Here is a 142,737-nt window from a genome sequence, read left to right as displayed (position 1 = left end):
ATGGCTCTCCTCCTAGAACAAGGATGCGAACTAGTTGGAGGGGTGTGTGTGTGTGTGTGTGTGCGTGCGTGCGCACACGCTAATCCATGCGTGCATGTGTGTGCGCGTGTTTCTACTGTGGTCCTCAAAGAAATACTTTTCCTTTGTAGAAACAAAGTTGAAATTTCTGAAAGCCAAATCCACAGCCCTGCAAGGCATGGGGAATCGGGTAAATGGCGCCCTTGATATCAGAATGAGGACAAATGGGAAGATTCCAGTGAATCCAAGGATTAGGGGGATTATAGAAGCCCTAATTCTATAAGCCTCCTATTCAATTAGAAATAACCCTTCTTCCCCATCTGGGAGGATCATCTTCCCTTGTCTATAGAAGCTATGAAGAAATGTCTGGAGGGGTCTGTGTGTGAGGGGGGTGTCACTCCTTCCCCAGGTCCACCTCCACCAGCTCACAATGCTCCTAGATTTATACCCAGACACATCGCTAGGGGATACACTCTAGCATCTGTAAAATTTTGCTACTTTATATCAACAGGCACTTGGGTCATATGTGTAGGAGTGAGTCACAGAATGTTGGATCAAGGTGAAAGGAACATGGTATTAAATTAGATTTTATTTGTTGATATGATCTAACTAGCTAGGGATTATGGGTTTAACATGCCAGTTTAAGCAGCTGTGAGTAGTTCTAACAGTTGATTTGGCCAATTCCCTGAGACTGTATCTAAAGGTGGTCATGCCAGTTGAAATGCTAGAATTTCCTTAGTCTTCCATGATGGACTTAAGAATACTGGGTTGCTGGGATGGTTGTTTTCTTTTTTTTAATACAGTTTGCTCATCTTGAGTTATTTCCCCTGGGAGGGGCCAGAGACCACTCCTTCTCCAAGCCTTTGGGACATGAATCGATGAGGGAGCTTCAGCATCCTTGAGAGCCTCTGGTGGGGCAGGAGCTTGGATCAGGTCCAGACCAGCTTGCATCATAGCTCAGGCTTATTTACTCTGCTCTGTTTTTCAAATCAGGCTCCAAGGAAGCCCTCTTTCAGACTCTCCAGGAAGTGTTTGTTTAAAAGCAAATTTGCAGCCCTTCCCAGACACACTGACTCACAACCTCTGGGTTGCAGTCCTGGGAATCTGTACATTTTAAACGCTTCCAGGTGAATCCCATGCACGATTACTTTTGAGAATTTCTGGTCAACACTAGACTGCATCTGAGGCTTGTCAGATGCCCTGGGCCTCAAGAATGAAGACACGCCGGCTCCCCCAGCGTGGCTTAGAGGCGGGAGTGTCTCCTGGCACAGGCTGGCTTGAGACCTGCTTCTCCAGCGTTCTTTCCACGAGTGCTTTGGAAAGCCTCAGAGCCAAGGACAAGTGTAACATGAAGCTCCTTTCCACAGCAGAGCTGCTCACTGCTTCCCAGCCTGGAATCGGCTTCCTTCCCACCTGCTGCCAACCCAAACTCAGGGCAGTCTCCACAACCCAGTGCAACACAGCTTTTCCTGCAAACCCACCCAGGACTCCAGGCCACGCTCTTCCTCCTCTGAGCGCTCAAGAGCCCTGAGAACCCCTCCCCGCTCAGAGAGTCATAAAGCTGGAAGAGGGCACTGACATCCCAGGGTCTGAGCCACAGCTCCACCCCCGTGTGCTTGCACTTAGTTGCTCAGTGGCGTCCGACTCTCTGCGACCCCATGGACTGTAGCCCGCCAGGCTCCTCTGTTCATTGGGATTCTCCAGGAGAGAATACTGGAGTGGGTTGCCATGCCCTCCTCCAGGGGATCTTCCTGACCCAGGGATCGAACCCACGTCTCCTGCTTTACAGGCAGATTCTTTACCTTCTGAGCCACTAGGAAAGCCCCTGTTTTTAGGTCATTACTTCTGCGAACACAGGTTTCTGCCTCAGTAATATGGGAAGGATGTTAGCGCCTGCCTGTCCAGTGGTTCTGAGTGATGAATCAAAACAACAAGATGCTACCCCCCACCTCCTGAAATGGTCCCAATCTAGGGCACTGGCAGCCCCAAATGCTGATGAGAGTTCAGAGCAGCAGGAACCCCCGGGCACTGCCGGTAAAGATGCAAATGGCAAGGACACTTCAGAAGACAGTTTGGCAGTTTCTCACAAAACTACACATGGTCTTATGTACAACTCAGCAACTGTGCTGCTTGGTATTTACTCTAGTTTATGGCCACCCAAAACTCTGCCCACAGATGTGGTGGTGTTGTTCAGTCGCTCAGTCGTGTCTGACACTTCGTGACCCCATGGACTGCAGCACTCCAGGCTTCCCTGTCCTTTACTATCTTCTGGAGTTTGTTCAAACTCATGTCCATCGAGTCAGATGTGTATTGCAGCTTTATTCGTAACTGTCTTTACTTGGAAGCAACCAAGATGTCCTTTGGTTGGTGAGTGGGTAAATAATCCGGTGCATCCAGATAGGGAGTGCTGCGTGCTCAGTCGCTCAGTCGGGTCAGGCCATCTTTAGCTCCATGGACTGTAGCCCCAAAGACTCCTGTGTTCATGGAATTTCCCAGGCAAGAACACTAGAGTCAGTTGCCATTTCTTACTCCAGGGGATCTTCCTGACCCAGGGATTGAACCTGTGTCTCTTGCATCTCCTGCACTGGCAGGCAGATTCTTTACCACTGTGCCACCTGGGAAGCCACCCTATGGAATATTACTCAGCACTAAAAGGAAATAAGCCACCCAGTGGAATACTATTCAGCACCAAAACAGACATGACTTTAATAAAAAGACATTAAAAGTAAGGAAGAAACTTAAGGGTATATGGCTAAGTGAAAAAAGTCACTCTGAAAAGTCTATATGCTGTAAGAGTGCAACTGTATGATGTTTTGGAAAAAGAAAAAACTACAAAGACAGTAAAAAGGTCAGGGGTTTGCAGAGGCTAGGAAGGATGGGGGATGAATAACAGAGGATTTTGGGGGACGTGGAACTACTCTACACGATACTGTGATGGTCAACACGTATCATTAGACATTTATTCAAACCCATTGTATGCACCACACCAAGAGTGGACCTAACTATGGGCTCTGGGTGATAAGATGCATGAATGTTGGTTCATTCTTGGTAAACAAAAAAATACCATTCTGGCGAGTGATGTTTAGAATGGAGGAGGCTATGCGTGTGTAGGTGTAGTAGGTATAGAGAAACCTCTGTGCCTTCCTCTCAGTTTTATTTTAACCGTAAAACTGCCCTAAAAACAGCAAGCAAACAAATACGGGGAGGGCTTGGGCAAGAACCCAGCACGTATAAGCCACCCATGTCAGCTCCTATCCTGGGAACTGGAGGCACAAAGAAGCACTCTCTTTGATTTAGTGCTCACAAAAATCCCACGCCGTCGATGGCATTGTCCTCTTGTAGGGGAGCTTTATTTTTGTAACTATCATCTCTTGAGTGACTGCTGAATGCTTGACACAGGGCCAGCTCCCAGGGGGCGTGGAGTTGACAAGGGTGTTCTGTGGCCCCGTGGCCCCTCTATCGCCCACAGGCTTGCTTCTGCCCAGGAATCCTTGTAGTTGGAGCCCAGCTCCGGGAGTGAAAACAGAATGTAGAGGCAGAGTCCCTGCTGGATCCCCCATGGCAGAGGACAGGGTGGGTCCCAAGGCCTGGGTCTGTGGCCTCGCCCCTGCACCGCACCATTGGACAGAACTCACAACCCTGCAGATCCAAGCAGCCCCTGCTGCAGTGATCCCACGATGACTTCCCCAGATGAGGTGTTGCTCCAAAAAGTCCAGAAGCAAAGGAGCAGGACATGGATGCTTCTGCGTGGGGCTCCCAGAACAGACAACATGAATCTACGGTGCTAGAAGCCGTAACCGTGACTTCATGAAGGTGGCATCAGTGGGGAGGGGGCTGTGAGGCAGCCTTCCTTCCCTGATCAGGTGTACATGGGTGCGGGCCTAACTTGTGGGTCAAACTGATCAGTCTGCACACTTAAGACTAGGGGGCAGGGTGACTCCCCTGCTGGCTCAGAGGGTAAGAAAGCAGTCAGTGCAGGAGACACAGGTTCGACCCCTGGTCCAAGAAGATCCCATATGCCAGGGATCCCACAACTATTGAGCCTGTGCTCTAGAGGCTGGGAGCCGCAAATGCTCAGTCCATGCACCCTAGAGCCTGTGTTCTTCAGCAAGAGAAAACATTGCAATGGAAAGCCCTTGCCATGCAACTGCAGAGTAGTCCCTACTCGCCGCAACTAGAGAGAAAGCCCTCACTGCAGCAAAGGCCCAATGCAGTCAAAAATAAGTGAATAAATTAAAAAATGTTAAAAAGACTTGTGGGGTTTCCTGTATGTTATACTTTAATAAGTTGCTCTTAAAAGAAAACTGGGCATAACCACCTGTCTGTCTGAGGCACAGCCGTGGGGCAGGTTGGAAGCCTGGAGATGTCCAGAGGTCTTGCAGGTCTGGGGCTGGAGGGAGTCTCCAGGAGGAAGGGTTCAGGACACGTTTGCATCTGGTCTTCAGGGGTCTTCAAGGCACGGACCTTGCCTCCCTTTCAGGGAAGAAGCCCCTGGGTGCTGCCAGGCACTGGCAGGGAGCCAGTCAGGCCAGGGCGGTACTGGTTTTATTTCTCTTTCCCCCTTTGCACACATCCCCAATCAGTTTCATCAAAGAAACCAGCAGAGACACTCACCCTAAAAACCAGGAGGACTGGGAGAGTTTACTGGAGGAGGTGGGACAGAGAAGAAGAGGGGACATTGTGTCCCAGCCTCAGACTTCCTGAGGACTGGAGACTCACAGCTGGGGGGGAGGGACCCAGGTGACCCGCGGTGGGCGGTGGGGCACACAGGAAGAGAGTCTGTGGTGAATATTAATTTATTCCGCATCTACCACACTCTGAGAACCAATTTCATCTCTGTCAAAGCCCTGGGGAATAGCTATTATCATCACCCCCATTTTACAGATAGGAAAACTGAGGCTCAACTGATATGTAACAAAGTGAGTGTTTGACATGGGCCTGCCTGGTCCCAAAGCCCTTGCTCTTCTCTTCCACCTTCCCAAGGGGTCCCCACCTGCAACCACGGCTGGCGCTAGAGGTGAGCTTCTGCCCAAGTCAGCCACGGCTCCGGAAATGAGTAGCCTCAGGGGAGTTGGCTGGGGACTGCCCGGTGACCCTCCCAGAGCCGACCTAGCTGTTTCGGCTAGGGCAGGAGGGACAGTTACCTAGACGGGTTGGCCTCTAAGCAGACCTGGAGCCCAGGGTCACCCTTCATCGGGGTGCCCCAGGGAGAAAGGCAGAACCCCACGTGGGCCAGCCAGACAGCATCACAGGGAGCAGGGGGCAGAGCTGACCAGCCACCCTCATCTCCTTTGGTTTCTGAAGCAACTGGCTTGGTTCTGCACAAGGCCTCTGCCACCCCACCCGGGGAGTGGGAGGTGTGGTGTGCGTCTGAGTAGCCCCGGGATAAACAAATGACAGACAAATAAGCTGTAAGCAGGTCCGGAGCCTCTGGGCGCCTGGCCCCGGGAGTCGCTGGAATGCTCTGTGCATCTGGCTCTGGTCAAGGAAGCCTTACTGTCTGGCGTCGGAATGCTCTCAACAGGTCTCTGTTTTTAAGCCCCCTCTACCAGCCCGTCTTTGGAATTTATTTACAGTGGCTCTGGGAGGTCTGTTGGAGGAACCGCTGAGAAACTGCACTCAAACTGAAGGAGAACTCACACACAGCTGGGTGCAGGGACCCTGGGCCGGGAGGGGCGGACGTGGAGGCAGGGCCTCCTCAGGGATGGAGTCTCCCCCGCTGCGGTCCCCCGTCCTCCCCTGCTGTGGTTCCCCGTCCTCCCTTGCACATGCCCTGAGTGCCCGCCGTCTATCGGGTCAGGATAAGGGCCCAGATATGCCCCCGTCCAGACCCTGCTCTGAGCACTCCCCGTCCAGAGACCAAGGGAGAATTTACTCCTTGTCATCATGGAGGAGGGGGTTTCCTGAGCGTCTGCTGTGAGCTCAGTTCAGTTCAGTTCAGTTCAGTTGCTCAGTCGTGTCCGACTCTTTGCAACCCCATGAATCACAGCACGCCAGGCCTCCCTGTCCATCACCAACTCCCGGAGTTCACTCAAACTCACGTCCATCGAGTCGGTGATGCCATCCAGCCATCTCATTCCTGTCTGATATATCCTTCTTACTCTGTGCCGGAAGCAATTCACAGTGATCGGTGCCTCCTTCATCCCCGTTTTAGGGAGAAGGCAGTCAGCACACAGGGGTGAAGGCACTTCTCCAAGGTCGCACAGCAGATGCGTGTCGGGGACAGGAGACCGACCCAGGCCTGTGCCGGTGGCACTGAACCACACGGTGATGGCACCAGCTCGTGCCAAGGCCTGAGTCCCAGAGAAAGGCCCCACCAGGTCTGGAAGGTGGAGAGTCAGGGTCACAGGAGGGCCCCTCGCTGGAAGGTAGGACGAGGCAGGACCCGAAGGCTGAGTGCTGGGGAAACCAGGGCAGCAGGTGGAAAGCACACTCTGGAAAGAGGTAGCTGGAGAGGTCGGAGAACTGGAACAGACCAGGGGAACGGAAGGAGGATGGACCTGTGGCATCCTGCTCTTTACCTGTGGGGCAGACTCACCCGGCTCCACTGTCCGCCGTGAATCTGCTCTCTGCTGCTTACCGGCTGGGTCATCTCTGGCTGGCCCTTTAGCTCTTTGATTTCCTCCACGTAAAGAGGGGAAGAGATGAACACAGACCTGCGAGGTTCTCAGAGAGGAGCTTAGCCGGTCCTTAGTGCTCGACGTGCAATAATTAAGTAGACCACCACTCCATACCTTACAGGGATCCTTACATACACACGGAGGCCTCCCTCATAGCTCCGTAGGTAAAGAGTCTGCCTGCAATGCAGGAGACCCGGGTTCGATTCCTAGGTAGGGCAAGATCCCCTGGAGAAGGAAGTGGCAACCCACTCCAGTGTTCTTCTTGGAGAATCCCAGGGACAGAGGAGCCTGGTGGGCTACAGTCCATGGGGTCACAAGAGTTGGACACGACTGAGTGACTAAGCACAGCAATACACATTGCTCAGGGATCCTGCTGTTAGGTGGGGAGAGGCGTGAGGTGTAGGGATGAGGGGAGCGAGCAGGGAAATGCTGGGTTCAGAGGGGCCCTGTGCGGCCTTGGCAATGGGCCATGAACCCTGTGCCATGCAGGAGGCAATGAATTACAGACAGTGGAGGTGAATAACCCCGTGGGGTGGCCCTGGGCCCCCCGCCTGGGAGGTGCAGTTCCCCATCCAGCCCCACCAACACATTCCTGCTGACTAGACCCTCCAGACACAGCTCAGCCCTGTCTTCCCTTCACTCCTGAGCTTCCTCTTTCCACAAATGGATTCTGAAGACCTACCATGGGCTACGCTTTCTTCCAGGGACTTTGAGGAGCAGAGTTTGGCCTGAGTCAGTCAGCCAGCCAATCAGTCAGTTCGGTTGCTCAGTTGTGTCTGACTCTTTGCAACCCCATGGACAACAGCACGCCAGGCCTCCCTGTCCATCACCAACTCCCACAGCTTGCTCAGACTCATGTCCATCGAGTCGGTGATGCCATCCAACCATCTGATCCTCTATCACCCCTTCTCCTCCCCCTTCAATCTTGCCCAGCATCAGGGTCTTTTCAAATGGGTCAGTTCTTCGCATCAGGTGGCAAAAAGTCAAGTGAATTTATGGGTCTTTCCCTCCAGGCCTGTCTGCCTTCCTTCCTTCCTCCCTTCTTTCCTCAATCTAGCCATCCTGTCACTACTTCGTCCATCTGTGTCCTTCACTGCTCTGACCCTTCACTTGAAGTCTGCCTCTAACGCGTGCTGGGTTCTGTGGGTTGCCAGGCTGCGGCCCGGAGAGGCAGACAGGCAAGGACCTGGCCTCACCCGTGGACCTCACTGTTCAGGAGGGAGACAGTCAATAGCTAAACCAACAAGCCTGGGCCAGGGCAATGGAGGAAGCTGGTGGGGGATAAAGCTGGAGTCAGGCGGAGTGGGCAGAGAAGGGAGATGTGGAAGACGACAGATGCAGAGCCCATCCGGGGGAGACCTGGTGGATGCACTGCTCCAAACAGCAGAATCATCTTCCCATGCATTCAGTGTTTCATCCACCTGCTCATTCGTCTATCCATCTACTGCATTCTTTCCTGCATTTATTCACTTATTTGTTCCCCCCATGGAGCAGCTTGGTCTATTGAAAATAAAATTGTTTGGGGCCACACAGGTCTGGGCTTCCTTGGAGGCTCAGACAGTAAAGAATCTGCCTGTAATGTGGGAGACCTGGGTTCGATCCCTGGGTTGGGAAGATGCCCTGAAGGAGGGCATGGCAACCCACTCCAGTATTCTTGCCCGGGGAATCCCCATGGACAGAGAAGCCTGGCAGGCTACAGTCCATGGGGTCACAGAGTCAGACACGGCTGAGTAACTAACCACAGCACATAGGTCTAAGTCCTGATGGCAATTTTGCCATGCAGAAGCCTAATGACTGGAGAAAGTAACCTTGTCTTTCTATGCCTCCATTTTCTCATCTGTAGAATGGGCATAATATATCCTGAGACAAGGATTCGATGAGATGGCAAGGGTCTGCAGGAACATGATAGATGCTCCATAAATGCAGCTACTATTTCTGGCACCACCGGCTAGTCACTTAGAGATTTCCCAACTCACACGCAGGAAATGCCTGACCCTGGACCCCCACTCACCAAGGCTGACTGACCCCAGACACCCTGACCCTGGGCAGCATCATGAGATCTGCCAAGACCCTTAACCCCTGACACAGGATGGACACAAGGCCACCACCCAATCAGACCAGCCTGGGCTGTGGCCCATCCTGGCTCCTCCACCCACAAATGCAGGGATGCACTGAAGTGTCTGCTTTGGCCTCCTAGTGATCACTTGGGCAGGCACTAATATGGTCCTGTTCCTTCCAGCAGGCAAACAGAGGCGCAGCAGGACTGCTGGCTGCCCAAGGCTCACCCGCGAGCCGCAGGGCTGTGGCGGTGCCCCAGGTGCTTCTCCTCCTAACCTGCTGCCCTACCCGGGCCGCAGTGCCACCTCACCCCAGGTTTCCTTGGCGGCGAAGAATGGCAGCTGCCAGTGGGGCCAGCTGAACCATCCTGGCTTCACCAGTAGGCACAAGGGGCCAGTATTTCGATCACAATTTGAGGTGAAAGTGTTAGTCGCTCAGTTGTATTTGACTTTTTGCAACCCCACGGACTATAACCCGCCAGGTTCCTCTGTCCATGGGATTCTCCAGGTAAGAGTACTGGAGTGGGTTGCCATTTCCTTCTCCAGGGGATCTTCCCGACCCAGGGATCGAGACTGAGTCCCCTGCTTTTCAGGTGGACACTTTACCATCTGAGCAGCCAGGGAACCCTATGAGTTTGTCTGTTACAAATGCTTGTGGCAATCAGATTTCCTGAAAGCAACTCTGGCGTTCTCTGGGTTCAGCTTCACTCTTAGTACAGAACATTGAGGGACTTTGGCAGGTCAAGCCTGCTTGGAAGTGTTCGGTTGTTGTCAGGGTTCAAAGACTTTGGCTCCAATTTCCCGCCTGCCACTAATTTAGGGCCTGATGTCTCTGAGTTCCCTTTTCCCCTTCCTCATAACATAGAACGGTAATACCATCCACCTTGTGGTGACTCCTTTAATCACACTTTTGTGCAGTGCTTGCCTCAAAGAATTTGTTTCCAAGAGTATCAAGTATGCTCATGAGAACAAAACGAGAACTGACACTTATTGGATAGTTCCTGTGTGACAGATATCTTCACTGCCACTTTATATACATGATTTCTATAAATCCCATCTATTAGTTAGGATGTGTCTGGCTCAGGGAACAAATTACTCTGAATCTCTCATCCATACACGGGAAGTCTGAAGGTCCAACTTTGACTCGGTAACACCTTGGGTTCCAAGGACCCAGGCTCTTTCCCTGCTTCTCTTCCACCATCCTCAGCACGTTAGCTTTTCATCCTCCAGCTTGTGCCTTGTATGCTCAAAATGGTTGCTGCAACTCCAACCATCACCTTTGAACTCAAGGGAAAAAACAATGGGTAGAGAAGTTTGTTCCATCTCCTGAGGAATGAAATCCTTTCTAGGAGTACCCCACAAAATTCTCTTTCTGTTTCACTGGCCGGAATTGGATAAGAGGCCCACCCTTAGGTCAGTGAATGGGGAAATCATCAGAGCCACCTCTTACAGGGTCATGTCTGTAGTCATAAACTCCCTCCACAGACACAAACCTGCCACCGCTTCCAAGCAGCCACACGTGGTTCAGCCATCCCCTTGTTTAAGTTACAGGGAAAGGGAAAACATGGAGTAATTGTTATGAAAACCACCGGGGAGACGGCTTCCACTGAGGTCCAGGGATGGGGATTTGCTGGGGAATGAGACGAGCAGCACGGGGTCTGCCGAGGCTGAGTGCAGTGCAGAGGAAGGAGAAGCAAGAGAAAAATGAGGCCAGGGAGGCAGCTGGCCCGGCGGCCACACCAGGACAGGGAATCCCACGCGAAGTCAGTGGGCAGGCTTAGGGAGGCTGGGACTGAGAGAATGCCATCACCTTAGTTCTATTTGCCAAGCTTTGCTCTGGTGGCTCTGAGAAGGGTGGTCAGTAACCAACCAACAGGAGTCTGTGGCTAAGGTCCACGTGGGGGTGAGGGGGCTGGATGAGGGCAGACCAGGCTCCAAAGGAGACCTCCTTACCGGTGTGGCAAGTGTGCCGCAGAGCATGACAGCCAGGCAGTCCGAACCCACCAGGGACAATAACCACCCAGATGCAGGGAGACAGCCCCAGTACCCAAGGGTGTGTGTGTGTGTTAGCCACTCAGTCACGTCTGACCCTTTGTGACCCCATGAACTTTAGCCCGCCAGTATCCAAGACTTCAGGCTAAGAGCAGGGGAGGGAATGCCCACAAATGGAAACCAGGGCTTTAATTTGTAGAGGGGGTAGTGATGGTATCATGGCTCCAGCTCTGAGCTCATTTGTGAATTCCGACCATTTTGAGATCAGTGGACTAAAGCTATCCTCATTTCTTGCAGCCAGAGAAAGAGGAGTGAAAGATGACAAATGCAAACCAGAAGTAAGAGCAGCCGGAGGGGACGGGAGGGAGTTGATTTTCTCCACTGGGAGCGCTTTCAAAGCCCCTGCCAACACCAGGCCCTGAAACTGGATCTCCGCCTGCCTCCGCTGGCTCCCCTCCACTGGCTCCCCCTCCCCACCTTTGAGAAATGCCCAGGGAGGATGACCCCGGCTCCTTCTGTGAGGTTTTACCACACCCCCGGTGCAAAATCACAGCCCTGTAACTTTCCCTTTAAGAGCTGTCAGAGCCGGGGAGGCTGGCCAAGCTTGGGTTGGAGGTGGGGACAGAGGGAAGAAAGAAAAAAAAAAGAGAGAGAGACAGGAAAAGTTTTTTCAGAGGAAAATGCAGGGTTTGTCCTTAACCCTGACGTCAGATCTTGCTTTAATAAAACCCCCCGAGGGCTGCGGGAAGAGGCGTATCTGGCACTTCTGATGGGCCAGGTCAGTCTTGGTCCAACTCCCCCGAGAAGTGGCCGGATCCTCTGGGCTACTCCGTAGATGCCTTGGCCACTGACCTCCAGGCATGAGGTGGTTACTGCCCTGGACGCTGGTGGCAGTGACAGCAGCAGCAGCAGCGGGCAGCACCTTGGCCACGGTGAGTCCTGCCCCGAGGGGCACTGTCCCCACTGGTCCTGCTGTATGGGTGGGGGGGATGAGAAGGGCTGAAATGTCGGGGGGCGAGCAGGGAAGTGTCCACAGAGGAGCCAGGACGAGCCCCAGGGTGAGGAGTCCGGCCGCTGGGGACAGCTGGTCCCGTTTCCTCTGGCCAGTACCTGGGGAAACAAACTGAACAAGACTTCTACGCCCTTTATTTCCCACCTGAAATGCAGTAGAAAGCGGGTACTCAGAGGAAATGGGAGTCAGGGGGCCTGGGCTCCACACCGAGGTCTGCCCAGACTGGCTGTGTGACCTCAGGCTAGTCACTCACTCTCTGAGCAGTGTAAAGTGAGGAAGACTGTTGTTAGACTTCTAGCCTTTGGGTTTGGGAAATGAGTCTCCAAGTGTTGGAGATACTACAAGAGGGGGTGGAAAGGACCAAGGAGAATTGGAAGGAACAGGCCAGCTTTCAACAAAAGCGCTCACTTGTGCCACAGGTCTCGTGATGATCCTCCAACTACAACCGCCTTGGGCTCTCTGAAGTTTATGAAGCATGCACGTTTGGGTTCTATAGAAGATACCCGCTGGCTCAGGGGGACCTGGAGGGTTCTCTGTCTCCCACCTCCATCCCGGGGCACACCGAGGGGAAGGGAGGAAGGTCTGCACCTCCGAGAAGCCAGGGAGCGAGACACGTGGCAGCTCGGAGCCAGGCAGCTGGCTCGGGGCAGGGAGCAGGCACAGGGCAGGCAGGAGGTGGGCAGCTGCAAAGAGCTTCTGAATCCAAGAGCCCACGGCCCAGGCCAGGGCCTGCTGCCAGGAGTGAGGCCAAGAGGCTGGCAGAGGACAGCGGGAGGGAGTTCATTACCCACTCCCACAGACAGCTTTCTTGGGAGTTGATGTGCCCCGTTTCCAGATGAGGAAACTGAGGCTGGAGGGGGTAAGCTACTTGCCCGTGGGCTCGAAGACACAGGTTCTGGTTCAACCAGATCTGAGGCTCAGAGCTGACCATAGGCCAGTTGCTCATAGGCGCTGGGAGGTAGGTGTTCCTCCAAGCATGGTGGAGTGCATGATGCGGGCAGGTAGAGCTGGTGACTCACTGTTGAAGCCTTCCTGCCTTGTGTGGCTCTTGCCTAGTAACTGGTGCTGAGCCAAATAAAAAGGATATTAATTCCATTTTATGAATGAAAGAAACAGACAGGGGCAAGCTGGGGACTTGCCCAGGGTCTCACCATCAATAAGTGGAAGCATTCAAACTTAGATCTTTTTTTTGCCAAATGCCACTCTTTCCTGCAGATCCAGGCAACCAGGAGGTGCCACAGCAGCCTTTATTTCAGAACTGCTGTGTCTGGGAGACAGGGGGTGGATGGAGCAGAGGTGAGTAGGGTAGGGCAGCGAAGTCTGAGTGAGGAGGAGGAGAGAGAGATTCTGGGGGTGGGGGTGTCCAAGTACAAGGGAACACCGACCACCTCCTCAGGAGGGAGATAGTTTCTCCCCTGGGAAAGAGGGGCTACAGGTCCACAGGCTTGGCTGAGGGGACGTGCAGCACAGGAGCTGGGAGTCCAGACGGCCTCAGCAGCAGGATGGAGGGAAGGCTTCTGAGAGGAGACGGGTTACCTCTCCTCTCCCCCTGACCAGGACCTTCTCTGGGGACCCACGGTAATCCCCTAACACTGTTGTGTGATTCAGGAGCTCCCCACACAGAGCCTTAACGCGCCCATCAAGGGCTGGGAGACACATACCACCAACCGGCACTTTGCTTTAGAGCCAGGTTCCATCCATGCTCATCCTCCCCAAGCTCACATATAAGGGGACTGTGAGTCCACTCAGGGTCTTGGAGGTATTTAAAGGAAAAAAAATAATAAATGATGATAAATGTTTATATGGAAGAAAAAAGTCGGTGAGAACTGCCAAGAAAGCTTCAGGGAAGTTGAATTGTCAGGGAGGACTTGCCGCATCAGATAGTAAAACATTATCAAAGTTCTGTAATTGAAGGAGGAAGAAGCCAGCACAGGAAGAGATAAATCCAGGAGCTGGACAGGGCAGAGAGCTCAGAAAAACAGCCAAGAATATTCGGGAATGTAACATATGATAGAGTTGAACCACAGGCAGGCCTTGTTTCTCCATCTCTTTGTCTGTTTTGTTTTTTTCCTTCTTCATGTATTGAGGACTTCCCATGTGCTAAGAGAAAGGGTCTACATTGCTGGGGTGGGGGGTCGGGGGGGTGTTGCTGCACCAAATGCTATCTATTTATATACATAAGACCTTCCTCAGTTCATCCAAATGATATTTTTAAAAATTCATTTACCTTTAATTTGAGGATAATTGCTTTACAATATTGTGTTGGTCTCTGCCGTACATCACCATGAATCAGCCACAGGTATACACATGTCCCCTCCCTCTTGAGCCTCCCTCCCACCTCCCACCCCATCTCACTCCTCTAGGTTGTCACGGAGCCCTGGTTTGAGTTCCAGGTTTGAGTCACACAGCAAATCCCCACTGGCTCTCTGTTTTGTAAGACAGTGTATACGTTTCCAGCCTACTCTCTTATGATTCTTTATTAAGCATCTCCTACATTCTCATAGCAATACTGTTAAGCAGACACAGTCATCCTTCTTTGTAGATTAACACTCAAGCTCAGAGAGGCTCAGTAATTTGCCCAAGGTCACACAGCTAGCAGTCAGTGGGACTGACATTTGAACTTAGGTCAGCTCTCAGCGGTGCATCCTCCTGCCTCCCTGGTCCGTGTCCTTGTGCAGCTTATGAGGCTGGAGGGGCAGGGAACAGCCTCTCTGTGGGAACGAGAGGTGACAGGGGTGATGCCGTCCAGGAGAGCGAGGCTGGGTACAGGCCCTCCACTGGCTGGTCCCCTAACCACTTGGACCTCCCCGTCTTCTCTTGTTAATCGGGGCTGACAACCTGAGCCTGCCGCAAGCTCCCTGGGGCCAAGGAGTGAACACAGAGCTGATGGAGGGAAGTGTCTCAGGGGCGTGTGACCAGGACACACAGAAAGTGAATCGCTCAGTCGTTTCTGGCTCTCTGCGACCCCATGGACTATAGCCCGCCAGGCTCCTCCGTCCATGGGATTTTCCAGGCAAGAAGGCTGGAGTGGGCTGCCATTGCCTTCTCCAGGAGATCTTCCCGACCCAGGGATTGAACACAAATGCTGTGCTAATAAGTTCTGGGGCACATGTGAGGTCTCTGATAGTCTGTGTAAGGCTGAGACTCTTGTCTCTTCTCCCGTAGAAATGTGTGTGGGTGTGCACAGGGGTACAAGCGCATGTGTGTGTGTCTGTAAGTGACTGTGGCTTGTCTGAAGGTATATATCCCCATGGAGTGAGGATGCTTGAGCTGGGTGTGAAACGCAAGCCCACCCTCAGCCTCTGGAATCGACTGCAGGATAACGTAGCTCTGTATAAGTGGCACATTCCCTTCTAAAAGATTGCAGGAGCATCAGTGAGACGCCTTCTTTACAACCCCTGTCTATAGTGGGGACCTGAGCTAGCATTTCAAACCCCACCCCAGGCCCCACACCCATCAGCTCCCTGCCCAGAGCCCCCCTCCGGCAACTTGGACGCTCTGCTCCCGGATCTGAGCCCCTCCTGCTTGCCGCTGGCCCAGGATGCTGGCAAGAGCGTGGCTGGAACAGACACGTCCCACCTGGGCACGGCCCTTGGCCAGGGCTCACCCTCTGGACTGGGCACAAGAACAGTGCTCCGTGGGAGACCAGATCCTGACCTCGGGCTGAGCAGCACCCCCAGGCCATCTGTGGACTCACCGCCCCCCTCCCAGGTTTCAGGAAAGGCCCCTGCCCTATGCCAGCAAAGCAGCCAAACGCCAGGAGGCTGTCTTTGTACAAACATAAACCCTGGAATTCCTCCCAGGAACCTTTGCCATTCTCTGAGCTTGGGGAGGGGCTGCTACACACCCCGTAGGTTACATGTTGGGGGCGGGGAGGTGAGCCAGCCGTGGCCCAGGGTGGGATCCCGGGAGGAGCCGGGAAGGATGCCAACCGCAACCCGGGAAGTCAGGCAGGCTAAGAAGGCTTGCAAGAGAACCCTGCAACTGAGGATGTCTGGGGCAGGGCTTCAGTGCATCCGTCAGTCATTCAACACCTCCAGTTTCCCAGAAACACGAATGAGCTAACACTGACCCAGCGCTCACTGTGTTCTAGACACGCAATCCTGAGCATCTATATACACCTACAAGGCGGGCTCATGACAGTCTAGACCAGGCTCATTACATCGTCCAACCAGTATCCACTTGCCACATGAGGTCCTTGAGCCCCTGAAATGTGGCTGGCCCCAACTGAGCTGTAAGAGTAAAATCCACAGTGCAAAATTCTCATGATAATTTTTGCTATTGACACTGTGTTGATGATACTGATAATGATTTTGATAATAATGACAATACTGTTAATATATTGGGCCAAATGAAGTATATTATTGAAATAAATTTCACCTTTGCTTTTTACTATGACTGCTAGAAATTATACAATTCCATCTGGAAGTCGCATTATGTTTGACTAGACTGTGTTGGCCTTAAAAGACACAGGTGTACATAGGAAGGTTATAGTGGGGAAGGGGAAATACTGAGCTCCTCTCCTTCCAAGCTGTGCACCCTCAGATGAGTAACTTAGCCTCTCTGAGCTAGTTTCTTCATCTATGAGACAGGCATAACATTAGTACTAGCTTCTTGGGTACTAATCCTCTTGGCATGATTAAAGAGTGAAAGAGAGGTAGAGCACACGAAGACCCCAGCACAGCCAAGGGGAATGGGAACTGACCCTCCTTCCAAACAGCAGGGGAGGGGCGTCCCGTCTTGAGTGGAAGCACTGGTTGCAGACAAGTGTTCTGATCCAAACAAGTGACCAGAGGTTTATCAAGACCCCAGGCTCAGTACCAGCTGGGCAAGAAGAGGGGCCGAGCAATCGGTGGATAGTGCTGGGTTCACTGCTGAGCTGACCTTCAGAAGAGCTCAAGGTTTCCAAGTCCTGGCCTGCTTCTCAGCACATGTAGAGGGAGTCAAGGAAGATTTGGGGGTTATCAGACAGGAGAGGGGAATACAGATAATGATGATGACAATGGCGACGGTGGTGATGCTGATGGTGCTGCTGGCGGTACTGAGGGTGGTGATGCTGATGGTGACGACGTTGGCAGTACTGAGGGTGGTGATGCTGATGGTGACGACGTTGGCGGTACTGAGGGTGGTGGTGGTGCTGACGGTGACGACGTTGGCAGTACTGAGGGTGGTGATGCTGATGGTGACGACGTTGGCGGTACTGAGGGTGGTGATGCTGATGGTGATGACGTTGGCGGTACTGATGGTGGTGATGCTGATGGTGACGACGTTGGCGGCTGCTGCTGGGGGTGGTAATGATGATGGTGACGATGCTGCTGGTGCTGCTGGTGATGGCGATGGGAATATGATGGCAGTGATTAAGATGATGGTGGTTTGAGATTTGCATCTTCCAACCCTGAGTCAGGTTAACAGTGACTAAGATTTTCTTAGCCCATCCATTCATTTGTTCCATGGATGCTAACAGGCCTGCTCTGTGCCCAGCCCCATCCTGTTTCTAGAGAAGTGATGATAGTCTGTCAGCCAAGTCCCTACCGTCAAGGATGGCTCATGTGTTAGGGATAGACTTTTAGCTCAGAGGAGTGTGTTGAAAATCCGATAGGGAAGCTTAGAGGACAGCGAGAGAGAGAAAAAAATCAGTTCTGGGGCCCCGAGCCTGAATCCCTGGGGAGACCTCCCCACCCTCACCAGCATACATGAATTGACACCTCGATAATTCTCATGCACACATCGTTTCTAAAACCACTGAATTGAGAGACTCTGGTCTCTCCTCCAGCCTTGACTTCCTGATAATCTGCCAGCTCTCCTCCTCCTCCTTCCATCCCAGGGGGAGAGAGACAGAAGCAGAGAAAGAACAGGGCCTCTCAGACATGAGTGATGGGCATTCCAGGGGCGGTGATAAAATCTGCTCATCCCGTCCCTCTAATCCGGAGGCAAGTCCAGGCTTGGGGCACGGACCATGACTCTGCTCAGCCTTGGTGGGGATGTGAGCGGGGAGAGAGGGAAAGAGATTCCGGGCCTGAAGGACAGGAAGGGAGGGGCCCTCCCTCCCTCTCCCCATCCCAGAATCTGTGTTGAGTCTCAGGGTGCAGAGAAAGAAAGGCCATGTGCCCTGATCTGGCTCAGAACTGGATGGGGAGAAGGGAGGAGGGAACATTCTGAGAGCACTGGACTTTGGATCCTGCTCTTGGGGTAGAAGGATGGGCTTGTCCAGGGAGTCAGTCATCTAGTCATCGCTGTCACTTTAGATAAGCCACTTTCCCTCACGGCGCTTGCTTGCTAATACTGAAAATGAGGAGGTTGGACCTGACCCCAAACTTGCTTCCAGCTGGAGCCATGACCCCATCCAAGGGCCACACTCATCCACCGGGTGGGCCAGGAGCGGGGCTCATTGCCATGATTCTTAGGGGGGAACTCAGGCCACTGTCCCTCCATTAGGAACATTGCTGGCCTGGCACCCCAAAAGCTGAGGTTCTGGGATGTTCCTCTAGATGTGTTTCCTCCCTTCACGGTGTCCCCACATATTCCCCCTTTGGCCCGTGTCTCCTCCTTCGACCCTCAGAGTGTACCCCCTGGTTTCATAAAATTGGGAAACGCACCACCAGCTGAATCTCCCAGGGTCCCGCCACCTCAGTGGTACCCAGTCAGGCCTGGTCCTTAGGATCCCCAGATGCTGCAGCAAAGACTGATGCCAGCTCCCCCGGCGCTGCTGAGTGGGCTGTGCAGGTGTCCAGGACTCCAGAGTCTTAACACTTTTCACCACACTCGATCCTCGAGGTCTTGCAAGCTTGAGAAGCATCCTTGTAAATACTTGGTCCTTGTTGAAGAGCTTGGTCCCACCTGCGTCCCCATCTCCATGAATAATGCCTCCATCAGCTCCCCCTCAGAAACCTGGGGCCATTTTCCACCCTAACCTCCCCTCCCAGCACCTCCAGCTCCCCACGCCTCCCGACTGACAGGAGGAGCTGGACCTTCTTTCGGCTGAGCCCTTCGTCCTAACACCTCGCAGGATTCCCTCTGGACCAGAGGTGCAAGTCCACACATGAAGCTTGGCGGGAAGAGAACGGATTCTGCCCTTGGAATGAGGTGGAGTCAACCACAGAGTTTGAATTCAGACAGGAGATCGCCTTGAGCTTTTTGAGCTTCAGTTTCCTCATCTGCGACCCCAGGGCATCCACCTCTGAATGGGCTGTGCTGAGTACAGAGCCTGGAGCAGACGGCGCTCCTTGAACGTCACTTTAGCGCCTCCTGTGAGACCAGCCTGAGTGTGGTTCCCAGCCTCACCCTTTGGGACCGCCCTCCTTCACCTTCTTTCCAGCTTCGAGGGCCATTCTCCCAAACACTAGAGTGTTCCACCTCTGTGTACTTGCCCCTGCTGTCCCTTCTGCCTGAAATGCCTTCCCTACCTTCTCGGTTCGTGGCACAATGTCTTTGTAACCGGTACCCCTCTGAGAAGCTTCCTTCGGCCTCCCTCACCAGTTAGAACAGCTGGCATCCCACCGTGGGCCCCACAGTCCTTTTTCTCACTCGGGGGAGAGAAACACATCACTCAGCTGGCGCTCTCAGCTGGCCCTGCCTCTCCTGTGAGCTGCCTTCCTCACACCCTTTCCTCCTGCAAGACAAACCAGGGCCTTGGCACGTGCTGTGCCTGCCCCAGCTGTACCGGTGCTTTCTCCCTTCGGGACCCGATAGTGTCTCCACTCAGCTTGCTGTCACTGCAACACACGGTATAGGTGCCCAATGCATGGATGAGTTAATGAACAGAACCAGAAGCCAACCTGGGTGGCTGGGTAGGATGGAGGGGAGAGGGGAGCCGCACCGGCCTTTCCAAGTGGAAGCTTTGTGCTGGGAGGGGGAAGGGGGGACTCTGACAAAGCGGCCTGGAGCTGGTTGCTGAGAGGACTGACCAGGCGAGCTGCAGCCACAGGCTTGCTCCTGAACTCAGAGTGAGGAGGCAGAAGACTCCGCTCTAGTCCAGGCTCGGGGTTTGGTCTCTGAGCCGTGATCTCTTTCCCTGAAAGTGGAGGCAAGAAAGCTGCTCTGCACGCGCCCTCAGCAGAATGCAGTGGGGGCCCAGGGGCAGTGTCAGCGTACAGCCCGGGGCTAAGGCCCAGCTACCCGCTCCCTGCCGGGCCTCAGCTTCTCATCCATACAAGGGACCTGAGAGTCCCACTCGTGGAGCCCTAGTGACAGAGGCAGACCGCAGGCCAGCTGCTGAGCATGAGTCGGAAAAGAGCTTGGGGGTCGCGATGAGAGAGTGACTATGGGGGTACTTTGGGGTTGCAAGTGTTGCCTTCTCAGCTTTTCTGAGTTCCTGGACCGCAGAAGCTGGTGGGCGGGTGCTGAGTGGATGGTGGGGGGTGGGGGGCAGCTGTAGTCATCTATCTGTCCTTCCTACTGCTGCCCTTGTTCAAATCTGCCTCCCCCGACACGGATACACACACGCACGCAAACGCGCACACACACACACACGCACGCACGCACCGCCTGTTTCTGGCCCCATACTCCAAGTAGACATGTCCCAACACATGCAAACTTCAGCTCTGAAAGGATCAAAGCGCCAGCCCTTGTGGGGACAGTGCACTGAGGACCACAGGTATCAGTCACTGGCAGGATCCTGTATCATCCCCGCTTTACTGAGCTGGAAACTGAGGCACAGTTTAATGACCTCCCTGAGATCCAAGCTTCAAGAACACACCTGAACTTCCCACGCAGGGCTGAGGGGGGGGGTCACCCCTCCCTAGGGTGTCTTGTGGGCCAGCCCCTTGCCTATGTCCTGTGCTCCCTGCCTGAGTCAGGGCCCCATCCAGGAGGAGGAAGGGGGTGGGCTCGGGCTCCAGCCGTGGAGGGAGGGGAGACCTTATCTGAGGCCGGCTTAGCAAGCTGGCGACAACAGAGCTGGATGGCGCCAGAGGGGTTGCCTCACCCCAGCCTGCCTTGTCAGGGAGCAAGCGGCTTACCTGGGGCCAGTCTCAGCATGGGGGCTGGAACCCGGGGACCCACACTCCAGATCTGGGGGCTGGAACCTGGGGACTCCCACTGAAGATCTGGCCTCAGGAGCTGAAGATGGTCACCTCTGTTCTACCGGACGACTGGTGCCTCCTCCCTTATATTAAGCAGAACAGGCCTGAACTCAACGCAGGCAACTTCTCCCACCCGTGTCTGTCCTGGCTGTTGCTCCAGGGCTGGTCCCTTCCCTGGCCGGCCCATGGCCACCACCACAGCCAGGCCTGTGAGTTGAATGAACTGGAAATTGGGCGAGAAAGGGTCCCTTGGAGTTCATGGGGGGAGGACGAGACCCACAGTCAGAGCTGAGCGTGCCATTTTCTGGCTGTCTCTAAGCTTGGTGGACATCAGTTTTCCCGTCTGTCAGGCGGGGACCACCAGCGGCCCTCGCACGGTTGTTCCGGTCATTGCCTGGCATTGACGATGGACTGACTGACTCAGGAAAAGTCCCCAGGTGCGCACACCCCAGGCATGGCCCTCAGGTCCCCTTGCTGTGGCCCCTGTCTGCCTTCTCTGTGTCCTTGGATCCTAAGCCCTGGCAACGGTGACCTCTGGTCATTCCCGCACCATGCCACATTGCAGCTCCTGCACGCTCCCTGCTCTTGCCATTCCTCGGCTTGGACCCTCTCTCTGCCTTTCTGGTCTATTCTCATTCAACCTTTAAAGATGCAGGACAAATGGTTCCTCCTCCAGGAAGTCCTCCCTGCTTCCACAGCCCCACCCCTTCCCTCCTCATCCAGCTTTTGCAGCCCCTCCTAGACTCTCCTGAGAAAACCCACAGTGGGCTCTTGAGTGTGATGTCTTAAGAGAACTGATACTGGGCTCAAATCCCAACTCTGCCGCTTGCGCGTGGCCTTGGGCTAATGATCTGACCTTTCTGTGGCTCAGTTTACACATCTGTAAACTGGGGGAGATGATTATACAAGCAGCCTGTCTCAGGGTTGCCACGAGGATTAGATGACCTGGAGCAGAAACTCATAGAAGAGGCACAGAAGGCAAAATGCAGACCGTGAAGACTTCATTTTGCTCTTGATTCAAAGAAACCATCTGATTGCTTTTTAAAGCTTTGAGACAGTGGAGTTTGATTATGGACTAAGTATTCGCTGCAGAGAAAATTATGAAATTGTGACCAATTGTATTGGCATGAAAACTGGTATTTTAAAAAACTCTCCGTATTTTAGAGACACTCTCTGAGGGATTTCGGGTAAAATCATGAGGTCTGAGATTTGCCTTGAAATCCTCAAGAATGAGAAAGTGTGTGTGCAGCTGGAGTAACAGAGGAAACAAGATGGACAGAGCTGATAATTACTGAAGCAGAGGTAGGTATGTGAGACGCATTGTATCATTCTCCCAAACGCGTAAATGTTTAACACACCTCTGACAAAGAACTTCTAAAGTTTGAGTATATGTAGCCCTGATAGCGGAGAAGGCAATGGCAAGCCACTCCAGTACTATTGCCTAGAAAATCCCATGGATGGAGGAGCCTGGTAGGCTGCAGTCCGTGGGGTCGCTAAGGGTCGGACACGACTGAGCGACTTCACTTTCACTTTTCACTTTCACACATTGGAGAAGGAAATGGCAACCCACTCCAGTGTTCTTGCCTGGAGAATCCCAGGGATGGGGGAGCCTGGTGGGCTTCCGTCTATGGGGTCACACAGAGTCGGACACGACTGAAGTGACTTAGCAGCAGCAGCAGCAGCCCTGATAGACATGCCCATCACTTGCTCTGCACTCTGTCAGGGTTTTAGCTTTCTTAGAGCTCTGTCACTATATAACAGACGTTAGTGACCATTTCCTTTTTTATTTATCAGTTTATCGGCTGCTCAGCGTCTTTGTTGCTGCGTGCTGGCTTTCTCTAGCTGTGGTGAGCGGGGGCTGCTCTCTGCGGCCGTCCGTGGGCTCCTCACTGTGTTGGCGGCTCTTGTTGCAGAGCACAGGGGGGCACGTGGGCTGCAGTCATTGCAACGCACGGGTTCAGTTGCCCCGCCGCATGTGGGATCTTCCCAGACCAGGAATTGAACCGGTGTCCCATGTATTGGCAAGCGGATTCTCAACCACTGGACCACCAGGGAAGTGATCATTCCTTAAAAAGACCAGATAGTAAATATTCTAAGCTTTGTGGACTATAGGCTCTCTGTGGAGTATTCTTTTTTTTTTGCTTTTGTTGTTCTTTTACAACTTTTTAGAAGTGTAGAATCCATTCTATTCCCTTACAAAAATGCTGTGGGGCGGATGTCCCAGGGGGCTGGTATCTGGCCCTTTGCTTTGTGAGGCAGTTGTCCTGTTCATGCTCCTGGCTCCTCGGGAAGCTGGCCACTCCCTCCGGCTTTGTACTGAGAACTCCGCAGATGCTTTACATACATTTGATAAATGAAAGAATGCCTGAGGGATTATCATTTGTAAAGAACTCTGGCTTCTTGCTGCTTCTATCTTCTCTATATAAAGGCTACTTTCCCAACCAGAAGCTCACAGGACTGCATGTTGATAAAACCAATTAGCAGAAAATCTCAACAAACCTTCCATCAGTTGCGACGGGCAGCCTGGCCAGCGCTGAGTTAGTGCCTGGGTCTCCAGGTCCCTGGAGATCCTGCCGTTGGTGTGGGAGTGAGCATGGAAGGCTCAGCAGGCCTGGGTCCTGTGAACACTCAGGCCAGGTGTCCTGCAGGGGCTGAGCTAAGAGCTGCCCAAGACAGAGGCTCCACTCAGGGCATCCCCACCCAGGCCCCAGGTACAGATGCTGAGGGGTACACTCAGAGGAGGAGGAGCTCAGAAAACGTGTCCACCAACCCATGTGTTTCAGTTCAGTTCAGTCGCTCAGTCGTGTCCAACTCCTCGCGACCCCATGCATCACAGCACGCCAGGCCTCCCTGTCCATCACCAACTCCCGGAGTTCACTCAAACACATGTCCATCGAGTCGGTGATGCCATCCAGCCATCTCATTCTCTGTCGTCCCCTTCTCCTCCTGCCCCAATCCTTCCCAGCATCAAGCTGCCTGTTATTTACATCAGAGATATAAGAGTTTTGGGAAGGGCAGGCCACAGGGTGCCCTCAGCTCTGGGCCCAGGCCTGTGTCCACGTCCTCCCACTGGCCCCAGACCTCTCTTATCAGTGAAGGAATGAGCAGAAACTGCTTCCAAATAGCGAACCCTTTCCTTAAAGTCCCCAGGGCCCAGCTGGGGCCGGCTCAGGCCATTCCTGTCTCAACCCTGCCCCCTGGTGGAGCATCTGGGTGTGGCTGCCCACACATGGGCAAGCTAAGCTCTGGACTATTCTGTTCATGGAGCGCTTGCCCGGGGCGTGCCAGGAGCAGTGCTGGGCACTCAGGAGTTAAGAAACAGCATCCTGTCCCTGAAAACTCCACAAGAGTCTCCCATATCCTCTTTAGGGGACCCCTGGCAACTTGGGCTCACCACCCTATGCTGCAATCTTATAAATGTGTCTGTACTGTGAGTGCCTTGGGGTAAGGACCACGCTGTGTCCATCTGAGTACCAGCCCAACCATGCGGTAGGTGCTTAGTGCATGTGTGTGATGGGAGGATGGAGAAATGAATGAATACAAATGTGAATAAATGAGGGAGTAGGGCAGCCTGGTGACAAGTCCCCTGGAGGGACACTTTCCCAGCTTCAAAACCCTGAGCAAGTTACTTCAACACCCTGAGCCTCAGTTTCCTCATCTGTGAAATAGGGGCAAGGCTATAACTGCTCATCAGGGCTGGAGGATGTTATCATTACTGCTTTACACATGAGTACACAGACGCTCAGAGAGGTCGAGTCCAGACCCAGGGCACACAGCCTCGGGAAATGGGTTCTGCTCACCGCAGACGCCCTGCCCTTACCTCCTGGTCCCAGGGCCCCACTCATCGATGAACTGCACACACCTTCGGAGGACGGTGGGGTTCAGCTCCCTCATCTTTCGGGATGATTGAGGTCTCCTGGGTGGCACTCCACCACCGCCAGCCTCCTACTCTCTGCTACCATACCCACCACCACCCATTTTTGTAAAAATGAAGTGAACCTGTTGGTAAAAGTCAAAGGATAGATTTACATGTTCCTGGATCTATTTTCAGGGAGTTGGAGAACATCAGAAAATTCACAGTCACTGCCCACTTCTAAACATCACCCCCAAATTATACATGCAGGGTTTCCTATGGGGTCTTTGACTGAACATTCTTTAGTTTTCCCCTTCTTAAATTTAGTCTGTCCAGTACCTATGATTAAATGGATTGCTTTGAACCTGGCCACCGAGTGCCCTCCTTGTCCAGAGGGTGCAGACACGGTCTCAGTCCATCTGGGCTGCTGTAGGAAAACCCCCCACACACTGGGTGGCTTACAAACTTATTGCTCACAGTTCTGGAGGCTCGAAATCCACGATCAAGGCCAGCATGGTCACATTCTAATGAGGCCCCTTCTCATAGCTGGCATCTTCTCGTTGTGTCCTCACATGGTGGAAAGGATGAGGGAGCTCTCTGGGGCCCCTTGCGTAAGGGCACTAACCCATGAGGGGTCCACCCACACGACCCAGTCACCCCAGAGGCTCCACCTTGTGGCTCAAATGGTAGAGAACCCAGCTGCCAATGCAGAAGATGCAGGTTCAGTCCCTGGGTCAGGAAGATCCTGAGGAGGAAATGCAACCCACTCCAGTATTCTTGCCCGGAGAATCCCATGGACTGAAAAACCTGGTTGCCTACAGTCCACAGGGTTGCAAAGAGTTGGACATGACTGAGCGCATACACATATACCCTAAGACCACCTTTAGAGAGGTTAGAATGCCAACATACGGCTCTGTGGGCAATGTAACATTCAGTCCCCAGCAGACATGTAGGGGTCTTACCATGGGAAGCTAGTCTTTTTATTTATTTATTTGTTGTTGTTGTTGCTTTTCAGTCTTTCTCACAAAACATGAAAAGCAAAGTAAATGATTTTCAGTTAACTACACGAGGCCCGCTTACAGAGCCCAGTATCACCCCACAAAAACCACAGAATGGCTTGTGTTCTGCGGGTCGGCCTGGGCTGTTTTTCGTCCAGGCTGATCAAGCTGCCAGCGGGTTAGGCATGTAAGTGCAGTTCTAGAAAAGTCACACATTAAGAAAAGAAAATGGCCTAGAACCTCCCCCCGCCTTACGCTCGCCTGGCCCAGTTCTCTAAGACACGGTTCCCATTCCCACAAGAATCACCAGGGATGCAGGATGAATTATGGATTCCAGGCCCAGCAGAGAAGAGTTGAAGCTGAGGATTCCAAGTGGACTCCAGGCACCTGTATCTTAAAAGGTCCTGAGGTCAGCGGTTCTCACCCTTGGCCACATTCAAATATTCAAGGTCCAGGATCCTGCCTGGGCTGCCTGTCTGGCTGCCTGGGGACGGTGGCCAGGCACCAGCATTTATTAAAGCTCCTGGGTGGTTCTGACAGGTGGCAATGCTTGGGAGCCACCGTAGGAAGTGACTGTTAGAGACACTGCCCTGAGGTCACTGATGGAGGCGGCAGCTGAGCGGACAGAACCAGGCAGGGGCCTGAGTCCTGGGTGCCTGGCCTGGGGAGCATCAAGGCACAACCCTACCCTCCTGTCTCCCCCATAAACACAGTGGCATCCTTGGGGAGTCTGCCTCCAGAAGCACGTCATAAAAGAGACTTTCATGTGAACTGCGGTTTGGAAGTAGCTGAGGCTGTTCTTGACTCTCTCTGGCCTCCCTGGACGATAGATACGCTCCTCGCTATCTGGTTGTTACCCTTCCCGTTTTTCACCCTTAGCTTCTGCTTTTAGAAAAAATGACGCAGGCTCCACACAGCAGTGAGCTTACAAGGTCCCTGTGCCGAGGCCAAGGGCAGGTGGACTTGCAATGCCATTGTGGGCACTCACGATGGCTGATGTCTGTGTGTGTGTGTGTGTGTGTGCACTCACTCTCCTGGGATGTGGGTGGAAGACAAGGCGGTCGGGATTCAGAGGGTCATGCACCTATCTCAGGAGACCTCAGACCCTGCATTTAAAGGGCCTCCCACCCACAGCTCTCAAGGACCTCCTAGGGCTGGGAGCTTTCCTACCACTAGATGGCGCCAACTGCAAGGTCTTGGCTCAGAGGACCGCGCCCCTTTCCCTCCAGCGTCCCAAGGCTGCCTTCACCTGCTTCACTCATCCAAAGGGGGGTTTCGTGTATGGTGTTAGGAAGTGTTCTAGTTTAATTCTTTTACAAGTGGCTGACCAGTTTTCCCAGCACCACTTGTTAAAGATACTGTCTTTTCTCCATTTTATATTCTTGCCTCCTTTGTCAAAGATGAGGTGTCCATAAGTGCGTGGATTTATCTCTGGGCTTTCTATTTTGTTCCATTGATCTATATTTCTGTCTTTATGCCAGTACCATACTGTCTTGATGACTGTGGCTTTGTAGTAGAGCCTGAAGTCACAAAAATAAACTCAAAATGGATTAAAGATCTAAATGTAAGACCAGAAACTATAAAACTCCTAGAGGAGAACATAGGCAAAACACTCTCCGACATAAATCACAGCAGGATCCTCCATGACCCACCTCCCAGAATATTGGAAATAAAAGCAAAAATAAACAAATGGGACCTAATTAAAATTAAAAGCTTTTGCACAGCAAAGGAAACTATAAACAAGGTGAAAAGGCAGCCTTCAGAATCGGAGAAATTAATAGCAAATGAAAAAACTGACAAAGAATTAATCTCCAAAATATACAAACAGCTCCTGCAGCTCAATTCCAGAAAAATAAATGACCCAATCAAAAAATGGGCCAAAGAACTAAACAGACATTTCTCCAAAGAAGACATACAGATGGCTAACAAACACATGAAAAAATGCTCAACATCCCTCATAATCAGAGAAATGCAAATCAAAACCACAATGAGATACCATTTCACACCAGTCAGAATGGCTGCTATCCAAAAGTCTACATGCAATAAATGCTGGAGAGGGTGTGGAGAGAAGGGAACCCTCTTACACTGTTGGTGGGAATGCAAACTAGTACAGCCACTATGGGGAACAGTGTGGAGATTCCTTAAAAAACTGGAAATAGAACTGCCATATGATCCAGCAATCGCACTCCTGGGCATACACACTGAGGAAACCAGAATTGAAAGAGACACATGTACTCCAATGTTCATCACAGCACTGTTCATCCAGCGAGGACGTGGAAGCAACCTAGATGTCCATCTGCAGACGAATGGATAAGAAAGTTTTGGTACATATACACAATGGAGTATTACTCAGCCATTAAAAAGAATGCATTTGAATCAGTTCTAATGAGGTGGATGAAACTGGAGCCTATTGTACAGAGTGAAGTAAGCCAGAAAGAAAAACACCAATACAGTATACTAACTCATATATATGGAATTTAGAAAGATGGTAATGATAACCATGTATACGAAACAGCAAAAGAGACACAGGTGTATAGAACAGTCTTTTGGACTCTGTGGGAGAGGGTGAGGGTGGAGAATTTGGGAGAATGGCATTGAAACATGTACATTATCATATGTGAAACTAATCACCAGTCCAGGTTCAATGCATGATACAGGATGCTTGGGGCTGGTGCATGGGGATGACCCAGAAGGAGGATAAGGGGAGGAGGCAGGTGGGAGGGGAGTTCAGGAAGGGGAACTCATGTACACCCGGGGTGGATTCATGTCAATGTATGGAAAAACCAACCAATATAATATTGTAAAATAATTAGCCTCCAATAAAAAAAAAAACAAAGGGGAGTTTCCACTGGGGCTTCCTTTGAGGAGCTCTGTGCCTTGGGCTCCCGGCCAGTAACTGCAAAACAGGCTTCCTTCTGAGGAGCTGTAACTTGATATGGAGACAGCAGGATGGGTGGTGACCCATCCCAGCTCAGCTCAAAGGGTCCAGATCCCCAGGCCCTGCAATGGGCCCTGTGGGTGAGGGAGGTGTGACAAGCATGGCAGTACAAACCAAAAGTCTTGCTTCTGAGTGTCTGCACACACAGTGCTTCTGCGTACACAATGCCCCCACCCTCCCGACAACTCCCCCAAGGGGGCATTACTATGCCCATTTCACAGACAAGGATGTTGAGGCTCAGGAAGGTCAGGAACTACAGGAAGGTCAAAACTACACAGAGGGAACCCTCTTCTGACTGTTTTGGATCCCATGCTATCTTCTTGACACTCGAACTTGGAAAAGAAAAGGCTCCAAGATGGTAGGTCCTGAAAAGTCAAGAAACTGGTACCAAAGTCCTCTGGAGTCAACAACCCCCCCATCCCACCAGGTGACACTTTCACAGCCCTGCTATGGGTCATGCACCATGTTTCATGCCCACAGAGAGAAGTAAGGCACAGACATTGCCCTTTACAAGCTCACATTCCTGTGAAGGAACCACTACTTCTAATGCAACCTGGAAAAGGCACGGAAGCCTTCCTGGAGGAGAGGGCTGTTTTAGTTTGCTGTGCCAAGAATAGGTCTCTAGGGTCTAGGAGCTGTCAGAGATGGCCCGGGGCAGGGGCGGGGGGGTGTCTCATAAATCTCCGGGCCTCCGGTGTCACCGTCTGACCAGGACAAGTCTCTCTCCATGGAGTCAGAAAGAGGAGGGTGTGAGTGCGTGCCTGTGTGTGTGTGTGTGGTTTCACTGATTTACAGGTTTGATGTTTTGCTGTGTCATGTGCTTTTTGATGAAAAGCAAACTAAATGATTTCCAGATGAAAACGGGCCAGCACAGCCAACCTCAGGGCAACCTGCCCCCTGCCAGCAAACTTGAATCCAAGCATAGAGGTGACAAAAACCAAATCAAGGTTTGCGTTTTTGACTTTCAAAGGCCCTTTGTCAAATCAGCATTTACCACACTTGTCTTGTGCCAAACCTGGAACCCAGAGCCCAACTAATCCAGCCCTTCAACCTGCACCACCTCTCTGGCCTCTGGTTCTTACAGCCAAGGTCGCAGGGATGCGGACCATACACCTCAGCAGAGAGCTTCCTGCGCTGGTGGTCAGAGAGCTCCCGGGGCTGGGCTGGTGCCCCTGCTCTCCACTCAGCCTCACATCGTAATAAATCACCTCTATCCTCTGTCTCTCCCATAAGCCATGGTCCCATACACACAGGAGATGCTTAACTTCATCTTCAAATGCTTAAAACAGAAGCGACACGATGAACTAGCTCAGCAGATGTTCATTGAGTGACTGAAAGAGCAGGCAGAGGTCAAGGGTGCGGAGATGAGAGCTGGGAGAGTTACTGGTATCTAGGCCGTGACGTGGCCATGTCATCTTGGACACCCTCTGCCTCTTTGGGTCTCAGTTTCCTCTCCAGGAGAAGGGAGCGGGTTGCCATTTCCAGTGTTCTTGCCTGGAAAATCCCAAGGATGGAGAATCCTGGCAGGCTACAGTCCATGAGATTGCAAAGAGTCAGACATGACTGAGCGACTTCACTTTCTTTTCCTTTATTTTCCTCTCCAGGAAGGGGGGAAAGAATCTGTCTGAATAGCTCAGCATCTGTTTTGTTCAAAGAATGAAATGCAGATCTATAAACCCACAGAGCAGGGTTCCTCTGGTTCAGGATTGAGGGGAAGGTCTGTGGGGGCCTCCACCTCTGATAATCTCAGAATTCAGGAGTCACTGCTGAGAAGCCCCAGACAGGAGCCTCTCCAGCAGGGACCACCGGCCCAGGGGGTGGGGAGATGGCTGGGAGCTGCCTGCGGCCCTCACTGTCCATCCTCAGGCAATTCTCCTCCTCTCTGGACCAAGGTTTGCTCCAGGGTAAAGAGTGAGGGGCCAGGATGGGAGGGGGGCTGGGCAGGTGACTGGATCTCTGAGATTCAGGCAGTTTGAAGCTGGTAGTACTGGCCCCAGAGCCTCCTCCCTTTCCATCAGCCTCATCTGCAGCACAGAAGCGCTCTTTGGGGCTTATCTCCCGTTCCCCACGTGCTTGTTGTCTTGTCCATCATATCTGCCAGGATAAAGACGAATATATTGCCTGTGGATGGGAATGGGGCTCTGGGAAGGAGCACGGGTGGAGGGAAGTGGAGTGGGTGCCCACCACGCTCAGCACAAAATCAGACCCCTCTCTGCAAGGCTGGCGCTGGACACAGGGTCAGTCCTCTGCCCACGGGGCACAGCAGGCCAGCAGCAGGAGCCATGAGGCTGGACACCCGCTGCCACCACCGTCCCCTGCAGCCCCTTCCCGGTGCTCAGAGGGGAAAGTAATTAATAATAATGATAATAATAGGATGACAGGTCAGCTGGCCGAAACCTGGCTGTACATATGCATATTGTCTATATGTGGAAGCTGTAAAGAAGATACAAATGAACTTATTAACAAAACAGAAATAGACCCACAGGGATAGAAAACAAGTTCACCGCTACCAAAGGGAAAGGGGGAGGGATAAATTAGGAGTTTGGGATTAACATATACAGACTATGTATGAAGGGCTTTCCTGAGGGTTTGGCAGTAAAGACTCCGCCTGCCAATGGAGGAGACACAGGTTCAGTCTCGGGTCAGGAAGATCCCCTGGAGAAGGAAAAAGACAACCCACTCCAGTATTCTTGCCTGGGAAATCCTGTGGACAGAGGAGCCTGGCGGGCTACAGTCAAGTGATGGCAAAGAGTCAGACACGACTTAGCCACTGATCAACCAAACCACCAACCTACCAATGTATTAATATGTATAACTGAATCACTGTGTGTAACTGAACGTGTACACAGTACACACATATGTATAATGAATAGTTAATATATATAACTGAATACACACGAAACTAATCCAACAGTGTAAATCAACTATACTTAAAAAAATTATATATGTCAGCTCTTAAGGACCCTTAGCACAGAGAGGGTGGATCCTTAGGACATAGAGAAAAAGGCGATGGGGTGAAGAGAGAGTTGGGTTTTGGGGCAGCGCCCACAGCGTGACTCATCAGAAGGCATTTTCCCAAAGCCGCATCTCTCTCATCTGCAAAGGAGGCCGACTCACTGACCTCCCAGTTTGCGGGATGATCAGAGGGGAAGGAGACACCCATGGGCTCAGAGAGCTGACACGGAGCCTGACCCAGCACCCCCAAGCAGGGGAATTCGGGCAGCTGGCTTCACGTCTCCTAATGCCAGTTCCTCCATCTGAGTGAGGAGACAGAAGGTGTCTGGCCACCCCGCACGGCAGAGAAATGGAATTTGACGTAAACCTTTGGAAGATGGGGAGGCGACTGCCGGCCTTTGGCCTGGAACCCCTCTTCCGGGCAGCCTCCTTTATGTCTTCCCTCCCCCTGCAGGCCCTCTCTCCAGCTCCCACAGCCATGGGCCCCAGCCTGGCCCCGCTGGAGGACACCTCCTCACGCCCCCAGTTCTGCAAGTGGCCGTGCGAGTGCCCGGCGGCCCCACCCCGCTGCCCGCTGGGCGTCAGCCTCATCACGGACGGCTGCGAGTGCTGTAAGGTGTGCGCCCAGCAGCTGGGAGACAACTGCACAGAGGCCGCGGTCTGCGACCCCCACCGGGGCCTCTACTGCGATTACAGTGCGGACCACCCGAGGTACGCGGTAGGAGTATGTGCACGTAAGTGAGACCCCCCTCACTGTCGCCAGCCCCAGACCCCCAGCTCCGGCCCACAGTAACCCCCCACCAGCCGCAGCCCTTCCTCTGGCCAGGCTTGGTTCTGCAGGAGGTACCCAAACCCACTCCTCTCCACCCCAGAGGCTGAGCAGGGAGGGATGCAGCATTCCTCTTGCATCTGGACCTTGTCTTCTCTGGCCTCCATCCATGGATGAGTCCAGGGAAGAAAGATCCATCAGGAGAGACCTAACCTGGTTCCGTTCTCCCCGTGGCAGAACACTTTGCAGGCCGCCCGTGACCTCCCAGGGGCACCAGGAGCCTGCGGAGCTCCAGATATTTTAGTAACTTTGTCAGTTAACATAATCTGGTATTAAAACATTCAGAAACCTTGAAAGAACAAAAAGCAGCAGCCTGAAACCATCCCTTCCTACCACACACCCACGTTCCTCTAGTTCACCTCAGTCGCTTTTAACTGTTCGGCCCTTTCTTCTGGTAATTGCCCCTATCCAATGCATGTCTTCTGTTATATCTTGATCAGCTTAAAATACCAACTGTGCACAATCTATAACCGTGCATGATCCTCTATGATAGTTGATGACTTAGCTCCTTAATACTGCCTGACACCCCCTCAGCTTCCAATATCATCTTCATATTTTTTATTATAAACCACTATTTGACCACTATGTACAATATTAGGATGATGTAAATGGTTTTTGCTGAAGCACGAGGTAGTAAACTTGACTGAATTTCCTTTATTGTGAAGTCTTTTGTTTTTCCTGGAGTTTCTACTTGCTTTTGTTCTTTCTTTACTCTTGGTCTTTATAATAGCTCCATATTGGGGGAGAGGCTATTGTTTTTTGTTATTTGTTTGCTCTTCAAAGGGTTATATCATTTCCTTTGCTGTTCCCAGAGACCTCTTTTCTGAGGCTTTCTGGTCTCCTGATTCTATCTGGGCTGGCATTCACTTACCTTGAATCATATGAGCATTTATTCAATATACATGACCAGTATGATGAAAAGAGGTAAATTGGCATCACGAAGTGAAGTGAAAGTTGCTCAATCATGTCCAGCTCTTCGAGACCCCATGCAGTATACAGTCCACTGATTTTCCAGGCCAGAATACTGGAGTGGGTAGCCATTCCCTTCTCCAGGGGATCCTCCCAAACCAGGGATTGAACCCAGGTCTCCTGCATTCAGGCAGATTCTTTACCATCTGAGCCACCAGGGAAGCCCAAATAGGCATCATGGCAGCAGCTTAACTTCTGAAAAGTTACACAAAGCCTCATAAACTCAAGAACTCCTTTCTTCCCTTAAGGCTGAATCAAGCTTTCCTCATGCCTATGACTGTAACACACCATACTGCATGTCCACACACAGCAGACTCTTATCTTCAGCTAACTCATATTTCCTGACGTGTCATTGATGAGGGCTATACATATAATTTCAAGTCAAGATATGGATTTATGGTTAATCTATGAGCTCTTTCTGCTCGTTTGACATTAATTCCTGCTTCAACCTACATATCAAGTCATCTTGCGTTCCAAGTAACCATCACTGGTTCTCCCATCTTTCCATCTTTCCCCCTTTTACGGAGACTTGTTATTAGCCCCACAAACCAGTGTGTTCAAAGAGAACTTGCAGATTCCATCTGCATAGAATCATCTGACATGTTGGTTAAAAATGTTTTTCCGAGCCCCACCCCGGCCTTACTCACTCTAGTTCTTTGGAAGTGAGGGTGACAATCGACAACTTTTAACAAGCTCCCTGGGTGACTCTCATACTCGGCTTTGAGACTGACGGCCAAAGTATACAGTCGCTCATATACCCTCTCCCCACACCCAGGTGAGGAAACCAGGCTGAGCCCTCCTGCACTGGAGTCCCCTCCACTTCTATGAGACTGTCTCATTTCTTTCCCCTTTTACAGCTGTCCTTCAATGTCATTTAAAAGGCAACTCATTGTGACTATATGAGTCTCTAAAGTTGCACTGACACCTCACCACATGCCAGGCACCACAACTATATAGGCATTCTCTCATGGACCCATAGACTCTGCAGACCCACATGTGCCTCTCCTGCCTGTCTTTACCACCCAGGACCTGGAAAATCACCTAGGTCCAATCCACTCCACCTCTTTACTCAACATAGCCTCTCGGTTCCACCTCATCAAGAGTCTCCGTATAGCTTCTTTCCTTGCATTTGGAAAGAAGATGGTGGATTTCAGGATACTGTAATAAATATGACATGGGTCAAGGGTTCTCCAGTCACAGAGGTCTACAGAATTGGAATAAATGAGGTTCAGCAAGGAGAACAGACTTTTTCAGAGGTGTTAGATGTCCACATCCATTGTGAAATTCTAAAAACAGAGCTATCATAGGGAGACCTTTTAAACTTATTTGCCCAGTGAATACTTTTTCCAGGCATATTTTTACCCAATCACCCACCTGCACACCACACACACATACACACACAATTCCCCCATGTTCTATGGAACATCTTCTCAGAAATACTGCCATAGTGTCTAAATTCATGAAACCCTAAAGCAGTAAAGAAGAGAATCCAGGGTCTGAAAGCTATAAGTTCAGTTCAGTCGCTCAGTCGTGTCCGACTCTCCGCGACCCCATGAATCACAGCACGCCAGGCCTCCCTGTCCATCACCAGTTCCCGAGTTCACTCAAACTCATGTCCATCGAGTCGGTGATGCCATCCAGCCATCTCATTCTCTGTCGTCCCCATCTCCTCCTGACCCCAATCACTCCCAGCATCAGAGTCTTTTCCAGTGAGTCCACTCGTCACATGAGGTGGCCAAAGTATTGCAGTTTCAGCTTTAGCATCATCAGTCCTTCCAATTAACACCCAGGACTGATCTCTAGAATGGACTGGTTGGATCTCCTTGCAGTCCAAGGGCCTCTCAAGAGTCTTCTCCAGCACCACAGTTCAAAAGCATCAATTCTTCGGCGATCAGCTTTCTTCACAGTCCAACTCTCACATCCATACATGACCACGGGAAAAACCATAGCCTCGACTAGACGGACCTTGGTTGGCAAAGTAATGTCTCTGCTTTTTAATATGCTATCTAGGTTGGTCATAACTTTCCGAGAAGGAGATGATTGGGGGCCAGAGGGAAAACAGAAAGAAGAGGTTATTTACATAAAAAATCTGTTAGCAAATGGCCAACAACCAATGGACATTCCCCAGGACAGGCTGAATCTGCCCTTAGAGACGTGCTTGTAATCAGGCCAGGAAAAGGCAATGAACACAAGAAGCTGCAACACTGCCGTAAGCGACTCAGAGAGAGGGTGACGGGTCCGCGGCAAACTAACGACCGTGAGCTTCAGCCACTGCGGCCAGCAGAAAAGGGAGCCTGACCTGGTCTGGTCTACTCACCTTTCAAGAGAATCCAGAAAAAAATCCAGCTTCATGTATGATTTGTAATTCTGGCAACACATTCAAAATATTTTTTAAAAAACACTCCATGGGCCAAGCTAAATACATCTGTGGGCAGAGAGTGACCTCTGAATTAAACTGTTTGGCTATTTTGGTTGTACAAACACGACTCTGCATTCAATGCAACTGGGTCAGGATTGAGGGCAGTATGGTTTGCTGGAAGGATCATGAAATTTACGGGCAGACAGACTTGCGTTTTGAATCCTGGCTCTGCCACTTGCTGCCTACGTGACCATGGGCACATCACTTGAGGAGCTTGATTGAACCAACCTTGTATGATGGTTGAGGCTAAACAAAGAATTTCACAAGAGCCTAAAATGTGATCAGTTGCTCTTGACTATCGCTTCAAATTTCCTTTGTAAACGTCCCCTTAGCTTTGTCCAGGGTGATCCTCAGAGTCTGGGGGGCAGGGCTAGTTTAAAGCTCTGACTCTCCCGTCTGATCAGTAAGGGAGCAGAAAACTCATGCATGATGTTTGAAGCTAGACAACCTAAGTTCAATCCTCAGCAACATAATCAACTAACACAATGGGTTTAGGGAAACTGCTTAACCGTTTTAAGTCTCAGTTTCCTCATCAAGGAAAATGCAATGAATAATGCCTACCTTTTTGGGTGGTTCGGATGTCAAGTGCCTGATACATGGGAGAAGCCCAATACAGAGTAGGGCTAACCCCACCTGATAGCCATCCCTCCACCCACTGATTCATTCACTCATAATGAACATAGGTTAGTGGTGGTACATCAGTGGGGTTACAACAAGGCATGGCCCACTGTCCTTGCTCCCGGGAGGCTGACCAGGGGGTGGAGCGAGAAGAGTAAAGGTCTGGATGGCACAGCAAGGTGACCTGAATTCCCAGAAGTCCCTCAATAAGAGGAAAGCCCACCAGGTCATGACTGAATGGACTGGAAAGTCTGAATGGTAAAGGAGACACGGCCAGCTTCCCCATCTGATCAGAAGCTGGTCCTTCAATCAGCTATAAAGAAATCGAATAAGGAAGGGGTGCCAGAGTCTGCTGGTGGGGCCATCACAGCCACCCCACGTACCATCCATTTTTGCCCCCACCCACCCAAACCTCCCAGGAGACTGTGAACTTCTGGAGGCAAATGGTCCCAATCTTGGCTGCAAACTGGATTCATCTGTGGAGCTACCAAGGTCAAAAAACAAAAACACCGAAGCCCAGGTCCACCCCAGGTAGTGGGCGTGGTGTGGGCATCATGATTTTAAAGAGCTCCCCCAGGTAGTGCCATTGTGCCGCTGGCGATGAGAACCACTGTGCCAAGGCTCCCAGCACCCAGCAGTGCCCTCACCACCCAGAGTTACCACACCCAGGGGCAGAGACCGGCTTCAGCACTCCATCTCCCATCCGCCAACACACAGGAGCGCACTGTCTCCGGGGAGTGAGAGGGCAAGGCCGGGATGACTCAGAACGTGAGTCACTAGGAGACTCACTCACTGTTTTGCTTTCCTATTTCCCCTCTTTACTGGTATCTGATGGAAGGAAATGGATGGAGGAGTCAGAGCTTGGGGGGGTGCAGCTTCATCAGACACCAGCTGGGGGACCTTGAGCAGATGAATCACTGTTCCCCTCACCCACCAGCTCCCCTCTCTGCCAAAGAAAGAAAACAAAGTTCTTCTAGGTCAGTCACTGCCAGACTGGGCGAGATTACTTATCAGATGGTGCCTGGCTCCAGATTGGATGGGCAGTGTTAGCACCCTTCGATACCTCCTCCCCCAGAACAATCACCTCCCAGGAAAACCAGCAGTCACCCCAACATCCCCACAGGCTGCGATCCTGTCCCCTCCGCTCCATGAGCCGAGCGCTGTCACTTTAGGTGTGTGACTCAACCTCACTGAGACGCAGGTTTGCAGCAGGTGATAATGCAAGTGATGACGTGGTCCCATTTACTTCTGGGATGAAGTCAGCGATGCAAGGAAAGCTAACACAAAGCGGGCTGGGTGACCAAGAACCTTCCCTCCTGTGAGATACAGGGATGATGACAGTGGTGATGGTTCGACTTCAGGTGAATCCAGGAGATACGCTGAAACTACTGGCAGACCAGCCCTCCTGGGGTGAGCCCCCTGGCTGCCCTGGGCTGTCTGCACTTCTAAAGACACTGTCCTCAGAACAGGACTGACATGGAAGGCCAGGATGCTGGTCGGAGCCCAGTAGCCCCACATCTTTCCTGGAGCTCCAAGCTTGCAGAACCAGCTTCACTCTGATGTCAACCAGGCATCTCGAGTCTAGGCAAGAGCTTGAGGCCGCCCACCCCAACCTTGCTCTTCTGAGGACAGAGCATCCCTCTCCTTCCAGGGCTCGGGACATAGAACTAGGAGTCCTTCCTGATTCTCCTCTCAGCCTCACATACCCACTGTCAGCGAGTCCCTCCAAACAGACCCAGAAGAGGGGCCCTTCTCCTAGCTGCCCATCTCTGGTCCAAGCACCACCGCCTCTTACCTGGGTTCCCCAGCGTGACCTTCTGACTCTTCAGGAACCCCGTCGGTCAGTCCTCAACTCAGCACCATCAGGGTTTTTGTGAAGCATAATTCATATCACCGACTGATCATTACTCACTGAGTACAGACTGTGTATGATTGGAGTTCCAGGCTCTAAGAGCTTTGCGTTTTCCTCTGAGCCTCCAGGGAAGCCCTCTCTCCCCTCATCTCCTGCCTACAGCCCTTCTCCCTCCCTCTCCCACCCTTTCCCACCCTAGGCCTTCCCTCTGCCTACAGTCCCTTCCCTGCCTAGAAGGCTTATCTCCCAGCACCTGGGCAGCTCAGCTCCCTGCCTCCTTCCCATCTTTGCTGAAACACCATCACCTCTATGAGGCCTTGGCTACCCGCCTTGTGTAAATCTGCAACCTTCTCCCTCCCTCTCCCAACTCCCTGCTTTCATGTCTCCATCAATGTTCTACATGATCCACTGTCTCCTCCACCCCCTTTCTTCTCTGCTGGTTCAGATGCTAAAGAATCTGCCCGCAATGAGGGAGACCTGGGTTCAGTCCCTGGATTGGGAAGATCCCCTGGAGGAGGGCATGGCAACCCACTCTAGTATTCTTGCCTGGGGAATCCCATGGACAGAGGAGCCTGGTGGGCTACAGTCCTTGGGGACACGAAGAGTCAGATAGGACTCAGTGACTAAGCACACAAGCACAAGCTCATTGCGGGCGTGGCTTTTGTCTCCTTCCATCACTACTAAGTCCCTAGCACCTAGGACACTCCACAAATAGGCAAAGAATAAACCCAGTCTCTTCCAAAGTGTTCTGATGGGTTTCCCTTTGCATCTGCCTCCTCTCACAAACTGTGACCCTCCAGGTGGATAACTGTCAGCACCAGGCTTTGTGCCACTTGCTGGGACAGGACACCAGGCTAGCTACTCAGGATCCCAGTCCTGGCCAGGCTGTAGCCTCCCACCCCTTCGTCCAGCCCTCCAGATGGGCACCGGGTGATTCTGCGCTGGTTAAATGGGCCGCCACACCCTCCGCTCAGGTCCCACCAAACTGGCCCAGGCAGTGGCCCCGGCCCTTCTCCTGGATGGGGACCCTGGGGGGTCGGGTGTGGGGGTGCAGCGGCAGGGGGCTGCCCTGCGGGGTCCGCCCAGGCACTCGGCCGGCCTGACCCCCGGCGCCTGTGTCCGCAGAGGTGGTCGGCGTGGGCTGCGTGCTGGACGGCGTGCGCTACAACAACGGCCAGTCCTTCCAGCCCAACTGCAAGTACAACTGCACGTGCGTGGGTGGCGCGGTGGGCTGCACGCCGCTGTGCCTGCGCGCGCGCCCCCCGCGCCTCTGGTGCCGCCGGCCCCGGCGGGTGAGCTTGCCCGGGCGCTGCTGCGAGCAGTGGGTGTGCGAAGACGACGCCAGGAGGCCCCGCAAGACGGCGCCGCGCCACACGGGCACCTCCGGTGGGTGCGGGGCGCGGGCGCGGGGCGGGGGAGGGCCGCTCCAGCCCGCGGAGGAGGGGATGGCGAGCTCGGGCGGTCCCAGCGGGCCTCCTAGAACAGAGCCACCCGGTGGGGCCGGGGCGGCGGCGGCCTGCCCACCGCGTCAGTGTGTGTGGCCCACTGACTGCCTTCCGACCGAGCACAGCAGGGCGCCTGCCGAGTGGGTGACCTAGAAACCAAAGCCTTACATCCTCCTAGGCAGATCCTTCCCCACCGCCGCCTCCCTCCCGGCCCGCCCGCCCCTCTTCGTCCTCAGAGGCCTCTGCTGTCTCCCGTCTCCCGAGCATCCACTTCTCTCACTCATTCATTCCTGCATCCGTTCATCCGTCTCCCCTGCGCACCTGCTGTCCCTCCGTGCGGGTTCCCCTCTCCGACTTCTGGGCTTGTGTGCTATCAGGAAGGACCCGCTTCCTCTTGCCAGTCCTTTTCCTGTGTATCTTGCTCCATCCCTCTGTGAGATCGCTCCTTGGTCTCCCTGGCTCTTCACCTGTCTCCGCCTCTCAGCTCATTCCCTTTTCCATTTCTTAGACACTTATGAGCACTTGCTGTGTTCTGCTTGCCAGGATACATCAATTGAAAGAATCAGCCAAGGGTTGGGGTTTAGTTCCCACTTCCTGAGCGCTTACTAAGGACCGGGGACATCTTTTGAGCCCTGTTACGTGCCTGAACCCGTATTTTCTATCCATAGCCGGGGACAGGAGGCAGAGAGGTGCTGCTGTCAACCCCACTTACAGCTGGGGAGTTTGGGGCTCGGAGGTGGGAGCCAGTTTATTGATCCAGATGCTAAGGGGCGGCGCTCAGAGCTGAACTCTGACAATTTGCCCCTGAAGCCTGCGTGTCACCTTAGCCACGATGCCCTGACCATCACTCAGATGAAGTTCTAGTACTGAGGCAGGCACTTCCCTTGACTTTCCCCAGATAATGTCATCTCTGCAGGGGCAGGACCGGTGTCTTTTACCCTTTTATTCCCAGCACCTTGCAGATGCCTGATGTGTACTCAGTCAATAGCTGGACCCTTTTATTGCCATACCAGCCCCGCAGGGCAGATGTTATTGGTCCAGAGAAGAGCCTGAGGCCCAGAGTAAGTTGTCTAGAATCACACAGCCTATAGGTGGTCGAGCAGGGATTGGACTCAGGTCACTTGTCTTTAAAGATGGTCCTCCTTCTGGAGAAGTATGAGGAACTCACAACAAGTTCTCTTCTCCCTGGGGGCCCCTGCTAGTTAGAAGCCAACTTGACCTGCAAGCGGAGGGACTGCCCACTCTCTGAGGTTCAGGGACCCTTAAGGTTGTGACGGCAGGGATTGGGGGCTGATGGAGACTGGGAAATCACCAGGCACCTGGTCCCCATCACAGGAAGCATGGATGAGATAGAGCCGTGGCACAAGAACTGCATTGCATACACCAGCCCCTGGAGCCCCTGTTCCACCAGCTGCGGCCTGGGGGTCTCCACACGCATCTCCAATGTCAACGCCCGGTGCTGGCCTGAGCAGGAGAGCCGCCTCTGCAACCTGCGGCCATGCGACCTGGACCTCCGGCCACATATCAAGGTGGGTCTGCCTCCCAGGGAGGGGCAGGCGTCTCGAGTCAGGAAGATCCACTGGAGAAGGGATAGGCTACTCACTCCAGTATTCCAGCCTGGAGAATCCCATGGACTGTATAGTCCATGGGGTCGAAAAGAGTTGGACACAGCTGAGCGACTTTCACTGAAGATAGCTCTCAGACTGTGTAAGCTGCAGGCCCACACATTGCCTGAATCTGTTCTACCCTCATTTCAGCAGGGTGCTGGTACATAGTTGACCAGAACAGCCATTCATTCAATGAGTTTAGTACGTGCCTACTGGGGCTCCCCTGGTAGTTCAGTGGTAAAGAATCCACCTGCCAATGCAGGAGACGTGGGTTCGATCCCTAGGTCGGAAAGATCTCCAGGAGAAGGAAATGGAGACGCACTGCAGTAGTCTTGCTTGAGAAATTGCATGGACAGAGGAGCCCAGCGGGCTACAGTCCATGGGGGGGTCTCAAAAGAATTGGAATCAACTTAGCAACTAAACAAGGCAGAAAACTAGGCTGTAGGGATGCAGAAAGAGCCTCGCTCTTGAGTGGCCCACAGTCCCACAGAGCTCCCTTTAAACAATGCCAGTCCAGCTGAATAAGTTGCATGAAAAGAGTGTGTGTGAGAGTCTATGGGAGACAGAGGAGGAGGAGTTTAAGGTTAAATGAGTCAAGTCTTGGAGGCCATGATGGCTCTGCCCCTAAACAGCAAGGGGCGCTTGGCAGGCTGAAGGAGCCCACAAAGTCATCCTGTGTTGGAGAAACTGACCTGGGCATTGGCGAGGCAGAAAGCAGGAAAGAAGGCAATTGCAGGTTGAGAGAGATGCACCGTAGCGAGGCAGTCTCCTTGTGTGCTCGGTTTCCTCTTACATAATACAGCTGGGAGTCATTGTCTTTGGGATGATCCTTCCTAGTTTGAAAATGCTGCAGATCCGAAAGTAAGATGGGGTGCATGGCGAATGAAAGGGGAAGAATTGGGGGCTTGGAGCTGAAAATGTTGATCCTCTGAGCATCTCAACTGAAACCTCCTTTCCCGCAGGAAGGGAAGAAGTGTCTGGCCGTGTACCAACCAGAAGCACCCATGAACTTCACGCTGGCCGGCTGCACCAGCGCACGCACCTACCGGCCCAAGTACTGCGGGGTTTGCACTGACAGCCGGTGCTGTATCCCCTACAAGTCCAAGACCATCAGCATCTCCTTCCAGTGTCCTGATGGGCCCGGCTTCTCCCGCCAGGCTCTGTGGATTAATGCTTGCTTCTGCAATCTGAGCTGTCGGAATCCCAACGATATTTTTGCCGACTTGGACTCCTACCCTGACTTCTCAGAGATTGCCAATTAAGCAGCCACAGAACCTGGGCTCGAGGCTGACCCAGTTCTTGTGAGGCAGCCAGCCTTCTGAGGCCCCCACTGAGCCTCCTTTTGTCCACTTCCCATTCGTTTCCAGTGACCCAGATCCAGGCCCGTGACCCCTTGTCCTGTCTCTGACCAACCAAAGCACCCATCACGGCACGCTCAGGCCCAGACAGTGGTTCTTCTCCTTGGCAGCGGTTCACATACACTCTAAAGAAAGTGCCTGGCTCTGGACAGTACCCGAGCCCAATCCGGCCTGTCCGAGTCACTGGAAGTCCTGCTGGATCTCGCCCAAGTCCCAAGGAACAGAATCAGCTAGATCTTCAGTATCACTAATTCCTTCTTTAGATACCAAATCATCAGACTCTCTGGGCCTGTTCAGAGGGATAGAGGGGATTTAGGACAGTGGACCAGTCCATTCTTCGGGGCCTGCCAAGAAAGACCCTAATCAGCAGTTTTAACCACTGCACACCAAAGCTGTCTCTCATTCTAAAGACCTGTGCCTACCATGGTCACTGAATATTTGCTAAATGAAGTGAATGGTTGTTTGGTTTTGGTTTTTGGATGACAACTGTATCCATGAATCCGGGCATTGTTGCCGTTAAGTTTCTGTTCACCCATTTCAATTAAGTTTCTCTTCACCCCTGCACTGTGAAGGGTGTACATTGGGTTCATCCCAGTGAGAAATGCAAGCTGATAAACTTCCTCTTGTTCCTAGAAGTGTCTGGTCAATACACCAGGGTCAGAGCATGGTCAGTCTATTTTCAGAAGGCGCGATTGAGCCCTGCACCTAATCTGCTGCTCCTGGATGGGGCAGGGCACTGGGCAGCCAGCCAGCCTCCTCCTCACACCTGGCCTTCTGCATGCTGGGGGCTCGTGGCACTTGGTGGGTCCCCTGGGATGACGTCTCTGACCCCTCAGAGTGGTGTCCTGTGATATCCCTCTGCTCTGAGGGAGCCTTGGGTCCAGGTTGAGTGTGAGTCAAAACAATAAGTGGGTTCACAAACCAAGAAGTGGGTCGAGTCTGCATCACCCCAGGGTGGCAAGAGTCCCTGTGCCCAGGGCATGTGTCTTTCTGCCTCGGTGACCCATTTCGCAGACTGTGGGTCTGCTGATCCATACAGCTCAGTTCTGGTACAAAGACAGAAGTTTACCAGTTGTTTCAAAACAGGATATTTAACAGGGATGAAAAGCCAAAAGGGTTTGATGCTAAAAGGAAGAGAAAGTTGTGATTAATGGAAATGAGGCTATTATTTATTAGTAAAGTGTAAATATTTCCTGCTGCATTTCTTTTATTTAGTGCCTCTACATGTCAGACAGTGTCCTCAGCCCTTTCCGTGCGCCGTTACACTAGCTCATAGAAGCTGGGAGGTCGTGTTGGAAAGTGCCCATTATTATTTCTGTTCTTACAAATGTGAAATGGAAGCTCAGTAAGGTAAGGGAGCTTGACCGAAGTCACCCAGCTGGTCAGTGGAGTAGTCAGGATGCAAATCCAAGTTGGAGTGACTCTGTAACCCATATTTTCCCTCAACTTTTAGAGCTTCCAAGTGCGTCAGAGCAGGAACACGTGTCAGGATAAGCAACTTCTCACTGTCGGTTTTGGTTCTTATTACTGTCTCTCCAGCTTCTTTCCCAAGAGAAGAGTGTGTCTGACTTTCAGATTATTTAGAAGTCTGAGCATCAGACAAAATCTGGGATAAACCGAAATCCATGACTCCCCTCCAGATGACTCCTTCCTTCCAATCAGAACCGGCTCTCACCGTGTATTTAAAGATGATTTTGTTACCTGATGCTGCAGACTGAAGCATGGTGCCTTTTTCATGAGGGAATTCTGAATGGTGAGCAGAGGGATTCCTAGACAGGGGAAAGGGATTGAAAATGTGTCCTCCTTACTGTGACCTCCTGAATGCCTGGTGCAAGGCATACAGTGGTGCTCAATGTGTATTTGATGAATAAAGGAAATTGTGTATGTGTCCCTACATGTGTTCAGAAGATCTCTTTCTTCCAAAGGTACATGACAATCTAATTTTTATCAGCCAAAACTGAAATGCTGTAGAAAAAGACACATTTAATATCAAAAGAAAGGCACATGTTCATTGAAAGAAAAAAAAGTCCAAGAGTTCTTTTGTGAAGAGAATTTTGTTATTGTTCAGGTGTTCAGTCGTGTCTGACTCTTTTTTGACCCCCATGAGCTGCAGCCTGCCAGGCTCCTCTGTCCATGGGATTTTCCAGGCAGAAATACTGGAGTGGATTGCCATTTCCTTCTCCAGGGGATCTTCCCAACCCAGGGATCGAACCCACGGTTCCTACATTGGCAGGCAGATTCTTTACCACTGAACCACCAGGGAAGAGAATTTACTCTATGAATAATCTTTCCTGTAAGTCCATGTGGATCATGTTGGATTTTTGTAGAGTGAAATCACCTGCCACCCACAGCTTCCAAGGACCAGGTTAGGGCTGACCCCTTTTGAAATTCAGCAGACACCCAAGAACTAGGTTCTTGCTGAATTTACTTCCCAATTCAGGAAAGTGAACGTGGCTTCCAAGATCATCGGAAGCCTGGATAAGGGACTCGGGTCTTTTATCCCCGGGATGGGTGGGATGGGGTGGCCAGAATGCCCTGGTTTGAAAAATGAATCTGTCCTGTGCAGGCCCCAGAGAGGAGGTCTCAGTTTCATGTTTTGAAGTCACAGGGAAGGAGACAGAGCCATGGTGTGACATGTTCCAATAAAAGTTAACAATCATGATGAAAAAAACATCTCTTTAATAAATGCTTACTTGGTGCCAAGCCCTCTGTTAAGTTTTGCATTATCTTAATAATCATGGCAGAAATTTTGAGCAAGCATCTCAATTTTATCAATGGAAAGTCTGGGACTCAAACAGGCTGGGAAATCAGCCCTCAAGAGTTGAAACCCAGATCTCTCCTTATTCCACTCTGCCTTGCTCTGGGAGACGGTGAAGGACGGGGAAGCCTGGCATGCTGCAGTACAAGGGGCCGGAGACGCAGAGTCAGACATGAGTGAGCGACTGGACAACGGCAACAGCTTGCTTTTGGGGAGGCCTCCAGGCAGAGCCTGAATGAGGCCTGTTGGAGTGTCTGCTTCTCCAGTCCCTTGTAACCCCATGTCCTGGGATAAGGGAAAGGTAAACTAAAGAATAGTCAACCTTTGGTGGAGAAATTCACGTACGTGCTTAGAGTGAATATCTCTTGCATGCATAGATGAGTGAGAAAAAGGAGACCTGAATTTACCGTGTCACTGATGCGTGCTAACCCTTAGCATAAACATTTGGTGAGCACTTACCAGGCTTTAGGCTAGGTGGCTTACTGCATACCTAATTTAATCCTCAGAGCAAACCTATGAGCTGTGGCATTATCATCATTTCCCATTTTAGAGATAGAGCTGAGGCTCTTAGAAAGAATTTGCTCATTGTCTTCCTAGTAATGAACTGCCAACCAAGGTTGCAAACTGAGGTTAGTCTCACACCTAAGCCATCTCTCCTGATGCAAAGCCGTTAGCCTACCCTCACCCACCCCTGCAAACCAAAGGCACAAGACAACAGCTGCAATATTAACTTTGAAAATGATTCAGAGAGTGATCAAAGAAAGTAGATTCAAACGATATGATTATCTAGGCTCTCATTAACATTTAAGTACTGTGTATTCCTACAAATTGCGGGGAAGTAATGCAGCCTGTGACTATTACATTAAATTAGGTCACTGATTTTTAAAGACTTACCTTAACCCAAAGTAACTGAAGTAATAACTCTGCCCAGCTGGGAGTCCTGAATGGTCAGAATGGCCTGCTGTGTATTTCTGCATATATACATATGTGTGTGTGTGTATATCGGTTTTCAAACTATGACTTAATATTTAAGTATTCTGACTGCCATTTTCAGACTTCCCTGGTGGCTGAGATGTTAAAGAATCTGCCTGCAATGCAGAAAACCCAGTTTCAATTCCGGGGTCAGGGAAGATCCCCTGGAGGAGGGCATGCAACCCACTCCAGTATTCTTGTCTGGAGAATCCAATGGACAGAGGAGCCTGGTGGGTCCAATCTATGGGGTCACAAAGAGTCGGACATGACTGAGTGACCACACACACACTGCCATTTTTGTAAGTGACTAAAGAGTACATATGAAGAAATGTCTTAGAATGTCCCTATAGAGGGAAAGTAGCACTTGGGTGATCTGTCATGTTTTTCAGCATTCCTCATTTTTCTCATGATTTGTGTAGCACAGAACATGTTTATTCAATGTGAAGAGTTTTCATTGCTCAGATTCCCTGTTTGTAGCTTTTTGCCTTGAAGCAATGAATCATCATCAAAGTGACTTACTGGGCTGGGTGAGTTTCCCTGTATTTTCAGTTGGTATGAGGCAATGATGGAACATTGAACACTTTCAGTAAATGTGCAGATGGTGGACATTAGGGTCCCAGATATTTTATACATGGCAATAAAAATGGCTAAAAGTTTGAAAATGCACTGAGAAATGGGAATTCTGGTATACAGAAAAGACCAGGGGGACAAATGTGTTGAGGTTAGAAAACATCTCATGCAAATATAAAATGAACATTTGGCGTTCATTCACTTACTCATTTATTCAATGCCTTTTTATATTCCCAACTACCCTGTGGGTGGGCTTCCCCGGTGACTCAGTGGTAAACAATCTGCCTACAATGCAGGAGCTGCGGGAAACGCGGTTTGGATCCCTGGGTCTGGAATATCCCCTGGAGAAGGGAGTGGCAACCCACTTTAGTATTCTTGCCTGGAGAATCTCATGGACAGAGGAGCCTGGAGGGCTACAGTCCATGGGGTCCCAAAGAGTCGGACACGACTGAAGCCACTTAGCATGCACACATCCTGTGGGTACCTGGAGGTCTGGGACCATGACTGCATCTTTTAAGCCCAGCACATGGCAGGGATTGTAGAGCAGGGGTTGATGGATGGATAGAGATCTATTGGGCTTCCCTGGTGGCTCAGATGGTAAAGCATCTGCCTGCAGTGTCTGAGATCCAGATTCGATCCCTGGTTCAGGAAGATACCCTGGAGAAGGAAATGGCAACACACTCCAGTACTCTTGCCTGGAAAATATCATGGACGGAGGAGCCTGGAAGGCTACAGTCCATGGGGGCGCAAAGAGTCGGACACGACTTTTCTAGAGACCTATTGCTGGGTGCCTTGGGAACCAGGGGAGTAAAATGAAGTGTAAGGAAGTTTGCATGAAGAGGAAGAGGAAGCTGCTACAGGCTGGCTTGTTGATAGCAATGAGAAACATATCACCCCACCAGCAGAGGAGACGGAATTAAGGACCAGATAAAATGGTGGAAGCAGTTCACCGCCTGGGCAGACAAACGTCCCTGCAGATAATGAAAGCTGTTAGCCCCAGAACTAATACATGTTCTATAATCTGAAGATGCCAATAGGTGTTTGTGTAAGTTATGTGCTCAGCCAACTGTTTTCAAAGGCGAGAGGAATATAGTCCATTTTAGAAATGGCTGGAGAAGCCATTTCATCTCTGTGAGCTTTTTTATCTGTGAAGTAAGGATAACTCAACCTCATAGATAAAGATGAAAAAAGGGAAAAGAAACCATAAAATGTGCTAAATATGACTGTTATTAGTGATGCCATCTCTGCAGGCTGTCCTTATCATGAAGTCACATGGTCGGTGCTTTCTGCAGAGGGCGGGGCATTCAGGAAATTTTTCAGAGCAGGAATGAGGAAGGGCCTTTTCTTCAACAGTGAGTTTGCCAGTCAATGGATTTAATTTCAAAAGACATAGCAATTCACCTGCTACAACCACACCCATTACTATGAATCCCTGCTGTGTGTATGTGGGCTAGGGGCCGGAGTAGCATGAACTAGCCTCTAACTGCAACACAGCAGTGACCCAGTTCTACCCCTGGACCGGGAAGATGCCCTGGAGGAGGAAATGGCAACCCACTCCAGTATTTTGGCCTGGGGAATCCCATGGACAGAGGAGCCTGGTGGACTACAGTCCATGGGGTTGCAGAGTTGGACACGACTGAGCACAGTACGCAGGGACCCAGCCAATGACCAGCAGTGAGGTTGTGTCAGAGAAGGGGAAGGAGGAAGGGGCAGATGGAGGTCTCTGTTGTCCCCTACAGAGCCTGCACGTGGTTGGTCTTGGTGTACACTTGGTCTTCCAGCTGCTGCTGAAACCCAAGGGTCCGGGAAACAAAACCAAAACAAGCAGCTAGGAGAACAGAAATAGGTCCCCAGCTGGCAAACCATCTCTAAATAGCATCCGATACATGCAGACACCTGCAAGAGTTCACTTCTCTCGATGGAAGTCTGAGCTCCCAGGAGCTGATCGTGGGAGGTCTAGGGGGCCCTGTGCCACATGTGCACCCACTGCGGTGGTGATTTCCTGCTGACTCTTCTGTGGCTGCTTTCCCTTTGTTCCTGTCTCTCACACAGGACCCGGCACAGAAAAGGCATTTACTGTGAATGTAGAAAAACAGGGCCCATAAGCTAGAAACCCTTGGACCAAGGATCCATGGATTAAATTCAGGGATCGTGTGCTTGGATGAGGGGGAAATGCACCATGGATTAAATTCAGGGATCGTGCGCTTGGATGAGGGGGAAATGCACCACGGGTTAAATTCAGGGATCGTGCGCTTGGATGAGGGGGAAATGCACCACGGGTTAAATTCAGGGATCGTGCGCTTGGATGAGGGGGAAATGCACCTTTGCTTTGTCATTGTCATTATTCAGCCAATCAGTTGTGTCTAGCTCTTTGCAACTCCAGTGACCGCAGCACGCCAGGCTTCCCTGTCCTTCACGCTCTCCTGGGGTTTGCTCAAGTTCATGTCCATTGAGTTGACGATGCTATCTAACCATCTCATCTCTAAATGCGGTCTAGCATTTCTTCCTACTTAAATGTGGTCCACAAACCCTAACACTGCCAGTTGAAATCACATATATTTTTCTTATCACAATCATGGCCGTTTTCTTAAGTGTTATTATGCTCATTACTACCTTGAAATCATATTGAGACGGCCTCCGCATTGCTATTTCACTTATCAGTAAAGAAACGCATGATGTTGTCACAGTTGGAGTATTTGGAGAATTACACTTCAAAGTGTAAGCAGTGTCTCCTGCAATGTCATTTGCTGGCTTTACTGTGTGCATTAAAGCCCTTCCTGCCTCCCTCTCTGGCCTGTGCAGCACACACGGTCACCCTCCCCCCTTCTATGCCCAGTCACTTGCTGCATGATGATGCAGACTGCCAAAGTGTTGACAGCTCATTACAAACGCTAAGAAACTCTTCAAGGCATGTGAAGCAAAGCCAGTATAGACAAACAGCATGCTAGCTGCTTAAAAGGGAGGAGGATGTTAAGTGTGGGCTGCATTTAGTGACTTGCTTCAAAAGAACAAGTATGGAAAAGCAGAAAAAGTGATTTGCTATCGGAGACGCCTAACAAACACGACCTTGGTCAGGTGGTCAAGGTCAACCTCACCCCTGTTAAAGCACATTGACCGATCATACTGACAGCACAAGGCGATGAGGATGCCACTGAGTGTCTGCGTTCTTCATTCCCAAAACTCAGACCCCAAATGAACCATAGGAAAATCATGCACACAAACCTCAATCAAGAGTCGTTGTGCAAAATGCTCCACCAGGGCTTCTCAAAACCGCCAAGGTCATCAAAAGCAAGGAAAGTCTGAGAAATTCTTACAGACCAGAGGGAACAAAGGAGGCAGGATGGAAACAGACAATGGGGAAACATGGTGAAATCCCAAGAAGGTATGGAGTTTAGTTAATAGTAATAGATCAGTTAGTTGTGACCAATGAACCGCAGTGACAAGCGATAGTAATAATAATAGGGGAACCTAGGGGTGGAGTATATGGAAACTCTCTGTACTATCTTTGCAACTGTTTGCTAATTGTTTAAAAATTTTTTAATTTTTGGCCATACCGCACAGCTTGTGGGATCTTAGTTCCCTGATCAGGTATTGAACTCATGCTCCCTGCATTGGAAGTGCAGAGTATTGACCACTGGACCACCAGGGAAATCCTCTGTGTTATAAATTTTAAACTAATCTTAAATAAAAATAGAAGACTGTAGTGAAACCTGTTAACATTTTTAAACACAAGCGCAAGAAGCATTACAGGCTTATCACTGGGTGGTCTTTTCACACACTTTCCTCTAATAAAAATAAAATGTAAAAAAAAAAAAAGATGTTTCCTTCTTAATTATAGGTTGAAAAGCTTGATTCCTGTGTCACCATGTTATTTGGCTACTAAAGTGCCTGAAATGCAGCTGGTCTGAATTGAGGTGTACTGTGATGTAAAATGAGTTTCCCAGGGGACTCAGTGATGAAGAATCCACCTGCCAAAGCAGGAGCTGCAGGAGACGTGGGTTTGATCCCTGAGTGGGGAAAGTCCCCTGGAGGAGGAACTAGCAACCCACTCCAGTATTCTTGCCCGGGGAGTCCCATGGACAGAGGAGCCCGGTGGGGTACAGTCCATGGGGTCTCGAAGAGTTGAACACAACTGAGCACAGACACGAATGAATGTGACGTGAAAATACACCCTGGATTTCTCAGTAGGAAGAAAAAAATGCAAGGCACCTCGATAATTGTTATATTGATTCTATGTTAAAATGTTGATATTTTGGATATGCTGGCTTACATGTATTATTAAAATTCATTTCACTTGTCTCTTTCTACCATTTTTAAAGTGACTACTTGAAGATTTCAAGTTACATCAGTGGTTCGCATTGTATTTTTATTGGACAGTGATGCTCTGAAGAATTCCAAAGGTGAGGGGCATGTGGGCAGGAAGCCCCAGGTAAGGAAAGACCCATCTCAATGCATGATCTCTCAGGCAGGGGAAAAAGACACAAGCCACTGCAAAGTTACAAATTTATTGGTCTGGAAATAAATACAAATATCTCATTAAGAAACTCTCTGGAAAGACTTGTACATAACAGCTTCTTGTTCTGATTCAGCCATTTCTGCCTCCCAGGTGGTAGGTGACAGGTAAACTGAGTCATAATCCCCCAAGCTACCTAGAAGATTTGACTACTTCCTCCCAGTAACCACTAGGCCCCGGTGGTTGATGCACGCTCTTCCATTCATTCTGATCAAAACTTCCTATACGAAGATCCATGGTTAGCCAAAATGAGATCGAAAGGCAGTAAGTAGTACAGGAACTCGACAGCTATGTTGACATTGCCCAGAAATGTCAGTGGTGCGACCCTGTTCAGGGAGAAGTTACAGGGGCAGGGAAGAGGGGAAGGCGGGAGAGAGAAGGAAATCCCATGGAATACACATTTCAGACTCCGTACATCTTTTGGGCCACCACTCCCCATGTGAATCCCACCCCCTAGCTGAAGATTCTGGAAGGTCACCAGGTCAGAAGCCTTTGGCAGTCAAGTTCAGATTCACCCCCACATTGTCAAAGATTGGAAGCAGGATTTAACTTAATTACACACGATTCCTGGGAACCAGATGGGATTGACCGAAATCACAACTGAACTGGATTCCATCACAACCACAAGTAATTCCTTACATCTAATCACCAAAAATACCACCCCACCCCAACGCCCCTGCCCCAGTGCTGCTGGCTGGAGACACATCACAGCCAGGCCCAGCTGTTTGCAATCTTCCTCTCCATTTCAGAGGAAACAACGACAAATCTACACACTCGTCCCCATGAATGAAATAACCACTCGTTCATGTATTAGGGGTGGGAAGTAGGGGCGGGCGATGGCGGGGGAGGCAGGCAGCTGATTCAAAACCTTAAACACAAATACCAAACGCCTGCCAAGACCGTTTCTTTGAAAAACTGGAAGAGTTTGTCCCCTACTTCTGTTGTCCGTTAAAAAATGCCAGGAAAACAGACTTGTAGGCGTCAACCGTAAAAAGTGTATATATGCACAAACGTTAAAAAAAAATCTATTTCTTCAAGTTAACTACGGAGATCTGCTTTTTCCAAATCCTTCGGAGCCTCTGCGTCAATTCCACCTCTCTCCCTGCTTCCTGTTTGGCTTTTTTTTAAAAAGAGCTCCCCACCACTCCCTGCTCTCCCCCTCCCCAGTCAGAAAGGGCTTGGTTTCCAGAATCTGGGTCTGTTTTTCCTTTAGTTGGAGAGGAAGCAGGAAGAAGGCGGGCTGGGCTTCCAACAAGGTGTCCCTTCACGCCAGGATGCTCCGGCCAGGCTAGCCTTGGATGGATCAAGTGTTTACTCTGCGCTGGTTTCTGGCAGTTTGGCGTCTCTGAAGGAGGGTAGGAGGGTGGCCTCTCAGCCCCTCTTTCGGCGGGGACACTGAAGTGCATCTTTCCCTTTGGTCCACCCCGCCCTACCCTCACCAGAAAGGCGACCCCACAAACACCCAATCTCACCGTGTCGTCACCAGAGCTCACTTGTACAAAATAAGCTTTGGATTAATACCGAGTTAGAGTTAACGTACGGTTGGCAGGCAGGGGTGGGGAGGGGAGCCGGAGGAGGGGCAGCTACAGCGATCGGTCCCAGAGTCCAGGGGCTGCCGGCCGGCCCCGAGGCCGCCTAGCAGGACACCTCCGTGGAGTTGGGCCCGGCGTTGCTTCCAGGGCCACCGGAGTTGGGGATGATGTCCAGCCGCGTGCCCTCGCTGGTGTGCGAGCGGCTGCGGGCGCCCTCGCTGGTGTGCGAGCGGCTGCGGGCGCCCTCCAGGGACGTGACGCTGGAGCCTGACGCTGTGCGAGACCTCATCAAGCGGGTCATGCTGGCGGAGGGCACTGGGGAGAGAGGAGAGAGCCCGGTGAGGGGGTGGGAGAAGGTTGGAGGCGCCCGCACCTCAGAGATGGAGCCTGCTGCATGCCCCGCCTGCCTGGGGAACCTTTGCTCCTCTCTGCCCTCAAGGCCACCTGGCTGCTGGGCTCCCCGTCATTTCTGTACCCACTTGCAGAGGTGAAGAGCCAGGCTCAGGCTGGGTGAGGACTGACGGGTCCCACCCCGGCATGAACCCACCAGCTGGGTCTCGATCGCAGCTGTCTGCTGCTCGCTTACCAGCTGTGGGACTCGAGGAGCATCCCTCTCTGAGACCCCGTGCCCTTGTGTAAAATCAGAATACTACCATGGACCCCTGGGTATCAGCACCCGAGTGTGTGCCCACCACCCTGTAACGTCAACAGTCTCTAGAGTCAGGAGGATGTTCACAGTCGCCCCGGCTAATCCCTGCACACCACAGGCTGGAAACGGAGGCCACACAGAGCGGTCAGCTGTCACCTCTTCCTGTGGGCAACCTGTGAGCTCTCAGGAACTCTTAATGGCACCGTCCATTCCGAAGGACTTAAAATGCCCTTAAAGATGGCAGGTGGCTGGGATGGTGGGATGAAGAACCCCACCTGTACTGGGTTGAAGAGCACCCTCCCAAGTTCATGAGCACCAGAATCTCTGGCTATAACCTTATTTGGAAATAGGGTCTTTGAAGATCTATCTAGATGAGGTCATCTTTGGTTAGGGTGAGCGCTAATGCAATGGCTGGTTTTCTCTTAAAAGGAGCCAGATGCACACTCAGGGAGCAGCCGTGTGAAGACAGGGCAGAGGTCAGAGTGATGCAGCCACAAGCCAAGGGCTACTGGCAACCACCAGAAGCTGGAACAAGGGAAAGAAGGATTCTTCTGAGAATCCTTACAGGGAGCATGACCCTGCCTACCTCTCAGTTTTGGACTTCTAGCCTCTAAAACTGTAGTACTGTGAGGGAATACATTTCCATTGTTTTAAGCCATGCAGTGTGTGGAGTCTTGTTATGGCCACCCTAGGAAACTACTCCATCAGCCGATTGAAGCCTCTTTGTCAAGATCACATTGAATAAAAGACACCACACGCTGAGGCAGTGGTCAGTACACACGCATGGAGGGGTCATGTTATTAGCTCAGTGGGCATATGTGTCGGCTTTCTGCCACAGACACTGACAAACAGAATTCATCCTTGATACTGAATCTTCTTAAAGAGCTAGTTCCTGAATCCAGGAAAAACTCAGGGTCAATCTCACACCTGTTGCTCACATACCTTCTCTGAGCCCCCCTGTTCCTTGATCCCACATCTGGGGGTCTTACTGACCCTGCAGGGCTCTGGTGACCCTAGCATGGGGTCATGGATGCTAAGGGCTCATCACACTGGCCCACAGCTGTGAGCAGGCACCCGGGAAATAAACGACTCCTTTCCTCGTCTTTGGTGGATGCCTCTAGCTCTTTCTGTTGTCTTTCCCTATGATCTGCAGGCTACTTTCTGGAAATAGAAGCCGACGTAGCGGGTGGGGGGAAACAAGACCGGCCTCCCACTTCCTTTCTCCCCAGAATGCACTTTCAAAGCAGAAATCCAAACCAATGGCAGGTTCAAGTCAAACGAGCTGCAATTCACGCCTGCAAGGTAAACAGAGCCCGTCTCGAGTTACTGCCTTTGCTGCACACTTTCCCAGAGGGGCAGAGACCCACAGGCAGATGTTTTCTGTTGGAAGAGGGCACTTTGGGACATGAATCCCGCCTGGAGCATGAAAATCAGGCTCGCCTACTCTCAGCTGTGCTAGAAACTAAATGTGGCCAAGGCCAATCTGAAGACTGCGGTCAGCAGACCAAACATAACATTACTATTTTAAATGAGCAAACAGTTTAAGCCTCAGGAAAATAAAGAAAAAAAAAAAAAAAAAAAGGAAGTGACTAGACATTCAGACTTGTTAATTAAGATGGGCACTCGAATTAGAAACCCAGGCAGCAGAGAGACACAGAGCAAAACCAACCACATCAGGGCTGAAACCATGGCTGACACACCGACATGTACCAACAGTGGACGCTGCCCAGGAGTGTGGTTGAACTTAGGGTTGTCTGTCCCGGTCATGGGACTGCACTGCTGAAAAGGGGCTGTGTGTGTCTGTGAATAAACTGGAACCATAATGCAAAGAAGCTGCAGGTTCTTTAGCTGTGCTGCTATTTATCCTTCAATTCTGAAATCTAATGATTTAGCAGACATGCTCTGCCTTGAATCTAAGTGACTTTATCAACCATTTGCTCGGAGCTTTGCAGTTTTCAAAGAACTTTCACAGATCTCCACTCTGCTTCTTGCCTAATTTCTCAAAGCCTCAGTTTCATCATTTGTAAAATGAGGATAAGAGTATCTCCTAGGATTACTGTGATCATTAAATGAGAAAAAAAAAGAAGGACTTAATGCTTTTTCATCACCACCACCTCCATCCTCACGCCACCACCACTGTGACCACCGTGACCACCCTCACTACAAGTCTCCGGGGGAAGCATGCAATCAAAGTTAAAAAAGATTTTCCTGGTCTCATGGGTTGCGATCTTCCTGGTCCTCAGAGGGCTAGTCCTCACCCACACCTTAAAACATCCCCTGGTGTGAAGCAGCTTCTGTTCAGCAATGGCGGGAGAGTGAGGGGACACTAGGGTATGAGGAGATGCTGGAAGCTCTGCACTGCGGCCCACCCTCCACGCACCTAAACACTTCTTCCCTGACATGCCCGGCGTGCGAAAAGCTAAAGCTGCCCACGGTGACACAGAAGCCTCGGCCCAGTCCGTTTCCAGTTCCCGCCGCTGCCGCTCGGCCCACCCCCTGCTAGGAAAGGCCATACTCACTGTATCCCATGCCCTGCACGAAGTACTTGAAGGCCTCGGCCAGCTTGGCTGGCTGCAAGAGAAAAGAGGGAAAGTGCAGTCAGTCACCGGAGGTCCGGATCATTCAGGGCCATCGGGAGCCAGGCCTGTGGTCACCTTCATTAAAGAGCTTGGCAAAAGATGGAAGGCTACCACTTGTTGACAGGACAAAAATACAAAAGGAAAGGCAAAAACGGGATGATTATGGAGAACAAACTTAGCTTTGGCCAGGAAGAATGTTAAAATTCACTGCATAGCTGGGGGAACTTAGTCAAGTTATATGACCGGGCTGAGCCAGCTTTCTCACCTATATAATATGGGCAGAGTGCTACACCTGCAACTGAGGATTTCTGTGAAGCATACATCATTGGATAAACTGATGTGTCCAGCTCAGCGTCTAGAATGTAATGGCCACTCATGGTGCTAAGGGCTTTGCAGCACTCTCTCATCTTCCAACAGTGACTTTACGAGGTTAGTGCTGTCTTCATATACATTTCATAGCTGAACAGATTTGGAGAGATAAACAGTCCATCAAGGTCTTCTGGTTAGTTAGTGGGCCTGCACATTAACCCAGGGTTTTCGAAATCCCATAGCAGCTTACTCTCACCCCAGTAGCAGGCAGGCTGGTGGCTGGCTGGATGAAAGGGTGATGGATAAATGGGTAGATGAAAATGAAAAAAGGTGGATGGAAAGAAGGAAAGAAAGAAGGAAGGAAGATGGATAGATGAATAAAAGGACTGATGGTCTTAAGGAAGGAAGGATGCAAGGATGAAAGGAAAGGAAAAATGGAAGGCTAATTAATTCCAGCTCTCAAATGTAATGCCCTGGGTCTGTTCTAACACCCTTTCACTTCACTGGTGAGCCATCATCAGAGTGGCCTTGCCCACCTCCACCAACTCCTGCTACTGTTCTCAAAGAGCCAGGTGATATTTAAAGAAGAGTCTGTACTGAAAGTGCCTTCTAGGAGTCACGGGACGATAAGATAAGAACGAGAGTTACAATTTGGAGCTGCAGAAAGCCAAGGGCATCTGTGTTCAACATGGCAGACAGAAACAAGAGGACGGCTTGGAAATGAGATCTCGGCCCACACTCAGCTCCTCAGCATGCCCATAGGCAATCTCTGCCGTCTGACAGCCTCAATTCCCCTTCTGCGGCTGCGGTAGATGGCACGTTCTTCCTCTCGCTAAAGCTTATTGCAGGGATTGAATGGAATGAAGGATGGGAATGCCCTTTGTAAACACACCCAACTTGCAAGGGCAGGAGAAGGCAGGATTACAGAGCCATTGGTTCTTGTTGGGCTGCTCTTCTGAGGGACTGGGCTAGTTTAGCTCCTGCCATGACATTTAAAATATGTTTTGGGACTTCCCTGGCAGTCCAGTGGTTAGGACTCTGAGCTTCCACTGCAGGGGCCACAGGTTTGATCCCTGGTTGGGGAACTAAGATCTCACATCAAAATAAAATAAAACGTGCTTTAATTATGGCTAGGGTTAGAGTCTTATTTCAAATAGAGAAAGGAATAAAGGAGGGAGAGAGGGAAGAATAATGGTGTCCCTTCTCTTCAGCCAATTTAAGTTGCACAGTCTCAGCAGGGTGTCAGGCAGGCTACATGGATAAACAGCCCATCATAAAATAGTGTGCAACTATTAACTCTTATTTACATCTAAGCAGGCTCGACTGGGAACCCATCTGTTCCCTCTGGAACTGAATCATCCCATCCTTCTCTGGCTACTCCCAGCTATTAAATAGGCAAAACCCAACAGCAGAAACGAACTTGAAAATACTTTGTTTTTTGCCAGTAGAAGCAGACAAGGACACTGGAGAGGGAGGCTAAGAGAGCCACCCAAGGCCACTTGTGCCTGATTACTGCTGCATGCACACACAGACACACACATACATATACACATGCACACACAGACATATACACATGTGTGTACAGACATATACACATGTGCATGCACAGACACACACATATACACATATGCATGTACCCACAGACACAGACATATACGCACGTGCATGCACATACATATACACATGTGCGTGTACACACATACATATGCAGGCATGCATGCACACAGAAACACATACATGTATACAGGTGGGTGCACACACACATACATATACACAGACATACACACATGCATGCACCCACAAACACATACATGTATACAGGCAGGTACACATGGACAAACACATACATATACACATGTGGATGAACATGCACACACACAGGCACACACACACACTGTGGCCCATCTCCTCTCTATACTCCTTGCTCTGGCCTTGGGCTCCGGGAGCCCATGGCCATGGCCTTTGGTCTTCAGGGTCAGGCACACCTAGATTCTGGTCCATGACTGTCAAGCTGTGTCCGCTCAGCTAATCCCTTCCTGCCTTGAACCCAGTGTCATCTGCTCCCCAGAGGCGTCTGAAAGGAGGATCCGCTACGTCCTGACATGCAAGCACTTTAATAGACGGTAACAGGTCTACAATGTGTCATCAGACTTCACGGTGCGGGGGTGGGGGGGAGCAGGCAGTGAGGGGAAAGAGGGTAACAGGTCCCAGAGGCCCCTGCCCTCCATGTGGGGAGTGGAGACAGGTGTGACTCACCTGAGAGATCTGCGGGAGGCCACCGCAATCTGCCATCTAGGGGAGACAGGGAAACCGGTTAGTGCAAGGCCTCGGTGCAGGGCGTGCTGACTGTGGACTGGCTGCAAGTGGGCATCCACTCTGACCGCTGCCCTACCCGGGTCCTGCCCTGTGAGGGGACCTGGGCACATTATGGGTGAGGAAACCCCCACCCTCACTCGGCTGGGCTGCTTTGATTACTAACCATGTTGGCATTGAACTCTGCCTTCTCGGAACCATTACTTGCAGCTTATGACAGGCCAGGCGCTGTGCTAGGCCCTGTAGGTGGTTTCGCTCTGCCCTTCAAGAACCCTGGAAGGGATGGCTGTCCCACTTTAGAGGCAGAAACTGGGCCAGAGAGAATTGGAGGAACTTGTAAAGTCCTGAGCGGGGTCTGTCTGACCAGAAGGCGTTCACCGCACAAGGCCCCATGCACATGATCTCTTTAAAGACCCCTCGGAAGGAAAATGCAACATTCAAGCCTTCAGGTCTGATGAGGCTCCTGGTTGGCCATCCTCAGTAAATGTTGTTGCTTCTGAAGGTCCTATTAAATCGCCACATCCAAAGCCATCGCTGCTTAAAGCCATTTCAGGCGTGTGTGAAGATTTATCCAAAGCCTGGGGCTCTGGAGCACTTGGGGAGAGAAATGCGGATGGGATGAGGATGGGGAAACAGAGCTGGAAGGTCTCTTCCAGTGAGAGTGAGTGAGGCTGTGGCCAGCCTACGGTCCAGGCTCAAGGTCAAGGTCAGCTAACCTGGGGAGGCCCTCAGCCTAATGAGGATGTAGTGACAAGACAAGGGATTGAGCTCTAGGGGCCCATGAGGCAGGGCAGGGTGGTGCAGTGGGCAGAGTCTGTCTAGAATCAGGCCCTGCCCACACAATTCCCATCCGTCCCTCTGCGGAGCACCACGGCCAGCAGCCCATAAGCTCCTGCAGTCCTATACATAGACCCCTCCATCTGTGCAGTCTTGGGTTACCAGCCAGCACTCAGTAGGTGTTTGTGAACAGACAGCCATCATTTCTGTGGTTTCTGACCACCAGTTATACTATAATCAGGTACAACTCAATTCTGCAGAAAAGTTTTGGTATTTCTAAGAAAGAATAAATGCAATCCCCCATTGTTTTCCCTGTACCTTGAGGAGAGTGGTCTTTGTTGGGTCCAGTTTCGAGTTGCACTCCACCTGGATGGGAAGAGGGAGAATAAATTTCTAATTTCCTACCTGGAGCCAAAGTCATAAAATTTACCCCCTCCCTGACGCTCTGCTACCATCATCAGAAAGTCCAATATTCCTACTGGCATGGAAGAAAGAACACAAGCTATGGCATTAGATGGCTTTAAATTCTAGCCCTGCTATCATGAGCTGTGTGCTCTTGGACAAATTACTTAACTTCTCTGAGCCTCAGTTGCCTCATTAATAAAATAAAGATAGCATCTTTTTCAAAGGGTTGTGATGAAGATTAGCTAACTATAGAAGGTGCTACAGAAACACTCACTAAATGAATGGGCTTCTTTAACCAGCTGCTGCCAATGATTCTTCAGATTCAACATCCCAATCCTGACAACTATTCCTCACATGAAACCACATCCACCAAACTGGTTTCTTTCTTCAATTTCTCAGTGACCCTCTTAAAAGTGCATCCAGAAGTGGGCAAAATCCTCACTTGTGAAGTCCAGAGTGCCTAAAGTAAAATTATCACCTCTCTTAATGTAAGCAACGTATCTTTATTGATACATCCTACGATTATGTCCAGTGGACTTAAGGTTAAGTGTTAGTTGCTTGTCGTGTCTGACTCTTTGCAACCCCATGGACTATAGCCCTCGAGCCTCCTCTGTTCACGGAATTCTCCAAGCAAGAATGCTGGAGTGGGTTGCCATTTCCAGTGGACTAGATTGAATGGTTCATTTGGATACCCCAGGTCTTTACTAAATGAACATTTGCAGACCCTGCGCTAGCTCACCTCTCAAAGCACATCACAACTGCAGACTTTTCTCAATAGCCCCTAAGTCTCCCATGTCCCCAGCTACAGTGATGTTGGAAAGATAGAGTCCTTGTTTTACCTTCACAACATCACAGGTGGGAATTAAGGGGTGAACTGAATCCCTCTCCGCCCTGTCAAATGATAAGGCTCCAACCAGGTCTGAAAGTGCCACCTGACTCCCAAATGGGCAGGCAGTCTCCTGGCCAGGAATTCAAGTGGCAACATGCCCATATAAACAAGCCAGTGGGAGGCAGCTCGGCAGGTGAGGGGGCCAGGGAGACGAGTTAGAAGGCCCACTGCCAAGTAACTAGGGCTGGCAGTCACCAGGGAAGGAAGCTGGTGGCTGGGCCCTCTGCCCAAAGTTCAATACGGCATCTAGAAGATGTCACTTGCTCTGATGGGAGCAGAGGAAGGGCAGAGGGTGGGCAGGGAGACTTCATACAAATCAACCAGATCTGGACCATTGATTTAAGCACAGAAGCTACTGGAGATTTCTACATACCACAGCATCCACAGCAGGAGAACTGTCCCCAACCACCAACAGAGCAGGACACCTGGGGGCAGGGAGAGATGGGGAGTTAACACAAGGTTCATTTAAAGAGTCTCATGTTCCCAGGCCTGCCAGGCTGGGACCAGAATTCTTTAAAAAAAAAAAAAAAAGAAATTATTTTGTTTTCCCCTGTACTCTTCGCTGTTTTACTACCTTCTTTCTCTACCCTCTGCTTTATTCTTAGGATAAAATGGGTAAGTAGTCATTTACACCCTAGTATGAATTTCAGCCAGAGAATTTCTATGCCCTGATATTTTATTTTCAAGTACTCCTCAAGGAAGGATGAGTAGGACATTGCCAGTCATCAAAAACAGAGACAAAAAGGACACACCTAATTAAGGAAATTGCATGTGCCAAATTCAGGTGTCAAATAATATGGTTCACGTAAGGAACTATAATAAGACATAGTCATTACTGGTGGAATCCAGTTGGTCACACCCATGACTTTCTTTTCCTTCTAGTTTTATTAAGCATTTCAAGGTGGGTCCTGTGCCTTATGTGTCCAGACTCTGTGAAGCAAAGCCTCACACAGTTGGGCATAGGGTAGGTGTTTCATAACTTCTGTCGGGTGTGGTTATTAGCATGCCTTGTTTGAGATCTGAGGTCCCCCCAGCCCTAGGTCTCAGGGACGCCCTACAGACCAAACTCCTGAACAAAGAGATGAGTGAGGCTGGGTCATGCCCAATCCCTGGCTAGAATCCACCCAGGTCTTGCCCACTGGGCTGTCCTAGCACCAGGCAGGCAGTCCTGCAAAGCTCAGGGCTAAGATGCTGCCGGCACTGGCCAGCAAAGCTGAAGAGACAGTGTAGGAGGAAGCGGCAACTCACTGCAGGGTGACCGTGTGGGCTCCAGGCATCGGCCTCTCGATCTCCAGGTCCCGCCGGCTGCAGACAAACAACAAACAGATGCACCATTATAACAGCATACCCTCCGCTGGAGGAAGCCCCCTTCTACCCAGGCAACCCCAAGAGTCCTGCACTGGCCACTCTGGCAAAGAGCCACCCACATCCCAAGCTGTGTGGGGTCCAACCCAGCCCCTCTGGGTCCATGGAAGTGGCTTCAAGGACAGCAGGATTCATACATTTCCTGTGGACTCTACCTTATTGTCCTCTGGTTTTTTTTTCTTTTATGCACAAATCACATCCTTCTGTGGAGGCTTCCTCATTCCCACCTGTCCCCCAAGCCACAGCCTTCACCTCCCAAACGCTGTCCAGGCTCTTCTTTTAGCCGAGTCTTACTCTCACACCTAACTCGGAGTCCTCTACATAGTAACCAAACCATCTCTTTAGAACTCAGACCTGATCCTTTCACTCCCTCCTTTAAACCCTCCTATGGTTTCTCACTGTACGGATGGCCACCAGCCTCTCCCTGCCTGGCACCTCCCAGCATGAGACACCCTTTCCCAGCCCTCAGCCCGGAGCCAGTCCAGCTGGATTCAAATCAGGCTCCTCTGCTTGCTAGCTGTGTGACCTCAGGCAGGGCGTGAACTTCTCCGTGCCTTCGCTTCCTCAGCAGGAAATTACGGTGAGGGCACCCTCTTCAGAGAGTTTTAGGAGGCATCAGTTCTTTCCTGCAGAGTGTGGGTCTGCAGGGAGCTGCTGCTGGTCTCCTCAGGGCCCACCGCCCAATCAAAAGCCTGCCCACTCCAGTCCTCACTCGTGTTTGCTGAATGAATGGGTGGCTCAGCCGCCGTGTCTTCAGCTACTCACTTCGAAGGTTACCTGTCCCTCCATCACTGACAGGCTGGGAGGAAGGTAGGTGGGAAGGGACACGAATGCCCTTAGTGAAGTTATTAACGTGAGGAGACACAGAGCCCAGGAAGCTCATCCCTGACCCCTCTGTGGAGTGGCAGACTGAGTTCCTTGGGGATTCTAGAACCCCTGGCCGCCATCAGTGGCCCCGAGCTGGCCCCTTCCGTAGCTGAGCCCCAGACTGTCACCCACGTATGCTTGAGAGGGCTTCGCCCTTGCCAAAAGCCAGGCTCAGTTGCTCCTTACCCTTGGAATGAGTCCCTCACCTCCCAGTAGCCTTTCTGGATTCCTCTCTATTTCCCTCTCAGCTCTCCCCACCCCTAGTCCTTCTTAGGGTCAGCCTCGGCACAGGCACATACGTAAATCCACGTGTAAACTGTTTGCCATGTGACTGTTGCCACTCGTGCTTGCACCCCTGGTGATCTGGAGTGGAGTTAAGCTCCTTGCAAAGTACACGTGTGCTCACTCAGTCGTGTCCACTCTTTGCAACCCCATGGACTGTAGCCGGCTGGGCTCCTTTGTCCATGGGATTCTCCAGGCAAGAATACTGGAGTGGGTTGCCATTTCCTACTCCAGGGGATCGTCCCAACCCAGGGATCAAACCCGCGTCTTCTGTGTCTCCTGCACTGGCAAAGTGGATTTTTTACCAATACACCACCTGGGAAGCCCCCTTGCAAAGGAACAATACTCAAAACTCCGGGAAGCACCCGACTTCCCAGAGCCCTTACTGGGCACCCTTGTTCTGTTCATCTATTTGCTCTGGGGCTGCATCTTATATTAACTCTATGCTCTCCCCTCCCTTGCCCCATCTTAGTTCCAGACCTATAAAAGCGGCCATCGTGTGACTGAACAGCACTGGGTACCTGTTGTAGGCGTTGATGAACAGGTGCAGATTGCCAGGGTTCATGTCGTTCACGATGTGGTGGCGGTAGGTGTGGACCACCTCCACGTTACTCTGCATTTCCTCCTGCATAGAGAGAGGAGAATGTTGTTTATGAGAACTATGGAGCTGGCTGGTCACTACCCTAACCATTCTTCATATTGCTCAGGTACAAAGTGAAGACAGTAATGCTTAATCCATAGCCCTGCTATGGGCCCGAGGGAACCTTTGGGAAAGTAGAAGCTGTACCCAGAAGCAAACTGATGTCTGAATATCAACTGCGAGGAGAGCAATCACAAAACTGGAGGGGCAAGCATGCCTTTCTGGGCTCAGACTTTGGGAGTTCTGATCTGAACTCAGTCCTCCAGGGTCTGAACTTGGCTCCATCACTGTCCTTTTATTGTACAAACGTTTTATCTCTCTGAGCCTCAGTTTCCTTTTAAAAAAAATAGTGGGAGTGACATCACCTACTTTAACAAATTGTAGGATTTAATAAAGGTTGGGCTGTCTAGGAAGCCCATTGTAAACACTGATGCGACTTTAGCAATTACTATTATTTTCTTTTTAATGGAAATGGATGAAAAGAAGTTTTTCATGTGTGCAAAACAAAACCAACCCATGCAATGGGAAGCTGCCGGAAAGAAGCTCAATCTTGATTCCCAGGAGGGCCAACCAGACCTTTGCAGAAGGCCAGCCTCAGCCTTCTCTCTCCCTGGTTCCTTTCTGAATGTGATTTGAGACAGACAAGTTATGAGCTTGTTCTGTTTCTCATTTGTACAACAGAGGATCTTGCAATTTCATGAAAGGGCCTGATGTAATTGACGACAACCAGATCAAGAGTGGAAGGGAGCAGAGAGGGGCCAGTGTTGGCCCAGAGCTGTGTCAGGACAGTCCACGGTTACTGAAGTAACAGGGACCAACTAGCGGTTCTCCCAGAAAAAATCAGGAAAGTCACACTCTGAGGAATTGTGCTGGGGTTACAGATCAAAACAACTGCAGTGAGTTGGGGGCACCAACAGACACCCCAAGTAATTTCAGGTATAGTCGGGCAAAGTTCTCACTCTATACTTGACACCCCCCTTCCAAGAAAATACAGACAGTGGCTCTGATCTTTCTTATATTCCTGCGGGGTGCATATTATACACTCAGGGTGGAGAAAATGTAATGGAAACTGAAACATAAAAAAAGAGGACTTTGTCGGCCTGAAAGGTTGTCCCAATGATGTGTTCACATCACATTCCTGGACCTTGTGAAGTTAACTTATTTGGAAATAAAGGTCTTTGCAAATGTAATTAAGTTAAGGATCCAGAGATGAGGTCATCTTACATTATCCCGGTAGGTTCTAAATCCAGAGACTTAGAACCAGCGTCCTTGTAAGAGAAAGAGGGAGATTTGAAACAGATACAGAGACAGTCATGCAAGGGTGGAGGCAGAGCCTGGAGCGAGGGACCACCCACCAAGGGATGCTGAAGCTACCGGAAGCCGGAAGAAGCAAGGAAGGACCTTCCCCTAGTCCCATTGGAGGACTGTGGCCCGGCCAACACTTGATTTCAGACTCCTGGCCTCAGAAGTGAGACAGAATATATGTCTGTTGTTTTAAGATATCCAGCTTGTGGTACTTTGTCACAGCAGCCAGAGAAAACGAACACAAGGACCAAACACAATGCACACTGCAGCAACCCAGCAGACATCTGCTTCCCCGGGTGCCACATGGTCACACTCTCTAGCTGCGGAGCAAGCAGTGGTGTGCAGGCCACACACAGGGAACAGAACACGTGACTCCAGGCTGGATGGCAACGAGGGGCATCTCCCTCAGCAGGAGGTACAAAGCCAGAGTCAGGGGCCACGCTGGCCGGGGGACAGGGTAGAACCACGCACCAGTCCCGTGTCACCAGGGGTTTGGCTCAGACCAGCCTCAGTGGGGGCACCTGCACAACAGCGCATCTTAGAGCCAGGCACCAGCAGAGGCACAGGCGGCCAGCATCTGGCCGCAGTTGCGGGAGCCGCTGGAGCCAGACTCATGGGCTCCAATCTCGGCCCCTCTCGCTGGCTGTCAGACCTCACACAGGTCACTCAGTCTCTCGGGTCTCAGTTTCCTCATCCACCACTCGGGGGAGAGTATGAAGATATACATATATATCCATAACTGGGAATAAAAAGTCTTGCTCACACGAATCACAGAGTCCCTTAGGACTGAGGCTGACACCGTCCATAGATGTGCTTGCTGTTGGCTTTGTCATAGCCCAGAACTGAAAAGAACCTGATGTCCATCAATAGATGAATGGAGAAGTGACCTCTGGTCCATCCACACCACAGAACACCACTCAGCACGACAAAGGGATGAACTCTCAAGATGCCCATTCACACACATGGATTGCAAAATAATTATGTGGACTGAAAGGAGCCAGATTGAGAAATTAAGGAGCCCATACTGTGTGATGCTGCTCACATAAAACTCTAGGGGATTCCGGCGGATCTGCAGTGACCCCAAGAGGGCCAGAGCAGGACGCAGAGACGGAGCAGGCGGCCCCGGGGAGGTTCTGGGGGGAAGGAGTGTCGTCAGTCACTGGAGTATACGAATGCCAAAATCTGTCACATTTTATACTTTCAGGATGTGCTGAACTTCAATAAAGCTGTTTAAAAAGACTTCTGTTGAAGGGAGAGCGAGAGAGAAGGAATGACTTGACGACTGTGAATGAGTCACGACTCGCTACTTGGGGAGGGTCGGGGGGGTCGCCCCCTCGCTCCGTGCCCTCTGCGCGGGGCAGCACATGACTGAACAACAGAATGCCAGATCACACGCTCACCTTCCCGAAGAGGTGTGACACCACCATGTCTGGAAGGGCTTGGGTCCATCCGGAGATCTGGGGGGACAGAAGCAGGCAGGAGTAGATCGCAGGCGTTTGTCGCAGCAGCCAGACAGGGTCAGCAAACCCCACTGCCCTGGGGCGGAGCAGCGGCAGGGGCTCCCCCGCATCCAAGTCTGGGGTCACCCCAATGATGGACGGTGGTCGCCTGTCTCCAGTTACCTACGGGGCCTGAAGCCCTGGAAGACGCGGCCTGACCCTCAGTCAGCTCCTTATTCTCAGAGCCCAGGGCACAGGAGATGTGCAGAAAATATGTCTGAACAAAGATCTCACATGTTCCCAGCTTTCACCAGGCCACAGCTCAGCAAGTCCTCAGCAAGGGGTGGCAGAGGGTAAGGGGTAAGGTGTTGTCTGTTGCTTCCAAACACACACTGAGTTGCTGGTCTATACAACAGGATCTGTTTATGTCCAACTATCCTTTCTTTGTCATCCTCCAGATTTTTTCCTCTCAAGCTAGTTTCCTCTCTCTTAATATTCTGACCTTCTCTTCTCTACCTGCTCCCACTGACAAAGCTAGAGTTGCATAAATGCTAGGCATACAGCAAGAACTCCGTAAGTGCTAGGTATACAGTAGGCACTCCATAAATGTTGGGTATACAGTAGGAGCTCCATAAATGTGTGTTGCCCAACCTCAGTGTAAAGCAGGGACCGGTAGGGGAGAGAAGCTCTAGACCTGGGTGTTCTCCTAGCTGTGTGACCCTGGGTTTGGGGGGCGTGTCACAGAGCCGCTGGACCTCAGACCTCTCATCATAACCAGGGTGCCGGGAAGCTCAGAGTCATGAGGCTAAGGCGAGGGTTACACAAGGCAACCACACATGTCCCAGGATCTGACCCCAGTGTCTGACACACACTAGACCCCCGAGAGAGAGGTCTTCTTCTACCAGGTCTTCTTCTCAGCAGATGAGAAAGAAAGATACAGTGCAAACAGTAAAACCCACAAACAGCACTCAGGCCCACATCAGCCAACAGTCAATGGCCCAGCCCCACGTCTGGCACAGGACAGCTACCAAGAAGCCAAACTGGCCCACTGCAGTGTCACTCCCTTTGCTGGAAAACAAAATAAAAAACAGGGAGTGTGTTCCGCTCCTGAATATCATGCCGGTGGGAGGAAAGGGCTCCCGTGTCCTGGCAGAATGTTCCAGGAAGAAAGGAAATATCAGAGCGGCCAGGGTGGGGTGGGAGGTGTGCAGAGAGGCATGACCCCTTCACACTCCCTGTCCCTGACAGCCACCCAACCTTAGCAAAAACACACTTTCCAAACGAGAAGCCAGGATAACCCCGGCTTGAAAGTCTTTGTCCTGTTTCCATTGGAACGGTTTCCCCTTCTCCTTGGCAAATACGGGGGCCTTTATGAAAAAAAACAATAATCATTTTTAAAAGATAAACAAGGAACCCAGCCAGAGCCAAGCTTCCCGAGAAAGCGAGGGCCCTTGCCTGGGCAGGGATGTGCCCTGTTCTCTTTGCTTTTCCTGCCCTGTGGAGCTGAGCTTCAGGCGGGCACCTGGCACCTGCTGATGGAGGTGGGGCCCGTGGTGAGCCCAGCTCGGGGGCGATCCGAGGACCCCAGAGTCCAAGGGGTCCTGCCCGGCTCCAGTCCTCTCACTGCCCGGCTCTGTGCAACCCTGGACAACATCCTAACCTTGCGACCCTGTTTCCTCCTCCATAAGATGGTCACAGCAATCCCCACTCCTGGGGTGACTGAGGATTGAGAGAGGTCATGCAGATACAGCACGGAGTGTAGAAAGAGAACCTGGTAAATACTCAACACACGTTAGCTGATTATTACCGGCATAAAACTAAGTGGCATGAAATCAGTGCCAAGCACATACATTTTAATTGATCATATGTGGGTGACTGGGGTGACAGACATTGGTCTTGTTCGTCTTTTTAGTCTCAGCATCTCGATATAAACCCAACATACACTATATCCCCAGTAGATACATCTAACCCAGGCTCTCCTTATCAAAGCTGGCTGGAGACCCACATCCTGCTGGTGTCACTGACTTGGACAGTAGTGTCTTGAAATCCGAATGGTGCATGGCTGAGGTCATGTTCACTATTCAAAGCCAAGCAGAGGAAAGCAGCCTTCTTTGCTGGGGATGGTGGAGGGGGGTGCAAGGAGAGGTTCCTTGCAGTCTGCCCTCCAGGCAGAGTCGGGCACGCCTGCCCCTCTGCAGGTTGGGATACCCCCAGCTGACCCAGGACCCCAGGCTCACCTTGGAGGCAGCCCAGTCCATCCAGCCTTCCGCACACGGGTTCACGTTGATGAGCACAAGGCCCTCCACCATCTCGGGGTTGTTGAGCTGCAATTCAAGGCACAAGGTGAGAGAGACAACCCAGCCACAGGACAGACTGTCAACTTTAAAGTCAAACTAAAGACAGAGAAAAGTCCAAGAGGGTGCGTGTGGACCCCCAGAGCAGGCTGATGCTCTGGATGTGCCCCCCAACTTCCAAAACTGAGGTTCCAGCACAGTAGACACTATGTGGGACTTCTGAGAGAGTGCAAAGAGGAAACTGTAGGAGGAGCGGAAGCACGCATACTTGGCAGACCTGCCTGGGACAAGTCATTTCACCCTGCTGCCCCTCAGCTTCCCCAGCTGTGAAATGGGTACATCATACCATGGACTTCATAAATCAGACAAGGTAATCAGCTCTTCAGTAATCAATAAGAAACCTCTTACTTCTCAGAGATACGGAGATAGAAATCTAAGATAGAGACTGTATTTTATGGGCTCAGAGCCTAGATAGCCAGACCATTTTGTATTCATGCTAGCATTCCTAACCTCTAGAAAGTCCAGCAAATAATAGGCCGTCAGATTACGTATGGTTGAATCCAGTGTCTGGTGAGGATACAGAGGACCTGAGAGCCCCTGATGTGGACCCCGTGTAATGTCAGTGACATTCATCCTGCTAACAAGTGCATCTCTGATTAGCTAAGCATCAGTCAGGGTCCAAGACTTCCCTGACTACAAAAACTGTGCAGTTGCCACAAAGAAGGGCCATGACAGAACACTTAGGGATGTGAGGACCTGGCCACGATCAGGACGATGATAAAAGAGTCTGTCTAGCGCGGCATTTCAATGAAGGGGAAAGAGCCACTGCTATGTACCTAGGGGCAGAGCCCTCACATGCCACGGGCATACATAACTCTGGACCACATACCCCCATGTGAACTGTGGTTCTCCCTTGGGAAATGGAATTACGGTTCATTTCTTTTTCCCTTTTGTGATTTTTTTCTTTATTTGCTGTTTTTCCAATTTTCTGCCTTAATCTTGAATTAATTTTATTTAAAACATATTTTTTTAAAAATTTCTTTTTAACCAACAAGGATCTACTGTACAGCACATGGAACTCTATATGGCAGCCTGGATGGGAGGGGAGTTTGAGGGAGAATGGATATATGCGTATGTATGGCTGAGTCGCTTCACTGTTCACCTGAAACTATCACAACATTGTTAATCGGCTATACTCTAATAGGGGCTTCCCGAGTGGCTCAGATGGTAAAGACTCTGCCTGCAATATGGGAAGATCCCCTGGAGAAGGGGATGGCTACCCACGCCAATATTCTTGCCTGGAAAATCCCTGGACAGAGGAGCCTGGTGGGGGCTACAGTCCATGATATTGCAAAGAGTTAGGCATGACTGAGCAACCAACATACTATCCTCCAATACAAAATAAAAGGTTAAAAGAGAAAACAAATAAAAAAAAACTCACAGCAAAGCGAGTGAGGATGTAGGCACCTGCTCCAGTTCCCATTCCAATGATGCTCTTCAGCCTAGAAGCAGAAATAAAAATTCACATCCCAGGCAGGGTAGCGATGGGAGGCCGTGCAACCCTCGCCCCCTGCGCTCAGGAGCCCTGTCTCCCCCAGCGTCTGTCCTGGGCATCCCTGAGGGTGGTGGCTGGCACCATGCCGCCTTATGTGCCCTGGAGGATCCGTGATGCCAGGTGCTCTGTGGCCTCACAGAAGACCACGACCTTGGGAAGACTTCTTTCCCCTCACTCCGCTCCTGACTGCTGCCAGGCTCGGACAGCCCGATGGTCATTACGGGAAGGCCTAGTCCCTGGACGGCCTCTTCCCGCCCTTCAGCTGTATTTTGGACTCTAATATTTGGAAGGCAAGTGAACTGGGCAAGAACTCTGAGGCGTTATCATCACATGAAAGGCTCAAGGAAGAAGGAAATGAGCACTGAAGAAATAAGGGCCTGGGGGAGACATGGAGGGCTCGGGCAACCCGTTCCAGAACATTCCATGGGAAAGAAAAAGCAACCAGAGAAGAGCGGTGAGGAAAGTGTGGGTTGAGTGGCTGCCATCATGGGGTGCATTCACTCAGGGAGAAGAGCCCGACTTGCAAGAAGCACACCAGAGTAAAGAGACTGAGAGACACTGTTTGCAGAGTGTGACAAGCTGATTTCTTCCCTATCTTTAAACATTCACCTAGATTTCAGTGGTGGGGCCAGATCAAGGCCCCAGGAGAGACAGAAGCTAGAGGTCACCTTTCTCTGCAAGCTCTTACCCAAACTGCTGCAGGACTCCAGGGAGCATTTCAGCCAACTGGTCCATGGAGGGATACATGTACCTTGGGAGAAGGCACACAAGGCAGTTAGCGAGAGCTCGGACCCCGGCAGAAATAAACAGTGCAAACTGGAACACGTTTGAAGGGCAGGGACAGTGTGACAACCTGCCTCATGCACTCAGACTCCTCAGTCTAGTCCCTCCGTGGCTCCTATTCCAGGCACCCCCACAGTGTACACAGCCTGTTCCTCTGAGCAAGGATGCTCTCCATCCCAATCCCTCCAAATCCTCTACTTTGTAAAGTGGCCCTGTACAAACTGCTTCCATGTCCCAGGTCCCCACCGAGCATTAGATGAGCGTTGTAAGCTCATTTGGGCTTCCCAGGTGGCACGGTGCCTGACCATGCAGGGGACATGAGAGATGCAGGTTTGATCCCTGAGTCAGGAACACCCCCTGGAGTAGGAAAAGGGCAACCCACTCCAGTATCCTTGCCTGGAAAATCCATGCGCAGAGGAGCCTGGTGGGCTACAGTCCATGGGGTCACAAAGAGTCAGACATGACTGAACGACAGAGCACAGCACATGGGCTCATTTAATCTTTACCACAAATCTTTAAGGTCGCTATGATTTCCCTTGAATAAAGATTATAAATATCACTGAAGCTAAGAGAAAAGTGACTTGGTTTCGTAGATGAACAGGGACTTGGAGCTCTTAGGATTTCAAAGGAGGTCCCCTGGCAGCCCTGCCAGGAAGTGATCCTGATCTTACGGAAACCCCTCTCTTAACTTCTCTCCCCAAGAGATGCCTGGGACACAAGGTGGAGAATGCACACCACCCTGATGGGGTGGACACAGTGGGCTAATGAAGCTTCAAGAAAGGAGACCTGGGGGAGTTTAAGACACAGAGATGCCTCGATTCACACATCCTCTGGGACCACACCTTTAGTTAACAGAGGGCTGGAGGAGCTCCCCTCTGTTCAAAACTGGCCCACAACAGCAGGTACGGTGGAGGGTCATGGTGTGAGGGCTCACACTGGGGCGGTTAGGGAGCCTGCTCCAATACTTTGGCCACCTGACACAAAGAGCCAACTCATTGGAAAAGACCCTGATGCTGGGAAAAATTGAGGGCAGGAGGAGAAGGGGGCGACAGGACGAGATGGTTGGATGGCATCACCAACTCGATGGACATGAGTTTGAGCAAACTCCAGGAGATAGTGGAGGACAGGAGAGCCTGGCGTGCTACAGTCCTTGGGGTCCCAAAGAGTCAGACACAACTTAGGACTGAGCAATGACAACAGCAGGGAGTCTGCCGGCCGCCTGGGTCTGGCTTCAGGGCGAGGGCGTCCCCTTTGCCGGATGCAGGAAGCAACAGAGGCTCCCATCACCAGCTCCTTAGCAGAGCCCAGAAGGGGTCTCTTGCTCCCACTGTGCCCATCTTTCCAACGGGGACACGAGTGGTCCAGCCCCTGGTGCCACACAGAGCCACTTCCCGGCCTGGCTGCTTCTTGTCAACCAGCAGCAACGCTGCTCACCACGTCACCCTGAACCTAGGTTCTCCTTCCCGTTTATCTCCCATTTCTAGGCTGGCTCTGTTCCCCCAGAGCTCCGTGCCCACACTTAGGAGGCCCCCACGTGCAGGAAGCTGACTCCAGAGGCGGGAGGTCCAGCCAGGGGCCCCCCACCCCTGCTTTGCCAACTCAGACTCGGGATGAAGGCCATGTACTTTGGAGGGCCGAGGAGACCCCCAACCACAGGAGGCAGACAGGAGCCAGACCCACCCCGCCCCCCATCAAGCCAAAGGCTGGAATCGCATGGTGACTTTGGGGAACAAAAACCTGGCACCTTAACCTCTAGGTCAAGTGAATAAAAATTCCTGGGAGTGGAGTCAAGGTTTCAGAATATTTTTAAAATGTCCCCATTGGGTGCTAAGAGCCACTGGGTTACCCTAAGTCTTTCAATTTGGCCAAGCAAAGATGGATACGCTGACAGACCTTTGCCTTCATCTGCTGCTGTATTAAGATGTTTAAAAGATGTATGTTATATCTCTGGGTGTACCTTCCCTTCCTCTCTGAGAAAGATTAATGATTTAGGATAAATCAGTGGATACATGTATATGTCTGGCTAAGTCTCTTCACTGTCCACCTGAAACTATCACGACATTGTTAATTGACTATACCTTGGTACACAGTTTAAAATAGAATAGAATGATCTGAAATACGATGAATGTATGTAGATGTGTAACCGAGCCACTGTGTTGTGCCCCTGACACTAAGTTGCTCAGTCGTGTCTGACTCTCTGCGGCCACATGGACTGCAGCCCACCAGGCTCTTCTGGCCATGGGATTCTCCAGGCAAGAACACTGGAGTGGGTAGCCCTTCCCTTCTCCAGGGGATCTTTCCAATCCAGGAATAGAACCTGGGTCTTCTGCAATGCAGACAGAATCTTTACCATCTAAGCCACCAGGAAAGCCCCAACACAATACTGTAAATCATCTATGCTTAGTTGCTCAATCGTTTCTGACTCTTTGAGACCCCATGGATTATAGCCCACCAGGCTCCTATGTCCATGGGATTTCCCAGGCAAGAATACTGGAGTGGGTTGCCACTTCCTTCTCCAGGGGATCTTGCCAAACCAGGGATCGAACCTGTGTCTCTAGTGTCTTTTGCATTGGCAGGCAGATTCTTTAACACTGTGCCACCTGGGAAGTCCTGCAAATCAACTATTATCCAACAATTTTTTTTTTTTCAGTAAAAAAAAGAAAGAAAAGGATAACAGAATAGTAACCTAAATGGAGATCTCTTTGTGAAGACCAAGAAGGTCTCTTCTGGGAGACTTTAAACCCAAGAACCTGTTCCCCCCTTGGTTCGATCACACCATGGCAGGATTCTGCCTCCCCTGTGTGACCTTGACTGTCCAGTGCATTCATTAAGCCTGGCCTCAGTCTCAGAGCCAGAACTGAAAGACCATGCCAGTCATACACCGCGGGGGAGCAGGAAGCGTAGACACCCACGAACAAGGTGACCCGATGTTCCCAAGAGGGGATGAGCCTCAGACTTAGCAGATTGGGCTCAAACCTGATCACCCCCTCCTCTGGTTAAACTAGTCGCACAGCCTTGAGCAAGGCAGCCAACCTCTCCATGCCTCAGTTTCTCCATCTAGAGAATGGAGCTACCAGCACCAATTATATAAGGATTAAATGCAAATTACATTTGCAAGTAAAAATGATTAAGCCTGGTCACAGGACGTAATTCATCAATATTACTTCCAACAACGATCTCTCTTTTTCTGCCCAACTTTCTAGATCTTTCTGCTAACCATTTCATCTTGTCAAGAACCTCTCCCACTTCAGTCCTGTCTAGATCACAAACACCTATTAAAAAGTCAGCCTAAATGGGCTGCTGTGAGGCTGGGGAGAGGGTGTCCAGAGGGGCGAGGGGTGGGGAGTTATTGTATGATGCTTGTGGGGCTTCTGTTTAGGCTCATAAAAAAGTCCTGGCGATGATGGCAGTGACAGCTGTACCACAATGTGAAAGTATTTAATGTCAATACACTGAAAAATGGTTAAACATGGCAAATTTAAGTTATATACATTTTATCATAATAAAAAAAGAAAAAAGTTGAAACCCAATCTAAGGCCTCCCCCCACCGCCTGTTTCCACCCTGCACGCTTTCCTGCTCCTTTCCTGGGGCCCAAGGCTCCCTGCTCTTACCCCGTGGGGAAGGACGCAGCGCCGTCCTGCTGGCCAGGCGCGTCCACGTGGCAGACGGCAAAGTGCTGGGTGATCTCCTGCATGTCCTCGGAGTTGAAGAGAGGGTTGTAGCAGGTTTTGTCTGGAGAAGAGGCAGGCGAGAGAGCAGAGGAAGAAGTTAAGAGAGAATGAAGTCCGCGTCCATTCTGTTTCACGCCTACACGGCAGACGGAAGGAACTTTCAAGAATGGTCACCTTTTCTTTCCCACTGTCCTCTGCTGATAAAAGGCTAGAAGCCCACGCACCACAGTGAAGAGTAGCCCCACTCTCTGCAACTGGAGAAAGCCTGAACCAGGCAAGAAAGACCCAGCGGAGCCAATAAATAAAATTTTAAAAAAGGGACCTAGCATGGGGCCTGGTACAGATGGTTATGGCTATGGGGAGACATGTTGGAAAAGAAGAGATTGATAAAAGAGGAATGAGAGTGAAGGAGAAAAACAGTTTTCGGTGACGACATCATTCCTAGCCTCAAGGCATTAAGAAGCTACAGTGAAAAGAATGTCAGTCGGGCAGTCTGCTGATCAAGAATTGAGCAAACATCAGCTTGCAACACACACTAGGCTAGGAAGGCCTATACGTTCCTTCGTACTCGTCACAGTACCATTTCTGCTTTCAACTGTAAGATTAAGTTGATCTTATTCCGGGCCCCCTCCATCAGTAAAAAGCCCACCTTTGGTAACACTTCCCGGTAATCGTAAGAATTCACAGTCTAAACATTCACAGCAGCAGCATGCAGAGTAGTCCAAAGGTGGGAGCAGAGCAAACGCCCAACAGCTGAGAACAGGTAAGCAGTCTGTGATGGGTGCACACCTCGGGGCCTCATTCAGAGAACAGCGTACTAACACACGGCAAAACGTGGACACGTTACAAAAAAGCCAGACAGGAAAACCACATTTCGTGTGATTCCACTGATAAAGTGCCCAAAATAGGCAGATCTAGGAGACAGAGGGTAGACTAGCGGTGGCCAGGGGCTGCAGGGTATGGGAGATTGGGAGGGTGACAGATAAAGGGACAGGCTTCCCTGAGGGCTCAGACGGTAAAGAATTTGCATGCAATGCAGGAGTCCCGGGTTCAACCCTGAGTCAGGAAGATCCCCTGGAGAAGAGAATGGCTACCCACTCCAATATTCTTGCTCAAAGAATTCCATGGACAGAGGGTATAGTCCAGGAGGTCCCGAAGAGTCAGACATGACTGAGCAACTAACATTTTCACTCCACTTTTCAAAACTGCTCTGAAACGGATTGTGTTGGTGGTTACACAATCCTGTGAAAATACTAAAATCTACAGCATGCTTTCATTAAAAGCAGTCCCTGTCACATGGACTGACGGCAGAGGGCTCCTGAGCTCCCAGCCTCTCCAGGCCCCTGGGCATAGCACTCCAGGCTTGTCCAGTCTGTAGCAAGAATTCTTCCCAGAACATCTCCAGGAAGTCCCCTGCATGCTAAGTTGCTTCAGTCATGTCCAACTCTTTGCGACCCCATGGACTATAGTCCGTTGGCTCCTCTGTCCATGGGATTCTTCAGGCAAGAATACTGGAGAGGGTTGCTATTTCCTGCTCCAGGGAATCTTCCCAACCCGTGGATGGAAACTGTATCTCATTAGGTCTCCTGCATTGGCAGGTGGGTTCTTTGTCACCCGTAGCCAGAGTCCTTCCCAGAAAAGCTCCAGGAGGTCCCAGCAAAAGAGAAAGAGCTGGACCCCCCTGCACCCGCCCTTCCTAGCTGACTGTGTCCCCCAGCCCTGGCGGGAATTGGCTCACCCAGAACTCGTTGGAACTTACGGTTCATCCCAATGTCGTGGTAGGTCAGGATGACGGGCCGGTTCCCCTTAGGGGTCCCACACAGTGTGACGTGAATGGAGCCATGCAAAGTCTCGATGTCCTGCTCCTGGGGAGAGAACAGACAGACGGGCCCGTCATGTGGGACCCGAAGCCACGGTGTGGCTGTAATTACTGCCTGCAGACACCCAGCGCGTGCCACTGCGGTTTGCAGAAGCTTCTCATTTGGTCCTGGGCTTTGAGTGGCAGGTCTCTCTGGTCAGAGGAGTCACTCGCAGAAGCAGAGATGGACGGGGGGTGACCATGGAAACCCACCCCTCCTATCCCTTGTGGTCAGTGGTTGCCAATCTGAAGACCTTGACTCAAAAACAAAGAAATACACCCCAATTCTCAGGTTCCATCTGGAGAGCGGAAAAGCTCATTATCTGAGCTTTTAACAAAAACTCTCTCCCTTCTCCATCCATCCCTGGCTGAGTGATGTAAGGTCTCACAAGGCTTCCTCTCTGAAGATGCCGGAAGCATCTCCCGGGTTGTACCCCACTTCTGTGAAATAGGAAGAATAATAGAGCCTCCTGGGGAGGGTGAGTGCTTTACAGGGGATGGCACTGGGTGTATCAGGCTCCCTTCTAGTGCCCAGGCCTGCCCTCAGCACAGGAATCCCAGCCTTATGCCCCCCAAAAAATGAGTCCCCCATTTCCCTAGCCCTCTCTTCCTCTAAGTGCCTGCATTACAAGAGCTGGAAAAATCCAGAGGATGCAGTATGGTCCGGCCCCCAGTGGGGGCCACAGGTCATCTGCCGGGCCCAGCCCTGGCTCTAAAGCCACCGTGGGAACAATGGCTCATTGTGGGGGCCGCATTCTCCATTGTCTCTTCAGCTGACCCACACGGCGCCCTCTAAAAATAGGCCAGGCCGGGCAGTGTCCCCACTGGCTTGGGGCATCAGGGTTCAAACCCAAGCTCAGCCTTTTCCCGAGCCCTCTGAGACCCTGGAGATCCATCTGTAAGACAGGAGGGAGCCGCCCACCCTGGGTTCCTCAGCAGAGGAGATAACCTTGTCCAGGGAAACAGCGCCAGTGAGAGGGGGATGTCCAGGACACAGGGCAGAGGAGTTAATGTCCTCTTCCTGTCGCATCTTCTCCAGTGGCACATATCTGCTTAGCCACCTCCCCAGACGGCCTGCAGATTTCCAGGAAGAAAGGGTGACTCTGCCCTGGACAGGGTCTGGCCTGGAGGAGGCGCTTAGAGATTTACGCAAAGAAGGTCAACCCAGTCAATTCTAAAGGAAATCAACCCTGAGTATTCATTGGAAGGACTGATGCTGAATCTGAAGCTCCAGTACTTTGACCACCTGACGCGAACAGTTGACTCACTGGAAAAGACTCTGATGCTGGGAAAGACTGATGCTTGGAAAGGGCAGGAGGAGAAGAGGGCAACAGAGGCTGAGATGGTTAGATGGAATCACTGACTCAATGGACATGAGTTTGAGCAAACTCCAGGAGATAGTGAAGGACAGGGAAGACTGACGTGCTGCAGTCCATGGGGTCCCAACGAATTGGGCATGACTGAGCGACTAAACTGAACTGAATGGTAGCCAAGGGTGGTCAGAAGATTCAGTTCTGGCTAACGAGATGTCAGCAGAAGTTTCTGGAGCTTTGAGGAGAAATTTTTTTAAAGAGTCAGACTTGGCCTTTTGAGTTTTTCCTTTCACCCATCTACCTGCTTACTACCTGGAACACGGATGTGATGCTTGGGGATTCAGCAGCCATCTTATGAGCATAAGGACAAAAGCTCCATGCTCAGGATGACAGAGCAGGGAGCTGGAAGAAGTCTGAGACTGGGTGATATTTGTAGTCTACTGTACTAGTCCTTCTGGGTCAGCAAAAATATCAAACATTACCCTCTTTAGGGCACTATGTGTTGGATGATATTAATTCCAATGCTACACTCACCCTGTGACCCTGGACGAGTTATCAGACTTCTCTGAGAATTTCTTCCCTCAGCCGTAAACTGAAGTCATTAACAAACCCATCTGCTTATGGAGATGCTCCTAAGACTAAAACCGTGGTAGGGACTGGAAACTGCAATGTCTCCCTGCAGGCTGGCTGTTCCATTTGCCTCCCCAGAGACAATTACTGTCAAGCTACAAAGACCAGCTCCCAGGGTTTAAATCAACTGGCTGGATAATCTAGGAGGGCTCTGAGATCTGCTGCCGCCACCTCCGTCCATAATCCGCCTGCTCAGCAGGCCCTGGGGAGACACTGAGCACGCTGGACTCTAAGAGGATGACACACTTGCCCAGGCTCTAAGTCAGCTGGTGTGCTGGGCTGCCCCTCCCCTCAGTCTAGCAAGCCTCGGTCAAGGCATGGCCTGCGGATGGAGGGCACCCTTGGGAACAACAGGCAAAGAAAGCTAGTTTGGGGCTCATAAGATGCAGCATTAAGTCAAGGCTTGTTGAGGCAAGAAAGCCAGATGATGAGAACAGAGGCTCAGGAGAAAATGCCAAGGGCTGGCCCCACCACCACCTTTTTGTGAAATAAGGTATTCTCGCCCCATCTTCCCAGTCCCCTGCCTGTTCGCACAGTGGGGAAGGGTGGGCCTGGCTGAGCCACTGATCTCGCCCTGCCCACTGGGTAAGGAGCACGTGAGTTACGAAGGCTGACAGGGGAGGGGTGCGCTGTGGAAGGAACGCAATCGTATTTGCACAGAAGGACACCGTCCGCTCCTGGGAAAGCTCTAAAAAGCCAGGTCTGGACCCTGTGCGCCTAGGACAGCCATTTCATGGAGGACAGAAGCCAGTCCCGGGGGCCGAAGCCTGGCACCCAAAGGTACACAGCTGCAGGCCACTGAGTGAAGATTCCCAACAGACCCCTGGGCCTCTCAGTCCTGATCTCTGGCCCACTGGGACATCTAGAAGAGAAGGAGATCTCACAGAGGTCGTGCTCCCTCCATTTCTCAGCTTTCTTCGATGTTGTCATCACATCGAGAAACAGTCAAGAAGTTACAGTCAGGAAATGATCTGCCATGGGTGAAAGGGCGACAGCCTGGGAATTCAGTCGGAGTCTCCAAGGAGGACAGCCTCTCTTGGATTACAGAAAGAGGAAGAGGGGAAGGAGGGCCATCCATGGAGCACAGGGAGGCCCGAGGGACTCCTCTGATGGTCCAGTGGATAAGAAGCTGCCTGCCAAAGCAAGGGACGAGCGTTTGACCCCTAGTCCCTGAGGATCCCACATGCCAGGAGGCAGAGAAGCCCATGTACCAAAACTACAGAAGCCTACAAGGAAGAGCAGCCCCTGCCTGCCTCAACTAGAGAAAGCCTGCGTGCAGCAATGAAGGCCTAGTGCAACCAAAAACATAGGATCAGTTCAGTTCAGTTGCTCAGTTGTGTCCGACTCTTTCCGACCCCATGGACTGCAGCACACTGGGCTTCCCTGTCCATCACCAACTCCTAGAATGTGTTCAAACTCATGTCCATCGAGTTGGTGATGCCATCCAGCCAAATGATACATAAAAAAGATTCTAATACATCTCTTTTCAAAAACGTTTATAGTCAAACAGAATCCTTGGAGTTGGTTCTTGGACATGAGTCTGCCTTCTCTCCAGATTTCTGGACTCCTGAATCAAGCAGCCTTTTCTTTTCAACCAACCCTTGTCCCTCAAGGACTGGCTTTTGAATGGCAAGCAGCTGAACACAGGGTGCTAAACCTGTGTTCAGTTAACAGTATCACAGCAGATTTTTAAAAATTGATTTATTGCTCTGTTGCTCTCCTACTCTCCCCAATATGCAGAAGTTAGAAACATAAATTAATTTTTAAAAATAACTTATGTAGTCACCAAAAAAAAAAAAAAGATTCTAATACATCTTTTTAAAAAAATAGGAGGCGTGCACGCTGAGTCTGAAGCAGTGACAGGGTGCGACAGTCACGATGCCTCGGGGACAGTGCTTCTGCTCCCGTTTGTTACAGATTAGAAGACTGGGCCCCTAGGAGGTCAGGCGATATGCTGAAGACACAGGGCTGGCAGAGACAGAGCTGACCTGCACCTGTTCTGTCCAGGACACCTATTTATTTCTCAGGACCAAGAGATGGGCGTGTACACTAGGTCAGTCTGATGGATTGGTCTGGACAGACCTGGTGAGCCGATCGGAGCCCCACCACGGGGCTGCTGGCGGGCGAGACGTTCCCGACCCCTCCACCAGGACAGTGTTCCCAGGAAACCCGGGAGGAGGGCAGAGAGGTTAAGCCTCACTTGGCGCTGACCCAGATGCGTGCCACTGCCATCTGTCACGCTCAGTCTCAGCAGCTTCCTCGGAAGTGAGGCTGGGGGCAGGCGAGGATGGGAAACGGTGGGTTGAAAATTTCCAAGCCTCTGAGTTCTGCCCACCTTCAGCCAGGGGGCAGGAAAACAAGGAGCAATTGTGTGCAAAGAAAGACATTCGTAAAAGGTCACCGTTTCCATTTTCCCTGTGAGTTGATCTGCTTCCAAGAGATGGGGTGGCGGAAATCAACGCGCCTACAGGCAGGAATTAGACACCCCCCGCCCCGCAGGCCCAACTCCACCAGACCGGGAGCTCCAGAGCAGAAGCGGACCCCGGGAGACCCTCCAGCCCCCACCCCTCCTGCCCAGCCCCCTCATCCCTTCCACCCCCAGGCACTGTGGGTAGCATCAGCTCATTGCCTGGAGATCCCTGGTGAGCACACAAACACAGATTCCCATGGAAACCACATCAAATCAAACCATCCAAATAACTAAAGATCCAGGTGGAAGGAATTAGAAAGAGCAAATCCACCAAAAGGGGCCAAAGGAAGTGACCCAGCCCCTGCGCGGCGGGAGCTTAGAGCAGTGAGCTGAGATCTGCCACTCCCACCAGCTCGAGGGACTGAGTCAGGCTTTGCCGTCTAGCTCATCATTATGTGACCCTAGGCAAATCCCTTACACCCTCTCTGACCTTGTCCCTTCAACGAGGATGCCAGCAATACCTCTTGTAAAGGATTGTTTTGAGGGTTAAGTGAGATGATGCAGGAAAAGAGGTCAGCACAGTGTGTGACATGTAGCTAGAGCTCGAGACATCAGCTCTTACAGCGCCCAAACAGACAGAAGGACCACCTTTAAGACTATCTCAGTAGTACCCTCTGACCAGTTCCTTAACATCTCCACACTGGTCTCTTACCTGCAAAGGAAGGGTCACTTCCCACCTTAGCAAGAAAGCCCTGAGACAATGGGCGGACACACCAATACCACCCCCCGTCAGGAGCTTTCCACAAAGCCTCCCCACCTGCAACAGAAGGGGCACAGCCGGATCATTAAGCATCTGCCAGCTCTGATAGTCCCGGATTCTAGAATTCTAGCCAAAGAAAATAAACCAGAACTCAAAATATTTCCACTTTCCCCACTCATCAAATTTGCAAACACTACTGCCTAGGCTGATGCCAGAACCTTCTCTGCAGAGCCAGGTCAAACCACTTCCTTCCTGCAGCCCCAGCACCCCAGGCCAGCAGCCCACCCAGCTGCATGCTCTGAGGGCATCAGAGCCCCTCCAAGTGAAGGACAGAGCAGGGTCTCAAGAACTGCTGGCCTGGCCGGGCACCCATCGACCTGCCCTAAAACAGCACCCAGGCCAGAACAAACTGCCTATTTAAGGTGACATTAGCCAGGATGAGATAAGGCCCAGATGCCATCTGCTCTGGAGGCTAAGCCGTCTCCTGAGACAGCAGCCATGAGGCTATTTCTCACTGAGGACCTCTAGGCTAATTGTTTGTATTCTGATTCATGCACACACACACACAAAGTTCTTGACCACTCTGGAAAACGAAAGGAGTTTCGTTTTCCCATTAAGTAAAATGCTGAAGCACCAAATATTCCTCAAAAAATAACACTGGCTGCTTTGGGACACTCACGGTGAAAAAGAGCAGCCTCCTTCAACTCAGCCCCCAAGAACTGTCCAGAAGGGACTCCATTCCATGAGCCTTAAGGACCAACTAAATGAACATGTAAAAGTGGACTGCCGTTAAGGCACGTCGATGCTCCAGTCCTTACATCAGGTCCCTGTCCAGGGTTTAAACATAAACCCACAGGAGCACTGTTTGGATTAGCTACCTGGCCAGATCTTTTCTGATAAAAAGCTGCAAAGGTGAACTGGAACCTAGTCCATAAAACGTAGATTGGCCATTCTGGGGGTTAGTCCTGCAGTACATGTTCTGGTTGACAGAGTCGATCTGGGGCAGAGTCGGGTTCAATGGGGCCCCTTCACAGCTCTTGGCCATGGGAAAGCCTCAGTTTCCTCATCTGTCAGGTAGGCATGAGTGTGCAAGTCCCAGAAGATTCCAACAAAAGAGCCTGGGAAGGCCTGGGTCTGGCCTGGCTCTTCAGAGAAGCTGAAGCCCACCGCATGCAGAAGCTCCCATGTGAATCTGAGGTCAGGGTGTGCAGGCAAGTCCCTGAGCTGGGACACCCACCAGCTACCCTTGAGCAAGACGCTGTCAGTCTCTGCTCCTGTCAGGACCCAGTGAACATCATCAGCCTTTACAGTGCGATGCATCTTCTGAAGGACACCCTTTAGAAGTGACTCACACCCACGGTTTTAGAGACTGCTGGAAATCTGCGGGAAACCTTCATAAACATTGTGAGTCAACCGGATCCAGGAGCCAAATCCAAATGAATATCGTTTTATCCAAAGATCTTTTTGGAAGCAACCCTGACAAAGTGTCACTTGGTATTTGGATTTAGCTCAAATATTGTGGTTCATTGGTAAGGTGGGCTTCCCCGGTGGCCCAGTGGTAAAGAATCTGCCTGCCTGCCAGTACAGGAGATGCAGGTTCAATCCCTGGGTTGGAAAGATCCCCTGGAGAAGGAAATGGCAACTCACTCCAGCATTCTTGTCGGGAGAATCCCATGGACGGAGGGACTTGGTGGGCTACAGTCCATGGGGTCGCAAAGAGTCAGACACAACTGAGCGACTAAACAACAAATTGGTAAGGTGGAGTCTATCAGCAGCTTAGAGGAAGAAGACTCAGAATCCGAGCCAGGGGGCCCTCTGTGCGTACTGTCGCCACTGCACGGGAGATCGGTCCCTACTCTTCTGTCACGGGAGTCCCCGCTTCCCTCAGGTCTCAGTCCAGTGTCGCCTGCTCCAAAAGTCTTTCCCGACCCCTCAGCCAAAGTCCTCACCCCATCATGGCAGCCTGCGCCATCGTCCTCCAAGCCCTGACGGTCGCCCAATTTGTCATCTTGCTCAATCGATCACGGGTGCCCCACTCCACCCCATCTTGGCTTCTAAGGACTCAGGAGGAGTAGCTGCAACCCCAATCTTATCCCCAATCCCCCTAACCCTCAGGGGACCTCAGGCAAGTGACTGAACCTCTGTGCGCTCAGGCTGTCCACCTGTCAGAGGCCGACAGGGTTCGTTGTGAGCAGCAGGAACGCCAAACGGGCAGCTCCCTCAGAATGGTGCTGAGCAATACACTCCTTTAGAACTACTTCCCTGGAAATGGGGTCACTGCCTGTCACACTCGCCCCTGTATCCCCAGTGCCAAAGATGATGCCAGGCACAAAGCAGGCATTTGTGAAAGGGACAAAGGCAAGCATAGTCAGAAAAAGGCCTCCAGCTCCCAGGAGAGCTCTGGGATCCAGGGGGAGGGCTCAGCCCAGGCTGATGACCCTCACCCTGCCTCCCCGGCCCCTTGCCCAGGCTTTCGTCCTCTGCGGTCTTCAGGTCCTCACTCTGCTGATGTGCAGAGGATGTAGAACCCCCCACCCCGCCCCAGCCACCCCCTGGCCCACCGGTGCAGACGGCTGGGCCCCCACCCTTGTTCTCCGCTCTACCTCCCACCTGTGCCAGGGGCGGGAGCACGTGCCAGAGCTCCGCAAACTGTCACGAGTGACACAAAAGCTACGAATTATCTTCACAGGGAACGGATAAACTGCGTCTTCAAGGTTCCTCGCATGACCAAAATTTTAAAAATCTGTGGCCCACAAAGCGATCAAACCAGTCAGTCCTAAAGGAAACCAACCCTAAATATTCATTGGAAAGACAGACGCTGAAGCTGAAGCTCCAACATTTTGACCATCTGATGCAAAGAGCCAACTCACTGGAAAAGACCCCGATGCTGGGAAAAGACAGGGCAGGAGGGGAAGGGGTCGACAGGGGATGAGACGGTTGGATGGCATCATTGACTCAATGGACCTGAGTCTGGGCAAACTCCAGGAGATAGTGAAGGACAGGGAAGCCTGGTGTGCTGCAGTCCATGGGGTCGCAATGAGTTGGACACCACTTAGCGACTGATCAACAAAAACAACAATAACCAGAGGACCCAGCAATTTCACTTTTGGGTACGTACCCAAAAGGACTGAAAGCAGAGTCATGAAAGCAGAGTCATGAAAGGAGAGTCATGAAAGCTGGACACCCGTGTTCACAGTGGCACTAATCACAACACCCAAAGGACGGAAGCAACCCAGACATCCACTGGTGGGTAAAAGGGGAAGCAAAATGCAGCCGAGACATAAAACAGAGCAGTAGTTCTCAGGCTTAAAAAGGGACGGTGTGCTGACACTGGCTACAGAGCGGACGAAACGTGAGGACGTTACATTAAGTGAAACAAGCTGATCACAAAGGACAAATGCTGCATGATGCCACTTACATGAGGTACTGAGAGTTAAACTCCTAGAAACAGGAAGCAGAATGGTGGCTGTCAGAGGATGCAGGGAGGGGGATGGGGAATTAGTATTTCATGGGGACAGAGTGACAGTTTTGCAAGATCGAAAGAGTTCTGGGGACGTCCCTGGTGGTTCAGGGGCTAAGATGCTCCAGGCTCCCAATATAGGGGGCCTGGGTTTGATACCTGATTGGGGAACTAGACCCCATGTCTCAACTAGGAGTTTGCCTGCTGCAACAAAGATCCAGCACAGCCAAAGTCCACGGGACTCTCCAGGCAAGAATACTGGGTGGGTTGCCATTTCCTCCTCCAAAGGATCTTCCTGATCCAGGGATTGAACCTACGTCTGCTGTGTCCTAAACAAATAAATACTTAAGGAAAAAAAAGATGGAAAGAGTTCCGGGGGTTGCCAAGGGGTAGGAGGCGGGGAGAGGGATGGATTGGGAGTTTGGGGTGAGTAGATTCATGTGATTGTATGTATAAAGGATAAACAGCAAGGTCCTACCATATAGCACAGGCAACTATATCCAATATCCTGAGCTGAGCATAATGGAGAGGGAAAGAAAGTGAAAGTCACTCAGTCATGTCCGACTCTTCGCGACCCCAAGGACTATACAGTCCATGGAATTCTCCAGGCCAGAATACTGGGGTGGGTAGCCTTTCCCTTCTCCAGGGGATCTTCCCCATCCAGGGATTGAACCCAGGTCTCCTGCATTGCAGGCAGATTCTTTACCAGCTAAGTCACCAGGGAAGCCCAAGAATACTGGAGTGGGTTGCCATTTCCTCCTCCAGGGGATCGTCCCGACCGCACATCTCCTGCATCTCCTGTAGTATAGGAGGAGTCTTTGCAGCTAAGCCATCGGAGAACCCCTATGTTATATATGTATTTCAACACAAAAAAACAGTTGGAAAAAACGGATGTGTTATTGAGCCAACACTGACCGGGAAGCATCACACCAGGGTCCCTCTACACAAGCCGGAGGCTTGGTCCCCATGTGGCAGGTGGGGAAACTGAGGCCTGAGGGAGGTGAAGCATCTTGCTCTGGGCCAGGCAGCCAGGAAAGGGCAAACCTGGCTCTCAAATATGGGCTTCCCTGGTGGCTCAGAGGTTAAAGCGTCTGCCTCCAATGCAGGAGACCCGGGTTCGATCCCTGGGTCCGGAAGATCCCCTGGAGAAGGAAACGGTAACCCACTCCAGTATTCTTGCCTGGAAAACCCTGGTAGGCTACAGTCCACGGGGTCGCATAGAGTTGGACACGACTGAGCGACGGAACGGAACGGGTGACTCTGTGGCCTTGACCCTGGGGGAGACGGACATCACAAGGCTGCTGCAGGAAGACAAAACCACAGACCTGATGGCTGCTTCCTGCGGAAGGTGGGGACAGGACAAGAGCTGACATTTCAGTGACAGAGAAAGTAGATCGAGACCCGAATGATCAGCCAGACCCTGGGACTGCCACTCCAGCCCCACGGCCCTTGGAGCCCACCAGATAGCCAGGGCCACAGCTGCCGTAGCCGTTGCGTCTTTCCAGCCCTTCTGCCCCGGGACCCTGTTTTCATGATGGTGGGAAATGGCCAGATGGGGATCCGATGTCAGCCCTGTTAGCTCCCCCACCGCATAGCACTGTACAAGAGATTCCCCTCTCTCTGTCCTTCAGTTTCTCCAGCTCCAGAAGGAGGGTCTGGGTGAGCTAAACCCGGGACACCTGGAGACAGTCTATCCACCTCCCACTGTTCCCAGTGCCCTCACGTGCCCAGTGTCCCGAGACAGAGACCAGTGGACGGAGCTCTGGCCCGGGGATGGGGCAGACAGAGACCTCGGCCTGTGGACCACACAGTAAGAGCACAAGCTCCATCTCTGCTTAGACAGATTTGGGAGTGATGCCCAGTCCTACCCTCCAGCCTCAGTTTCCCCATCTGAGTGATGGGGACAATGGCACTTCTGCTTATGCTATTGTTGAAGTGTTAAGTGAGAGTCTAGCTGGGGAGCCCTTGGCAGAGGGCCTGGCTCACAGGAAGCGTCGCTAAGTCAGCGGCATCAGGTGACACAGAACAGGAGGCTCTCAAAGCTGGGAGAGTGAAGACTCAGGGTCTGGTGCCACCTTCCTCTCACTGCAGGGGGACCTCTGCCAAGTGACTTCCTAGCCCCAATTCTCTTCTTAAACCAGCGCAATAAAGAGCACGACCGGAGGCCATGTCCCATGAGACCATGTGCTCCTTGAGGACCAAGGTCTGTGTACTGGGTGCTGATGCAGCCAGTGAAGTGAGGAGTTCAGGTCCCCCTACCCTCTGATGGCCTAGAAGGGGAAGGAGGTGATAGTCTGAGTCACAGTGTCACAAAAGAACCAGACACAGAGGATGATGGTGGGGGTGGGTGACTAGCCTTTGTCCCAGGGCCTGAGTTACTCACAGGCTCCACTCGTGGCTCAAGTCTCAGACCCTAGGGAGCAGCCCCACCCATCCCAGGGCACTCTCTCTGTTCCTCTGCACAAAAGGTGGCCCGAACCCACCATGTGGCCCAGCTTCCAGCTCTAGAGGGGCTGCAGATTCAGCTAACCACACCTGCTGATGTTCCCAGCTGCAGTGACCCCAGAGGAGAAAGTGTGCCTGGAGGTCTGATCACGTTTCCTCCCATTCCCCAGGGACTTGTGCTGGAGGGAGCTGGTGGCTCAGGAGGTCCCCAGACCCCAGAGTCTAATGGTCACCTCCACACATCCATCCATGCCTGTAACCTGCATTCTTGCAGAGAGTGTGGCCTCTGCTTCCTGAGCAGTAAATGCAGCCATGAACAGCAATGGAGTCTGAATTACATCCAAGAGAGAGGGGAACATGAAATCCAGGGGGGCCTCCCTGGCTGTGTGACTTGGAGGCACTGCTCATCGGTGATAAGATGATAGCAGAACCACCCCCCCCCCAGGGTCTTATGAACATAGAGTAAATGAACGTATTTGATTAAATAAGGGCAGGGTGCTTAGAACAGTGCCTGGCACACAGTTAGGACTCAAAAGCATCCATTCTTACGGCTGTGTTACAGATGGTGGGTAACGGGCTCAGAAGTTCTGAGTAACTTGCTCAAGGGCACACACCTTGAAAATGTCAGCTAGAATTAAATCCGGTTGATCTAACTCAAAAAGGGTCGGGGGAAAGATGCTTTTGTTCAGGATGCCACGATGTCTCAGCTGCAGCCTGACCATGGCAAGTCTCACTGTCTGGGTGGCTCAGTTTCTTCATTCATAAAGTGGGGAGATGCCAGCCTGGTCTGGGAACATCCACTGCAGAGGTGCCGAGAGGCTGGGACAGCAGCGATGCTGTAAACTCAGGCTGATGAGTCAGGGAGGCGCTCCTGAAGGATGCGAGGGTATCTCTAGACTCAGCTGCTTTTAACCACAAACTCATAGGGTGGAAATGACCTGTACCGGTCCAAGGTGTCCCTGTGGCCTGCCCCAGACACCCACTGACAGCGAGAGAGGCTCGAGAGCCCCAGGCTGGAAGGACCTCCCTCGGGCAGGGAGCTTCCCTGACAGCTCATGGAGCCACCTTCAAGCCAAGCCGGTGCCCCTCTGAAGTAAATGGCACATGGTGGCTGCTAACCGTTGCTCAGGCCTCCTGCTCACGGCCCTGACACAGATGCTACCAGGAGGCTGTGAAAGCAGGTTTCACGGTCAAATGGCAAAGAGCACAGTGCTAGCTGTGCAACCATGGACCAGGCACACCTAACCTCTGAGCCTCAGGTTCCTAAACTGTAAGAATGAAGACAGTGACCCCGGCTGTCTAATGCCATGGGGGTTCAGGGGGCTGTGCCTGCAGAGTTCAGGGGCCACACGTCTGCCTGGGTGTCCAGGGCCTGGTGCACAATGATAATGCAACTGGTGTGTTCTGAACAAGGCAATATAACACAGTGGGATGCGTTAGCCTCAGAGGACAAATGGCTGAACAGAAACCAACACCTCGGGTACCCCAGGGGTTATCGGGGCCCGGGGTCAGGGCGGGCTGCAGGAACAGCCAGGATGACCTGTAAGCACACTAAGGCCCACGGACCTCACCTGTGCTCTTTGCATTCACCTCCCTGACTTCACACCAGCCAGTGTATCCAACCCCACTCCCTCTTTCCCCTTCCTTCCAAAGACAACGCCAAGATTCATAGCCTTTGACGGATGGCAGGCCAATCATTGAAATACGAGATTCAGGAGGACCAGTAAGCTCTTTGTGAGGAGGAAGGAGGTGAATGGTATGATGGAGTCGCAGGACTCGGAATGGGCCAGAAGCCGGGGTACCCGCGTGATGTGCAAGCAGAGGGCCAGGTAAGCGTGCCAGCCTGCGCCCAGCCTGTATGAGGCCTGTCTTCTCCGGGAAGCCCACGTGACCTGGATGTGCTCAGGGTTCCGGCCCCGCCCCCAGGGCCTGGCACAGTGTGGGGGCCCACACAGCTTTGGAACAAGGAGTCCAAGACTCATAGTCCCTGAGGTTCTGACCCACCCTCCAGCCCGGAGAGGTCAAGCCCCTCTCCTGGAAGCTTGTTCCTGGACAAACCTACAGAGGCACCCCCCATCTTGCTCCCATGCCAGCCCGGAGCAAAGAGGGAGCCGGAAGACCACAGAGAAGCTGGTTTCACTTTCCCAAGTGGAGCCAAGGACATCAAACCTCTGCTTCCCCCATCCCCTCGCATCACAGGATCCCAAGCCCACCCAACGTCGCGCCATTTCCTTTGCACGTGCCTCTCAGCTCTGCCCAAGCTCCGCAGGGTCAAAGGGGCTGCTGGATCTCTGTCTGGCTTTCACAGAGGCTAACTGGCTCCTGCTTCCTTGGTCAGAACTCAAACCTACGTCTCTCTGGGGAGAAGAAGCTGAGTGCAGGGAACCTGCTTCCATCTCTCCCCTTAGCCCTAGCGTCTGAACACAGATCTAACCCACGGAAGAAAGCAGAAAGGAGAAGGGGAAGGGAAGCACATTTTCTACTTGCCTGGACATCAAACTCCTGCAGGAGGCCAGTGATGGTCTGTGGAGAGACAAGAGAGATGGTCAGTTTCATCACTTTCCCAGGGCAAAGAAGTAATGTCCTAACACACAGACTTCCCCATGCCCTGAGTCTATCATATGGACCATATGTCCTCCGTGAAGCCTATTTCTTTCCAGAGAGACTGTTTATCTCAAAGAATAGCGGTCCAACTGAAAAGCAGACACAGTAGATGGATTCCCCTTTGACTAGCGCCTTGGTGGAAAAGATCTGAAGGTCTAAGCCAAACACAGCTGCCTGTAAACTGGACTCTGTCTCCACCCATGTGCTACACTTTAAAAGCTGGAGCTTGATCATGTCACTGTCTTCATTTCTTCCACGGCAGCCCACCATCTGGATTAAAATCCATCTCTCACGGCAGGGAAGCAGAGCATTCCCCGCCATCCAACGATCCCGACTGTCCAGCCCAGATTCCATCTTTCACCAGAGTTAGTGGCAGGCCTGGCCCAGGAAGACGGGAAAAGGACCCTCATCCCCCCCCGGTAGTGAAAGTACAGGTAAAAGTTGGGGCTGGAACCACCCTTGGCCAACACTGGCACCCTTTCCTCCCAGCTCAGGGTGGAGTTCAAACACCCCTGAAAGCTGAGCCCAGCTGGATCCACCACCACCCACCATGAAAGAAGACAGCTCAGCAGAGCAAAAGGAAAAAGAGGTGCTAGAAAGGGGAGGTGGACCCCTTGGAACAGCCAGGGGCTGGGAGTTAAAATTGTAACACCCAACTGCTGAAGGAGATTAAAATAAGGGGCGGGATGGGGGTGGGCATGAGGCTCAAGAGGGAGGGGATGTATGTATGATTTGTGTTGTTGTACAGCAGAAACCAACACAACATTGCAAAGCAACTTTCCTCCAGTTAAAAAATAAATTAAAAAAAAATATATATATCAATAGCTTCAAATCTCCTGGGGCTGGGGTTAAGAACAGAAATGAGTTTCATAAATTCAAGTGGAAGCAAATGGTGGCCAACATACTTTGTGTGTGTGTGTGTATTGATAGGAGGGAGTAGAAAAGCTGCTTCATGCAACCCTAATCTTCACAATGTTAACAATAGTGCAGCGGTCATTCAGATTGAAGATGGACATCAGGAAGAACTTCCCAACTGCAAACCTAATTAAATACACTTTGCTGAGTCAGTCTAAGGAAATGAAGGGCTTACTTCCATTTAAACCTGGAAAGAAAAGGCCAGTATCTACTTAGAGACAGACTGACATGTAACTTGGAGTTAATAACCTCCTAGATGTTTATTTCAGAAATAAAATTTTCCAAGGACAGCACTAGGCTGCCTAAAAATGTATAAATGCTGTGTGTAAACATGCATTTACCCTTGGACTCAGCGATGCCACTTGGGGAGTTTATCTAAGACCTGCACGTGTATGAAATGACGAACATGCATGATCCAAAGCTCTGCAGCTCTATTGGGAAGAGTAATGTGGCCCCAGGTGTCCACACACAGGGCCCTGGTCAAACAAATGTGATGGAAGACCAGGAGACTGGAAAGACAGAAGCAAGTGCCCTGTGGACTGACCTTGGAAAGGTCTCCAACACAGGTGATTAAATAAACAAAGCAAACGTGGTACACTATTTCATGTGGTTTTTCAAAAGGGGAGGGAGAAGAATATGTTAATATGGGGCTTCCCTGGTGGCTCAGTGGTAAAGAATCCAGCTGCCCGTGCAGGTGACACAGGCTAGATCCCTGGTCCTGGAGGGCCCCACATGCCTCAGAGCTGCTAAGCCCGTCGCCCCAACTACTGAGCCGGTGCTCTAGAGCCGGGAGCCACAGCTGCTGAAACTGTGAGCCCGAGAGCCCCTGCCCTGCAACAAGAGGCCACTGCAGTGAGAGGCCCGCACCGCAACTAGAGCAAAGCCGGCCAGCAACAATGAGCCAGCACAGCCAAAGGCAGATCTGATAAGTAAACAAAATTATTTTAAGAGGATGCTGATATGTATTTGCATCACCTGGGAGTTTTTCTGTTCCTTTGCTTTTTCTTTTTTTTCAAGACTGTGTCACAGATGCAGACAGAAGGGGAAATGGATCTGAAGCATACAAAGTGAACAGTATTGGAGTTGGCAAACTATGGGCCTCTACCTTCCTCCACCTTCTTTTTGTAAATAAAGTTTTATTAGAACACAGTAAGCCCATTGGCTTCCATACTGCCTAGGGCGGCTTCCAGGCTGTAACCGTAAAACTGAGTAGTTACAACAGAGACCATGGGTCCTCAAAGCCTAAGACACCTTCCAACTTACAGAAGACGCCTGCAGACCCCTCCGTGGGAATGATATCGAGGATTCTGCAGCTTCCCCTGGTCTGGCTTCTAATCCTATCCAAATGACCTTGGGAAACTCTCTTCCCATCAAGATGAGTTTCCATTATCTATATAATGGAAAATAGAAAGACATATCTCACCTTCATAAAGAAAAGTCCATGACAGCCACACACTGCTATATTTAAAATGGATAACCAACAATGCCTGTATAATACATGGAACTCTGCTCAATGTCACGTGGCAGCCTGGATTGGAGGGGAGTTTGGGAGAGAATGGATACATGGAAATGTATAACTGAGTTCCTTCGCTGTCCACCTGAAACTATCACAACATTGTTAATCGGCTGTACCCTAATGCAAAATAAAAAGTTAAAAAAAGAAAAGTCCATGAAATAATGGACCTAAGACGGAGCAGCCGTGTGCAGAGCCATAAAGGAATTACATGAATGAGTCCATTTACCAATGGCAGCTGGCCTGAGTTTGGCTCCACGCCCCACACTTTGTAACCATGTGACTGACAGAGAAGGACAAATTAACCTCTCGGAAACTCAGCTTCCTCTTCTGTAAAATGGGAACAACAACAGAACCTAGTCTCTCATCAACGACAGCTTTAGCCTTTAATTTAGCAGGAAATAACCTATGAAGTACAATTAGTCTAGAAACCTGCTTGCAGGGCGTGGCTCGTGTATGTTAATTATTACTTTCGGAAAGCATTTAGTTCACCTCAAAGTAACCCCACTTTTGAACCCAAGCTTTACACTTTACAAAAGGTGTCTCGGCACAGGCAGTTACAAAACTCAGTGAGAACTGGGATGTGAACATGGTTTAAAAATACAGTGTCACCTGTGTAAATGAAAAGGTTTTTCACATCCATCCACAGCCAGTCCAGGAAAGATCATTCCAGGCTAGGCTATACGGCAGGGGAGTCTGTTTCCAACAAGGAGATCTTGTTTACTTGAAAGGTTTGGCCAAAAACAGAGGGCAATAATTGTGGCAACAAGAGAACATGAGCATAGCTGGTCCCCTTCAGGGTGGAAAAGATTCTAACGGCTCCACGTGAGTTAACCCACTCCATCCTCACCCTGGGTCCATGACACCAGTCCTAGGGTCACTGGTTTTTAAAGTTGGAGACCTGGAGCAGGAAGAGGTTGAAGGATTCGCTAGTGGTCACAGAGCAGCAGAGTGTCACAGGCAGGACCTGAACCCAGGCAGTCTGGTCCCTTAGCCACTAAGCTATGGGGCAGGCAGAGCCGATGGGCAACGGGCTTCAGGGGGCAGGTTTAGAACCACAGGATGTCAGAGGTGGAGGTGCTTGGTGGAACTCTAGTTCAGTGCCCCTCTCTTTACAAATGAGAGCAGTGAGGGCAGAAAGGCCAGAGGTGGGTGAGGCGCCTTAGCCCTTGCGAGTCAAGCTGGGGCCTGAACTAGAAGCTCCTGGCCTCTTGCAGCTGGACAAGGTGACCTGTGGAAAGCAGGAAGCAGTGGACATGTGGGTGTGCGCGTGTGTGCATGTGTGTGCCTGGATGCATGTCCCTACTGTGAACACACATATGCCCATATACCAGTGGGGATGGGAGGGGCCGGATCCAGGGCTTCTCCACTCACCTCCCCTTTCTCCACCAAAGGCTTCACCTCGGCGAGGTCCACGTCCTGCAGCTCCCGAGACATGTTCTTGCTGTCACCCGCCTGCACAGAGACAGAGGCCAGGCGGTCAGCAATTCCGGCTGAGAGGTGTTTCCAGACAGAAGCAAAACTGAGGCCAGGGAGGAAGCCTTCAGTTCCCAGACCAGCAGCTTCTACCTCCCGCCCACCACCCCGGCCCCAGTCTTGCCCCTGGGGATGGAGGGAAGTTTGTTTCTTGGGACAGGAAACTGGGGCTTTTGGACAACTCAGTCGGTAAAGACCCTTCCTGCAATGCGGGAGACTCAAGTTCAATCCCTGGGTCAGGAAGATGCCCTGGAGAAGGAAACGGCAACCCATTCCAATATTCTCACCTGGAGAATCCCACAGACAGAGGAGCCTGACAAGGCTACAGTCCATGGGGTCACGAGAGGTGGACACAACTTAGCCACTAAGCCACCATGGCACTCAAAACCAGGCCCTGACACCCAGGCCAGGCCCACCCACCACACCAAGGACGGATGTTTCTCTCTGCACTTTAGAAGGAGGCCCACCTCACTGCCACATCCCGAAGTCAGACAGCCCCAGCTTGACAAGCAAAAGGGGACAGAAGGTCCCAGAGGCCGGCCACCGGTAGACATGGCACTAGCTCCCTCCTCCTTCATCCCCACACCAGTGGGAAGTCCCCAACAGCGGGATGGCCACAGAGATAGCCCCACGTTCATGTCTGGGCAGGGTACTCTGCTACCTGCTGGGGTGGGGTGGGGGAGCGGGGAGGAGAAGGGACTATCTCAAGCCAAGATGACAGCACCAAGCATTTGGGAAGACTTTGAAAGAAAAAGGATCTTCAAGGCACAAAGCACTTCATAAGCCAGAGCGGGGGCAGGAAAGCAGGGGTGGGGAGCAGGGGGGCAGAGATCAGGATGGGCAAGAAGGGGACCCCCGGGCTCTGACACCAGGGCAGCTGCAGGAGAACCACAAGAGCAAGACAGAGCGGAGTTCCAGGAGTGGAAATGCCACCGAGGGGACCGAGGCTTGGGAGTGACAGGTCCTGAGCACATTCCCTCCTTGGGGGCTCGATCAGAGACCTGGAGGCATCAGTATTTCTTCTTAGGGGTGAAGAGTCAAGCTGAGAGACTGAGGCTCCCCCAGCCCAGTATCGGGGTGAAGTGTGATGAACCCAGAATGAGGGGTAGGTGCTGCGGGCAGAGCTGAAGAGATGGTAGTGAAGGAGTAAGTGACGGGAGACCAGGGAGCCCCCCACCAGGTCACAGACCCAGACCTTCTAAATCGGGAACTGGGTGAAAACCTGCTACTTTCAGGAGTGGGGACCTCGCCCAAACTCTCTATGGCTCCACAGATGTAACAGCAAGACAGAGAACACAGATCTCTGAACTTCTCAATTTCAGCTCCTCTGAGGACCCAGCTCCCTGCACCCAGAGGAACCCTCTTTGCAAAACACCTCTCAGGGGTCAGCGGGCGACAATGCGGGGCCACCCCACACACACACCCGACGCCAGCACATGGTGCTCTGTGGGCAGACCCCCTGGGACGCTCTGGTCTGGGGCCCCAGTAGATGACCAGCCCCACAAGAATGCCTTTATGCAGCCTCTGGAGTCTAGGCTCCAGAACATTCCGAAAACAAAGTCGGTTTTATATTTGTGAGCATTCCTGGGCGGCTGCCAGCTTGGAGGCAGGAGGCATGAAAAGCCAAGGTCTGCCGGCCTTGCTAACTCAGCGTGTTCATGGTCCCGAGACCCTGGCCGTGGGACACCTCGCCTACACAGGCCAGGGAGCCTTCCAGAAGCTCACGGCTCTGGCAATACTAAGAGCGTGTCACAGGGGCTCCTTCAGAACCCAGGAGTGAAGTCAGGGTCTCTGGCTACCCCTGGGCCTCCGTCCCCACCTGCCAGCTCCCCAGGACAGGTAGGTAGCCTACCTGGCTCATTCCCTTCCCTCCCTGTAGCCCCTAGCATCACAACAGACAGAATGAACAGACAGATGAACAGCTTTTATGCAGCTTCACAGCAACCGATCACTCAGTCATGTCTGACTCTGCAATCCCATGGACTGTCACTTGTCAGGTTCCCCTGTCCTTGGAATTTTCCAGGCAAGGATACAGGAGTGGGTTGCCCCTTCCTCCTCCAGGGGATCTTCCCAACCCAGGGATCGAACCTACGTCTCGTGCGTCTCCCATGTTGGCAGGCAGATTCTTTACCGCGGTGCCAACTGGGAGGCCCATGTTTGTGTTTACATTCACTCTTATGTGGTTTAGTAAACCACAGGTGTGAAGTGCCTTGGAAACAGGTCTCCATGTATTTCAGGCTGCAGCTCAGCCCAAAGCGGTCGGGTCTCCTTGGCTGGCTTGACTCCAGTGTGATCCCACTGGAGGATCAGCCTTCACCCGCCCCCTCCCCCTCCCTCAGAACCAGAAAGAGTTCAGGTCCAGCTTTCCTGGATTCCCAAACATGCTCCCAGAGAAATCCCTTTACCCCATACCTTCTTTTCCCTCCTACAACTCAGCTTCCCAGACCACAGGAGACAGTGGCTTGAAAACTGGTGAATCCCCCTTAAACATTGGTATTTGAGAACTGCTCCTTTCCAGAAGCTGGAGGAGGACTCAGGGAGCCCTGCCCCTTGTGTGCCCAGGGCCCTGGGGAGACTCAGAGGGGAGCTCACAGTGGTGCCCAGTGTTTGTCCAGACGAGGGTGATTCTGTGCCCCCATCTGGCAATGTCCAGAGACATTCTTGATCGGCACGACTGGGAGATGCTGCTGGCATCCGGCCGATGCAGGCCAGGGCGGCTGCTGACCACCCACAGGGGCACAGGGCACCCCACAGCAGAAATATCTGGCCCCAGGGGTGAAGGGGCTGAGACGCCCTGGGCCCAGACCGAGAAGCAGCCAGTGAGAACCCCAGGGCTCTGAAGTCTGCAGGGAGAACAGATAAAGCAGAGGACACTCCAGTTTCTCCGTGTCCCCTGGGGCATGGGGGTGGGTAGGAGGTGCAGTTCCCACAGGCCCGGGGCAGCCTGTAGCTGATAACTAACTGGACGCATCCAGACAGCGGAGCTCAGCCAGGACCTCCAGCCGGGTCACTGCCTGCGTTTCCCAAGACCACCCAAGCCGGCTGTGGAAGGTGCACCTTGAGCCCCGGGCCCCCCCAGGCCCCCCACGCCCCTCTCTGAGCTAGGGTGCTCTCAGTCCAACTCAGCAGACTTCAGCCCCTTGAGGCCAGCCCTTAACCCCGTCTCTGTTGCATCCATCAATAAACTTTGCAAACTTTAGTCTCAGAAGCTGTGGGTCTAAAGGAAACCTTATAAGGAAGTTCAATACATAAAACTGTCTTTAAGAAGAAAGCTGACATGTTTTAGATGAAGCCAGGGACACCTCCCAGCAGCCCCTTGTGTTCCCCCTCCTATCGTCTGCCCCCCACGAGGCAAGAGCAGCCCTCAGAGCCCTTCTGAGCTCCAGGAAGCATGTACTGTAGGAAGTACTACCTTACTCGGAGGCAGTTTTCCTGCTCAGCAGCTGTCACGTGCCGGACACTGAGCGAATTGAGAAAGGACCTGTAACAGTCCTGTGATGAGACCCGACTACGTGACAAGTCAGGCGTGGACAGGAGGTGAGCTGGTTTGGGTGCCAGGGCTGGTGCCCCCGGCCCTGTCCCCTTCAGGCTCCACTCAGAGGATGCCCACCCCCCGCAGCCAACGTGCAGCCCCACGGGGCTCAATAAGCTCTCTCCCTGGGTTTGAGGCCGAGCGCCGGATGCCAAGCCTGCCCTTCTCCACCACCTCCTGCAAAGTCCTAGCGCAGGATGTAGGGCTGCAGAGGGCCCAGGCAACCCTGCAGGGGGCGGAGGGTTGCAGTGGCAGTCCTGCAGGGGACCAGGCCGCACCGGGCATGGTGGTGGGAGCCTGGGTGTCTAACTCCCAGCCCCCAACGCCATTCTATAGGGTGGACTCTGTCTCAGCACAGAGGGAAGCCACTCCACACAAGAAATGAGGTCAGGACAGGTTTCCTTCTGCCAAAACCCCACTCAGTGCACACAACAGGGTTCCAGGTCACAACACCAGCTGCCAGACTGGTTTATACCACTTCTTCCTTTCCCACCTGCCTGCCCTGAAGGAATTCTGAGAAAATCAATACTGCAGAAGTGAAAGGCAGGCAGGAGTTCGTGGGGAGGTGGGGGGAGATCTGAGAGTCATACCTGAACATTACCATAATTGGCTCTGCGAGCTAACCTCTAAGCCTCAGTCTGCTCATCTATAAAATGGGCATAACAACTGCTCCCAGCAAGTAGTGGGGGGCCTTCAATGAAAACATGGCACACAGCATCGGGCAAACAGCTGCTTCATTAATCAGTGCACTTCCCTGGTTGCCTCAGAGACCCAGGGCCAACTGTGGGGACACAGTCTGTATTTTAAACATTCTTAGTCCCCGAGTGGCCCAGCAAGGAGGGGACACAGAAAAAAGGTTCAGCAGGTGTCACATGGGTTTCCAGCAATCAGACCCAATGCGCCACCACTCGGGTCAATGAGTAACAAAGGCCCAAGGGGCGGGGGCAGGGAAGGGGACAGGCAAATACCTTTCCAGTTCAACGGACCCAGGAGCCAGTCAGCAATGAGCTGGACTCCATGGGTTCCAGCAAAGCCAAGACTGAGATTTGCTTGGAGGAGGGAAGAAGGTGACCTCGGGGACTGGGAAGGCAGCAGGCCGAGGCATCTCAGGCCATGAGGCCACGTGAGAGCTGTTAACCGGTCACCATGAGAGCGAGGGGGCACACAGAGCCTGGGATTTTCAAAAGCCCTGATGGAGTAGTAGGAACACTGTTTAGGAGCTGGGGCGTGGGAACCCTGCCCCTCTCCAGCCACACGACTTTTCCCAAGTCATTCATCCCTTCCCTGGGCCTCGGCTTCCCATCTACAAAACATGTGGCATGTGTTCTATGGACACCGTTGTTCTCATTTAGTCACTAAATCATGTCCAGCTCTTTGTGACCTGCCAGGCTCCTCTGTCCATGGATCCTCCAGGCAAGAATACTGGACCAGGTTGCCATTTCCTTCCTCGGAGGATCTTCCTGACCCAGGGACCGAATCTATGTCTCCTGCATTGGCAGTGGATTTTTTAGTGCTCAGCCACTTGAGAAGCCCACTATGGACATCACATGGTCCCCAAATCTCAGGACGGATGGGAGCCCAGGCAGGAAGGCGCTGCATGCAGACAAAAGGGAGGTGCACCCTGGGGTGCTGCGAGGGCCTCTTGCAGCGTGGCTCTGCTCAGGTCACCTGCCCTGGGAACCTGAAAGACCCTCTTCTCCCAGCCTGAACCACCTCCTCGTCCCTAAGCCTGGAGTCCTCCACCAGCTCTGGCATTCCTCCCACAAGCCACCTGGAGAGGGCATTTGCCCTTACTCTTTGGAAATTCTGCTGGGCCCCTAAAGCCCCTCTGAGGTGGGGACGGGGGGCATCTAGCACAGAAACACCCAGAGTGTGCTCTGGGAGCCCCCGGCCTCACCCACCCTCCTCAGACACAGAATGGTGACAGCAATGAGAACTTCACGGAGCCTCCTAGGCTCCAAACTCCATCTCCCCTTTGAGCTTTCCAGTAGCCCTAGAGGGTGGACCCCATCATGTCACCATTTGATGGGGAAATGGAGGCACAGAGAGATTAAGAAACGGACCTCAAGTCACCAAGCATCAAAATGGGACAGTTTAAGAAAAGCAACGTTAAAGGGGACAGTTGACCATGAACCCAGCTTGCTCTAAACAGACACACAAAACGAGTGCCCAGCCCCAGGCAGGAGATTCTAAGGATTGGCCCCGTGTTCCCGGGAGACTTCTCCCGTGTGGATCAGCTGGCGGAGTCACGTGCTTCTCACGCCACCACGCACAGCCCCCTTGAGTCACCACCAGAGGCCCAGGCTGCGGGCAAAGTCCACATCTTAGACATTCTCCCCTCACAACATGCAGAAGGGATCTGCCGTATTCAATACTTCGAAACAAAGGTTCATTGCATTATTCTATTTGTTCCTCAAGGAGATCCCTGGGAGAATGTGGATTGATCACCTTGGCTTACAAGTGGGTAATCTGAGACTCAAACGCCAAGGCCCGTGTGACTTCCTAAAAGCCTAGACTCCATCCTTTGGAGTGGGTGCAGGTGGGCAGGGCAGGGGCAGGCAGACCACAGCCTCCCGGAGTCCTCCAGTGAAGCAGAGAGAGAGGGGAACCAGGAACGACTGTTGATAAGCTTAAATTGATTGTGACTGTCAGCCACTGGCCCAGATTTTGTCCCCTCCAGAACACGCCTGGTTTCCAAGCCACATGAAAGCAGTGTTTTTTCCAGCACACTGGGCTCTTTATAGAACAGAATTTAAAAGGCGGGCAGGGGAATCAATGGATGCTGCTGATGTTCGCCATAACATCCTCTCCGAGTACAATCAACTCCAGAAGGTTTGAGAGAATAGTGCCCCACCTTCATTAACCTCCAGAAAGGTAGCCTTGGGGTACACCTTGCCTCCCTGCACCTTGCTATGGACATGTCCTTTGGTCCTTTGCCAAAGAGATACTGAAATCAAGCTACCAGGCAGTCGATGGGTTCTTGTGATGTTTTCTGGACCCTCTGAAACCCAAGCCTTCGAGGAGGGTGAAGAAGTTGATGGCCTCTCAATGTTTTTCTTAAACAATCAACCTAGTAAACAATATGGCAGGACTCACTGGACCTTCCAGAAAGTTCCCCAGTTGAGGGGAAGGGAGTTAGAAAACAGGGCTTTCGAAAGTCAATAAAATGAAAAAAGACGATCAGACAATCAGAATTCCTTCAGGAGGCCCGGGGTGCTTTTGCTTGGAGGCTGAACCTCAGCAGCATCCAACGGACTGTCTGATATTGAAAGAATGAAAAAGGAATCACTAAAGAAAAGGCGCCCCCCCGCAGCTGCATCCATTCCCTGGGTACCAGGCTGGAGATCAAAGGCAACTTCTCGGTCTTGGGCCAGAGCACAGAACTAGCAAGAAGGTCTGGGACACAATAGCAGGAAGAGGGAGGGGCCCGCGTGTGGTCCTCACCCCACCCGCTTCTCCGCAGCAAGACCCAGGACCTTCCTGTCGGTTCTCCGTGGAGGTCTGGCAGCCCAGCCATCCGTCTGGCAGAGAGAAGGCCAGACCGTCCGCGGGGACGCGCAGGATAACAGAAGTCTAAAGGAGGATGCTGGGTGGGTGAGAGGCTTTTTCTGAGAATCTGCAAGACAAACATGAGTGGCTCTGGAAGGTCTGTGAGACAATGTGTGGAAAGCGCACAGACGGAGCCAGTGTTAGCATGGGGCGCGGGTGCAGACTCCTCCTACACAACCCCTGTCCCCGAGACAGGGCGACTGCCACACTGACAGAAGCCTTCCCGAACTGGTCTCGCTGCTCCTACCCTCTGGATGACCTTCCGGTCTTTCCTACACAAGAGGGCCCAAGGTCATTTCCTTAGTAAATGGAGGTATCCTTTGGACCAACACTGCTTCCCTGATGGCTCAGACAGTATAGAATCTGCCTGCAATGCAGGAGACCTGAGTTCAATCTCTGGGTCGGGAAGATTCCCCGGAGAAGGGAATGGCCACCCACTCCAGTACTCTTGCCTGGAGAATTCCATGGACAGAGGAGTCTGGTGGGCTGCAGTCCATGGGGTCACAAAGAGTCGGACATGACCGAGCAACTATACTACTACTACTTGAACCAATATTAACTGATTGCCTACTAAGTGCAGGCTCTCGGGCCTACAGGAAAAGGGCAATTAAGCAGACACAACCCAGAATGATCCAAGAAGGGCACCCAACCCAGTCGGCCTGCCTGGAGGGGGAAGTCAGGGAGGGCTTTCTGGAGAAAGCAGGCAAGTTCAATGATTAATAAGAAGAGGGCAGGAGGGGGAGGGTTCCCAGCTAAGAGAGTCCTCAGAATTACCTCCCTCTTCGGAATGATTCTAACACTCACATTCAGAGCGGGCTGCCCAGAACCTTCTCAAAGCCAGTAGGTGGAGTTGGAAGTAAAGATGGGGAACAGAATGGAGCCCTGCTCTTCCTTAAAAAGGATCCCCATCCACTACTTTAAGCAGAGCAGTACACAGGCATAACGTTTGTATGTACAAAGCTTTCCACAGGTGTAAGGAGGAAAAAAAATCTATAAAACAAAAGATGAATCCTCCAGACTGCTAAGGAGCCCCACATCCTACCACCTCAGTTGGAGGAATGCTTCTGCTGGACTGGAAATGCCTGGAGACGGAGCCCGGGTGGGCAGGGCTTGGCAGGTCTTCGGTAAATATACGGTATGAAGATCAGGGCTGGGTGGAAGAGAGACCTGTGTGTGGATCCACACTGTGTAATCGGGTCTATTTGGCAGTGTCACGTCAGGGTGCCAGGTCTCTTCTCACAGGGCATCTGCCCTGGAGCACTGGGGTCTGCACACGCGCGATCAGAGCCCCCCACTCCTCCCACATACTCCGCTCCAACAAGCCTGGACTGGCGCAGCAGGGGCCAAGCGAGTGTCCAGAGAATTGACCTCCGCCGGCTCCGCAGCAGAGACGGCCAACCTGCCTGTGTCTGTCTCCAAACTTAAAGAGAAAGAAAGGGCAGGGCTGGGCCCAGACTGAGATCAGGGAGTCAGGAAGGGCTGCCTGAAATGAAGCCAAGAAACCAAATCCAGATTCCAAAGACGGATCAAGGAGGGCTGGGCAGCCTCGAAGGATAAGGCTGCAGGGAATGGTCCACGGTGGCTCATGGGAAACAGAGCCCCATCACTTGATCCTGGACAAGCAAGGGACCTGCTCAAGCCTCAGTCTTCTGATCTGAGAAATAGCAAGGATGTCTCCTGTCTCAAAGGAACAAGGAGATGCCTTGAAATCACAAGGCACTTCAGCCGAATAAAGCTACTTACTCCAGACCCTGGAGATATGAGAAATGTGGCCCCCCTCTCTCTTTTGCTCTCCCCTAGCCATCATTCTGGAGCAAATATCCTCCTCTCTGGCAGGACACGCTAGCCCAATCCAGCCCAGGAAGCTTTGAAACAATGCAGATCCCTCGCCCATCCCAGACCTACCAGGCCTGGAAATCCGCATTTCAGACAAAGTTCCATTATATTTTTATGCAATCTGCATAAGCCTAACTTTCTGTAAAAACTTTAAGAAGCAAAACACGAATCCAGCATTTGCAGGCCTTCCCCAGGCAATGTCTTGAGAATGCCATTTGTGGAAATGATTGACCGCAAGTTCTCTCATCATGGCCTCACAGGCAAGTACTGTTCTCAACTGTTGCTGTAGATTAACTCAATTAATATTTACACGCCCCGGTGAGACAGTATCCCAGTATCTGTTACTTTTATTTTTCAGGGGGGGGAAACTGAGGCCAGAGCTCTGGTTGGCCTCTCTGTGCTTTTCACTCAAGCCTTTTTGCAGTCATCCCAACGTGCCATCATGAAAAAAGAACAAAGGCTTTCAGGTCTGACGCCCTGGGTTCTCAGCCTGCTCCTCCCACTTCCAGTCACATAGCCCACAAACAAGTCCCTTAAACATTCCCGGCCTTGGTTTTCCCATCCATTCAATGGAGCCAAGATAGTGCAGGCAGAGCTCTCCTGAGGATGAGAGGGGCTGTGGGATATAGCTGCTGATTCGGAGAGAGAGAGGTCCTGTCCCTTCCCGGACCCCTCTGCCTGAGTCAGGGCCCCTCCCTGCTAGAATCTTACATGCTGAGTCATCATCCTGGCTTCCCTTCTGAAGCACAGGGCCTTTTGAGTCACGCTTTGGATAGGATTCTCTGGATCCCAAGGAAGAACTGCAGCTTCAGGCCATCAGAAAAACACAATGAGATCTTTCTTCCCTATCCATGCTGAGGCCGCTCAGGCCAGATTTCAGTGCACTGAGGGCAGGGGATGTGTGTGACTGGGGGCAGGGCGGGGAGAGCTTTGTTCACATGTGGGGTCCACCCTGGGCAGCCCAAATCTGGGCCACCACCACTCAGCAGGGCTGCAGCCCTTTCTCACTATGCTGATTCTGCTCCTATCTCAAGAACCCCTGATTCAGACTGAAAATAAATTGACCCATCAATCACCCATGCAGTGAGTATCCAACTTATTTTCTGACAGCAGAAAATACATCTCTCAAGACTGAGACCCGCCGTTCACCACCTTCCATCACAGCCAGGAAACTCAGGCTGACTTCCAGGTTTGGCTCCTCCTCGGCAAGTCATTCCCTGCCTTTGGGTCTCAATTTCCATCTGTAAACTGGGCAGAAGTTGGACCAGGAACTTGTGTGAATTTTTAATTCCTCCAAATTATTAAACCAACGAATAGCAAGCCTGGATTTACTTCTCAGGAAAAGAGACCCCAAAAGATCCTCCAAGGTCTCCTTGGAAAGCACAGTCACATGCTATCACCAAAAATTCAACTGCCTGTGGGATCACCGGGGAATGGGGCCATTCAATTGATTCAGTGTCTGTATTTGATCTCCTCCCAAGGGCCTGGCCCTGGGCCAGGTGCCAGGTGCCAAAGCGAGGCGCGTGACGCCTTCCTTCTCGCTCTGAGAGGAGTGACAATGACGAGAGACAGGGTGCCACAAAGCTACGAAGTCCCTTTGTGGGGGTCTTGGGATATCCAGCTTCGCTCCTGACTCCAGAGCACTGTCCCTTTAAAGGTATCCTACCACTTCCTGACCACCCCTGTGTCCCCTCCTCCCCTGACCCCCACCCTGGGCCACTTCAACAGTTACCACCACAGAGGGCTGGGGTCTGCACCTTTGTCTGCATTTCTGCCCTGGCTGGGGAGCCCCTTGAAGCCAGGTGCTGGGGGTTGCACTCTCTGTACCTTGCTTATTTCTGTTCACCTTTGTCAAACTCAGTCAAGATTCCAGCATTTCTATCCAGGAGGAAGCTGGGCTGGAAGGTCTAACTTGGGACTACATTTTTCATGGCAAGAACACACTCTGTGTTTAGATATTCTGTTCTTTCGGAGGTGAAGTATGGCTGAAGGCTAAAGCCCTCCTGCCTGGCCACTGGCTGAACTCTCGCTGAATCTTTCATCTTCCCCAGTGACTCAAAGGAACCAAACAAACTCAAGTGCCCAGGACTTGGGGGAAGAAGAGCGTGGTCTTGGCACAAGACCATCGCGCCCTCCCCCACTAAGTTTGCCTCCCCAAGCCGCCGGGCACCTCCCCCGTCCAAGCCACAAGTCGGTGCTGCCCCAGACCTAGAGGGATGTCTGACAGCAGAGGCGACAGACGGGCGAGTGGGGGAGGTGGAGCGGAGCAAAGCAAATAGCCACTAAATCCCAGCTTCAGCCACTAATGGGACCCAAGCGGTGACAGCGTTTCCCCCTGAGTCCACCACGGTGCACACGCTCTGCCCCCGGCTGAATCCGAGACGGTGGCGGATCTCCCAGGAAGGGCCGAGCAAATCCAGCTGTTCTCCTCCCCCGGGAGGGCAGGAGAGAGAAGGAAAGCTGGGTAGAGTGGAAGGAGGCGAAAATGACGCCACTCGAAGCCCCAGCCAGGGCAGAGCGGCCAGAAGCCACACGACCCCGCTGGTCCAGGCCACCGCTTGCACGCCGCCACAGCGCCCACCCCGGGCCACCTCTGGGGGCGCACCCTGCCCAGCGAAGCTCGCCAACCCTCGCCCCCGCGCGTGTCGCACGCGCTGGGACACTAGGACCCTTCCCCAACACACGCGCGCGCGCGCTCGCGCGCGCGCACACACACACACACACAAGCCTGCTCCACCCCGACTTCCAGGCTGAATGGGCCCCCGCCCCTCAGACACACACTGGTTGGGGGCAGAGTCTGGGAAGCAGACACACCCACGTCCCCTTCTCGAGCTTCGTCCCTAGTGCCGCTCACCCCTAGCCATCTCCTTTCTACAGGCGCACTCTAGCCTTCCTTCCCCAGACACCCCACTCCATGGACACACCCCACCTCCACCCTCAAACACACACACTCCTGGTCTCGCCTCCTCCCACGTCCAGCGCGCGCTCCGGCCCGCGGCGCCCGTGTGAGCCGGGAGGGCCTTGGGAAGCAGTGATCAAGGTGTTGGGGCTCTCCACCCCCCCATCCCGATCCTCCAGATCCCACTTCCTCAGCTACGGGAAAGGTGAACCCGGACTTTTTTTTCCCTCTTGCGGTCGAATCAAACACCCCCACTCCAGCAGTGCTCGCGCCCCCAAAGCTCCTCCTGGCGCTCGCCCTCGGGCCACCGGGAGACCCATCACTTGCAGCTCCGGGAATAGGGGAGGGCTGGCCACAAAGGGCGGTCCAGCAGAGGCAGGAGCACCAACAGGCGACCGATCCCTCCCCTCCTGGCGGGAAGAGGGCGTCGGGCTTACCTAAGGACGAGGAAGAAAAGCGAAAAGGACCCAGAGCTAGGCTGGAGGCGCCCAGACCGAGAGCGGCGAAGAGAGGAGTGCGCTCCAGACCTGGAGCTGGGAGCCAAGCGAGGTTTGTTTATGCCCGGGAGGAGGGCGATTTTATAGGCGCCGCGGCCCCGCCCCCGGCGCCTCGCCCCGCCCCCACCCCGGGCCCCCTCGCCGCGGGGACACACCCCTCGCCGCTTCCTCCTCCCGGGCGCTCCTCCCGCTCCCTTGGGCGCGCCTGCCCTGCTGGGGCAGCGCGCGGGGGGCGCCAGCCTGAGCGCCGCCTGTTGCGCAAGCCCGCGTGAAGGCGAGGCGGGGAGCGGCCCTCCCGGTCCCGGCGGCCGTTCCGCAGCGCTGTCCCTTTCCTCGTCCGGAAAGCCGCGGCCTGGGCGTGTTCAGCCGGGGGTGTGTGCACCGGGGATCCATCTGGGCTCGGGTGCGTGTGCTTGGGCGCGCCTGCGCGTGTGCGTGTGGACTTCCTTGTGTCTCTGTGTGACCGAGTGGCCCCCGTCTCCATCTCAGAGTTTCTCCTTCCGAGTCCCCTTGCGCCACGCCTGGACCTCCCTTAGGAGCTACTCCCCCACTTCCTCAGGATCTTAGATGCCAAGTCCCGTGTAGCTGCCTCCTTTGCTTCCTGGAGACCCGCTCTCTGCGATTCTCACCCCATGACCCTTCTTTGTTGCATCAGCTTTCTGTTGAAACCCAGACTCTCGCTTAATCACGTCCATCTTGCTCAGCCAGTCCTAATGCTTGGGCACCCTCACCCAACCCCAGTTCCCTAGTTCTAAGCCCACCTGCCCTTTCCCGCCCTGCGTCCTACTTCCAGCCCCCAGAACCCTGGCAGGAAAGGACAGGCTCCTTCCTCGCCTGGTTCCTAGAACTTGTACTGAGCCATCCTTTCAGCGCTTCGCCGCCTTGTCTACTGTCTGGTTTGTGACTCCGTGTTCCCAACTCGCTCTGCTTATCAATATCCCCCGCGGAACTTTTTTTTTAGAAGGTACGGGCCAGGGCTCCATCCCAGGACGGTTTGATCAGAATCTCAGGGAGTGCAGCCCAAGCGTCTTTTAAGAGCTTCCCAGATGGTTCTAATGTGCAACCCGGGTCAGACTCACTGTACCAGGAGAACATTATTTTATAGGTGTCCCCAGGCCCGTTGCCCAGACTTGTGTTTGCTTGCACGTGCGCTCCTCCTCCGGCCCTCTGCCTGATGGTGGGAAACCTCTCCTCTCCACCAGCCCAGGTTTGGCTCAAGACAGGGCCCTGGTTCTCTGTGCAGCCCACTCACTGGCCTCCAGGGGCCCCGGTAGTTACCTGTTCTGTCATTCCACAAATATTTATTGAGCCACTGCTTTGACCCAAGTTCTGCACTCAGCTGCTGGGGAAAAGGACTGAAAAGCTGAGGAGCCCCAAGATTCAGTTTCCCCATTCACCCAAAGAGAAGGTTAAGCTGGGCTCATTTCTTGGGTAACTGGATCGAGCACCTGCTCGGCCTCTGTTGTTTACACTGGGGGCATGATAATGAACAAAATTAGGCCAGCTTTCTTTTACTCCACTCACACACATCCATTTCCCCTTACCTCCCCTATTTCGACTCTCAACATTTATTGAGCCGCTCTGTTTATTACCTGGCAAAAGATATAGAGGCTCATGTTCAGAAGTGTAGTAGGCCACTACTTCCTCAATAACAAGTGGGAGCCCTGGCGTGTGGACTGGAGAAGGGCATTTTGCCAGGAGAAGCCACTTCCACCCCTTTGAGGAAGATTGGGGGGTGGAGCACCCAGAGCAGTCCAGACCTGCAGCGGGCTCTGCCCAATGGCAGGCGAGGCTGGTGCTTAGGAACCCAAGCCTTCCGGAAAACAGTGAGCAGAGAACAAGTGAGCGGATCAGGGAGACAAGATATCAGAGACAAAGAGAGGAGGAAAGAAGAATTGTACCGGAGTGCGGGTGGGGTGGGGGTGGGGGATGGGTAGCATTTTCTGAGACCAGTGGCATTCTCCAGCCAGGGTGAAAGGAGATCATTGCAGAGTCCAAAGCAGCTCAGAAAAGTTCTCAGGGAGGTGTCGTTTGGACCACAGACTCCCTCTCATGAGTCCAATGCAGCCAGTTTTTCCGTCAGTGCTACAATACTTTGCTGTTTGTGCAATGCGCTGAGTGCCCAGATGAAGCCATTTTCCTGCATCCACTTGCAGGAAGGAAGGACTTGGGGGCAACCCTGGATGGGCACCAGGGTAGAAGGTGCTCCCCCAGTGACGTGGCCCCAGGGCACTGAGAGCTTCCTGCACCGCTGGTGCCCCAGCCCAGGTCAGCTGAGACAGCAGAAGCTCTCAGAGCCAAACGTGGGTGCAGTTGTATTGAACTGTTTGAATTATTTCTCATTCTCGCTGGTCAGCAACAGAATTAGATTTGCTTAGTGAATGCACATGTGGTGCAGATCCATCACCGAATCAGATTGGATTTTCTGGACTAACGTCCCTAGAAATTTCTAGTTAGCAGCACGGAAATTTTTTTTTTGTAGACTGTTCTCACTAGAAGGACCAGAGGCATCATCCATTCCCAAGCTACTTTCTTGGAGTTCATGGGTGCTTGGGGCTGAGAGAAACCTAAACTAGAGTTCATGGGAAGAATGCCTGATTTCGCCACGTGGGTGCTGTGGTCCCTGGGGCAGTTACCCCACCTGTCTTAACATTCACCATGAATGTGGAGAAGATGGGTAAGAGGAGCCGCTGGACCTTCTGGCCACAGTGTATGAGTCCCCTGATGCGGTTCCATGGTTTTTAACATGAAAAAGAGGCCCTGAACAGCTAGCATCCCTTCGTTCTAGTACTGGGCTCCCCTCCATAGCTCCCTCTCCTGTGAATCAGTCTAATCCACAAGTACACATTCACAGCAATCAGTGACCCATCCTAATAATCGTCTCTTACCCCAAGTTCCCCTCCAGTTACTGTACCCTCTTCTTCCCCAAACTTCTCTAAATAGATGCCTATCCACACAGTCTCCACTTCCTCATCTCCCCTTCCTTTAACTTTTTAGTGTTTAATTTATCAAGTTCCTTGGGAGTCAGTCCTGACTTAATAAATCTACAAAGCTCTTTAAGGAAAACAATAGCCTTCTTTGCATCCACACACCACCTCCTCGCCCCCTCCCCCTCCCCTCCCCCCTCCCTCCCAGTTAATACATGTAAAGAGGAGAAAGAAAGAAAGTGAAGTTACTCAGTCGTGTCCAACTCTTTGTGACCCCATGGACTGTAGCCTACCAAGTTCCTCCATCCATGGAATTTTCAAGGCAACAGTACTGGAGTGGGTTGCTATTTCCTTCTCCAGGGGTTCTTCCCAACCGAGGGATTGAACCCAGGTCTCCTGCATTGTAGGCAGGTGCTTTACCGTCTGAGCCACCAGGGAAGTCACATAAGGACCCGTGAAACGTCCTAGAACAGTGCCTGGCATGTACAGAGTCCTTGATAGAATATTAGCCATCATCATCACCACCATCATCATCTCATTCCATCTCTCCTGGCATCTTTCAAAGTACCCGATTCATACAGAAAGCCAGTAAATAGTGGTTGAATAAGTGAGCACAGGCAGGTGCTTCTTCCTGAACTCTCCCTTCTTTCTGCAGCCCTGCTTGGACTTCATGGGGAGGGGAAGGGATCTTTCTGCTTGTTTCTGGAGCCCAAGTAGAAGGATCATATCTGTGGACCTCTGAACCTTTTCCCAGTCCTCTGAGAGCAGCCTTGACATGTAATGTCCAGCTGTGAGCAATGGGGAACATCTGCAAAAGGAAAACAATTTCACAGGCGGTTGGATGCTAGCCTTTGGTTCAGGGTACATAGTAAATCTTCCATTTTCAATAGAAATGAAAAGGTATATATAACTTTTGGCCCATAAAAATCAGTTTCTCTTTGCTCCTGGTTTGTAGCAGTTTGTCAGGAGTGCTGTAACAACTTAGCACCAAAAGAGTGGCTTAAAATAACAGAAATGTATTTTATCTCAGTTTCGGAGGCTGGAGGTCCGCCATCAAGGAGTCAGCAGGGTCAGCCCCGCTCTGAAGCCTCCAGGGTGGAATCCTTCCGCTCCTCTCCCAGTTCCTGGTGCTTGCAGGCAAGCCTTGGTGTTCCCTGGCCTGTGGCTGCGTCACTCTGATCTCTGCCTCTGTCATCGCATGGCCTTCTTTCCTTGTGTCTCTGTCTCTGCATCTCTTCTCATGGGGACACCAGTCATATGGGCTGAAGGGTCCACCCTAATCCAATATGACCCCTTCTGAACCTCACTGATTACATCTGCAAATGTAATCATCTGCATCTGTATTTCCAAATGAGATCACATTCTGAGGTTCTGGGCTAGAAATTAATTTGGAGAAGGAGTGATGACGGGATTCAAACCAGGATTTCGTTAATATGTGTTTACCAAATAGTTTTCATGCATTTTCAGAGAGACCCACTTACTGATCTGCTCAGGCCACCCTGATGAAACTGCTCTCCAATGCTCCCGCAATAGTTCTTGCCAGGCTTTCCACCAGCCAGCCCACTTCCGTCATCCCTTGCTTGGCTGACATCTTGAATAACCTAAATCATAGGTCCCGTCTAATTAAACCTTTTATTGCTCTTGCTGCCTGCCAAGTTCACCACCCCTCCCCAGTGTGGCAACAGAGATGTCCGCTAACATGTCCAGGCATTTTTCTCCCTCCTTCAGCCACTGGGTTACTCACCACTTTCTCTCGAGCAGACCATCACATCAGCACCTCTGAACCTTTGACCAAGCTGTCTTCTCCTTCTGGAAAGTCCCCCCACATTCCCTTTTCTGGAATTGTCACTCATCTGGGGAAAACATGGATTTAATCTTGAAAGGACCTGCCTGAGAACAAAGCTAGCATGGAGCAGAACTGAGCACTGGGAGATACTGAGAGCTGAGATATCACCAGATCGTTCACCCCCATGTCAGCTCTTCCACTTCCTGCCCCTGAAATCAGACACATGGGTATGACTTGCCCTGTCAAAGAAAGGGAGGGGAAGTGATTTGTGTCACTTCCGGATGGGAACTTTAACAGCCAGCCTGTGATTCACCTAACCACATCACTCTCAACTCCGGCCACACGGACCATTCCAGATGGCGGAGGGTCCGTCCCCCAGAACCCAGAAGGAGGGAACTCAGCGCATTGTACCCAGGTGACCAAAATCAGCATGTGACAAGGGGAACAGATAGACCTTGTTGCCACGTGCCAGTAGGATCCAGAAGGGGGTTGTCACTGCAGCCCAGCACAGTCCATCCGTCGGGTCACCCTCTGGCAAGGCTATGGTCAACGTCAACTCTTCCAGTAAATCTCTCATGCTCCTCTCCAACCAGACTCATCTTTTTAAAGAATCCAATACATAGTTGTTGAGCATTTTAAATCCATCAGGCACTATGTGAGATGCTAGCAATAAACGGATGAAAATGGCATGACTATACAACTGGAGTTGTTACAAGTGTTGTTAAGGACCCGGGGTCTTAGAAGACTATGTGACCCAAATCTCACCTACTCTTGAGGTTCTAGAAAAGCCCTCCTGAAAAAGGGATGTTTGAAACTGGCAGCCATTAGACTAGGCATGGATAAGCATGCCCTCACCACCTCCTGCCCCTAGAGCTTTGTGTGTTTCCCTTTCTTGTTATTAGTTGGAAATCTTTAGTGTATGTGTAGCATAAACATAATTTCAAATGGCTTAAGCAATAAAGGGGTGGGGCATACTTATGGGCTCACATAGCAGAGGATATCCAGAGGAGGGTCAGCTTCAGGTATGGCTGGATCCAGGGCCTGATGTTATCAGATCTCTGCCTCTCCAGCTGTTAGTATCTTCCAGATCAGGTTTACTCCATGTTGACTTTGTTCTCAGGTGGGCTGTTCCCATGTTAAGGCCAAGACTGTCAGTTAATTTTAGGTCAGTTAGTTAGAGAACTCCTAAAGTCTGAAGAGGACAGAGCCCTGGGAAACTTCCCCCATTTTCTCTGACAGGTCATAGGAGCTTTGAGGAGCCCACATGTATGTTTGGCAATCACTCATTCTGAAATTGCTGGCCCTTCATGCTCCGCCCACGTTCCTGGCTTGACTGTTTCCACCACCACCTCCAGCTGCACTTTCCAGCCTAACCTGCCTGCCTGCCCTGCCCATTCTGGCTCCTTCATCCTCTGGATTTTGCTTGTACCTCTGAGGACAGAGCTTCCTACAAAAAGGGGCAGCAACTTCTCTGAGTTGGGGCTATACTGTCGTGCACAGGACAAGAAAATCTTAAATAATATTTGCTCATTGGAGAAAAGAGGAAGGAAAGGAAAAAAGGAAGATGATTTGCACTTATGTAGAGACAGTTGGCTTAAAACTATTATAACAGAGCTGGACGCTGTGGGCCTTCCCAGCACAGACACCCAGCCCCCGCCACCCATGTCGTCCACCTGCCTCTTGACTGTAGAAAAACTTTAGCCAAAGACTAAATTTAATCAGAGAAGTGAGACAATGCAAAAGCAAAGGAAAGCAATCATACAAGACCAAATAATAGTGTACCCATGACACAAAGTCAAGGACCTTTAGTTCCTCCTCAAGGGCCATAGATAATACTCTGAGCCATATTCTTTGAGCTGTTGTACAGATACTAAAACTCCCATGAGGTAGAATAAGTTAATTATACTAAGACTTCCCTGGTAGCTCAGCTGGTAAAGAATCCACAGGCAATGCAGGAGACCCTGGTTCAATTCCTGGGTCAGGAAAATCCCCTGGAGGAGGACTTGGCAATCCACTCCAGTATTCTTGCCTGGAGAATCCCCATGGACAGAGGAGCCTGGAGGGCTACAGTCCATGGAATTGCAAAGAGCAACTAAGCACACATTAAGTGACCACAAGCACGTAGACCCCAGACAGGTCAGAACTGGAAGGTTGATGATGTTGACTCTCGGTTACTTCACCACCAACCAATCAGAAGAATGTTCACGAGCTGATCACACACCCCACAACCCTCTCCTTGGCATGTAACCCTTTCCTTCTTTTCCCTGTATAATCTGTGAGCAAAACATGGAAAGTGGGGAGTTGATTTTGGGGGGACATGCGTCCACCTTCTCCCCAGGATTGCCAGCTTCTCAGTCAAGCTGTCTTTTCTTTTTACCTAACCCTTATCTGTCAGTATTGGATTCTTGAGCCAGGAGCAGCCGAACTTCAGTAACATGACCATTCATCATCCAGGTTTAGGAGATAGGATGGTTCTTTGATATTTCCTAAACTTGAATCTGCTCTTCTTTCCTCTGAGGCTTCAAGCAACTTATCTCTGGAGGTGTTTGCTGGCATCCTGGCTGATCCTTAGGATTGTCTTAGTTGGTGGAGAAGTTAGAGCAGAAATTGCAGCTCCTGGGGGCTCCTTGCTGACCGCTTCCCCCCACCACTGCCACCTGGGACCAGGTTCAACAAATGCAAAAGGATTTTTTGGGGGTGGCAACCATGCAATTTACTTACCAGACAGATTAGAGAAGAAATGTCACATGACTTTGCATTCCTTGTGTTAAATTAAATCTCAGCCAGCCCCCCACCATTGCTGGACCTAGTGGCAAATTATCCTGTCTGGCCCAGTGTTATTGCAGTTAGAAAGGAGTGTTACTGCTGTATTTTCACCCCTCACCATGCTTTCTGAAAAACCTGAAGGAGCATTAGTTTCACTCCTTTGCTGGGAGCCTCTGAAAGCACAACTCAGCACAGCCCTGATTCTGCAGGCGTTGTACCTTGCTCTTTCTGAACAGGGTCTGAAATTTGCCCCCCACCCAAGCATTCAAGCAACATGTGCCTTTGACCACCATCAGGATCATGTGCAAGAGGAGGGTGCTCTGCAGTGGGCCTGGAGGAACATGGTGTAGGCATTCCCCTTGTGAGCTTCAAGGAACCAGACGACCGATGTAGGCTTGTACCAGGGAGAGTGGGCTGGAGTAGGCTGAATCAGGTTATTTTCACGGTACAGGGCAGACAAGGCATAGCTGCCCCGTTCCTAAGCAAAAGACAAAAGGATATAGTGGGAAAACCAACAAGCCTTCAATTAAATAAAACCCATCCAGGTTCACCTGAGCGGGTGGACAGGTTTGTACCTCATATCCTTTCTACAGGGCTTCCCAGGTAACAACGCAGGAGATGTAAGAGACACGGGTTCTATCCCTGAGTCAGGAAGATCCCGTGGAGGAGGGCCTGGCAACCCTCCGGTATTCTTGCTTGGAGAATCCCATGGAGAGAGGAGCCTGGCTGGCTGTACTCCAAACTGAGGGACTTAGCATACACACTCTTTCTACAAGTGCAGAGCACAGGCTTATCAGAGGGAAGAGCACCTGTTCTGTGGGGGAGTGTGGGTGCTTTTAGCCCCATTTCACAGATGAGGAAGCTGAGTTCCAGACTGACAGCACAAAGCCATCTAACTCGTGGCCCTGGCCTGGGAAGGTGGCCCTGATGACCTGCAGGCTGCATGATTGCTGGACAGGGAGCTGGTGACCTGAATAGATTGTCTCCAAGGAGGAAGACAGCCAGGAAGTGTCCGGAGCAGAGAAAAAGTGGCTGCCAAGTACCTCCAGCCTTCCAGGGAAGCAAGGGACAGAGCCCCAGAGCTGTGTGGGGTGGTAGCAGGGGTGGAGCTCTAGTTGCTCAGTCTGCCCACAACGGACAAACAAGCCCTTGTTTTTATCAAGTCCAAATGCATATTTGTCCAGGTAGATGCTGACTCAACCTTGGGCACCTGAGCACCAGTGGCAGTGGACCGTGGCTTAATTCTGAGCCTGTTACGAGCCACGGAATGCTATAGAATGGATGTTACTCCCATAGTAAGAAACAAAAGATGTTTCAGAAACAACCATCCCGTGCAAAACTACTAGAAAATTCAAAGAAACTCCAAATACATACACACATACATGCAACCAAAAAAATAAGTTTAGAAAATTAAAAAAAGCAAACCACCATGCAGAAGCAATCCCTGTTAATATTTTAGTGGGTATCATTCCATTTTACTATGAGTATGTGTGGGTAAATATATATTTTCAATTGTATGATAAAGTGTGTGCATGCTAAGTCACTTTAGTCATGTCTGACTCTTTGCAACCCTATGGATTGTATCCTGCCAGGCTCCTCTGTCCATGGGCTTCTCCAGCCAGGAATACTGGAGTGGGTTGCCATGCCCTCCTCCAGGGAATCTTCCCGACCCAGGGATTGGCCCGCGTCTCCTGTGTCTCCTGCATTGGCAGGCAGGTTCTTTACTACCAGCACCACCTGGGAAGCTTAGTATGATAATATTTAACTGCAAATAGATATTTTGATGACAGCATTTTAAAATGCTATCATAGGGAGAAGGGGACAACAGAGAATGAGATGGCTGGATGGCATCACCAATGCGATGGACATGAGTTTGAGTAAGCTCCAGGAGTTAGTGATGAATAGGGAAGCCTGGCATGCTGCAGTCCATGGGGTCGCAAGGAGTTGGACACAACTGAGTGACTGAACTGAACTGATATATATATTTATAACCTTTTTTTTTTTACAAAGCCATACACGATTAACATCTTTGCATTTAAAAAAAATCTACCCACACATTAAAAAAAATGTCTTATTATAAAGTATAACATCATAAAACAGAAAATGCAGCAAACGTGTTTGTGTGTGTGTGTGTGTGCTAGTGAGCGCACGCTTAGTCGTGTCCGACTCTTTGTATCCCCACGGACTGTGACTCACCAGGCGCCTCTGTCCATGGCATTTTCTAGGCAAGAATCCTGAAGTGGGTTGCTGTTTCCTACTCCAGGGGATCTTCCTGACCCAGGGATCAAACCCACATCTCTTGCATCTCCTGCGTTAGCAGGCAGATTCTTTACCACTTAGTGCCTGGTGAGAGGCCCAAACAAACCTAAGTGTACAGTATATTAGAATAATTATAAAATGAGCTCCCAAGAGTATGGCACCCACACCATGGACAGTCCACCCACTACCAACCACCACCATCCACGAGGCTATGAGAGCCTTCCTAGTGACACATAGTATTTTTTCTATTACATGGAGGGACCATGCTTCATATAACATGTCCTACAATGATGGACATTCTGGGTGTTTCCAGTTGTATCCTTGTATATGCTTCCCCAAACCCATCTTTGTATAATGCTACAGAGCAAAACCTCTGGGCCGACAGGTACGTGCATATATGCGTACGCGTGTGTGCTCAGTTGCTCAGCTGTGTCCAACTCTTTGTGACCCTGTGGACTGTAGCCCATCAGGCTCCACTGTCCATGGAATTTTCTAGGCAAGAATACTGGAGTGGGTTGCTATTTTCTACTCCAGGGAATCTTCCCAGGGACCAAACTCATGTCTCCTGCATCTCCTGTATTGGCAGGTGAATTCTTTACTACTGCACCACCTGGGAAGCCATACATACCCATATAGTTTTTTTAAAGGACTTTGTTCAGTGCTGTAAGCCACCTTCCAACAGGCAGTGTGAGGGTTGGGTCCCACCAGTTGCGTGTGGGCACATCCTTGTCCCTCGGACTGTCTGCCCATCTGATAGGCGCACACTGGCACCTCATTGTTGTCTCAGCGTATTGGCAATCTTTGTTTGCTGACGAGGCCGAATGATGTCATTCATTTTATGTGTTTATACTTGGCCTCCCAGGATTAGAAGCGAGAGGTCCTATTATTAAGACATGTCATCTCAAGAGTTTGTCTGTCCCACCTCTGTGTTCATCTCTAAGAAATAAAAATCCCGTCTCACCTCCCCTCTCTCTTACCCCCTGTCCAGAGCCCTCTTTCAGCGCCTAGGCTTGAAGCTAAACTCTGTGTGATAACTTTAGGCAAGGTCCTTGGCTCTGTTAACGAGGAGCTGTGGGAACCAGACTGGTACCCCATCTCTGAGCCTCATGCTCCTTGACAGACAAGCGCTTAGCAGAAGAGAGAGTAATCTAAGTGGAAAAGAATTTGAACTTGTTTTTTCACAGACTACCTATTGAGCACTTTCATATGCCAGGTACTGCATTAGACTCTATGTATTGGGCTGGCCAAAAAGTTCATTTGGGTTTTCCAGTGAGATGTTACAGAAAAACCCAATTATTTTATTTCTGGTTTTTACTGCAGAGCAAGTATTACAGTCCCCATTTTACACTCAAGGAAACTGAGGCTCAGAGAGGGGCGATAACTTGTCCAAGGACCCATAGCTAGGAAGACTAACCAGTCTGGCTGATTCCCAAGAACGTGATGTCTCTGGAAGGCCTGGCCCTGTCCGTAGCCCTGCTCAGGATGTGGAATGACCATCACTGTTAAATAGCGCCTTTGTTGATCAGTCGCTAAGTCATGTCTGACTCTTTGCGACCCCATGGACTGCAGCACGCCAGGCTCCTCTGTTCTCTACTATCTCCCAGAGTTTACTCAAATTCATGTCCATTGAGTCAGTGATGCTACCAAACCATCTTATCCTCTGCCACCCACTTCTCCTTGGCCTTCAGTCTTTCCCAGAAGAAGGGTCTTTTCCAATGAGTTGGCTTTTTGCATCAAGTGGCCAAAGTATTGGAGCTTTAGCATCAGTCCTTCCAATGAATATTCAGAGTTGATCTCCTTTAGAATTGATTGGTTAGTCTTCTTGCTATCCAAGGGACTCTCAAGGGCTTCTCCAGGACCAAAGAGCACCTGAGAAATACTATTCCTCAGCCTGGGAATTCTCTTGAAGAACCTCATCCTTCTTCCATGGTGTTACCACTGCTGTTTGTTGCACACCTACATCCAGGCTGATAGAGAGACTGCTTCATACCTGATGGAAACTCAGACTATCTGACCTGAGGGCTCTAAGAAGGGGAAGAGGCTTTCAATGACTAAATGTCAATTCTACACCAGAGCCCTACGTACATCATCACACACAATTAGCAGTCTAACTTCAAAGAAAGGGTGTGTCTCCATTTTTCAGATGGGGAAGTTGAGGCTCAGATAAAATCCTGGTCCAAGGATTCCTGGCTAACGATAACAGCCAATATGTATTCAGCACACAGGCACCAGGGATTGTTATAAACCATTTGCATGGAGTAATCATAATCTTCAACACATCTCCAAGACTCAGGGTACCATTTTTGTCATGTCTATTTCATAAATGGAAATACTAAAACAGAAAAAAAATTAAGTAATTTGCTCAGGATGGCCTAGCTAGTACATAGTAGAGCTGGACTTCAAACCCAGGAAGTCTGGCTCCCAAATCTGTCCCTAATCACTATGTCTGGAGGACTCCCAAACCCATGTTCTTTATCCCAAACCATCAAGTGCCTTCTAACCCTGCTGCTGCTGCTGCTAAGTTGCTTCAGTTGTGTCCGACTCTTTGTGACCCCAAAATTATTTGGATTATTATTTAGTTTTGAGGGAAACTAACCAAGTTATTATAAATCTTAAAAGACATGATGCTTATCAAAGTGATCTGAAAACTGTAACTGTTGCTGCTGCTAAGTCGCTTCAGTCGTGTCCGACTCTGTGCGACCCCATAGACGGCAGCCCACCAGGCTCCCCCGTCCCTGGGATTCTCCAGGCAAGAACACTGGAGTGGGTTGCCATTTCCTTCTCCAATGCATGAAAGTGAAAAATGAAAGTGAAGTGCTCAGTTGTGCTGGACTCTTAGCGACCCCATGGACTGCAGCCTACCAGGCTCCTCCATCCATGGGATTTTCCAGGCAAGAGTATTGGAGTGGGTTGCCATTGCCTTCTCAGCTTCTAATGCTGGGGGCCCCATAAACACTCTTGTATATTAATATAATGGTGATGGGGAGAGATGTTTGGTACCTTCTCTCAGTAGTTAGAGGACCTGACAACCAGAGAGAATGCATCTGATTCTGGGTCCCAGACTAGAACCCGCCAGGCTCCTCTGTCCGTGGAATTCTCCAGGCAAGAGTAGTGGAATGGGTAACCATTCCCTTCTCCAGGGGAGCTTTCTGACCGAGGGATCGAACCCAGGTCTCCTGCATTGCAGGCAGATTCTTAACCAGATGAGCCACCAGGGAAGCCCGTCATTGAATCCAGGCTTCCCACAATCCCAGCCCATGCCACAGCTTCTCAAGGGGAGAGAGGGCATGGCTGGTGATGTCATGCCTGCCCGCCCCACCGGGGCTGCACTCTGGGAAGGAGTGATGATGTGTTTAATCATTAAGTGAGTAACCATGGGCAGCTCCCTTTGGCTGATTATTAATAGAAGCTGGGGAAGGTGGGCAGGCTCACCACTAGGCCAGCAGTTTCTGGCGTCAACTGGATGATTCAGATTTTAGGCTGTCTCCCTTGATACATCACCTGGCTGAGGGCTGGCCCTCGCACCTCTGGGACACCCCATTCCCAAGGCAAATTGCTGTCTCACCCTCCTCCTTGCTCCTCGTTTACATGATCTGTTCCCAGGCTGGCGGTAGGAACTGCAGCATCCAGCCCATGAGACCTGGGTTTAAATCCTGGGATAACTTAGCCAAATCATCTGACCTCTTGGAACCTCAGTGTCCTCATCTTTGAAATGGGCATGACAACATCTATGTCATGAGACCTGGTGGAAATAATCTCATAGCAGACACACGGGGAACCGCCACCATTAAGATGAACTAGTCTGAGGCTGCCCTACTTGGAACCTGGTTGCCATGGAGCTTAATGGCCTCTGAACCTTTGTGCACACTGTTCCCTTTGCTGTGAATGTCTTTTCCTGGCCTCTTACTTTTTTTCTCCATATGGGGCATTACAGTTTTATAAGGAAATATAATTTATTGCAGGGCTTCCCTGGTGTCTCAGCAATAAAGAATCTGCCTGCCAATGCAAGAGATGCAGGTTTGACCCTTGGGTCAGGAAGATCCCCTGGAGAAGGGAATGGCAATCCACTCCTGTATGCTTGCCTGGAAAATCCCATGGGCAGAGGAGCCTGGTGGGCTACAGTCCTTGGGGCCACAAAGGATCAGACACAATTTAGCGACTGAGCATGCATGCATAATTTACTGCAATATTAAATAGTAGGATTCTTTTTTAGTTTTTCCAGTAAGTTTCTAGGGGAAAAAACTGTGTTGAGCCTTATCAACCCAGCATTAGGGTTCCTGGGCCTAAAGGAAGACACAGCCCCTGCTGGCTTTTGTTTTGGTAAAGCCTGAAGCAAGTAAAATTTTGTGCCAAGAACACCAGAAGGGAAGGAGAGAAGCTAGAAGGTGGAACGAGGAGAGCTCTTTGCCTGGGTGGGGCCAGGGGCCAGGGGCCAGGGGCCAGGGTTCTGTTAGTAGCCAGCACTCTCGACCCCATGTCTTAGGGAGCGGGGAGGGTGGCAGATCCTCAACCTGCCCTCTCCAGAGGGTCCAGGTGTCCAGGCAGCAGCCCAGCCCTGAAGGAAGTGTCTGCGAGCCGGGTGCCTAGCCTCTCCATAACCCAACCCTGGAGCAGCGGCGTGATGATGGCATGTGGACACTGGCTGTCTGCTAGAACTGAGACTGTACGTCCCCCAGGCTCCAAAGAGGGAACTGCCAGTCACGCTTGATTTGACTTCAAGGGAGTAAGGAAAACGGATGTCTCCTGTGCGCCCGAGTGTGTGGCCAGGGATGCGGACACCACCCCTGCCGTGCGGCTCCGCGTCCCTGCAGGACACGAAGCGCTGCTGGAGAGAGTGTGCCTGAGGCCACAGGCAGGACGCAGGTCTGATGAGGCAGCCTCCTTGACGCCCAGCCCTGTGCTTTCTAATTCAATAGCCAGTGGCCATGTGTGGCTACTTCAGAATTAATTCCAGGGAAATGAAAGATTAGCCACATTTTCAAGGGCTTATAATAGCCCTACGTGATCACTGGCTACTGCCCCAGCCAGCAAGTATTTCCATCACAACAGGAAGTGCTCCACTGACCTCGATGATTCCCTGAGAGGCCGCTTTCTCTCCTCTGCCTGAAATAGGTGAAGTCCTCTGTCCTTTTCAGGGGCAGTTTTAACTATTTCCAACCACCAGCGTGGAAGAACTTAGAAAAAAAGCAGAGGGGACAATGAAAATTTACAAGGAGGAAGTGTTCATACAAATGGTCTCTACCTGGCCTGCGTAGGTATTTGTGGTTACTTTGTTCTCTGAGACACACCCAAGGGTTCCCCTTCTCAGACCTTTCAGGATGCTCTCTAGGGTGAGGTCTCCATTGTCATGTCCCCTTGTGGTGCCACTGAAGGGGTGTTCTGGGCTGGTAACATCACAACGAAGCCTTATTTTTTGTTTGCAGGGCTGTCTTCTTCTTTTGGGGTGCAAGTTCTTTGAGAAAACCCTCTCAGTCACCTGTGTCTCCCCAACATGCAGAGCCTGGCTGGCACACTGCTGCTGCTGCTGCTGCTAAGTCACTTCAGTCGTGTCCGACTCTGTGTGACCCCATAGACAGCAGCCCACCAGGCCCCCCAGTCCCTGGGATTTTCCAGGCAAGAACACTGGAGTGGGTTGCCATTTCCTTCTCCAATGTGTGAAAGTGAAAAGTGAAAGCGAAGTCGCTCAGTCGTGTCCGACCCATAGCGACCCCACGGACTACAGCCTACCAGGCTCCTCCATCCATGGGATTTTCTAGGCAAGAGCGCTGGAGTGGCTTGCCATTGCCTTCTCCACAGAGGACATTTAATAAACATTGACAGGGTGGATGCAAACATGGCCGGATGGCAGGCTAACTTTGATCTCTGATGTAACTAGATTTAAACCTCATCATCTCCAGGAAATCTTTGCCAACTACAGCCTCCAATTCTGGGCAGAATCATAGGTATTTAAGAGCCAGAATTGCTCTCTGTAGGGGTCCAAGATTTCCCGATTGCTTTCTTAGGTTCGGCTTCCCTGATAGCCCCGTTGGTAAAGAATCCACCTGCAATGCGGGAGACCCTGGTTCAATTCCTAGGTAGGGAAAATCCGTTGGAGAAGGGATAGGCTACCCACCCCAGTATTCTTGGGCTTCCCTTGTGGCTCAGCTGGTAAAGAACCCACTTGTGATATGGGAGAACTGGGTTCAGTCCCTGGGTTGGGAAGATTCCCTGGAGGAGGGAAAGAAGTGGCTTTGGAGTTACAGGTAGGAGAGCAGAGAAATCAGTGATGAGAAAATGGGGAGGATCTGTGGGATGAGTCAAAACTCAGTAGGCAAAAGAGAAGGAGAAAGGTGTATGTGGGTGGGGCATTTGGGGCGGAGAAGCCCTTGCGTCCGCCCCAGGGCAGGTGCCCGCCGTGTTCACAGGCAGCCTGGCTGGAAGGCTGTCTCAGCTGGTTCTCTGACAGCCTCCCCTGCTCGCACTCAGTCCTGTCCTGCTCGTCGGCCACGCTCCCCATGCAGGCTGCGTCAGCCTCACCAGAGGCAGCTGAGCCCCTGGCCCAGGTCCAGGTATGTCTGGTAAAGGTCACCCGCTGAGCGGGAGTGACTGAGACTGTTGCTGCCTCGCCTTGCCTTCTTCCTTCCAGAAATCCCTCATTTTCACACTTGGGCACACACTTTGGTTTTCAGCACATCCATCGAGATATTAGAGAGCTATCCCTTGAAAACAACTTCAGTCCTGACTTCTTCCCAGAAGCATTTAAAACAGCATCTCTTCATCCACCCATTTGCCCAGCAATATTCCCTTCTAAGCAGAGCATTCTGGATTCCACTGAGCGCTAGCCATTGCGAAATGGAGATGGAAACTCTGTCTTTGAAATCAGGTCGGGCAGGTGGAGAGAAACCGTCATCATAATTATAGGTTCACTTACTGATAGATAATTCTGTGTCAGGTCCCGTTCTAAGTATTTGTTGCAGCCTCAGAACATTCTTGTGAGGGAGATCCTGTTATCATATCAGTTTTATAAATGAGGAAAATGAGCACAGAATGGAACTGAAAAGACTTCCCACGATTCGTATCTGTTTTCTAGGGCTGCCATGGCAGAGAAGCACAGACCGGGAGGCCTCAGCAGAAGAAATGTGCTTTCGCAGTCCCGGAGATTAAAAGTTCAAGATCAGGGTGTGGCAGGACTGATTTCTCAAGGCTTCGCTCCTTGGCTTATACATTGCTGTCTTCCCGTCTCCTCCTGTGGTCTTCCCTCTGGATATCTCCCTGTTCTAATCTCCTCTTCTTATAGGAATAACTGTGATATTGAATTGGGACCCATTGTAATGACTTCATTTTAACTTGATTCTCTCTTTAAAGGGGGCTTCCCTGGTGGCTCAACGGTAAAGAATCTGCCTGCCTAGCAGGAGACCCAGGTTTGATCCTTGGTCCGGAAAGATCCCCTGGAGAAGGAAATGGAAAACCACTCCAGTATTCTTGCCTGGGAAATCCCACGGACAGAGAAGCCTGACGAGCTACAGTCCATGGGGTCGCAAAAGAGTTGGGCACGACTTAGCGATTAAACAACAACCACCTCTTTAAGAACCCTGGCTTAAAATATCGTCCCATGCTGAAGCCCTGGAAGTTAGGACTTCACCATATACTGGGGGCCACAGTGGCAGGGCCAGGATTTGAACCCAGGCAGGCAGTTCCAGAATCCACTGCCCCTTACAGAGAATCACCACGGTGGATGCCGGAGCCACAGAGATCTCCTAACCTGTGGTTGCAGAAGTCCCAGAGTAGGTGGCACCAGGAGGCAGAGGGAGGGACTGATGGTTGGTGTCCTCCAAGCCCCCCTCAACAGCTCTTCAAACCCCAGTACCCCACATTCTCTGGGAATTCTCAAGCTCAAGAAGGACCTCCTTACAGAGAATCTTCTTTCCCCTTAGCAGAGTGACAGACAGACGTATAAACAGAAGAAAAGTCGCTGCCCCACCAGGACCCTCCTTGGTGCTCCCCCTGAGGACCCAACCAACTTAAAAGAATAATCCTGCAGTGAGTGATTGTTATCCCAGAGAGGAAACAATAGAAACCGGTTCTCTGTGCTCCTACCTTTCCCCACATTTCAGAGACATCTCAGCAGAGAATATTCTAACTGGCAGGTTTGTATGAGCTGCTGGATTCAAGAATTCTATAGATGAGGATAAAGTGAGGATCAGATAAAGGGTGTGGTTGATTAAAGCCATAAAACCCGATCAAAAGTCAGAGCTAGGGCACCCAGCTGGACTGTGAACCTACAGATGCAGGGATCCTGTCTGTCTCAGTCACCCTGAATCCCCTGGATGGAAAACCAAATGAGCAGAAAGTAAACCTTCTGTGTATATTTGTACACATTTATTTGAAGAATGAATGAACAGTGAATAAACTAATTCCCAGCCCTAGTTTGTTTTGCTTGTTTTAGCCCCAAATCACTCCAGAAAGAATGAGTCCTATCCATTCTATTCATCCTCTTTGATGAAACACCAGATTTTAACACAAAAACAGCCAGAATAAATCTGATATCTCCCAGTTTCCCTTGTATAGACTAAGTTTGGGGCAATACTAAGTTTTAAGCAAAAGTAGTTGAAATCTAGGAAATATGCTTAAAGGAAGAAAGCATGCACAAATTAATTCTTTTCCTCCTTAATGATGTGTGTGTTAGTGTATGTGTGTGTGTGTGCACGCTCAGGCTCAGTTGTATCTGACTCTTTGCTTCCCTGTGGTTTATAACCTCCCAGGCTCCTTTATCCATGGAATTTCCGAGGCAAGAATACTGGGGTGGGTTGCCATTTTCTCCTCCAGGGGAGCGTCCCAACCCAGGGATTGAAACCTTATCTCTTATGTCTCCACTAGTGGATTCTTTATCACTAGTGCCACTGGGTGAAATGCAATGGCTGGAGCTCCAGCAGCCATGCTGGACCATGAAGAGACCTTAGGAATGAAATGTAGCATAGAGCAATAAGAGAGAAGGAACCTGGTTGATATCATGGGGCACCATACCAGCTCTGAACAGTTCCTCTGGACACCTTGGATGTGAGGGAGAAGTAAATTTCTATATTGCTTAAACTTCTGTTATTTGGGTGTTTTTTTTTCCCCCCTATTACTCAGAATTGGACAAAACTATTTCAAGTCTTAGTGGAGAAACCTATTTATCAGAGAGGCCACATGGAGAATTAGTCAAAATCTCAGGCTATATATTTAGATGTACTTTCTAAAGAATCACCTTGTACTAGTTACTCTACCTTTTAGGGTTTCAGTTCAGGGTTAGTAATTACTTCTGCCACATCAGATTGGTAGGCAGATTAAAGTGAGCTGCATCGTATAAATACTTAGCGCACAGCTCACTATGAAGCCCAGGCAGTGGGGTGCTCCAGTAGAGATCCTACCCTGAGCACCCAGGCCCTAGCATGGACAAGGGACTAGAATCAGCTTTTGTCAGATGATGATGATGATGATAATGATGATGCTTTCCCTTCTGTCACAGATGACCATGAGTGAGCCTGGCCTTGGCAACAGGACAGCCCAGAACTCCTGACAGAGCCTTCATCAGAGAGGGCAGAAGGCTGCCAGGAAGGAGAAGTCACTTGGGAACTCCCTTGACTTTCCAGCCTTTGCCAGCTCAGAGAGTTCTCTGGAAAGGTGGGTGGGCCTAAGGAGAACTGGGCTGACTGCTGCACCATGCTTCAGCAATCAGAACAACACAAGAACTAACCACAAGACTATGTTCATCCAAATTAAAAAATGTTTACTACTCTGTGCCCCCAAATTGTCCAATACTTTAAGTTACAGGGACAAAGAGAAATCTGCCTCAGACAGGTTTAGTTTGGAGGGGTTTGTTCTGTCTCCTGTCTGTTATTTAAAGAAAGTGAAAGTGTTAGTCACTCAGTTGTGTCAGATTCTTTGTGACCTCATGGACTGTAGCCTACCAAGTTCCTCTGTCCATGGAATCCTCCAGGCAAGAATACTGGAGTGGGTTGCCATTCCCTTCTTCAGGGGATCTTCCTGATCCAGGGATTGAACCCAGGTCTCCTGTATTGCAGGCAGATTCTTTACCGTCTGAGCCACCAGAGATTGTAATCAGGCAGGTAATGAATTCTCTTGGTTTACCTGCTCAGGAAACTTGGGGAAGACATTTTAGCTTGTTAAGCCTTAATTTTGTCACTTGTACAATGGGGATGCTAATACCTGCCCTCAAAGCTTGCTAATAGATGAAATACATTTTTCCGGCAAGCAGTATGTACTTAGTAAATATTCTCTGTTCCTTCCCTTACCCCCAAGAGCCACAACAGTGGGGCCCTAGAGGACACAGAATTTATCTCAAGGGCACACATGGAGAAGGATGTGTATTTGTCCTATGTGGTCCCCTGACTGCAGGTGAGCCAGACGAGGGCAGAGCTCACCCAGCTGACATGAGCATCCCCAGGTGCAAGAGCAGCTAGCAGGAAAGCTCTGCTCCCTGTCCTGGTCCACATCACACCACAGAGAAATGTTTTAAGGTGAGTTAAATGTTGAGTACTGATACTTTGGAAGTGGCAATATCTTTTGATTTTTTTAATTACATGTTTAAATTTTATATTTTAATTTCTTATAGATTCTGAGGAATCAGAGCTAGCAAGATTGTAACTGGACTTTGGAGACCTGTCTAGAATGGATAAATGTATTTCATCTCTCCTGCATGGTAGTGGATGAGAAATGGCTGCCTGGAGCACACTGCATCGAGAATTCTCCTTGTCATAGTAACTAGTGATATCTGCCTGGGCATAGGACAGGAGTGTGACCATAGACACACAGTCTAGATATTTGCCATCCCTGGGTTAGTCTCTTCCTAACATCTAGTTAAACGTCATGAAGTTAGGTAATAGCTAGGTATTAATAGTAGTTCAGAGACCTTCCCTTGGTGAAGGAGACCTTCCAGGTAGAACTGGAAGTGAAAGATATATTAACACTTGGATCCTGTGTCAAGTTATCCAGAATTGAGCATAGAAGACCAAGTCCATTGCACACATTGTTTCTGATCCCTCCAACAGCTCTGCAGTGAGGCAAGAGTATACCCATGTTACAGATTAGGAAATTGAGTTTCTGAGAGTTTCAGTAACTTGCCAGAAGTGTACTGAACTAAGTGGCAGAGCTGGAATCTTCTGTTCAGCCATACTGTGTTCCCATGGGGCAAAGGAGTGGCCCCTTCGACTAGACCATTACAGAAGCTCTCATTTCTTCGGGCCTCGCTGAGTTCCCCAGGCAACCCCCTCAGCCTCAGTTTGGCTTTGGCTCTGGGGCGTAATATTGGCTTTCACCAGACAGCTGGGTGGTTCTTCCGGGGGTTGGGAAACGCCCGTGCTTGGTCCCAGACAGTTCAGCCTCAGCCAGATGCACGTTCTCCACGGACTCACCTATAGAAAGTCATTTCTCTGCGTGCAGAGGCAGGGCCGGATGCTGACTCAGGGCTGCCTGGATGATGGGAGTTGCTTATCTCAGCAGGACAGGGAGTGTTAAAGCCTGTGTTCTCTCCACCCACTCCTGGCCAGTGGGCCAAGAACCTGGGGGTTCAGAGCAGGCTCATGAGGGGAGCCGCCGGTCCCCCTCACCTGCACCCCTTCTTTGTATTGCCTTTGTGCTCATTTTGCAAATGTTTTCATGTGTAGGCGTGCTGTGATTCATGGGGTCGAGGAGAGTCAGACACGACTGAGCGACTGAACTGAACTGAACTGGAACTGAACTTTGAATGGAGAATACATTTTAATAGCTTAACAAAATAAGCAACATAAAAAGGTACAAACGAAAATTTCTTGTTCCATCTCCTGTCCCAACCGTTCCCTCCCCCGCCATAATAACCACTTTTGTTGCATTTGTGCATGTCTTGCCTAGTTTTGTAGAGAGAACAGTCACACATCTGAACATATATGTTTATCAGCACACTTCTGCTAGGCAAAAGTTAGCATACTGTGAATATCATCCTAGAAAGCGTGTAAGTATATGCTCAGTCACTCATTTGTGTCTGACCCTTTGTGGCCCCGTGGACTGTAGCCCCCCAGGCTCCTCTGCCCATGGAATTTTCCAGGCAAGAATACTGGAGTCGGGTGTTATTTCCTACTCCAGGGGATCTTCCCAACCCAGGGATCAAACCCTTATCTCTTGAGTCACGTGCATTGGCAGGCAAGTTCTTTACCACTATCACTAGTTCCACCTGGGAAGCTTTATTTCAAGTAACAATATATCCTGAAGTTCTTTCCTTATAAAACATAAAAAAGTTCCCTTTTTTTTCTGACATTGCATTTGCTGTTCAGTTGCTCAGTCGTGTCCAACTCTTTGCAGCCCCATGGACTACAGCATGCCAGGCTTCCCTGTCCTTCACCATATCCCAGAACTTGCTCAAATTCATGTCCATTGAGTCGCTGATACTATCCAACCATCTTGTCCTCTGTCATCCCCTTCTCCTCATGCCTTCACAGAGTACTAGCATCAGGGTCTTTTCTATCCAGTTGGCTCTTCACATCCGGTGGCCAAAGTATTAGAGCTTCAGCATCAGTGCTTACAATGAATATTCAGGACTGATCTCATTTAGGATGGACTGTTTGGATCTCCTTGCAGTCCAAGGGACTCTCAAGAGTCTTCTCCAACACCACAGTTCAAAACCATCAATTCTTCAGTGTTCTTTATGGTCCAACTCACATCCACACATGACTACTGCAAAAACTATAACTTTGACATGACATTTCATCAATTCTGTTGAATGGATAACTAGATTATTTGTCTTCTCTTGATGGATATCAAGTACATTTCCAACTTTTTTTTTCCTACAAATAATGCTGTAGTAATACATGTCACATAGAAACTGAGCAAATTTGTCAGTTGTATGAATTCCCAGAAGTGGGATTGCTGGTCCAATGGGTATAAACTTTTATAATTTTGCTGGTATTGTCAAATTGCCCTTCATAAAGTTTGAGACAATTTATACACTCAACAGCAAAGTACCAGTTCCACCCAATCTCACCAACAGAATGAGTTCAGTTCAGTTCAGTCCAGTCGCTCAGTCGTGTCTGACTCTTCGCAACCCCATGAACCACAGCATGCCAGACCTCCCTGTCCATCACCAATAGAATGTATTATTAATATTTAAATTTTTAAATAAATCTGATCAGTGAAAAATGATGTCTCAGTATTATTTTAATCTAATTATCTTTTATTTTATGTCAAGCTCTACATCTTTTTTATATTTTTAAAATCTCCTTGCCCATTTGGGGTTTTTTAATGTTTTGTTGTTTATTTCTGAGAGCTCTTTACTTTTTTGATAAATTAAAAGCTTAGTCTATGACGTGAGTTGCAAACATTTTGCCCAGTTTGATTTTTAAGTTTTTTTCTATTTTGGTCTTGATTTTGCTAAGGGTTTTTGTTTTGTTGTGTAGAAATTTTAAAAACTTTTATATAGTAACATTTATCAATCAATTATTTTATGAACATTGAATTTTGAACCATAGTTAAATAAGCCTGCTCACTCCATATTTTCTTGTGGTGCTGCTGCTGCTAAGTCACTTCAGTCCTGTCTGACTCTGCGCCACCCCATGGTTTAAATTTTTACATGTAAGTATGTTATCCATTTTGAGTTTACTTATGGTACTACATGAAGTAAGGTGTGTTTAAAAGATGCCCAGTTGTCTCACTACTCTTTGCACTGTTTTTCTCTGCTGATTTCAGATGCCACATTTACTGTATCTTACACTAAGCTACAGAATGTATTTGGTTTTATTTGTCAACTTTCTCTCCTGTTCAATTTGACTACGTATCAGCACTGCACTAATTTAATTAACAATAGTTAAATTAATTTATTATTGAGCTTCCTAACATATTTTTATGGAGAAGACAATGGCACCCCATTCCAGTACTCTTGCCTGGAAAATCCCATGGATGGAGGAGCCTGGTGAGCTGCAGTCCATGGGGTCGCTAAGAGTCAGACACAACTGAGTGACTTCACTTTCACTTTTTACTTTCATGCATTGGAGAAGGAAATGGCAACCCACTCCAGTGTTCTTGCCTGGAGAATCCCAGGGACGGAGGAGCCTGGTGGGCTGCTGTCTATGGGATTGCACAGAGTCAGACACGACTGAAGCGACTTAGCAGCAGCAGCAGCAACATATTTTAATATCTGATAAAATTCAGTTCAGTTCAGTTCAGTCACTCAGTCGTTTCCAACTCTTTGTGACCCCATGAATCACAGCACGCCAGGCCTCCCTGTCCATCCCCAACTCCCGGAGTTCACTCAAACTCATGTCCATCCAGTCGGTGATGCCATCCAGCCATCTCATTCTCTGTCGTCCCCTTCTCCTCCTGTCCCCAATCCCTCCCAGCATCAGAATCTTTTCCAATGAGTCAACTTGTCGCATGAGGTGGCCAAAGTATTGGAGTTTCAGCCTTAGCATCAGTCCTTCCAATGAACACCCAGGATTGATCGCCTTTAGAATGGACTGGTTGGATCTCCTTGCAGTCCAAGGGACTCTCAAGAGTCTTCTCCAGCACCACAATTCAAAAGCATCAATTCTTCGGCGCTCAGCTTTCTTCACAGTCCAACTCTCACATCCATACATGACTACGGGAAAAACCATAGCCTTGACTAAAAGGACCTTGGTTGGCAAAGTAATGTCTCTGCTTTTTAATATGCTATCTAGGTTGGTCATAACTTTCCTTCCAGAGAGTAAACGTCTTTTAATTTCATGGTTGCAATCAGCATCTGCAGTGATTTTGGAGCCCAAAAAAATAAAGTCTGATACTGCTTCCACTGTTTCCCCATCTATTTCCCATGAAGTGATGGGACCAGATGCCATGATCTTTGTTTTCTGAATGTTGAGCTTCAAGCCAACTTTTTCACTCTCCTCTTTCACTTTCATCAAGAGGCTTTTTAGTTCCTCTTCACTTTCTGCCATAAGGGTGGTGTCATCTGCATATCTGAGGTTATTGATATTTCTCCCAGAAATCTTGATTCCGGCTTGTGCTTCTTCCAGCCCAGAGTTCCTCATGATGTACTCTGCATATAAGTTAAATAAGCAGGGTGACAATATACAGCCTTGACGTACTCCTTTTCCTATTTGGAACCAGTCCATTGTACCATGTCCAGTTCTAACTGTTGCTTCCTGACCTGCATACAGGTTTCTCAAGAGGCAGGTCAGGGGGTCTGGTATTCCCATCTCTTTCAGAATGTTCCACAGTTTATTGTGATCCACACAGTCAAAGGCTCTGGCATAGTCAATGAAGCAGAAATAGATATTTTTCTGGAACTCTCTTGCTTTTTCCATGATCCAGCTGATGTTGGCAATTTGATCTCTGGTTCCTCTGCCTTTTCTAAAACCAGCTGGAACATCTGGGAGTTCACGGTTCACATACTGCTGAAGCCTGGCTTGGAGAATTTTGAGCACGACTTTACTAGCGTGTGAGATGAGTGCAATTGTGTGGTAGTTTGAGCATTCTTTGGCATTGCCTTTCTTTGGGATTGGGATGAAGACTGACCTTTTCCAGTCCTGTGGCCACTGCTGAGTTTTCCAAATTTGCTGGCATACTGAGTGCAACACTTTCACAGCATCATCTTTCAGGATTTGAAATAGCTCAACTGGAATTCCATCACCTCCACTAGCATTGTTCGTAGTGATGCTTCGTAAGGCCCAATTGACTTCACATTCCAGGATGTCTGGCTCTAAGTAAGTGATCACACCATTGTGATTATCTTGGTCGTGAAGATCTTTTTTGTACAGTTCTATTAAAATTAGACTTCTCTTATTGCTCTTATTTTTTAATGAGTTTTCCTTATTTGTTTACAATATCAACTTTAGCGTCATCTAGTCTACTTCTCAAACTAAAACAAAAATTTGGAATTCTTATTGAGACTGCACTAATGTTAGAAGTCAACCTAGAGAGCATTACCACCTTATGAAAGGGAATCTACCTAACCGAAGACAGAGCATGTCTTTTTGTTTTTCACATCCACCCTTGTGTCTTTCCATATAGTTTTATACATTTTACACAATAGGTCTTGCTTATTTCCTTTCCAGTTTATTGCTAGACATTTCATCTTTTTATTGTGATTGCTCATTTACTTTTTTTCCCCCTCTACTATATGTATTTTATGAGTCGGGATTAATCAGTCAGGAACAAGAAATCCTGTTAGGTATTTTAGTTCAAGAGGATATCATATGGGAATTAGTTTCAGACTTACTGGAAGTGTTGAGGAGCAGGAGAGAAGGGATTTTACCTTGAGATCAGGAAGCGGCTAACACGGGAGCCTGGAGCTCAGAGCCTGCCCTGCCTCTTGCACTCGAGGTCCTGCTGCTGCCCATGCTGGAACCCCAATGAGGGGCTGTGCACTGGGGTCCCTGGAGTTCTCAGCTGCCTCTCCCACCCCCTGCAACTCCAGCCTCCTGCGAATACCTCCCACTGACAGAAACTAACAGGAATGAGGCTGCTAAGAGAGGCTGGAAAATGTCTTCTTGCCCCCAAAGTTCACACCAGAGTAGAGAAGGGAGGTGTGGAGCTAAGAGATTAAGGTTTTCTAAAAAGCATACCCATTCACTGTTTATAGGTCTGTATAAAAATTGTTTATTTTTATATTATTTTTTATCTCACTGCTTTACTCAGTTCGTCGCTCAGTCATGTCTGACTTTTTGTGACCTCACAGACTGCAGCACACCAGGCCTCCCTATCCATCACCAACTTCCAGAGCTTGCTCAAACTCATGTCCATCAAGTAGGTAGTGCCATCCAACCATCTCATCCTCTGTCATCCCCTTCTCCTCCTGCCTTCAATCTTTCCCAGCATCAGGGTCTTTTCTAATGAGTCAGTTCTTCACATCAGGTGGCCAAAGTATTGGAGTTTCAGCTTCAGCATCAGTCCTTCCAATGAATATTCAGGACTGATTTCCTTTAGGATTGACTGGCTGGATCGCCTCGCAGCCCAGGGGACTCTCAAGAGTCTTCTCCAACACCACAGTTCAAAAGCATCAATTCTTCGGTGCTCAGCTTTCTTTATGGTCCAACTCTCACATCCATACATGACAACTGGAAAAACCATAACTTTGACTAGACGGACTTTTGTTGGAAAAGCAATGTCTCTGCTTTTTAATATGCTATCTAGGTTGGTCATAGTTTTTCTTCCAAGGAGCAAGTGTCTTTTAATTTCATGGCTGCAGTCACCATCTGCAGTCATTTTGGAGCCCAAGAAAATAAACTCTGTCACTGTTTCCATTGTTTACCCATCTATTTATCATGAAATTATGGGACCAGATGACATGAATGTTAAGTTTTAAGCCAGCTTTTTCACTCTTTCACTTTCATCAAAAGGCTCTTTATGTCTTCTTCAATTTCTGCCATAAAAGTGGTGTCATCTGCATATCTGAGGTTATTGATATTTCTCCCAGCAGTCTTGATTCCAGCTTGTGCTTCATCCAGCCCGGCATCATGTATTCTGCATATAAGCTAAATAAGCAAGGTGACAATATACAGCCTTGACATACTCCTTTCCCGATTTGGAACCAGTCTGTTGCTCCATGTCCAGTTCTAACTGCTGCTTCTTGACCTGCAGACAGGTTTCTCATGAGATTGCTTTACTGGACCCTCATAATGTTTGCAGTACTGGTTCATTTTAATGTCTTTGCTTTCCAGATATACAATGATAGTTTCTTCAGAGTTGTTGTTTTAGGTTTTCCTTCCTCGAGTCTCTCTTTCTACATTTCCATTAGAAATGTTCATTGAGCAATTAATTGCCTTGTACCTCCATTGCTATTGTTCAGCTGCTAAGTTGTGTCCAAGTTTGCAACCCTGTGAGCTGCAGCACATCAGGCTTCCCTGTCCTCCACTGTCTCCTAGAATTTGCTCAGACTCATGTCCATTGTGTCAGTGATGCCATCCAACTATCCCATCCTCTGTCGTCCCCTTCTCCTCTTGCCCTCAGTCTTTCTCAGCATCAGGGTCTTTTCCAATGAATTGGCTCTTCGCATCAGGTGGCCCAAGTATTGAAGCTTCATCTTCAGTAACAGTCCCTCCAATGAATATTCAGGGTCAATTTCTTTTAGGGATAACTGATTTTATCTCCTTGCTGTCCAACGGACTCTCAAGAGTCTTCTCCAACACCACAGTTCAAAAGCATCAATTCTTTGGTGTTCAGCCTTCTTTATGGTCCAGCTCTCACATTTGTACATGACCACTGGGAAAACGATGAAGACATTAAACAAAATTGGTGATCGTGAAGGTCCTTGTTGCTCTTGCCTTTAATAGGATTGATTCTGTGTTTCCTTTTGAGTAGAGAGACATACGGTGCATGTTAAAGAAATATCAGTCCATTACTATATTATTACTTTTTAAAATTCCAGGTTATTATTGAATCTGTCAAATGGATTTTCTGTTTCCCTAGAAATAATTTTACAATGTTTTCTCCTAGATCAATTAATGTAATACATTATATTAAGAGATTTTATAATATTCAACACACGCTGAAATATTTAGATACATTTTACCTCATCACAGTGTATCAATCTTTCAATGTGCTGCTCAATTTTATTTGTTAATGTATTATTTGGACATCCAGAACCTACTTCCCTTTTGCATAGACACTCGAAGGGGTTTTTGCATGGAGTTAATATTCCCTGAATTTTCTGGACTGCAGCTACCATGTAAATTGAGGGAAACTTGGGCTTTGTTGATTCTGGCTTCTTTTCAAGAGTTTTTCACTGTTTTTAAAAATCACATCATTCCTATAAGTGTTGCACATCTCCTACAGAACATACCCAGGTTGATCCATGTCTGTAATTATTCATGGTGATTTTTTATTCATGTGATACTGTGCATAGTTTCTCAGTTGTGTCTGACTATTTGCCATCCCGGAGACTATAGCCTGCCAGGCTCCTCTGTCCTTGCAATTCTCCAGGCAAGAATACCAGAGTGGGTTGCCATTTCCTGTTCCAGGGGATCTTCCCAACCCAGGGACTGAATCTGTGTCTTGTGTCTCCTGCATTGGCAGACAACTTCTTTACTACTAGCTCCTCCTGGGAAATCATTTTTTAAGTATAGATGTAGGCGAGCTAACTGCTTCATTATGTTTTCCAGGATGGTCCTGCCTGAGCCTTTACATATCAAGATGCATATCACTGTATCGCAGAGCCTTTTCCTCTTATTCCTCCTTTGTATAAAAGTTAGAGCATCATGTGTATTTTCTTAAAAACAGTACACCTGAGACTATCACAACATTGTTAATCAACTCTATTCCAATCTGAAAGAAAAAGCTAAAAAATCATACATACAAGGAGATTACGCTATGATTCTGATCTCAAGGTAGACAGGATATTTACATTTAAAGGGGGCCATGGAGCCCAAAAAATAACGTCTGACATTGTTTCCACTGTTTCCCCATCTATTTCCCAGGAAGTGATGGGACCAGATGCCATGATCTTTGTTTTCTGAATGTTGTGCTTCAAGCCAAACTTTTCACTCTCCTCTTTCACTTTCATCAAGAGGCTTTTTAGCTCCTCTTCACTTTCTGCGATAAGGGTGGTGTCATCTGCATATCTGAGGTTATTGATATTTCTCCCGGCAATCTTGATTCCAGCTTGTGCTTCTTCCAGCCCAGCGTTCCTCATGATGTACTCTGCATAAAAGTTAAATAAGCAGGGTGACAATATACAGCCTTGACGTACTCCTTTTCCTATTTGGAACCAGTCTGTTGTTCCATGACCAGTTCTAACTGTTGCTTCCTGACCTGCATACAGTGTCAGACTTTATTTTTTTGGGCTCCAAAATCACTGCAGATGCTGATTCCAGCCATGAAATTAAAAGACGCTTACTCCTTGGAAGGAAAGTTATGACCAACCTGCTGCTACTGCTAAGTCACTTCAGTCGTGTCTGACTCTGTGTGACCCCATAGACGGAAGCCCACCAGGCTCCTCTGTCCCTGGGATTCTCCAGGCAAGAACACTGGAGTGGGTTGCCATTTCCTTCTCCAATGCATGAAAGTGAAAAGTGAAAGTGAAGTCGCTCAGTCTTGTCCGACCCTTAGCGACCCCACGGACTGCAGCCTACCAGGCTCCTCCATCCATGGGATTTTCTAGGCAATAGTACTGGAGTGGCTTGCCATTGCCTTCCCCCTATGACCAACCTAGATAGCATATTAAAGAGCAGAGACATTACTTTGCCAACAAAGGTCCGTCTAGTCAAGGCTATGGTTTTTCCCGTGGTCATGTATGGATGTGAGAGTTGGACTGTGAAGAAAGCTGATCGCCAAAGGATCGATGCTTTTGAACTGTGGTGCTGGAGAAGACTCTTGAGAGTCCCTTGGACTGCAAGGAGATCCAACCAGTCCATTCTAAAGGAGATCAATCCTGGGTGTTCATTGGAAGGACTGATGCTAAAGCTGAAACTGCAATACTTTGGCCACCTCACGTGATGAGTTGACTCACTGGAAAAGACTCTGATGCTAGGAGGGATTGGGGGTGGGAGGAGACAGGGACGACAGAGAATGAGATGGCTGATGGACATGAGTTTGAGTGCACTCCGGGAGTTTGGGATGGAGGCCTGGCGTGCTGTGATTCATGGGGTCGCAAAGAGTCAGACACGACTGAGCGACTGAACTGAACTGAACTGAATGGAGCCCTTGTTGTTGTTGTTATTATTTAGTCGCTAAGTCGTGTCCAACTCTTTTGCACTGCATGGACTGTAACCTGTCAGTCTCCTCTGTCCATGGGATTTCCCAGGCAAGAATACTGGAGAAGGTTGCCATTTCTTTCTTCAAGTGATCTCCCTGATACAGGGATCAAACGTAGGTCTCCTGCACTGGCAGGTGCAGGATTCTTTACCACTGAGCCACCAGGGAAGCCCATGGAGTCATTAGTTTTTGATAGAAATAAATAGATCAGGAGGAATAAGTGCCATGGCAGAAGGTCATGGTGGAATCTGAGGCATGTAAACACCACTTCCATGCCTTACAAGGGAAGTTACTTGATCCTTCTCCAGTAATTCCTCCCTGGCCTCCACACTGCACTTTCTCCTGGTCTTTAAGGTTCCAACAATATCCATGTTTATTTGCCCTTAAAAGGCTTCAGAAATAATTATGGGTTTTTGCACTTCAGGATATGGGTTGCCCATCTTTGTCCTTTAAAGGGCAAGGGGTCTGGCAGGGAGACAGAAGAGCTCAGTTTGAGTCTCCTTGTGCGGCTCACTTTGGGAGCCTGCCCTTCTCTGAGCTTGTTTCTCCACCTGTAAAAGCAAGAATTATATTAACAGCTCCTTCTCCGAGGGGGCAGCTTTTAGGGATCTGGGAAGGACACTGTGAACACAAGGCTGCTTTCTGCAGAGTCTAGGGCCCCAGGTACTGGGGGGAGTGAGTCAGGCCACTCTGGAGAGTGAGGCGTGCTGGAAAGGCTTTCCTACCTGCTGTGTTACCCGCCTTTTACCTGCTTCCTCATCCACAAACCAAACACAGGACTCCACTCAGCACATGTGTCCTAAGGCCCATTTGCCCACAAAGGTCCCATGAGATTAACTGAAGGGTAAGCTTGTTCACGGAAGTGGGAAGCACTTTGATTTAGAAAAAATAACCTCTATTCTAAAAACCGAAAGAAGGTAAATCCCAAGTGTTCTGCATGTCTAGAAACAGCCTTGGGAGGAAATATGACTCCCAGGGAGGAAGGTGATGGTGGCCACTTCCACGGGCTGTGCAAGCTCCAAGGCAGGGTCCCCATGTCTGAGCTGTGAGCAAAAGGGTTTCCTTCCTCAGCCCAGAACCATCCGTCTCTCACTGGTTGAGCACGTCCCCTGAGCCAAGGCCCTCAGGTTGCTCCAGGTCAGTGAGGGGATGGACACAAAGAAAACCAAGCAGAGGATGACTGAAATAGCCCCCAAAGTTACCAGAGCACAGGGCAGGCCGTGGCTAGGAGAGCTGGGAAAGAGGCCCTTTACTTGAGAGAACCATTTTAGACTAAAAGAAGGATTGGAAGGCATGTTTGTTCTAGACAGTGGGAACCACAAAGGCATGGACGCACGAGAAAGTACGGTCTGCTTTAAGATTGACTAGTAACAGATTTATTGGGCATACAGTATGTGGGGTGGAAAATCTAGAATTGAGTTTGATTGGATAGATGGGGGCTGGTCAGGAAAGGCCTTGTAGACTCTCATAAAGGGTTTGTTTTATTTTCCTGGCTGCACCGTGCAGCATGCAAGATCTTAGTTCCCAAGCAGGGACCAAATCTGTGCCCTTGCATTTGAAGCACAGAGTCTTGGCCACTAAGCGGTCAGAGGAGTCCCTCATAAGGCGTTTTGATTGCCCTTTGGGCAGTTGGGAACCACCAAGGAACTGTAAGCAGGAGAAGACACAGATTTTGCTTTCAAAAGAGCATGGCGCTTCCCTGGTGGTCCACAGGTTAACACTTCAAAAGAGCATGGCGCTTCCCTGGTGGTCCACAGGTTAACACTTCGCCTTCCAGTTCGGGGAGTATGGGTTCTATCCCTGGTTGGGAAGCTCAGATCCCACCTACCTTGTGGCCAAAAACCCCAAACATAAAAAAAGCAATATTGTAACAAATTTAGTAAAGGCTTTCTAAAAAAAATGGTCCACATCAAAAGAAAAAATCTTAAAAAAATAGAGTTTGCTATCTTGTGTTGTGGAAGCACAGAGCAGGGAGACAGTTGGTGATCCTTATAAAGAGACCATGGAAAGTGAACTGAGACTGTGGCCATGGGGATCATGAAGAGGAGACAAGGCAGAAAAATGCCAAAGAGAACAGCCTAATTGGAGTATAGTCTGAAATGGCTCTTGCCAGCTGGTCCCCTAGCAGAGAGCATTCGCCCAGAGGTGTAGCTGATAAAGCTGAGGCTTTGAGACACAAAACGATGTTGAGTTTTATATGGGTGGCACCTGATGGGGGAGAGTGTCACATGAATCTTTGGACCAATCCTGAGAGTTGGTTGGTCCAGGATATTTGTTCTTCAGAGAGAAAAAGTGGCTTGCTCAAGGTCAAACCTCCAGAAACCACACTGTGGTTACATCTGTTTATTAGTGGGGACCTTGATGGGCATAAATGTGAGGAGCCATCCTAGACTTCTTGGCTGCCTGGTGCTGAGTCACATGGGAACAGGTGCCAGGCAGGGTCACATCAGTGCTGCAGGAGGGATCCAGAGACAGTGACCTGTCTAAGGAAGGGTGTGGATTGTCCTCACCGGAGCCCTGCTTGGATGTCAGAGCATCATGAGCCTCACGTGCTATCCTGCGAGAGGAGACACATAGCCATCACTCTGAGCAGAAGGGTCTTTCGTTACCATAGTGACTGGGGACGGTGAGAGAAGCTTCTTATTCTCACTGTTTAAAAAAAAAGAAAAAGAGGTGTGGTTCCTTCTGTGACAAGCTATAAAATGCCTCATGTTCACCCCAGTCTGGATGCCTCTCCTCTCTTCCCTTTGGCTTGTGAATTTCTCACTCAGCTGAGTTGGAAATATTAATTGCCTGTGCCGTCAGATGCCGAGGTTCCTGCCCAGCCTTCCTCACCTGGCCCAGGTGCATGCACACTTCAGAGCCCAACTCAGATGTCCCCTCCCCAACCCCGTGCTTGCCTGCTCTGTGACCCCCACAACATGCCCTTGGATGACTGATGAGGTCACTGTCTCTGGATCCCTCCTGCAGCACTGATGTGACCCTGCCTGGTTCCTGTTCCCATGGGGTCTCCCCTAGTCTCTGAGTGGTCCACCCTTTGTATCTTTCTACCTTGGATGTGACGGCTACCAAATTATTGAATGAATCAGTGAACACATGAATCAATCCATGAATGAATTTAAAGAATGCTAGGACAATACAATATAATGAGAACTGTCTTCTTTGGTACATTTAAATGCTTTATTACAATATTTTTATAAAATACACACACTGGATCAAAAAAAAAAAAAAAAAAGACCCTATAGTACCTGCTTTAGTTAGTTCAGGCTGCTGCTGCTGCTGCTAAGTCGCTTCAGTCATGTCCGACTCTGTGCGACCCCATGGACGGCAGCCCACCAGGCTCCCCCGTCACTGGGATTCTCCAGGCAAGAACACTGGAGTGGGTTGCCATTTCCTTCTCCAATGTGTGAAAGTGAAAAGTGAAAGTGAAGTCACTCAGTCATGTCTGACTCGTAGCGACCCCATGGACTGCAGCCCACCAGGCTCCTCCATCCATGGGATTTTCTAGGCAAGAGTACTGGATGAAACAAAAATAACGTAGACTGGGATTCTTAAACAACAAACGAAAATTTCTTACAGATCTGGATGCTGTGAACTCCAAGATCAAGGCCCTGTTAGGGGAAAGCTCATTTCCTGGCTTGTCGCTGACTGACTTCTCACTGTGTCTTCATGTGGTGGAAGAGGGTGAAGAAGCCCTCTGTGGTCTGTCCCATAAGGGCACTAATCTCATTCACCAGGTCCCCATCCTCATGACCCAATTACCTCCTAAAGGCCTCACCTTCTAATAACATCACACTGGGGGTTAGGAAATGAATTTGTAGGAGGACACAAACATTCAGTCCATAACACTGCCCAAGGGTGTAAAATGAAAAGTGAGTCTTTTTTCCCCCTCCCAAAACCACTTCCCAGATGTTCCAGTCCCCTAAGTGGTTTCTTATAATTTTAGAAAGTTCCCTTTTATATGTTTTACATAAGTGGGGACATGCTGTACAAATTGATAAACTAGAAGAAATAAAACAAAGCAAAATAAAAACTTTTTACTTCTGATAGTAATATCATGGATCTGCTGCTGCTGCTGTTATGTCACTTCAGTCGTGTCCGACTCTGTGTGACCCCATAGACGGAAGCCCACCAGGCTCCCCCTTCCCTGGGATTCTCCAGGCAAGAACACTGGAGTGGGTTGCCATTTCCTTCTCCATTGTGTGAAAGTGAAAAGTGAAAGTGAAGTTCGCTCAGTCGTGTCCGACCCCTAGCGACCCCACGGACTGCAGCCTACCAGGCTCCTCCATCCATGGGATTTTCTAGGCAAGAGTACTGGAGTGGCTTGCCATTGCCTTCTCCATCATGGATCTAGATCAGTCTTTATTCAGAGTTTTAGAGTTCTATTTTACAGGTACATAATAATTTAGAGGATGAGACGGTAAGGTAGCTTCACCTACTCAATAGACGTGAACTTGAGTAAACTCTTGGAGATAGAGAATGACAGGGAAGCCTGGTGTGCTACAGTCCATGGGGTCACAAAGAGTCGGACATGACTATTTGTCATACTATACACACTGTGTTATATTGGTTGGCCAGAAGGTCATTTGGGTCTTTGCGTAACATCTCATGGAAAAACCCGAACTAACGTTTTGGCCAACCCAGTACTTAGCAATTAATATGTCTATTTTCTCCAAAGACCATGAGAATGCTTTTAGGGCAGGGGCTGTATCTTGCATAACCACTGCTCCCTGTGTTCATTCAATATTTTTGTGGAATGAAGGAGTAGATGAATGTCTGAAATATCAGATCTGGATGACATGAGGTAGGAAGTGTTGGCAAATATTTTCTGACGCCAAGTCAGCAGCCTAACCACCAGGTTCATTAAGATATTTACTGCATTGTGTTCTACCAAATCAATGCAACAATTTTAGTCCACAATTAAAGGATAGTCAACATACTTTCAATCTTTTACTATGGAAAAAACACTGTATGCTTTTCTGAGTATTTCTTTACCAAAAAGTACTGGAAAATCCTAAATGTGGAAATGCTGAATCAAAAGATTTATTATTTTTGGAGATTTTGATTCCATCTTATCAAAATTCTCTGGGGAATTCACAGAAAATTTTTACTCCAACAATGGTCTATGAGTCTTGGCAATATGCTCTCCCATTCTTGGGTGAGGAAAAATTAGGTGAAATTTAAATGTGTATTTCTTCCATTATGCTGAGTTGAATATATGTTTATATATCTGTTGGCAATCTGTGCTTCTTAAGTGAATTATTTGTTCTCATTTATTGTCCATTTTTCTGTTGGGATTTTGTTTAATTTCTCATTGCGGCAGAAGGTTACTTTGGTGTTTCCAGTGAACCGTGTCTTCTGGTCTTTGGGTCTTTGCTCCCTTCCCCCCTTGAACTTGGGGTGCTCAGACGACCTGCTTCAACTGACAGAGTAAGGCAGAAGTAACACTGAATCAGGACTCAGCCTTCAGAGGCCCTAGGCTCTCTAGCTTTGGCTCTCCTTGAAGTCAGCTGCCAGACAACAAGTCCAACCACCATGATACCACCATTTTGTCAGTCTAGCCACATGGACAGACCCCGAGGAAGAAAACTGAGGTTCTAG

At 50.5% G+C, this 142,737-nt stretch overlaps 2 protein-coding genes across 4 annotated transcripts; one reads left to right on the top strand and one right to left on the bottom strand.

Annotated features, from left to right (window-relative positions):
• The first annotated feature begins 11,356 nt into the window (after positions 1–11,356).
• CCN4 (cellular communication network factor 4) lies at positions 11,357–44,454 on the top strand. Of its 2 annotated transcripts, XM_055432709.2 has the most exons (5): positions 11,357–11,619; positions 31,918–32,197; positions 39,276–39,536; positions 40,931–41,124; positions 42,165–44,454. In XM_055432709.2, exons 1-5 carry the CDS (start codon positions 11,548–11,550, stop codon positions 42,462–42,464), a joined length of 1,107 nt encoding a protein of 368 aa, XP_055288684.1. In that variant the 5' UTR covers positions 11,357–11,547; the 3' UTR covers positions 42,465–44,454. The 2 variants fall into 2 exon arrangements, with proteins under 2 accessions (XP_055288684.1, XP_088700975.1); XM_088844849.1 differs by lacking the exon at positions 39,276–39,536.
• A 6,895-nt stretch (positions 44,455–51,349) lies between these two features.
• NDRG1 (N-myc downstream regulated 1) lies at positions 51,350–111,618 on the bottom strand. 2 transcript variants are annotated; one of them, XM_055432707.2, is made up of 16 exons: positions 111,397–111,618; positions 94,311–94,391; positions 90,392–90,427; positions 76,788–76,893; positions 74,969–75,089; positions 71,262–71,324; positions 70,460–70,520; positions 68,962–69,048; positions 66,686–66,742; positions 63,862–63,965; positions 62,075–62,131; positions 61,200–61,251; positions 59,851–59,898; positions 58,699–58,734; positions 56,074–56,125; positions 51,350–53,220 (listed from the first exon to the last, which is right to left on the bottom strand). In XM_055432707.2, exons 2-16 carry the CDS (start codon positions 94,371–94,373, stop codon positions 53,009–53,011), a joined length of 1,155 nt encoding a protein of 384 aa, XP_055288682.2. In that variant the 5' UTR covers positions 94,374–94,391; positions 111,397–111,618; the 3' UTR covers positions 51,350–53,008. The 2 variants fall into 2 exon arrangements, with proteins under 2 accessions (XP_055288682.2, XP_055288681.2); XM_055432706.2 differs by lacking the exon at positions 111,397–111,618 and adding an exon at positions 106,666–106,803.
• Positions 111,619–142,737: the final 31,119 nt, after the last annotated feature.

The sequence above is a fragment of the Moschus berezovskii genome, chromosome 16 (genome assembly GCF_049115385.1).
Source record: "Moschus berezovskii isolate FMDL1 chromosome 16, NW_MosBer_1.0, whole genome shotgun sequence".
Lineage (NCBI taxonomy): Eukaryota > Metazoa > Chordata > Mammalia > Artiodactyla > Moschidae > Moschus > Moschus berezovskii.
The sequence above is the reverse complement of the archived record's forward strand: the minus strand, read 5'-3'. Positions and strand labels throughout refer to the sequence as shown.

Excerpts from the sequence above, each read along its gene's own strand:
- NDRG1 (XM_055432707.2), bottom strand. The coding sequence starts at position 94,373 with ATGTCTCGGGAGCTGCAGGACGTGGACCTCGCCGAGGTGAAGCCTTTG. Across the intron at positions 71,325-74,968 it reads GCTGCGTCCTTCCCCACGGG|GTACATGTATCCCTCCATGG; the intron begins GTAAGAGCAGGG and ends CCTTCTCCCAAG. Across the intron at positions 69,049-70,459 it reads ACATCCTCACTCGCTTTGCT|CTCAACAACCCCGAGATGGT; the intron begins GTGAGTTTTTTT and ends CTTGAATTGCAG.
- CCN4 (XM_055432709.2), top strand. The coding sequence starts at position 11,548 with ATGAGGTGGTTACTGCCCTGGACGCTGGTGGCAGTGACAGCAGCAGCA. Across the intron at positions 32,198-39,275 it reads CGCGGTAGGAGTATGTGCAC|AGGTGGTCGGCGTGGGCTGC; the intron begins GTAAGTGAGACC and ends CTGTGTCCGCAG. Across the intron at positions 41,125-42,164 it reads ACCTCCGGCCACATATCAAG|GAAGGGAAGAAGTGTCTGGC; the intron begins GTGGGTCTGCCT and ends CCTTTCCCGCAG.